Source organism: Trachemys scripta, chromosome 2 (assembly GCF_013100865.1).
Source record: "Trachemys scripta elegans isolate TJP31775 chromosome 2, CAS_Tse_1.0, whole genome shotgun sequence".
Taxonomy (NCBI): domain Eukaryota; kingdom Metazoa; phylum Chordata; order Testudines; family Emydidae; genus Trachemys; species Trachemys scripta.
This window is the reverse complement of record NC_048299.1, coordinates 163,262,575-163,401,315: the sequence shown is the minus strand read 5'-3', so window position 1 is coordinate 163,401,315 and position 138,741 is coordinate 163,262,575. Positions and strand designations below refer to the sequence as shown.

Sequence of the window (138,741 nt, the reverse complement as noted above, 5' to 3'; positions counted from 1 at the left end):
TAAATTCCTTGAGTATTAATTATACTGATTGCTCTATCTTCAAATTCTGCCTCATGATTTCTCAAAATCCTAGAATCATAGAATATGAGGGTTGGAAGGGACCTCAGGAGGTCATCTAGTCCAACCCCCTGCTCAAAGCAGAACCAATCCCCAACTAAATCATCCTGAGATAATATGGCCGATTTTTAACATACGTTTCCAGGCATGTTATCTGATTGTTCCATCGTGTCACTGGGGATTTGGCATTCTTTTAACCAAGCTCCAGGCTGGGCGCGATTGCCAAAATACTTTTGTCAATCTACAACATTTCATCAAAGCACTTGGTGTAGGTTCTTGTCCAAGTAGATTGAGTCAATATGATGCACATCCATACATAACCCAAGTGCCGTCATCTTCTTCCAAATCACTCATCAGACTTTGCATCTTTTTCTTGTTTTCTGTCATGTAGCTCTTCACAATGCAACCATACAGTTCATTTGCTAATGCCTTGGCTTCTCTTGCCAGTGTAGCATAGTACTGTCCAGTCTTCTCATTCCATCCAGTATCAACCACTGATGCACGAACCACAGTCTTCCCTATTTGCACACAGTTAGCAATCACTGGTTGTGCACATTACGCCAGCCATAACGTAACTGCTTGTCCATGTAATTTGTTGCATGCTTCCACCCCTCAGGCCATCAGTAACTGCATTTCACTAAAAAGCAACAGAGGGTCCTGTGGCACCTTTAAGACTAACAGAAGTATTGGGAGCATAAGCGTTCGTGGGTAAGAACCTCACTTCTTCAGATGCAAGGGAACTGAAGAAGTGAGGTTCTTACCCACGAAAGCTTATGCTCCCAATACTTCTGTTAGTCTCAAAGGTGCCACAGGACCCTCTGTTGCTTTTTACAGATTCAGACTAACACGGCTACCCCTCTGATACTTGCATTTCACTGTTCACCTGCTACCTGCTTTTGACTGGGTCTTGGTAGCCTGGCCATAGGCAGCTGATCATTGCTTGAAAAGTTGGATGCTCAACAACAGAAAAGGGAATATTACAGCTATAAAAAAATTTAGCAATTTTCCAGTCACTCTTTTGTTTCAGTTCTGGAGTTGTTTTTGTTACAAAACCATTTATGATTGAAAAAAACGTAATAGTTCCTGCTCCTTGTCTTTGGCTGACCTGGATCCAGCTTCCTCCTGATGTACTTGGCAATGCAGCAATATCAGTACCTTCATCCTCAGAGTCTGAGTCTAACAATCACAGATGTTTAGCCAAAGTCAGTCCGTTCTGGGCGTCTCCTCCTTCTTTCCACTGCATTCAGCAAAAAGGTTCCCACCTGAGAGCTCGGTTGGCCCACTCGCTTGTTCTTTGCGATTTCTCTAGCTCTGTCGCAATTCGCCACCTTCGCAAACTTTCTCACAATAGCCATGAATTGGGCCGAGTGGTTTCTCCACCTTTTGCTCGTGCTGAAATATTTGGACTTGGAGTCACCGTGTGCACCAAGTCCAGGTGGAGCGGCCGCGCTCCAGCCACCCTGGCCAAGGGACAGGGGCCCGGGCTGGGCAGCTCCCCACCAACAGGAGCCAACAGGCTTCTGCAGCTGGGAGTCCCATGTTGGCTTTGCAGAAGGCACACAGGGAATTCCCCACACCCAGCAGGGTAGGGGCAGGCCCAGGCTCCGACCTTTCCCTTTCTGTTGGAGGGAGCCAAGGAAACAGTGTATACAGCCCATGCACCCCCCCCTGCACCCCCACCCCATGCATCCCATCCCCCTGCACCCACCTCATCTCTGTATCCCCCACCCCTGCACCCTCCACCCCCTCATCTCTGTATCCCCCACCCCTGCACCCCCGCACCCTCCACCCCATGCACCCCCTCATCTCTGTATCCCTCACCCCATGCACCCCCCTCCATCTCTGCACCCTCCACACCCGACTCCAACCCTCCCCCCACTCCTGCACCCCGGCCCCAACTCCCAGGGGCTCGCGCGGCAGTGTCTGGCCCCACGTGCTGAGGGGTGCCCCTGGCCGCGCACAGCCGGCACCAGGCCCCCGCCGCCCGCAGGTACCGCAGGGCCGAGGCTCACCAGGCAGCCCCCCGGACACCGCGGGGTCAAACCGCCCGCCTTGCCCTCCACAAAGATGGCTCCTGAACCAGCCTCTCCGCCCACTAACGGACCGCCCTCGGCAACTTCCGCCCCGGAACAACATGGCGGCAGAAGCCCCGCCGCTAACAGCCAATCAGATCACAGGAGTGCGAGCTGCGGCGCGGACACGCCCCCTTGCTGGCCCCGCCCTCTTGGGGGTTGGGCTGGGCTTTGCGCTAGCTGCCTCCTGGCGGGCACGTGGGGCGGGAGCTTGGGCAGCGCTGGGGCAGAGGGTCTGGGGGCGAGCTTGGGGGCAGTGACCCAGCCCTGGAGCACCTGACCATTTAGAGCCCCATCCCTTTCCGAAGACTCCCCCCGCCCTCCTGCTGTCCTCTGGGAATCCCTCCCCACAACCCCCCCAGTGCCCCCTCACCTCCCCCCCCAGCCCTGCTGCTGGCCTCTGGGAATCCCCCCCCCCCCCCCCCCCCCCCCCCCCGGTGCCCCCTCCCCCCCCCCCCCCAGCCCTGCTGCTGGCCTCTGGGAATCCCACCCCCCAAACCCCACCTCTGGGAACCCCTTCACCTCTCCCCAGCCCTGCGGCCAGCCTCTGGGAATCCCACCCCCACACTCCTCCCCACAAACCCAACCCCTGGAAGCCCCCTCACCCGCCGCCCCCTGAACCCTGCTGCCTGGTCTCTGGGAATCGCATCCTGGGAGCCCCCTGAGCCCCCCTCTGCCCGAGAACTGTTCTTGCAGGAGCCCCACCCTGCAGAAACCCCACCCGTTCCTGATCAGGCCCTGCAGCTCTCAAGCCCGTGCCACCCACGGCAAGGCCCAGCATGGAAACTGCGGCTGATCCCCCGCAGACAGGGCCTGCTCCCACTGACTCAGCACATGCTGCTGACTTCCCACAGACCCTCTGGGCATATGGGCATCCTGCTCCTGCCAAATCTCTTCTCTGAGCAGCTGCTGCTGGGCTGAGCAGACCCCGGCCTTCTGGACTGGCTCCTGCTCCTTGTCCCTTGTCCCTGCTTCCTCACCCTGCCGCCAGTTACTGACCGGCTGGGACCCTTGGCGTGACTCCTGACTATGACCCTGACTCTACTCTGGGCTCCAGCCCCTAGGTCAGACTGCTGACATTATGGGCCCTGACACTCCCCCAGGAACCCTGCCCCTGGGAACCCTACCTGCTTCCCCTGAGAACTCCTCCCTTCCCTCTGGGAATTGTGTCCCTGCCTCCCAGGAAGCCTGCTGTGGCAGTTCTTGGGGTATCCAGGAGTCTGAGTCATCCTGTTACCCCCCTCCCACCACCCAGTGAGAGGGAGTCTTGCCTGTGGTAGGTGGGTGTCAGCCTCCTAACACCACCAGCTTTTCAGGCACTCAAGCCCTCTCCTCTGGGCTATGCCACCTGCCCTTTCGGTGGAGAAGCACATGGTGATCGCTGTGTGGAAGCTGGCAACTCCAGACTGATATTGGTTGGTCACGAATCAGTTCAGCGTTGGGAAGTCGACCATTGGGGTGCGGTAACACAAGTGTGCAGGGCCATTAATTGCATCCTGCTACGAAGGACTGTGACTCTTGGTAATGTGCTTGACATATTGGATGGCTTTGCAGAAGGTCTAGATAATACTTAGTCCTGCCATGAGTGCAGGGGACTGGACTAGATCAGCTCTTGAGTTCCCTTCCAGTCCTATGATTCTATGATTTTATGAAATGGGATTCCCTAACTATGACGGGGTGATAGATTGCACGCATATTCAATTTTGTCCTACAGACCATCTTGCGATGGAGTACATCAATAGAAAGGAATACTTCTCTATGGTATTGCAGGTGCTTGTAGCTCACTATGGGCATTTCACTGACATCAACACAGGGTGGTTTGGGAAGGTGCATGATGCACACATCTTCAGGAACACTGGCCTGTACAAAAAGCTCCAAGCAGGGCCCTTCTTTCCAAAGCAGAAGAGTCCAGCGGGGAATATTGAAATACCTATAGTGATCCTGGGAGACCCTTGGTCCTGTGGCTCATGAAGCCTTACACGGGAAACCTGGACAGACGCAAGGAGAGCTTCAACAATAAGTTGAGCAGGTGCAGACTGACCATAGAATGTGCCTTTGGCAGATTAAAAGCGCGCTGGTGCTGCCTTTATGACAGGTTAGACCTAAATTAAGAAAATATTCCTGTGGTCATAGCGGCCTGCTGCACACTCTATAATATTTGCCAAGGGGACCGGGGGATATAAACAGCAGCTAAAAGAGAGAAAATCTGAACAGCTAGATTCATTCGTGTCAGTTCAGGGAAGGGGCTACTGAGCTACAAGAACGGTCAGTTTATGCCTCATTGCATGTGGTGGCTCAGTGTATTATTGAAATCGCCTCTCCAGAGTAATCACATGCTCCAAGGTAAACACAACCCAGCATGGATTATTTTTTCAAGGTCGTGGTGTGTGCGTGTGTGTAGGACAGGCACAGGATTTTTGAATATTTGTGTGTGTGTGATACTGGCTGTGTATCCCTGATTTGGGGGGGAAGTTGCCAAGTGCAGATCCCAGAGCAGTTTCAATTTCTCCCAAAAGGGCTCTGGAAAAGACATGCGAGACAAGCCACTGAAGAAACTGCCCAAAGGGGCAGAAGAGGGAATGTTTCTGAGTTTCCCTGCAAAACTCGATTTCTCACCACTCAGGCTCTGCGAGCCAGTTCGTGTCATTCCTGAAACTTGTACGCTAGAACAGGGATAGCCAACCTATGGCTCAGGAGCTGCGGGTAGCCAACAAGTTAATATGTGGCTCCTCGTATAGTCACTGATTCCAGGGCTGGAGCTACAGATGCCAACTTTCCAATGTGCTAGATGGAGGATGCTCACTGCTCAACCCCTGGCTCTGCCATAGGCCCTGCCCCCACTCCACCCCTCCCGCCCCCTCCCCTGAGCCTGCAGTGCCCTCACTCCTCACCCCCCTGAGCCTCTTGCACGCCACAAAACAGCTGATTGGGGGGAGGGAAGGGGAGGCACTGATCAGCGGGGCTGCTGGTGGGCGGGAGGTGCTGGGAATGGGGGGAGGGGAGCTGATATGGGGCTGCTGACATATTACTGTGGCTTTTTGGCAATGTACATTGGTAAATTCTGGCTCCTTCTCTGGCTCAGATTGGCCACCCCTGCTCTAAAAGCTTGAACCTGAAATCTACAACACGACCTGACTGACAGCTCCAACATACTCCAGATCCTTCCTTTGTGTACTGCACCACTTACACCCTGCCTGACACAACCCGGCCCATGGGAGGGGCTCTCTATACATAAATGGCCCTTCCAGCTATGGCACTGCTTGATCCAAACAATCCCAGGTGCAGGTGAGTTCATAATCTAGTAGGTGTGCTGGTGCTGGGCCCATGATCAGGGGAAGACTTGGTAGATGCCCCTAGCTGTACCCCAGAGTTGCTGAGATGTGGTGGTTCAGACACCCAGTTCCCCCCGCCCACTAGTCTTCCCGGGGCTTCTCCATGGCCCCATAGACTGTCAGCCCCTGCTCAGAGCCCCCCACCTCTCTGTGGTTTCTCCTGCTGCTGTGCTGCTCCTTCCCTTGGCTCACCCCCTTGGTGTGTGTGGGGCGGAGCTGTACCATGGGGAAGGCCTGTGCTTGCCCTGTTTCTTGACTCCCTGGCCAGGTTACTAAGGGCTATTGCCAGCCGGCATCAGTGACTCCTTACCCAGAATGCTGGGGTGTGTGTCTGTCCCCTGAGTATGTGGGGTTCCTGAACCCACAAGGCTGCACCCTCCCCCTCTTGGGTGCAGGGAGCCACACCCTCCCCCAGGTGTAATGTAGCCATTTGCGCCAAACTCTTCTCTCTCCCTGCATCCTGATCTCCTGCTGCCCATCTCTCCCTCCACGTGCCCACAGCTCCAGCAGGCAATAAGAGTCTGTATCTGGCACTGTGCTGTGTTCTCTTTCCCATCCCGCTGCCTGGAGGATGGTGCACGGGGACGACAGCTCGATCCTTGAGCTGCTCGGCGTGGAGGCCTGAGGGAACCTGACGGGTGCCCATGCAAGTGAGGAGCTCCCCCAAGATTTGCTGACCATGCTGCGAGATGGGGCGGCAGAGCTGGTGTCCTATCCACAGGGGCTGCCGTCCAGTGGCAGTGAGAATGCTGTCTGGCATGTGGGGCTGGGACTCAGGACTCCTGGGTTCTTATCTGTGTTATAAATTGTTAAACATAATCAAATTAATGCAAATATAAAAAATCAGGTCCCAGCTAAGTATAATAATGAGTCAAAAGAACCCAAAGTCACTTTGTTTTATTGTGTTACAGTCTGTGTAGCAATATTTTTGCATCAACAGAACAGTAAGGGCAATATATATCATTACTATGAATAGATCATTTTGATATTTAAAACCTGTAATCCTAATTTTAAAACAAATCAAATGAAAGTGGAAGAAGGTTTCATGCTAGAGAAGGACAGCATCTCTGAAAGGGCACCACCCTGGGTGACCTGCGAAGAGAGAAATAACACCTTGGGCTTTTTTCTTCCTGCTCCTTCAGATGTGGGAAGAAGATGTTAGAGGGCTTCCCCTTTTGTTCAGACAGAGCTCTTCTCTGCTTGTTCTTTTAATCTTACCAGTTGGGTGCTAGTTGGAAAATCTGAGCCCTGGCGATCAATTCTTGCCTTCTCTGATTTTTGCCGGCGAACTGCTAGGAGAAAACTGGAGTGGATGATTCCTCAGTTAGCAGGGGGTGAATCTCTTACCCACAGGGCTTCTGCCAAGCCTGAGTTAGAGCTTTGAACCATACAGGCTGTTGATGCAACCAGCCTGCAATGAGAATTGGCTGGGCAGCCCCATTGGCATTGCGGATAGAGACAGGTGCCTCGGCATGTGATTGGGACCGCAACACTTTAGCCTCAGATTTCAGTCTGTGCTTTCATGTGATATAACCCTGCTAAATTCTCCACCTCCCCAAAGGACCCCCTAGCAAAATCAGAAGTCAGGAATCCATATTTCTAATGAAAAAAACTGAGTATCATAAACAGCCAATTTTCCCTTTCCAGTCACCTTTCATTTTCCATCCCAAGCAGACCTTCAAGCTGTGCTCCCTTCACTTCCAGTTTCCTATAAAACGCCGACAATTTCCACTGGGAACTTCCCATGTATGGTTTCCTGCCCACCGGGTTGCTTTGGCGAAGTCTGAGGTCAGTGGGCTCGTGCCCCCTGGCCCCACCCCAACTCCGCCCCCTCCCTGCCCCTATTGGACACCTCCCCAAATCCCCACCCCAGCCCCACCTCTTCCCCAAGCGCGCCATGTTCCTCCTCCTCCCCCCTCCCTCCCAGGCTTGCCAGCTCCTCTGCTTACCTCCCAGTGCTTCCCGCTTTGCCGCCGCAAAACAGCCGGAGGGAGGGGAAGGAGCGGGAACTTGGCACGCTCAGGGGAGGAAGTGGGGAAGAGGCAGGGCCAGGGCGGGGATTGGGGGAAGGAGTCGGAATAGGGGCAGGGAGGGGGCGGAGCTGGGGCAGGGACTTTGGGGAAGGGGTTGGAATGGGGGTGGGGCAGGGGGGGAGTCGGAGTGGGGCTGGGGGCAGAGAGGGGGGTCGAGCACCCACCGGCGGGAGCAGAAGTCGAAGCCTATGCCATCAGCCACGCTCCGCCGGGACAGGCAGGTTACAGACTCTGCCGATTCGACTAGTACGTTGTCTTGTGTTTCACAGGGTCTGTCTTCACTGCTCTTACCCAGCTGTTGTCCTTACTCTGACCCCGTCCATACGCAAAATCCTCTCTCCTGATCGATGTAGGTGTTTTAAACCCAGGCGGGCTTGCTGGCCTGGCTGCTAGGGGGTGTTAAAGCCCTGTTGCAACTTTCATTCAGGCTGCTAACCTGCCCACTTTGCAGTGAGGACGCAGGTTAACCCGCTGCAGTGCTGATAGTCCTCCAGTGCCTTTCCACAATGCCCCCATGGGCCCAGAAGGTCAAAAATTCTCCCACAATGCTCTGGGGGGGGGGGGATCCTAGAGGCGGTCCGGCTTGCTCAGCACAAAGCCCCATGGAATATGTCTCCAGAAGTCCTAACAACCCTTGGGGGGGGGGGGGGGGGTAGCACCCATCAGGACACAGTAACTTAAGTCAGGCTTTGCATTGCGGTGGCTAACACTGAGGCTAGACTAACCCAAGTACTCAGACCTCGGGGCTAACCCTGCCGTAAAGACGCACCCCTTGACCAAGGCGTTCCAGCATGTCACGACACCTGGAGCTACGGGCAAAGGTAGGAGCCAGGCCTGCAAAGCCTCACTCGTGGGAGTCGTCTCATTGCACGCAATGAGACCACGGGTCTGTCCAAAGCTCTGTTACATCTTTCCAGCAACCTTCAACAGATCAGGCCCTCGGAGTGGGTGCTACTCCCTGGAATCAGGGCTTCCAGAAGCTGGCTCCAGACCGTAATCTCACTCTCGAAGGAGATAAAATCATCTACAGCCCATTGTCACACACGTGTTTTTTAAAAATGCTTTCTTAAAAAATCAACTCAGGAAATTCCTAGCCTGCTCTTTAGTCACAAGACCCTCACAGCATCCCTGTGAGACTGGGAATGACACGTATTCATCCCCTGGAGTGTAGCCTACGTTATAAAGATTTCCTCTGTTGGTTACATCCCTGGGGTAGCCCAGTGAAGCACTTTTATTGCTGAACCGAGTTGTTTTAAGACTGGCTCAGAGAAAGGGGCAGTGAAAGACCCAAGGAGCACAATCTAGTCAGCTAATATAGCTTATAAATAGGGCCCTACCACATTCACAGCTTCAAAAACGCATCACGGACTGTGAAATCTGGTCTTTTGTGTACTTTTACCTATATTATAAAAGTTCCCTAGACTATAGGGGAAAAGTATACAGAAGTACACTGCTTTTCCCAAACTGGGGGCCCCAACCCAAAAGGGGATCGCAAGGCTATTGTAGGGGGGGTCACAGTGTTGTCACCCTTACTGCTGCGCTCCGGCTGTCAGCAGCGCTGCTTTCAGAGCTGAGCGCACGGCCAGCAGCCGCTGCTCTCCGGTCGCCCTCTACAATAACCTTGCGACCCCCTTTAGGTCAGGACCCCCAGTTTGAGAAACGCTGAATCTTCAGGGCTGTGCCTGTTTATATTTTGCTGTGTTTAAATACATATTCGTGTTTGTTACAACACCGTGCAATTTAAGATTTAAAATAGGTGAAACTGTGACATTCAAGATTTTTTACAATGCTCTGATTGTGAAATTTGTGAAAATGGACAGTGAATTTGGCAGGGTCCTAGCTATTGGGCTCGAAGCAGCATTTAATTCACGGACAGTGTTATGCAGGTATAAGATTGCACGATGCAGATACCCCTTGAGAATGGGGCTGCCACGTCTCGGCCATTTCCCCATTAGGGCTCACCTGGGATGCAGCATGTGGGTTGCAATGGACGCTGGAGGATACATTCGCTGGGCTTCTAAAACTGCCTCCTGTGGCTTTATCAGCCCCTCCTCCCCCAAAAGCCCCAAGCCTTCAAAGAAAGATGGCGTCAGACCCAAAATATCACAAAAGCCGTTTTAAAAAATTGTGAGATTTAATAAAATAAAATAAATTAACATGGAGTGATTTGCGTCGTAGCCAATGGGGTTGGAGTTTCCTTGATTTTTCTCCCCAGTCATTGGGCTAGACACAGATTTCTTTTTATATATAAAAGCAGAGCTGGGGCTTTAAGAGACAGCCCACAGATCACAAGAGTTGGTCACACCGGAACCGTTCGTCTCATTTTAATTCCACAAAAAGGGAGATTTCTAGGGCTTCTTTTATACTCCCTTGGCTCAGGGCCCAGTTTGAGAGTTTAAAATTCACCCAACTCTCCCTTCCTGTTGCCTGCCAAGATTTCAGCCTCCTCCTCCCCCTGCCCCAAGCGAGAGATGTCTGTGTTTGCATTTTACGTGCCAGCCACTTGCTCTGTCAGCTCCGGTCCCGGGGGGTGGGGGACATGCTCTGCGGTGCCAGAAGTGCCTTCGTGCTGCCCGTCCTCTCCGAGCTGTTAGTGCATCCCACGCCAGGCCGGCTTCTCCGCTGCTGCCTAAGTGTGAGCCTATGGCATTGGCATTACTGCCCTCCTGCACATTGATGGGGTTTCACACCCAGTCAGTGAAAAGCCAGCTGAATGCATGTCCAAAGAAGCCAGCCCGGACCCTACCGTGCAGTGACAGGGCTCCTCAGAGTCTGTTCCCTCTGTGAGCCATCCCTGCCCCTATCACGCAGTGACATGAGAGGGTTCCCCTGCCGTCTGCGCTCCCGTGTGCCTGGTATGTAATTGGGGCCGGCTCTCCCCTGCCCCGTGGCCAGTGCGTGTTTGGGGCCGGCTCTCCCCTGCCCCGTGGCCAGTGCGTGTTTGGGGCCGGCTTTCCCCTGCCCCGTGGCCAGTGCGTGTTTGGGGCCGGCTTTCCCCTGCCCCGTGGCCAGTGCGTGTTTGGGGCTGGCTCTCCCCTTCCCCGTGGCCAATGTGTTTTTGGGGGCATTTCCCTTTTTCCCCGTGGGCAGTGCATGTTTGGGGCCAGCTTTCCTCTGCCCCGTGGCCAGTGCATGTTTGGGGCCAGCTCTCCCCTTCCCCGTGGCAAGTGCGTGTTTGGGGCCGGCTCGCCCCTTCCCTTTGGCAAGTGCATATTTGGGGCCGGCTTTCCCCCGCCGCATAGCCAGTGCATGTTCAGGGCCGGCTCTCCCTTTCCCCGCGGCCAGTGCGTGTTCAGGGCCGGCTCTCCCTTTCCCCGTGGCCAGTGCGTGTTTGCGGCTGACTTTCTCCTTCCCTGTGGCCAATGCGTGTTCAGGGCCGGCTCTCCCTTTCCCCATGGCCAGTGTGTGTTTGGGGCTGACTCCCCCCTTCTCCATGGCCAGTGTGTGTTTGGGGCCGGCTCTTCCCTGCCTCATGGTCAACGCAAGTTTGGGGGCAGTTCTCCCCTTCTCCACAGCTGATGGGTGGTTTGTTGCTGGTTTGTCCTTCCCTGCCCTCAGTGCATCTTTCAAGGCATCTCTCTCCTCATGCACGGCTGGTGCACCTGGAGTCAGTGCTCTCTTTCCCCCCACGGCTGGCACATCTTTTGGAGTGGCTCTGTCCTCCCCTGTGCCCTGCCTGTTTATGGGGGCAGCTCTCAACTCACCCAGCCCAGGTGTGAGGGTCACCCTTTCCTTCCTTGCGGCCAGCGGGTCCTTTGTTGCCGCCCTCTCCATCCCCCTGGCCAGCATGTGTTTGGGGGCGGCTATCTCCTTTGTGGCCAAAGCAACTTTCTGAGCCGCTTTGTCCTTCTCCCCCTCTGAACCCACTTCCTGGGTGGCTCTATCCTTCCCCACAGTGGGTGTATCTTTCAGGGCTGCTCTTTCCTCCCCTATAGCTGCTCCATTTTGGGGCGTGGCAGTCCTCTCATTCAGCCCATGAGTGGGGGTAGCTCTCTTCTCCCCAACGGCTGCCCCATTGTTGGGGCTGTTTCTCTCCACCGCTGTGACTGGTGCTTTTCTGGTGGCAGCGCTATTCTTGGTGCAGGGGCCCGCGTGGGTGCGTCGGTGTTTGACCAGGTGGGAGGCCTGGCTGAAGCACTTGCCGCACTCGGAGCAGGCGTAGGGGCGCTCGCCCGTGTGGAGGCGCCGGTGCTGCACCAGGGTGGAGCGGTCGCTGAAGCGCTTGGCGCAGACGCTGCACTCGTAGGGGCGCTCGCCGGTGTGGGTGCGCTGGTGGATGATGAGGTTGGAACTGTGGTGGAAGCTCTTGCCGCACTCGAAGCAGGCGTAGGGCTTCTGGCCCAAGTGGATCTTGCTGTGGGTCAGGAGGTTGGAGCTCTGCGAGAAGGCGCGGCCGCACTCCCCGCACTGGTAGGGCCGCTCCCCGGTGTGGGTGCGCTGGTGCACGATCAGGTTGGACTGCAGCCGGAAGCTCTTCTCACACACCGGGCAGTGGAAAGGCTTCTCTCCCGTGTGGATGCGCCGGTGCCGCTGCAGGTCCGAGCTCTGTCTGAAGTTCTGACTACACAAGGGGCACTGGTAGGACTTCTCAGAGGGGGGCGGGCTCCTGCTGGGAGGGGAATCTTGTTCCGCTGGCTCCTTGCTGCAGGACTTAGACAGGGACGGCAGGTGAGGCAGCTCGGTAGGGAGCGGTTCCCTGCGCAGGGGAGAGACAGGCTGTTCTCTGCTCAGGGGAGGGGGCGGCTGTTCCCTGCGCAGGGGGGAGACAGGCTGTTCTCTGCTCAGGGGAGGGGGCGGCTGTTCTCTGCGCATGGGAGAGACAGGCTGTTCTCTGCTCAAGGGAGGGGGCGGCTGTTCCCTGCGCAGGGGGGAGACAGGCTGTTCTCTGCGCAGGGGAGGGGGCGGCTGTTCTCTGCGCAGGGGAGGGGGCGGCTGTTCCTTGCCAGGAGTGGAGGGCGGCTGTTCCCTGCGCAGGGGAGGGGGCGGCTGTTCCCGGCACACAGAAGGGACAGGATGTTCTCTTTGCACAACAGGAGGTGGCTGTTTCCTGCGTACAGGAAGGAAATGCTTTTGCATGCGCACAGAAGAAAGCGGCTGTTGCATGTACATGGGACAGGCGGGGAGCTGCTGTTTCCCACCCTCAGAGGGGGCTGCTGGCTCTTCTCCATCCAGAGAGGGTTTCTTTCTCTTCCGGCCTGGGCTCTGGGCCGCTTTCCTCTTGGGTCGACTTGGTGAGGCCTTGGGCGTTGGAGGTGCTTTGACAGGTGCCTCTGCCTCCCCGCGGTGCAGTACAGCCAGCTCCTCAGTGTCTGCGGGAACCAAGAGAGAAGTGGTGCGTGAGCCGGGCCCCAGGCGCAGGGGGAAGCCAGCAGAGGGATCGAAACTAACAGTGGTGGGAAAGTGGAATTCAAAGTTCACAAAAAATATTCGAGTTTTTGGAAAAAAGTTTGTCCCGAATTGGGACAAAAAAACAAAAATTGGAAATGTTCGCCACAACTTGAACCCCGCAATACTTGGTTTGGGACACACCGAGCTGCAGGAATGTGTGTGTGTGTGAAATGAAATGTGTTCCCTGGGATTCCCGGCTGCCTGTCCAGGCAGGTGCCGTGGAGTCAGGAGCGCCTGGGAGCACCGGCTCCGGGCAGCCACCAGGCCAGCTGCTGATGGCCCTGGGAGCTTGGGAGCCGGGTATCCCAGTGCTTCTAGGCTCCTGGCACCTCTGTAGTTCAGAAACCTCAGACCAGTGGCAGCTACTGAAGTGCTGGGGAGGGACGAGCTGGCGAGACACCAGGCAGGTTTCTGTCAGTCCCCGGCCTGCTTTCTGCCCAAATTCTGTCAGAACTGAGATGTTTCCATGGAACGTTTCAAATTTGGCAAATCGTCATTTTGTGATGGAAAAAAAATCTCCAGCCAGCGCCAAAGTAACCCCGTTATCTAAAGCAGGGCAATCTGCCACCTGGAGGTGCCTACTTTGGTTTACCCTTAACCTGTTCCCACTTGCATGGAACTGAACCAAAAGAAGCTTGGTTAAAACCAGAACAAGGCCGTCCACACAGCCCAGTGCAGCTCTTTAACAGACACGGGTTATTAGTGTCTGTCTATCTCTGGTATTGACGGGCGCCAGCACCATAGTATGCAAGTGCCGCACAATCCTTAATGTGTTTATTCACATGCACGCCTGGGAGGCAGGGCAGGACTGTTATCCCCAGTCTACAGATGGGAACTGACACACACAGGGACTAAGTGACTGGTCCAAGGTCACACGGGGAGTCTGTGACAGAACCCAAATTGGACAGAGTGCAACTTGGGGAACCAGGAATTCGTGGTTCTGCCTCCACCATGGCTCAGTGGATCTGACCCTGGGGAGGGGCTGGGGGAGCTCCTGGCTGTGTGGCTGAGCTCTGCCTACCCCATGGCTCTGCAGACTCAGCCAGGAGGCACTGCCATGGGAGCTTGTGGCTGGGATCCCAGGATTTTGCTTTCTAAGCTGGCTGATTCATCCCTCACCTGTTGGGACATCCCTCTGGGTCTCCTGCTCCTCAGGGGCTGGGGGATCTGTGATGCACGGCTGCTCCCCTCGCTCCAGCTGAGAGATCAGGGTGGGTTTGCGAACCGGAAAACCTGCCCATGGGGAAGAGAAGAGAAGCCATCAGGGTGCCGTCAGTGAGCCCAAGGGCTTGGTACAAAGGGCCCTCTCTGCTGGAAAGAGGGCAATGGGAAAGTCATATGACTAGTGGGAGGAGGGGCAGGCACAACCCAACGCTGACAACTCTGAACCCACAGAGACAGACCAGAGCACTCTCCGCTGGAGCAGGAACCCCAGCTCAGACACGCAGGGAGTACAAACAGTGCATGCACATGCCGACTGACATAACTTCTTTATGATCTTTTCTAGGATTGGTAGGATACCATCAAGACTTCATTCCTAACTTTGCTTTCATTGCAGGGCCACTGTATAACTTCTGAAAGAAAGGGGATTGCTTGGGCCAGGGCAGATCAGATCAGTTCAGTTTGTAAAATTGAAGTGAGCAGTAATTCAAGCATCTCCAGATCCCAGCAAACCGTATCACTTAAAAGGTCTCTGAGTGCAATTGCACTTTCAACAGTAGTTTCTAAAGAGAGTCATGGAAAAATTTAGGCCAGTAGCCTGTGCTCTAAAAGAATGAGCCTAGTGGAACCTAAATATTCCACTTGTGAAAAATATTTATTGGTCACCAGCTGGACAACCAAGCGTTTTGCATTTTTAATTGGTTTAAACCCAATAGCTCTCCATTCCACACACACACCCCCCTCTCCAGTTCTTGCTTTCTAATCGAATCAAGGATGGACGGGTGTCTAATGCTCAGCTAGCACACTGGACTTTGTTACTGAATGACAAAGGTATAACATGGACCCTATCTCCTTTGCCGGATGCCCTGTTGTATTCTGGGAACCCTCGTGTGTGCCCAGATGTTAATCCAGGGAAAATCTGAACCCAGATTTTCACATCAATACCTCCCAAAATAAAAATCACAGAAACGTATTATTATGATCAGGACAAACCAATATCTTCTTGTTATTGATCCATTCTCCAAATGGGGGGGAAGTATTTCCCCTTAAGGCAAATGCTGCTTTAGCCAAAACAAAAAAAATGTGGTGAAACTAGTCTTCTCTCATTGGAAACTCCCCGCTAGGGTAGAGTCAGGCAGAGGAACACATTTTACTGAGCCAGGGTATGTCTACACTACGGGATTACTCCGAATTTACAGAATTTGATTTTGGGCAACCAATTGTATAAAGTCGAGTGCATGTGGCCACACTAAGCACATTAATTCGGCGGTGTGCGTCCATGTACCGAGGCTAGTGTCGACTTCCGGAGCGTTGCACTGTGGGTAGCTATTCCATAACTATCCCATAGTTCCCGCAGTCTCCCCTGACCATTGGAATTCTGGGTTGAGATCCCAATGCCTGATAGGGCAAAAAACATTGTCGCTGGTCGTTCTGGGTACAGCCTCACCCCTCCCTCCGTGAAAGCAATGGCAGACAACGGTTTCGCACCTTTTTTCCTGGGTGATCTGTGCAGACGCCATACCTCGGCAAGCATGGAGCCCGCTCAGCTCAAGACAGCAGTAATGAACATTGTAAACATCTCGCGCATTATCGTGCAGTTTATGCTGAACTAGAACCTAGAAAACTAGGCGAGGAGGAGGCTGCGACTGCAGCGCGGTGATGAGAGTGATGAGGACATGGACACAGAATTCTCTCAAACCACAGGTCCCGGCACTTTGGAGATCATGTTGTTAATGGGGCAGGTTCTAGCCGTGGAATGCCGATTCTGGGCCCGGGAAACAAGCACAGACTGGTGGGACCACATAGTGTTGCAGGTGTGGGACGATTCCCAGTGGTTGCGAAACTTTCGCATGCGTAAGGGCACTTTCAAGAAACTTTGTGACTTGCTTTCCCCTGCCCTGAAGCACCAGAATACCAAGATGAGAGCAGCCCTCACAGTTGAGAAGCGAGTGGCAATAGCCCTGTGGAAGCTTGCAACACCAGACAGCTGCTGGTCAGTCGGGAATCAATTTGGAGTGGGCAAATCTACGGTGGGGGCTGCTGTGATGCAAGTAGCCAAAGCAATCACTCAGGTGCTGCTACAAAAGGTAGTGACTCTGGGAAATGTGCAGGTCATAGTGGATGGCTTTGCTGCAATGGGATTCCCTAACTGTGGTGGGGCGATAGATGGAACCCATATCCCTGTCTTGGGACTGGAGCACCAGGGCAGCCAGTATATAAACCGCAAGGGGTACTTTTCAATGGTGCTGCAAGCACCGGTGGATCACAAGGGACATTTCACCAACATCAACGTGGGATGGCTGGGAAGGGTTCATGACGCTCGCATCTTCAGGAACACTACTCTGTTTAAATGGCTGCAGCAAGGAATTTACTTCCCAGACCAGAAAATAACCGTTGGGGATGTTGAAATGCCTATAGTTATCCTTGGGGACCCAGCCTACCCCTTAATGCCATGGCTCATGAAGCCGTACACAGCCAGCCTGAACAGTAGTCAGGAGCTGTTCAACTACAGGCTGAGCAAGGGTAGAATGGTGGTAGAATGTGCATTTGGACATTTAAAGGGTCGCTGGCGCACGTTACTGACTCGATCAGACCTCAGCCAAACCAATATTCCCATTGTTATTGCTGCTTGCTCCACAATCTCTGTGAAAGTAATGGGGAGACGTTTATGGCGGGGTAAGAGGCTGAGGCAAATCACCTGGCCACTGATTACGCGCAGCCAGACATCAGGGCAATTAGAAGAGCACACCAGGAAGTGCTACACATTAGAGAAGCTTTGAAAAACAATTTCATGACTGGCCAGGCTATGGTGTGAAAGTTCTGTTTGTTTCTCCTTGATGAAAACCCGCCCCCTTGATTAACTCGTTATCTTTAAGCAACCCACCCTCCCCCTTTGATCACAGCTTGATTTCAAAGGAAATAAAGTCACTATTGTTTAAAAATCATGTATTCTTTATTAATTGATTATAAAAAGAGGGAGAGAACTTACAAGGTAGCCCGGGTGGGGTTTGGGAGGAGGATAGGAGGGAAGGAAAAGGCCACTAAAAAAGTTCAAAATAATGACAGCCTTTTGGTTGGGCTGTCCACTGGGGTGGAGTGGGAGGGTGCACGGAGCCTCCCCCCCGCGTTCTTACACATCTGGGTGAGGAGGCTATGGAACATGGTGAGGGGGGTTATACAGGGGCTGCAGTGGCACTCTTTGATCCTGCTGCCATTCCTGAAGCTCCACCAGACGCCGGAGCATGTCTGTTTGCTCACGCAGCAGCCCCAGCATTGCATCCTGCCTCCTCTGATCTTCCTGCCGCCACTTCTCATCTCGAGCGTCTCTCCTCTCCTCACGTTGGTCCCTTCTGTCCTCAGGTTGGTCCCTCATGTCCTCACGTTCACTGGCATCTTTCCTGTACTTTGATACCACGTCCTTCCACTCATTCAGATGAGCTCTTTCACTGCAGGTCGATTCCACGATTTCAGAGAACATCTTCCCCATCCGCAGAATCCTCAGGCATGGCTGAGATTACCCCCTCCTCAGAATCCATGCTCAAGGGTGGGGTAGTGGTGGCGCCCCTCCCCCCCCGAATTGCATGCAGCTCAGCGTAGAAGCGGCATGTCTGTGGCTCTGCCCCAGACCTTCTGTTTGCTTCTTTGGTTTTCTGGTAGGCTTGTCTGAGCTCCTTAACTTTCACGTGGCACTGTAGTGAGTCCCTATTGTGGCCCCTCTCCATCATGCTCTTGGAGATTTTTTCAAATGTTTTGGCATTTTGTCTTTTGGAACGTAGTTCTGCTAGCACGGAATCCTCTCCCCATATAGCGATCAGATCCAGTACCTCCCGTACGGTCCATGCTGGTGCTCTTTTTCGATTCTCGGACTGCACGGTTACCTGTGGTGATGAGCTCTGCGTGGTCACCTGTGCTCTCCACACTTGGCAAACAGGAAATGAAATTCAAAAGTTCGCGGGGCTTTTCCTGTCTACCTGGCCAGTGCATCTGAGTTCAGATTGCTGTCCAGCGCGGTCACAATGGTGCACTGTGGGATAGCGCCCGGAGGCCAATACCATTGAATTGCGGTCACACTAACCCTAATTCAAAATGGCAATACCGATTTCGGCGCTAGTCCCCTCGCTGGGGAGGAGTACAGATATCGATATTAAGAGCTCTTTATATCGAAGTAAAGGGCTTCGTTGTGTGGACGGGTGCAGGGTTAATTCGATTTAATGCTAAATTCGAACTAAACTCAGAGTGTAGACCAGGCCCAAGTGTTCCAAAGATGTGTACAGTTGTTGGGAGTGCAACAAAACTGCACATTTCATATAGACCTCAATCATCAGGGATGCAAACGAGAACAAATTGCACCATCACACTAATGCTGCCGAAACTGGTAGATGCCAATGGATGCAGTTGGAATACCCAGATTCCACTCATTTTAATGGCATTCAGGGCAACTCCCACTGCTTCCACAGATCATACTCCCTTTGAGGTGATGACTGGGCAAACCATGTGAATGGCAAAGCATCTTTTGTGGCATACCAGTGGCACACAGCTAGAGGAAGTCAAACGGAAAACCTATGTGCAAGCACTAAAAAAACACTTAAATCAGCTATCAAATTGGGAAAATCCAAACAGAATGCAAAGGTTTATTTTAATAAAGGCCAAAGAGAGAATGCTTGGGAAACTGGAGATCAGGTGAGAATATGCTGTAACAGAACACAATTTATGTAACCAATGAACTGGGCCACATTATATTATAAATAGACTCAGTTTCCTCTGTATACAGAATCAGAAACAAACAAAAAAAAAGGTAGATATATTCTATCATGTTAATAGAATTAAAGTTGTACCGGAAAATAAATATTTCTCCACAGGCACAAGAATCAGACACACTGACCACAAAAGAGGAAGTAAAGGATCAGAGAAAGCCAGCCCAGTAGCAGGAAAAGAAAAGAATGCATGTCTTAACAACACTGATGCTGTATTATTGCCTTAATACTGCACTTCAAACCAAACAGACCGTTCCGGTACAACAAGAACCAAGTATAGTCAAGGCCAATCAAATTTTTATGTTGGAACTAAACTCAAACTTGCCTGTTGCTCAGGATGCAATTATAACAGTGATCTGGGCTCAAGAACAAATAAAACCAGATCAAGAACTGAAAGATCAACGCTTTTCAACTGAAATTTTCTTCAAATGGAATTATCAACCAGCACAAGGACAATTTATAATTAAGATTTGGGTTAAAACATTGTTTTCAGCATTAACTAATAGTGCAACTTTTAAAATACATAAGGTACAAAGTCATATATCAGGTCCGTATAGATTGGGATATGGTTAGCATTGAAGGATAAGGATATGGTTAGCATCGAAAGTTTGTATTATGGAAAGGATTTTCCACTGGAGATCCAAAACCAAAGAAACGTAGTTAGTCAAATACTTCTTCCAACCACGCATAACAAATTTTATCAAAAGGTAGAAAAGTAATAGATAAGAAATGTGTTCTTAAATATAACACAAAAGGAAATGAACACATGCCTTATGTAGATTGGGGGCGGGAGAAATCTCTTCCTTAATTAAGAAATCCAGTGTGGGAGGATATAAAACATATTTCAAGTGAAGGTAAATCTTCACCAATAAGTATGGAATCCCATAGGGATCATGGAAAAACAAAACTGAATATCCAAGCTCAGTAAAAACTGAAACATTGACCACATATATATATATAACCAAAATTATAAATATAAAGGAGAATATGAAGCTCGTAGCCAAATTAAGTCTTCAGGTATTGTAAAAGTTTATTAATAAATATTTTAAAGGTACAAGCAACAGTAATGGAAAAGACCATTACTCACAGAACCCTGTGAAGTGTTCAGTTTGCAAGAAGGCCCTGTTAGTGGTCTCACAGCTACGTCTATACAGGGTCTTAATTAATCAAGTTCAGTTCATTCATATCCCTGTTGTATTAACTATAATCTAATTGGTAAATAAGTGAATTTAGTTATTGTAAGGATACTAAGGTTGCAACTTTTTCAGTACTTCTCATAGATAAGTTTAATGTTTATCAACAGTGAGTACAAACTATTACCAATTTAGGTATCAAAATACAAACTAATCTTTATGTTGCCAGAAGAAAACAATAAATGAATCTTTTTGAAGTTTTGAACAGTATCACAGGTTTATTAGTACAGAAGTGCTAATCTGAAATAAGGTTAATGTTAAAAGAATCAAAAGGCATATCAATTATGTGATTCAAAAAAGAAGCTAAAAAAGTAATTGACCCCATGTTAAAGGACTTTATGGTTTAGCAAAATAAAACAATGATTTATGTATAATATGCATGAAATAACCAATTTGTTTAATGAAACTCGAAATAAGATTGATCAATTGATAAAATATAATAATGATCATGGAAAAATCATTCACTTGGAAAATAAATTATTTGTTCATTATATGGTGAATATGTAATAGACACTATTAATAATACCTATTAATTCTTGGAACTAAGAAAAGTACCCAAATTACTCAGAGATCAACCAATTTTGAATTGGTATTGTCCACATTGTATTCAAAACATGGAGGAGAGAAAGTTGAATGCCAAACCAAATATATATATATATAAAAAAATCTTTTGGTTCAAATAGAAACTTGGGATCTGTGACGTCGCATCCAAATTATGACACATTATTTAAATGAAACCTGTGACATTTTACGATCCTTATATGTCTCGTTCACAGTATCATTCCTAGTGTTCGATCCAGATAAGGATGCTGTGATCAATTGGCTGTCCATTCCACAGGCCACCTAGAAGATGACATCTATAAGAAACAATCCAAGTACCTCCACCCACTGATTCCTGCATCCAGCCCATCACAGAGCTGCTCAGGACATAGGCACTGACTCCGTGGGTGCTCCAGTGCTGGGGTGGCACTCAGGGAACAGCTCAGTGCACTGAGGGGGCAGAGGGCCAGGCTATGGCCAAGGCAGCCGGACTCACTAGCTGGGGCTGACTGGTCCAGTGCTGGTTGTTTCCAGCGTGGGCCGTGCCCCCACCCCCAGGCACAAAGCTCTCCACATGTCCAAGCCCCACACGCTGGGCCTGGGACAGTTTTGCCTGGCAAAGTGCCTGGGCCAAGCTGGGATTTTGGTGGGTGTCCCAGCCAGTAACTTCCGAACCACCCCGCTGGAGAACTGACCCTGGCCCTCTGAGCTGCCACCAGCACCTGGCAGAAGGGTCACGCTTTCCAAGGGGTGAATTTCACCAGCACAGCAGCAATTGCTCCCCCTGCAGCTGAAACCCTCGCAGTTATTTGCTGGGAGAAGCTAGAGGCAGGAGGCCCTGGGTGGGGGAGGAGAAAGAGCGGGGGTGGGGCGCACTTGGGGGAGGGGGTGGAAGAGGTGGGGCATTAGTGGAAGAAGTGGAGTGGGGGCGGGGCCTGGGGCAGAGTGGGGGGGTCGAGTACCCCCAGGAAAATCAGAAAGTCAGTACCTGTGGCTCAGGAAATTATTTTTCTTTCCCCACTGTCAATTTTTTTTAAGGGGGAGGATTTTTTTAGAACTTTTTCAGGTTTTTGTTGAAAAACACACTTATCTGAGGGTTTTCAGTGACTGAAATCCAAAAATATTTGGTGCAAAGGTTTTGTGAAAATATCAGTTTTATAAAAAAAAAAAATAATAATTTCCAGCTAGAAATGTTTATAAAATTCCATTTCAATTCTTTCATAAACAGAATTTTCCGAACATTTTGGTTCCATGGGAAATTGCTAATTTCTGACTTTTGTTCAAATTTCAGAAACGTGAAATTTCTCACAGGTAAAAAATTCTGGTTGATCACTAATCTCTCGGCAGCCTGCCAGATTTGGGGGTAGCAGAGACTTCACTGTGAGAGTTGCTCAAAAACTATCCATCCAGACTCTTTCTGTGACAGAAAATTTGGGGTTTGATTTAGCAAAAATTTTAGCAGAGAATGTGTACGTTAGTCAATTTAAAAAAAAAAAATTTGAACATCGAAGTCCCCAAAATTTAAAATTTTCAGCCAAAATCTTTTGGCTATTATTTTAATTCTATTGATTTTTAAATTTTGGGGGGCAATTTTTGAACCAAAAATGTTGGGGTTACATGGAAAAGTATAAATTTTCCACTGAAAACTTTAACAAAAATTAAAACAAATATTAGTTTCCACTGAAAATTTCTATTGAAAAAATTCTCCATTTTCTGTCCAGCTCTGCTCAAAGCCAGCCAGAGGTGGTCAAATTTTTTTGTTCTGCAACATCTTTGGATGAAAAACAGACTTTACTTGCAAGTGAAAAATTTCCAGTTTTTCAACAAAAGAAGTTTCCAGTTTTTGTTTTTTATCTCCAGTTTTCCCTTTTTTCCCCAGTAGCAAAATAGTAAATGGGGGAAGAGGGAGCAGAAGGAGAGAGGAAAGGATGGTTAAAAGCAGAGCGAGGAGGGGAAAAAAGAAAAGGCAAAGATTTAGATTTTCAGTTTGGGTTTTGTTGAACAATTTGGAGTATTTTTGGGAAAAAAAAATTTTAATATTTCCAGTTTCTTTAAAAAATAAAATTCAGTGGAAAAGATTTATGATTTTCTGGACAGCTCTGTCCAGAGCTTCCACAGTGGGCAAGAAGTTTGGATCATAATGCAACTCACCCAATGAGCTGATGCTCTGGTAATTCTCATACATGACGTCCCTGTAGAGCTGCTTCTTCTCCTCATCCAACAACAACCACTCTGCCCCACTCAGAGTCACAGCCACGTCCTCAAACTGCACTGGCACCTGCAACCACAAATACATCCTCCTCAGCACAGGCCACTCCAAGGCTATCCCTGCTCACCAATGCTTGTGCCAGGGACCAGCCCTTCCCTTCCAACCTCTGCCAGTCCTCCTCCGTCCCACTTAGTGCCAGCTTTTCCAGGGCCAATCCCTGAAATCAGGGGATCAGGCACAGAAGCAGGTCAGGGCCAAGTGCCGAGGAAACAGGACCCCCAGAATTGGGGTGAGCATGGTGGGGGTTAGAATCCTGACAATAGTACTGGTCCATTACTAGATGGAAATGGTGGAATTATCAATAATAATGTAGAAAAGACAGAAGTGTGCTGTATTGGGAAAAGAAAAAACAGGTGATTTAGCCTCGTCATATGCTGATGATAACACTCTTTCCATTAGTATCTCTGGAGGATGTTAAACAGAAGCTATTTGTAAGACATCTGTAAATCAGCAGGCCCAGATAATTTGCATCCAAGAGTTTTAAAAGAAGTGGCCGAGGAGCTCACTGGATCGTTAGTGTTGATATTCCATAAGTCTTGGAGCCTTGGGGAAGTTCCAGAAAACTGGAAGACAGCTAACGTGCCAATTTATAGAACAGGTAAATGGGATGACCTGAATAATTACAGGCATGTCAGCCTGACATCAGTCCTGGGCACGATAATAGAGGGGCTGATACAAGACTCAATTAATAAATAATTAAAGCAGGGTAATGTAATTAATGCCAATCAACATGGGTTTATGGAAAATAGGTCCGGTCAAATTATCTTGTTTTTTGTTTTATGAGAGTTCAGGTTTGGCTGACAAAAGTAATTGTGTTGACATAATATACTTAAACTTCTGTAAGGCATCTGACTTGGTACCACATGACATTTTGATTAAAGAACTAGAATGATATAAAATTTACGTGGCATATATTAAATGAATTAAAAACTGGATAACTGCTAGGTCTCAAAATATAACTGTAAATGGAGAATCATCATTGAGCGGGCGTGTTTTCAGTGGGGCCCACAAGGATTGGTTCCTGGCCCTACGTTATTTAACATTTTTAACAATGACCTGGAAGAAAACAAAAAATCATCACTAAGAAAGTTTGCAGATGACACAAAAATCGGGGGAGTGGTAAATACACCTCTACCCCGATAGAATGCTGTCCTCGGGAGCCAAAAAATCTTACCGTGTTATAGGTGAAACCGCATTATATTGAACTTGCTTTGATCCACCAGAGTGCGCAGCCCTGCCCCCCCCCCGGAGCGCTGCTTTACCGCGTTATATCCGAATTCGTGTTATATCGGGTCGCGTTATATTGGGGTAGAGGTGTAATAAAGAGACAGGTCACTGATACTGAGTGATCTAGATGACTTGGTAAACTGGGTTTAGGCAAACAATATGCATTTTAATACAGATAAATGTAAATATGTACAACTAGGAACAAAAAATGGAGGCCATCCTTATAGGAGGGGAGACTCTATCCTCAGAAACAGTGACTCTGAAAAAGATTTTGGAGTCGTGATGGATATTCAGCTGAACATGAGCTCCCAGTGTCACACTGTGGCCAAAAGAGTTAATGCGATCCTGGGGGGCATAAACGGGAATCTCCAGTAGGAGCAGAGAGGTTATTTTACCTCTGTATTTGGCACTGGTGCGACCACTGCTGCAACACTCTGTTCAGTTCTGGTGCTCACAATTCAAGGAGGATGTAGATAAATTGGAGAGGATTCAGAGAAGATCCATGAACATGATTGAAGGATAAGGAAACCTTCCTTATAGTGATAAACTTAAGGAGCTCAATCTGGGCACGTCTTCACTACCCGCCGGATCGGCGGGTAGTGATTAATCTATCAGGGATCGATTTATCGCATCTACTGTAGACGTGAAATCGATCCCCGGTCGCTCTGCTGTCGACTCCGGAACTCCACCGCAGCGAGAGGCGGAAGCAGAGTCAATGGGGAAGCGGCAGCGGTCGACTCGCCGCCGTCCTCACAGCCAGGTAAGTCGACCTGAAATACGCAACTTCAGCTATGCTATTCGCTTAGATGAAGTTGCGTATCTTAGGTCGAAACCACCCCCCCCCCCCCCCGCATAGTGTAGACCTAGCCATAGAGAAGGGGTGACTTGATCACAGTCTGTAAGTATTGACATAGGGAAGAAATATTTAATAATGGACTTTTCAGTTTAACAGAGAAAGGACTAACATGATCCAATGGCTGGAAGTTGAAGCTAGACCAATTCAGATTGGAAATACAGTGTAAATTGTTAACAGGGAGGGTAATTAACCATTGGAATAATTTACCAAGAGTGAGGAGTGGATTGTCCATCACTGACAATTTTTAAATCAAGACTGGATGTTTTTCTAAAAATTCTGCTCTAGGAATTATTACAGGGACGTTCTCTGGCGCTCAGATGCCCATGAGTGGCCACTAACTTGGGGCACTACAGTTTTTAGTTGTCCATCTGGGAGACGGGTGGGGCCTGGTTTCCAGGGGGGATGTGCTAAGGATAACACAGCGGTAACTGGGCAGCACCTGAACCATCAGGGAGGCCCTGGTTGACTCATGTTGGGCACCCAAACTCTGGAGCACCCACACTCCATGGAGAATCTTGAGCAAGGCTTTACAGGGACAAATACAGGAACCCTGGCTCCCCTGTGGCTTCCACAGTCTGTCTCCCCTTCCCAACCCGGTCCCTCACTGAGATAACCGGAGTTAAACTCTCACCTGTAGCCCCGGCCACTGGGCCTCTGGCTGCCCCATCTGGAACCCCTCTGCCAGGGCCACCGCTTCGGCGCCGGTATCAGGACCACATTCCCAGACCCAGCTCTGCATTTCCTCCGGCAGGATGGTCAGGAACTGCTCCAGGATCAGCAGCTCCAGGATCTGCTCCTTGGTGCGGCTCTGTGGCTCCAGCCAGCGATGGCAGAGCTCCCGGAGGCGGCTGTAAGCCTCCCGGGGCCCCTCGGCCTCCTGGTAGCAGAATTCCCTGAAGCGCCTGCGCTGTGTCTCTGGGCTGATGCCATAGCGACGCAGGATGGTGGCCTTCACCTTCCCATAGTCACTTGTCTCTGTGATGTCTAGGCTGCCATAGGCCAACTGGGCTTTCCCGGTGAGGTACAGCTCCAGTCGGGTTGTCCATTCCCCTCTCGGCCACTGGCAGGCATCAGCCACTTGCTCAAAGGTGGCCAGATAGGCCTCGATATCGTCCTCTGGGGCCAGCTGTGGTAGCTCCAGGGTTCTCCATGCAGGTGCTGGAGTTGGCTTAACCTCGGCAGGGGTCTGCGTGGCTGACAGCTGCTCCTCTCGACACGGTGCCGTCTCCTCCGGCAGCTCGATCCCAGCCTGCTCCAGACCCCTGGGTGACTCACTGCCCCCCTGGGAGGTGGGGTTTTCACACCTACGTGCACAAGTCGGTGCTGGCACAACTCCGGGAGGAGGCGACAGCTCTGGTTCTCCAGGCCTGAGGGCGCAGACCGGAGCCGGCCCCACCTCCGGGAGGATGCACAGGGCCTGCAGCACCTCCTGCCAGACGTCCTCCCAGTGCTGCAGCATCTCCTTCTGCGACGCATACTGGGCCTGCTGCGGCGCCACCCATCTCAGCAGCTCCCCAATGGTGCCGGACTGCACCACAATAGGCAGCCTGCCCGACCGCTCCAATCCCACATCTGGCTCGGGCCCAGCTGAGACCTGCGGCTCCGTCAGCCCAGCGGGGCACACCGACTGCTCCACCTGAATCTGAAACTGCAGGTCCAGGGCCCCCTCTGTCCCCGGCCCTGCAGCCATGGCTGCTCCCCGGGGGTGTCCTTATCCCAGCAGGGGATGAGCCCAGACCCCAGGCCTTTCTGTCTCATTCATGCCCCTAGCAGGAAGCATCCAGCCTCTGGCTTCGTATGCCAGTGCCTCGTTATTGACACCACGTGAGCCGGGTGAGGAATCAGGTCCGAGGGCCCAGAAGCACAAACTGTCTCGCAAAACCAGAGCGACCTCCTGGAGCCGGCAATGCTGCTGTCTGGAAAGAGGGGCTTCTCCCACGGCTCCTGGAGGGCAAGGGAAACACAGACAGTGAGGGAGCAATTCTGTGGTACCGAGGGATTTGAGTGCTTAGCTCAACCTGATAACTCCTGGTAAAAATGACAACGGCTGAGTTGTCCCTGGGACTGTGCGTCGTGTTCACTAACACTCCTGTCCTCCTAGTGTGGACGCACCCTTCCCTGCCAGAAAAGCTCTGTTCTTACAGCCAGCTAGTGACCACCTCTCCTTCTTAGAGAATCATCCCAGAGGGGGGATGGGGAAATGAGGGGCACGAGCCAGGGACGTGGGAAATCCGAGTTCAGTTCCCTGCTCTGTCAGATTCCGTGTGTGAGTCTGGGACAGTCACTCTAGCCTCGTCTACATGAGGTGGGGTTTGTGGTACGATTACATCAGCATAGCTACACCGCCAATACCCTGGAGTGGGGATGCAGTTATGCTGGTATAAAACATATAGCACGGATATAGCTAATGCTGGTTTGGTGTCTGGTATAAGCTCTATCAGTGCAACTACATCTAGGGCATTTACTGATATAGCTATGTCGGTAATAGTATCACACCCTCCATCCCCTTCCCAAGCTGTGCCCGTAAAGCTTTGAAGGGTAGACCAGGCCTTAGTCGCTCAGTGCCTCGGTTTCCCCACCTGTACCATGGGGGCAGTTGCACTGCCCTGGCTCACAGGGATGTGTGAGGATAAATGCATGAAGGCCCGTGGGATGCTCACACACTGTGTTAACAGGGAACGCTCTTACGCACTTGTCTTTGAACAAGGGAGTGAGTGAAAGTTCCCAGTGCCGGCAGGATTTGCATGGCTCATACCACATATGCAGAGCTTCCAGAGAAAAGTCATAACTGAAAGACCCCTGCACATCTCCCACACTCATACCCCCAGCTCTCTGCCCCCATCCGGCACAGACAGGCCCCTCTCTAACCTCCCCATCCACCTTCCATTCCCTCAGCTCCCTGCCCCACCCAGCACAGACAGGCTCCTCCATGCCCAGTGCTGGGGGACATGGGGTTATGTCTAGGTTATTAGGGTCTGTCTACATGGGCAAATTGGCTGGTGGGAATGACAATCCACCCTCCTTGTGCAAGGACCCGGGGGAGGGATATGCACCGGCTCTGACAGCATTCAACTAATCTGAACCCGCAGGCGAGGAGAACGGAATCGCAGCATCCGTGTCCCGTGTCCCGTCCCCCCCCCACACACACCTATTTCCCCGCTGCACTCACACACACGTCCCCTCATGAGTCTTTGCCTCCTCACATATGAACACGCCTCCCACTGTATCCCTCCTGACACACACACACACGTCCCCTCACCCACGTGGCCACCCCTCACCCAAACACGCTTCTCATGTGCACCTTGTTTTAGTGTCACCCCCACGTGTTCTTAGCCTTCACCTCTCTTGCATGTCCTCCACACATGCTCCTGCCCGTCATAGACCTTCTCCCCACTAAAATATTGTCTTTGTAATCACATGCTCTCTTCCCATTTCTCTCTCTCTCTCTCACATTCACACTCTGCCCATCTCGCACTAGGGTGACCAGATAGCAAGTGTGAAAAATCGGGACAGAGGGTGGGGAGTAATAGGGGCCCATATAAGACAAAGTCCCTATAAAATTGGGACATCTGGTCACCCTCTCTCTCTCTCTCTCTCTCTCACACACACACACACACACACACACACACACACACACACACACACACACACACACACACACTCCCTGCCTGTCACACACACACTGTTGGAACAATTGGGGCCTAGCAATTATTGTGAGCCTAACTATGAAAAAGTAAACAAAAGTTTACAAACGTGTTACAATAACCTTTAACAATATATGATGGTGGGAAAAGGTGCAAAAGGGAGACAGAAAGCCTGAATTAATCTAAACAAAAAGGCCTACTGATATAATTCAAAACTGTGCTACAGTCATGCCTGGGACCAAAAGTCAATGAACCAAAATCGGTGTGTCAGATTTGGGCCTATTGGTGGACAAAATAATGAGGGGATGAGCTATTCCACCCCTCACTCCCCTTTTGGGGTCTGTGACAGGATGTGCATACCCCGCACTAGGCAAGAAAGGGTTAACCCCACACTGTGGGCGGAGGAAGTCCCACTCCTCAGACCATTCTGGGCATGCTCCAACTGCTGCTTTAGTATAAAAGGGAGCAGCCCAGTTCATTCTAGGCTGACCACTGAGTGGGAAGGATGCTTGGTGGAGGTGCCAGTCCATAAGCTGCTTCAGCACCTGATTGCGGGATCCCTAGGACCAGACCAGAGACCTGTTGTTGACGGTGGGCTGACTGGAGTCAGAATCCCAGGGAGTGACCTGTGCAAGGAGCCTGGAGACCCTGATGATGTACAGATCCCAGTTTCAGGAGACACAGTAGGAAGTGGCCCTGGGGGGCGAAGTGATTGGTATCTCCCACCTGAGAAAGGTCAGCGTGTTGCAGTAGGATCCCTGCTGACTCGGTGATGACCACACTCACTGCTGAGAGGGCCCTGGGCTGGGACCTGGTGGAGCAGGGAGAGCCTGGGCCCCCTACCCCAGCTGTCAACCTCCCCTTCCCAGAGTGGCCCCTGACTCCGCCCATTAGGTTGCCTTGCACCTGAGGGCAGCTGTATTGACTCTAACCTGTGTGCTGTGCTGTCTTAAGCCCAAGGACAGTCTGTCACAGTGCCCCCTCACCCAAGATCCACCCCAAAAGGGGTATGGGGTATGCAGACACTGGATTGAGGTCCTTAAAAAAAAAAAAGACTTTAGGAGGAAAAGTGGCAAAGGGGGATGCAGGCAGACTGAAAGAGAGAAGATCAGGAAGGAACAAGATTTATCATCATGACTGCCCAACCACATTGTCTCCTGGATGACCAGGATCCACCATGACACTGTTGGGTCTTTGTCATCCTGATCCTAAGACTTTGTCCCTCCACTCTTATGTGGTGTTTTCCTTCCCCATTTTATTTCTCTTTCCTATCCCTCTTCTTTTGCCTTCTATTTAATAATCGTCTGGCTTAGCCAGCCAAGGCTGTATATTTTGCAATACAGCTGTAAACCTCAGACCAAAAAGGCAGCTAAGAGCAATCCCCTAAACAGCCCGATACTGGTACAAGTTTGCCAAGTCTTAGTGTGACTGATCAGACGGAAAAACACGTGTTGCCCGTCACACACAACAGTGAAACTGCAAGTAAAAGTCAACAATGACACAGACAGAAACTGCATGTTCTCTCTCTGCTGGTCTTTTCTGTCCCCTGAGGGGTGCACATCTTGCTTTGCCTTTTAAATAACAACAATCAAACTTCACTAATGATAACAGCTCTGGCCCATTTCTCTTAACGTTTTAACAGTTATGACGATCTTTAATATCATCTAAATGTTTGTCAAATGATGGCGTGGGGGGGGGGGGGGAGAGGGAGCACTCCTTTTAGAAACTTCCTCCAGCTTTTTTAAAAAAAGAGAAAGTTTGTTAAAACAAAAGCCTTATTTGGTACTTTACATGTCAAACATTAACTGTTGTCCCTTCCTTTTTTGTAACTTTATTAAAGGATTAAAAGACTCTTTAATGGGGTGTTTGCCAGGGTACTAAGTACTATTACTAACAAACCCTGAACCTTGTTTAATATTGGACACCTGTGACTCTAAGTCCATATTTCAATAAATTCATGTAACACACATATACATTCTCTGCCTGGCCCACACATGTTCTCTCCTGTCATATGTGATGCACGCACACACATGTTCTCTGCCCATCACTCAAACACACACAAGTTGCCTGGCACGCACGCATGTACTCTCTCTATCACATGCGCATACATATGCTCTCTGCACATCACACAACCACACACTGCCTGACACACACACACATGCTATCTCCCTGTCACATGCGCACACACATGCTCTCTGCCCATCACCCATGCACACCAACACTCTCTGCCCACAACACACACACACACTCGGTCGCTCCCTGTTACATGTGTGCATACACGCATACTTTCTGCCCGTCACACAAACACACATTCTGCTCATCAGACCCACACACGCGCTCTCTCCCTGTCACAGGAGTACATGCTCTCTGCCTGTCACACACACACATGCTCTCTCTCTCTGTCACAGGCACCTGGTCTCTTTCACAGGTGTGGGGTCTCCAATCTCTTCTACTGCCCCTCTGCCACCAGGAATATTTTGGGGCCCCCATTTCCCCCTCCCCCACCCCCTAAGAATACGATTTGCTTCATTTCCACAAACAAAAACAAAAACCAAATCTCCCAACCGGCTCCCACGGAGCCCCTCGGGAAGGAGTCCGCTGAGCCCTGCTCACACCCTCCCCCGTCACTCTGCCTCTGGTGCCTGCGTGCGCTCGCCTGTCCGGTCCGCACTCACCCAACCGGGCCGGGCTCCTCCCGGGCTCTCCGCTTCCCTCCCTGAGCTGTGCCTCGGTGCGTCCCGGGGCGGGGGGGCAGGAAGCAGAGGTCGCTTCCAGCTCCCAGACAAAGGCAGAGCCAGATCCGCTGGCTGGGAGCGGCTGGGAGACCCATCCAGGCTGGGAATACGGGGCCCGTGGTTACCTGGGCTGGGGGTTCACGCTGGGAACCCGGGCGGCTGCTCCCTGGTGGGGATCTGTCTGTCCCTCTTTCTCCGGGCTACGCTCTAGCTCAGCCAGAAGTTATTGGACCGGATGCCGGGGGGTGGGGGGGTGGAGGGAGGAGACTTTTTCCCATCATGCAACTTGCAGGGTGCTGCTGCGCCTCCCCCACTCGCTCGCTCACCCCCAGCTTGCTCTCGGGTCCTGCTGCCCGGAGACGTCCCTTGCCCAGCGCCGAGATGAGGCCGCTTCTGGGGTGGGGTCAGCATGGAGGCTGTTTATACAGGGAGCCCTCGCCGGGTGCTGAGATGCAGCTGACGCCGGTGGCTCTTAATACAGGTTCTTTCAGCCCATCCTAAGATAAAGGTACCTCTGGGGTGGGGTGCCGGGGCTGCTTATACGGGGATCCTTCAGCCAAAGCTGAGATGCTGCTAACTCTGGGGTGGGGAACGGGGTCTGTTTATCCAGGGATCCCTTGCCCAGTTTTGTGAGGCAGCTGATTCTGGGGTGCTGGGGGTCCTTTATCCAGGGATCCCTTGCCAGGCATTGAGATGCAGCTGATTCTGGAGTGGGGCACTAGGGATGTTTATACAAGGCCCCTCATCCCAATGTGAGATGCAGCTGCCTCCAGGGTGGGCTGCAGGGGCTGTTTATACAGGGATCCTTTGTCCAATGTTGACATCTCTGCAGCCATCTCTGGAGTGGGGCATGCCAGCTGTTTATACCTTGCATGGTACAGAGATGCAGCTGATTCTGGGGTGGGGTGTGGAGGCTGTTTAAGCAGAGATCCTTCAGCCTGGCGCTAAGATGCAGCCACTCTGGGATGCTGGGGGCAGGCCTGGGGGCAGCCCAGTGCACCGTTGCACTGAGTCCAGCACTTGTGTTTGTATTGGCAGTATATGACCAGGAGACATCTCCAGTCATCCCCCAGGGTGAATAGCCAGCTCTAAACTGGCAGATGAGTCCCTGGGGACTAAGGGCTGGAGTGGTGCCAACTGCTCCCAGCCACTGTGATTAGAAATAAAACCAACCCTACAATTAATAGCAGCTGGACAGTGCTGTGACTGAGCCATCCCAGCCTCAGGGACTAGCACAAACTAGGCTGGGGGGGGGGTCAGGGCCCCCCGCCCCTCCCCCACTGGCTGATCGCAGACCCAGGGCAGCACCGGGTGCCCAGTTCAGATCCCTGGCTCCCCAGCACCATGGCTCAGTGGCTGTCGCTGGCTCTGTGGAGCTCTCCTTACATTGATGGGGTCTCTCCATCATTGTAGGGGGGGCTACTGGGGGCTAAGTGATCTGCCCTCATGCCCCCTCCTCCACGCAGACATTGATAGGGTTTCTGCCCCCACAGGCTGGCTCTGCCCTACAGCCAGCACATTAGCGGGGTCTCTCCCCAGCGCAGGGGGCTGTTACAATTGCATGATAGGATGCTCATATAGGGTAATGTTTAGGAATGCAGAGAACTCCACGGTCAGTAATTGCTTGATGAGAGAGGACTGGAGATGTGGTGGAAGGAATAAAACCAGACTGTCGCGCTACCTTAGCTCTTTCTCTTATGCTAGAAAACTGAGCATGGTGTCAGGGGGTACCTGAGATTCAAAACTAAGAATATTGCAGAAAAACAAAACTCAAAGAGGAAATAATAATTAGACTTGTCGGGACTGAATTTTCTTTTTTCTAATTTCACTGGATAATATCTGTGCTTATTTTAAAGCTTTTTTTTTTTTAGATTTTTGTCAATTTCAGTTTCCATATTTGCACAAATGTGTGGGTTTTAAATATTTTTTTTTTCTATTTTTATCAATTTACATTTTCGCAATTTCAGGAAATTGCATGTGTGGGTCAGACAATACTTATTTAATGACAGATGTTGAAATTCAAAAAATTGAAGTTTTATAACCATTAAAACACAAATTGGCAATGCCACATGTCAAAACATACAATGCAAATATTCTTAAATTGAATTCTAAGTAGTTCTCCAGCAGCATTTTTCTTATTTTGCCTATCTGTAAATTTCAGTTATAACTGGTGGCAATCATTTTTCATCTGTTTGTGTGTGTTGGGAGAAATTGACGTTTACTGACATTTACCGATAAAACTCTCATCCTCCCAAGCCTAACAAAAATCCTGGTGACCTGCCAAATCCCTGTCCCTGAACAAGCAGACACAAAAGGAGATGTGTTCAGCCACTGGACATTCTTTAGATCACAATGGGAAAACTACAAAATTACAAAGGGACTGGATAAAAAGGAAAACAAAATAAAAAGCAGCCACACTGTTAGCTGTAATGATCAAGGGCTGCCACATGCTCCAACAGCATCTGGATTATGTCAGCAGCAGACCAGGTTGACCCACATAAAATCCTACACACACTCCAAAAGAACTTTTAACCTACAAGAACAATGTCACACACCAAAGATATCTTTTCAACAAGGGTAATCCAGATTTCAATGTCAAAAGAACTACATTCAGGCTGAGTTAAGCTAGCTTGGTTGTATGCCCTTTCAGAATGCTGAGTTGAGCAAAATTCAGACTTCTGAAAACCAGGAAATGAAGAGTTAAGGTTGCCAGTATAACCTTAATTCTGCCCTTTTTCAGTTGGGCAACTTTGTTTTTTCCTTTTTGTCCTTTAATAGTGTCAGATGGAATCCTGTGAATGAGTGGTAAAAGGAGCTTTTACATTTCAGCAATTGTGGGGTTGGCCAAGTAAAAAGGTATACCTGTAACATGGTATATTGGGGCATTGCTTTAAAAGAGGGCAGAGCTGGTTAGACTGTCTACTGACTATTCTACTGTGTTCACAGTAACCCTCCCCATAAAATAAAAATTCTAACAGACAACTTGAGTTGTTAAATCTTTATTGCACAGGTGTACAAAGGTTGTGACTACAATAATTAGTAGCAGGTGTTCACCAGGGGCATGGCATCAGCACAAATTGCATTTCCTAGTTTTCAGAAGTTTGAAATGATGTTAACGCAGAGTGATGGTTGCTTGGTGGTATATCGGACCAATGCATTTCGGTCATTGAATTTCCTACTTTTTTGAACAGGAGAAGATATTCTTTCAGTAGGAGTTAGTAGTCATTTAGGCAGTTGTACATATCATGTCCTGCAACTGGCATACCCAGCCAGCCCCTCACTACACATCAGCTGGGCCCCTCTCTAGCACTTCTTCGGCACACCTCCTCAGCTATGCCCCTGGCCCACAGTTTTCCCCACTCCAGCCTAGCTTCCTCCCCACTACTGTTTCCAGGCTCCCCTCCCCGCCCACCCCACAGCAAGGAGGGAATGCATCTCTCTGGACTCCTCACTCCCTGATATACAATGTTTCTATTGCCATTACTTATCCTCTCTGATAACCCAACTCACATGCAGTGCCTGGAATGAAGGACAGCTCTGTTACAGTGCAGTGGTGTTCCTGGTTGTGCTTCAGAATGGTTGAAGGGTGGAGTTTGTAGCCGGGCCGGTGGGAGAAATCACAGACAGGGTGTCTGTTCCAAAATATTGACAGTTTTATGGTTGAGAGAAAGATCCTCTGTCCTCTGCCCAATAGATGGACTCCATTTCTGAGAAACACTGCTGGGTCAGAGCTCATAATGTTTCTGTGACAAACGCTACACCTTGTCCAGTCAGCCACGAATAGGGTTACCATACGTCCGTTTTTTCCTGGACATGACACCCTTTTTGGTAATCAAACCCCCGTCCAGGGGGAATTGCCAAAAAGCTGAACATGTCCGGGAAAAATACCGCCGGCTGGGCACTTCCCCTCCCGCGGCTTCTGTGCTCCTCCCCTGACTCTTCGGCTCTGTTTAAAGCCGAGCTGCCCGAGCGCTACCGGCTTCGGGCAGCCCCAATGCCTCTGGACCCTGAGCCGCCGGCCGGGCACTTCCTCTCCCGGGCTCCGGGGATGCAGGGTCCAGAGGCATGGGGGCTGCCCAAAGCCGGTAGCGTTCAGGTAGCTTGGCGCTTACAGAGCCCAGGAGTTCAGGGAGCACAGCAGCCGCCGGAGCCCGGGAGGGGAAGTGCCCGGCTGGGGGCGCAGGGTCCGGAGGCATGGGGGCTGCCTGAAGCCCGAGCGCTACCGGCTTCACGGTTTGCCGGGCAGCCTCCAGACCCTGCGCCCTTGGCTGGGCGCTTCCCCTCCCGGGCTCCAGCTGCGCTGGGGAAGCGCCGGCTGGGGGCGCAGGGTCTGGGGGTTGCCCAGCAAACCATGAAGCCGGTAGTGTTCGGGCAGCCCTTTTCGCGTGGCTGGGAGTGAGGAGGGGGAATGTGGGGCGCTCAGGGGAGGGGGTGGAGTTAGGGCAGGGACTTTGGGGAAGGGGCCGAGTTGGGGCGGGGCTGGGGGTGAGAAGGGGCGGGGCCAGGGCCCCGTGGAGTGTCCTCTTTTTTTATTTTTTAAATATGGTAACCCTAGCCATGAACCCTCTCATTTCCCGATTAATGTTCTTCCAACACTTAGTAATGGTTGCCATATTGTCATTGTTGGAATTATGCAGACAATCAGGGCTTGTCTACATGAACAGTGCTGCAGGGGCCCAGCTGCGGGGCTGTAGCGCTTAGTGAGGATGCTACCTATGCCAACGGGAGAGCTTCTCCTATCAGCGTAGGTTCTCCGCGTTCCCGAGAGGCATTGGCTATGTCAACAGGAGAAACGCTTTCTACACTGAGGGTTAGGTTTCCACACTGCTGAGCCATGTAGTTATACCAACATATATTGGTAGTGTAGACAAAGCTTTAGCCAAACTATCAGAGGTCCTGGACGCAAATCTCTGATGCAGACCCAATCTGCTTTCATCCATTGAATGAGGATAAGGCCCAGATCATTTCTGCCTGAGTGAATCAGCACAATGTCTGGTCGATCACAATCTTTGAAGTCATTAGTTCGGCTTTGTCTACACTACAAAGTTTTGTCGGCAAAAGAGGGAAGGTGCACATGCTGCAAAGCTACTTTTTGGCGGCAAAACTCTGCTGTTTTGCCGACAAAATAAAACCACCTCAACGAGAGCATAAAACTTTATGCCGCCAAATTAAAGTGACAAAGCCTCAGTGTAGACGCTGCTGTTTGGTTTGTCAACAGAACTGGCTTCCAGAATCCGCCTGTATCCCACAATGCCTGCCGGGACCGCTCTGCTCACCGTTTTGATCTCTGCTGCCCGGCGGGCATCCTGCGCCCCTCCCCTTCCATAGCTCCAGGAAGTAGCTGACAGCTGAGTGTGCTGCTCCCTTTGGGGAACAAAGAGCAAATCATTCACGTGGAATGCCTGTTCCCCCTGCACTAGGAACACAGCTGCTGCGGGGAGTGGGGGAGGGAGACTGCTGGGCCGCTGCCGGCAGCTGAGGAGGCTGTGGGAGAACTGGGAGGGAATCACAGAACTGCAGGCAGAGTGGGTTATCCCCCTCCCTCTGCCTCAGGATAGGTCAGTCGGCCTGCTGTCTCCCCTGCCCCAGACACACCACTCTCCTCTCCCTCCCCCCCTTCCGTTGAAAAAGCGACTGACAGAATCCTGCATCATGTGACGCTCTACCTGCCCCATGAGGCATTGCAAGCAACAAACCCTTCCCAAAGCACCCTGGGCCAGTGGCATAGTGGGATAGCTACCCACAGTGCACTGCTCTCTGTGTCGATGCAAGAGCTGTTCGTGTGGATGCGCTCTGCCGACACAAGGAGCTAGTGTGGACACGCAACAGCGGTTTTAATGAACGCGCTTTAATTAAAGCGGCGTAACTTTTACCAACAAAACGTTGTAGTGTAGTCAAGGCCTTAGATGCTGCAGAGTGGGCAAAAGATGAGGGGAATGCAGGCCACCAAATCTGCCTGTAGTCAGCAACCCCTGTGTCACAGTGCACTCCTTGCTCTCCCCAAAACTTCTGCAACCTCCTGGGCCAGGGATCGCCCAGTATTCACATGTTGGCAACCCGGGCAGCAAACCTATTTCTGTTCCACCTGATATAACAGAAAATTTGGTTAGACCTCCTGCTGACTATTCTGCTGCGTTCACAGTAAACCTCCCCATAAAATAAAAGCGCGTTATATTATAACAGAGACAACTTGAGTTATTAGGTCTTTATCACACAGTTGTATACATTTTGGTTTATTAAAAAACTATGAAGGGACAGAGCTCCCTCCTGGAGAGAGAGAGAGAGAGAGAGAGAGAGACCTAGCTGCATTTGTAACCTTTGATAGGGGGTGAACAAGAAGGAACATGATCAAAGTCTATAAAATATTGACGGTCGAGAGAAAGGAGATCTGGGAGAAAGGTATTTCTGTTCTCCCTGTCCTATAATGCAAGAGCAAGGGGACACACTATGAAAATAAAAGTTGGGAAATTCAAAACTGATCAAAATAAATACTTTTCCACACAGCACATAATTATCCTGTGGAACTCACTGCCACAGGATTCCACTGAGAGCAAGAGCTTAGCAAGATTCAAAGAGGGACTCGGCATTTCTATGGATAACAAGAATATCCAGAGCTAGAATAGTTAATGCAAAAAATGCCTGGCAACCCCTCCTGCTTAAGGGCTCAGGGGAGCAGATTATCCCCCATCTACTACTGCTGGGTGCTTATATCTTCCTCTGCAGCTTCTGGTATTGGAGATGGGACCCTGGACTGGATGGAACTTGGCTCTGACCCAGTCTGACAATGCCTATGTTACTGTGACTCTGCCTGTTGCTATCTGCACCAGGAAGTCAAAGTGCCTTCCTGCGGGGAAAATACTGGGCGCTAAAGGGCTCTTTAATCTAGCAGAGCAAAGCAGAACAAGAACCGATGGCTGGGAGCTGAAGCCAGTCAAAGTTAAATGAGAGACTAGGCACATATTTGTCACTGTGAGGATCATTAACCACTGGAACAGACTCCCAAGGGAAATGGTGGATTCTTCATCTCCTGATGTTTTCAGATCCTGACTGGGGGCCTTCCTGGATGATGCTTTAGCTGAACACAAGTTACTGGGCTCGATACAGTGGGAACTGGATGGAATTTAGTGGTCTGTGCTATACAGAGGGTCAGACTAATGATCAAATGGTCCCTCCCGGCTTTAATTCTACCAGTCTATGAATACTCAGTCACCGGAGACAGCTGATTCCATTGTCCATGGGACAGGGTTATATTCAGGTCTCTGTGTGACACTTGCTCCACAGCCGTCAGTGGGGAGTTCCCACTGAGACACCCTCGCCAACCCAAAGTGGTCACCGACTAAAAAAAAAAAAAGGAGAGTAAACTAAAAATACACCTTGGGTTCTTTGTATTAGTTTTCTGATTATTGAGCCAGCGTCTCTGCATTGGTCCTACCCAGGACAGCTCCCCCTCAGAGCAATTGTCTCAGGCTCCCTGCAGATGCAGGCAGTTGTTGCTGCATTAGTTATGCTAGGGGCTGTTTGCCCCAGAGATCAGCCCATGGCACACACCTAAGACCCCTCTCTCTCATGTGGAGCAGAGAATCCGTCGGTCCCTGGAGCATGGGAGCCATTTTTCTCTCAGCTCAACCCTTGGCTGCCACCCACCAGGGACCTCCCTGCCCACACTGGGGAGAGACCCTGCTCATGTGCTGGTTGTGGGACAGAGCCAGCCTGTGGGGGCAGAGACCCCATCAATGTCCCACTAGTGGGGCAGTTTACTCAGTCCCCAATAGCCCCTCTTTGTGGTGGTGGAGAGACCCCATCAATGTGGGAAGAGTTCCCGAGCCAGCAATGGCTGTTGAGTAGTGGCACCAGGGAGCCAGGGATCTGCACTGGGAACCTAACACTATCCTGGCCCTGCAGGAAGTTGATGGAGAAGATGGGGCATCAGGGACAGCCCCTGCATCTAGTCCCATCTGAGCCAGGCCCTGCGTTTGGGATGGCTCAGTCCCAGCTCTGCCCAGCTGCTGTTAATTGTTGGGATGGTTTTATTCCTAAGCATTCGGGGCAGCCATCAGCTTTCCAGCCTCTACTTCCCAGGGAGCCCTGGTCTCCAACCACATCTCATCTGCTGGGGGCAGTTGGGTGCTGGCTATTCACTGTGGCAGGTGAGTGGAAATGCCTCCTAGTCAGACACTCCCAATGTGGACACAAGCTGTGGGTGCAGGCACACCCAGCCTGGGGGATCCCAGGAGAGAGAGCACATGCCCCCAGGCCTGCCCCCTTCCACCCATCCGCCCCCCCATATCCAGACTCAAAGAAAGGGCACCAAAAGTATCCTCAGGATGCCATTTGACCTAAGGCCAGCCCTGTGTCTCTAGAAGCACCTGTCCACAAACATCTCCCCCACAGCCAGACTCCAGGAACCTTAAACTGCAATCGGCAAACATGTCCATCCAGATCTCAATGTGCTTCTGCCCATTGGCAACAGGACTGGGGCTCTGGGGAGTGGGAGAGCGATTTCTTCTCTCACAATCCAAAGAGAGAGGGCATCCCTGGTTGTGTAGTCTCTATACCAAGCAGCGCCCAAGGCTGGGTGTAGCCCTGCCCTTAGCACAAAGTACAAGACACAGAGGAGTCGATGGACGGGGAAGCAGATTCTTCCTCCCTCCTTTAAAATATATTCCATTTTTGTCTTAATATTTTGGTTTCCCTTGAAAAACTGAAAGTTCTTTACTTTTCTGAAACCAAAACGGTTTTGTTTTTAAAGCTGAAACTCTGTTGGGCTTGGATTACTGAAAACTGAACATTTATTGGGGTTTGGTGTTTTTTCCAGTGAAAATCAAGGAATTTGACAAAAAAAATGTAATACATATTTGCAAAAATGTCCATTTTGATGAAGAGCTGTTTCCTTTCAAAATCCCTCCCACATTTGGATGAAAGATGAAAATTCACCAGCTCTGCCTCAGTCTAAATATTTTCCAGTCTCACTAGAGGCAGCACATGAAATTGTCTCATTTCCACGTACACGGACATCTCCCTCCAATGGAACACTCTGAGTCCTTTCCCTATCCACTGGGATCTCATTTTATGGCCATCCAGCCCAGCCTCCCACAGACCCAGCTAGCTAACCCATCTCCCCCAGCAATTCCTGCCCCTGGCCCAGTAATTCCTGGCTGGGTTAGAGCGGGGCTTTGAGAACAAGATGCCCCCTCTCCACCGACAGACGCCCAGTGAGGGAGAATCTACCCCATCCTGAGGGGAGTTCTCCCAGTGGTTCATTCCCCTCCCTGGTAAACACGGGTCCCTTATTCCCAGTCTGAATTTGTCTCCCTTCTGCTCCCAGCCAGTGGGTCGTGCTCTGCCTTTGTCTGGTGGTTAAAGGTCCCTCTGCTCTCAGCAGTCCCCTCCCCAGGTCAGTGTCTCAGCCTGGAATCTCAGCACCACACTAAGGGTATTTCTTCACGGCAGAGCTATCCTGGGCATGGGAAACTCCCCGCTACTATGCGCTACCCGTGCCAGACCCATGTAACTGCATCCTAATGTTGCTGCGCTTGCCGGGTACTGGGGTGGGTTTCTGGTGGGATATGTCCTGGTGCTGAGCAGTGCATTAATCTGGGCTGCAGTCTCATTTCATTCACAGGGTGCTCTTGCTCTCTCTTGCATAGCACAGAGCTGCTGTCTGTGCAATGACAAGAGAAAAGCGGTGCATGTAAACAACTCAATAATTTGCCTCATGATCAATGTAGGCCATCCTGGAGGTGAAAGCTAACAGCTTTTGGCAACAAGAACTTCTAATGGGAATGTCTGTCAGCCATTTGGTCTGCAAACCACACAATGTTTTGTAGAATGCTCAGCTGACAGTTCTGCGTTTCCGGGTCATAGAGCCACAGGGCTAGAAGGGACCGCAGGGGTCATCTAGTCCGGTGGTTCTCAACCAGGGGCATGCGTACCCCGGAGGTATGCAGAGGTCTTCCAAGGGGTACTCAACTCATCTAGATCAGTGGTCACGGGACAGGTTATAGGCAGTTATAGACAGGTACCCCTGTGAAGCTAAGTTACATACTTCAGCTCTGGGTGGTGGGGCTTGGACTTCAGCCCCACTGCCTGTGGTCCGGCTTCAGACAAGGCAAGTGAAAAAACAGACTCAAGTTTCACACTGAAAAGTAAGAACAATATTTATATTCCAATTGATTAATTGTATAATTATATGGCAAAAATGAGAAAACAAGCAAATTTGTCAGTACTAGTGTGCTGTGACATTTTGTATTTTTATGTCTGATTTTCTAAGCAAGTAGTTTTTAAGTGAGGTGAAACTTGGGGGTACGCAAAACAAATCAGACTCCTGAAAGGGGTATAGTAGTCTGAAAAGATTGAGAACCACTGATCTAGTCTAACCTCCTGCAAGATGCAGGATTTGTTGTGTCTAACTGTGACCGGGGTTCTAGTGGGGAGCCAGCTGTGGTCACTCAATTAGGGTGAACTGCAAAGAATGGGACAGACAATCCCCAAAGCTGGTGGATATTCCAATACTTAGGGCTGGTCCACACTAACCCCCCAGTTCGAACTAAGATACGCAACCTCAGCTACGTGAATAATGTAGCTGAAGTCGAAGTACCTTAGTTCGAACTTAAAGGTACTTACCAAAGGTCCACACACGGCAGGCAGGCTCCCTCATTGACTCCGCCTACTCCTCTCGCAGAGCAGGAGTACCGGCGTTGACAGCGAGCACTTCCGGGATCGATTTATCGCGTCTAGACAAGACGTGATAAATCGATCCCAGAAGATCGATTGCTTACCGCCGAACCCGGAGGTAAGTATAGACGTACCCTTAGATTTACCAAGCCAGCATAAAACAGTTTTTTTATTACCTTACTGGTTACTCAGAAGTCCAAACAACACAGTTCCCTTGAAGTGATCCAGCCTCTGGTCCCCATCCAGGTTCCCACGTCAAATATGATGAAAATTTCTGTAAATATTATTTCATCATATAAAAGAAAAGGTTCTGCCAATCCCAAAGGATCGGACTCATTACCGCCCAGGTTAATGAATATTTCAGATCTTACCCAAATACACGCTACAGCCAATTCTTATTAACTAATTTAAACTTTATTAAAAAACAAGAGAGAGAGTATGATTAAAAGATCAATATACATACAGACATGAGTTCAATTTATTGAGGTTCAAATTCATAGCAGAGATAATGAGCTTTGTAGTTGCAAAGAGTTCTTTCAAAAACAGTTCATAGTCCAATGTCCAAATCTCATATTCAGGGCATCCCAGCATAACTGGGACCTCAGCCTTGTGACTCAAACTTCCCCTGATGAAGCCTAAGCAGATCTGAGATGACAGAATCAGGACCTAAGGATCTTTTATACAATTTCATGTTGTAGCAATGTGGGACTCACTCCTCCGGCACCTCCTGCTGGTCGTCTCAGGGAATTAGCTCTCCAGCCTCCGGAGCGCCCTCTGCAGGCCGGTGTCCCGCTGCCGCTTGGCCCCCATGTCCCTCCCTGGACTCCGGTGCCCCATTATCTGGGGTGCTGCCCCCTGGCTGTACACCCCTCAGTCTCAGGGTCTCCCCTCCCCAGGGAACCCCCACCCCCTATCCCCACCTCGCCTCAGTCGTAGGCTACTGCCAGTCACCAACTAGCCCCCGTTCCCTGGGCCAGACTGCAGTATAAGCCACTCATCACTGGCAAGGAGGGTTTGGGCCTGCTGCCTTCCTCTGCCCTTGGGCTGGCCCCTGCAATCCCAATACCTATTCAGCCTTATACTAGACCTGCAGCCTCGGGGGTTTCCAGGCCAGAGCTCCCCAGCTCCTCTGGCCTTCTCCCAGCCCTGCTCCACCTCAGGTACACTCCCCAGCAGCCAGGCCCCTCCCTCACAAAGACTAGCAAGAGAGTCTCCTGAGTGCCTGGCTCACAGCCTTTTTATAGGGCCAGCTGTGGCCTGATTGGGACGTGGCCCAGCTGTGACTACTTCCCCAATCAGCCCAAGTTTCCCCTACCATAACCCTCTCCAAGGGCTGTTTTAAGCCCTTCAGGGCAGGAGCAGTGACCACCCCGCTACACATGTCTTTTGACAAGTTGGAGTTCCTCAGGGAACAAAAGGTAATTAGGATGACTTTGAAGGAGGTCCATCACCGGTACTTAGCTATATGAATTAACATAAGGCCATTTGCTTGTTCCTCCACCATTCACAGTACATTATAATTAATTTAAATGATATGAGTGTTGATTACATTGTGGACCCTACTCATACATATGTAAATACACAAAAACACAAACGTTATCTCCCCACATGTCTTTTGAGGGTTATTTATTTTGCAGGATGTTTAACCCTTTCTAGCCATGCGTCACACTAACCCATCCAAGACAGCTGGTTATCCAGCCTCCTTTTGAAAACCTCCAGTGAAGGAGCTTCCTTGACCTCCCTAGGCAGGTCTGTTCCATTGTTCTCCTGTTCTTACCGTTAGGAAGTTTTTCCTAAGATTTAATCTTAGGCTTTGTCTACACTACACAGCTTTTAGCGACATGCCCGTGTCGACACAGCTGTGTCACTAAAAGTTGGGCAGTGTAGCCGCTGTTTGTCAGCACTCTTGCCAACAAAATACTTGCTCCCCCAATGAACAGCGTTCACATTGTCGACGGGAGAGCGCTCCTGCCGACAACACACTGTTCACAATAACACTTGCCATGGCAAAACTTTTGTCTTGGGGGGAAGTGGTTTGCACCTCTGAACGATAACAGTTTTGTCGCTCAATTGCCAGTATAGACATAAATCTTCTGTTTGACCCCATTGCCTCTTTTCTCCATCTTTTTTATGGCAGCCTTTCAAGTATTTGAAGACCGCTATCACGTCCCCCTTTAATCTCCTCTTTTCCAAACTAAACATACTCAGTTCCTTCAGGCTTTGCTCGTATGACTTGCATTCCATCCTTCTCATCATCTTTGTCGTTCACTTCTGGGTCCTTCCCAGTTTCTCTCTACATCTTTTCTATACGTTGGTGACCAAAATTGGACAGAGTACTCCAGCTGAGGCCTAACCAATGCCGAGTAGAGCAGTACTATCACCTCCCATGACTTGCATGCTGTGCCTCTGTTAATGCAACCCAAAATTGCATTTGCTTTTTTGCAACAGCATCGCATTGCTGGCGCGTGTTTTGGTTGTGATCCACCACAACTCCCAGATCCTTCTCAGCAGTGCTGCTGCCAGGACAGTTTCCCCCCACTCTGTGTTTGTGCATTTGGTTTTTCTTCCCTAAGTGCCACACTTCACATTTGTCTCTGTTGAATTTCATTTTGTTGGCTATAGCCCAGTTCTCCAATTTATCAAGATCCCTCTGAATTTTAGCTCTATCCTCCAAAGTGTTGGTAACCCTCCGCCCAGCTTTGTGTCATCTGCCAACGTAATCATTGGGAAATTCTGCCCACAAAACATTTTCTCCATTTCCGGGAGGCTTCTGTCTGGCAGGAGGGAGGAGGAGTTCTCTCTCCAAATGCAGTGGAAGCGCTAAGCCCGGTGGAAACGGAGCAGGCTAACGTGGGGTTAAAATGCAGGGCACAAGTAGGGAGGAGTTAGACATGACAGGGAAAGCTCAGGCAAAGGGGGAACTGGAGAGAACAACAGCCGGTTTGATCAGCCTGCAGCTTTCTCCCTGCACACAGACAGCGGGGGCTTGCCGGCGCCGCTGAACAAAACCCCAGCACTTGCCGGTGGGGAGTGTGGGGGCCGAGTGCATGGGGAGAGCATGTGGAGTGTGATGCTAACAGAAGGAGTTGGGGGGTGTTTGTGTAAGAGGAGGTGAAGGATTACGAAGTGTGTGAGCTGGGGAACGGGGAGGGGGCAACAAACCCACCCAGGATCCCATTTGCCTCCTGAGGGGAGGGATAGCTCAGTGGTTTGAGCATTGGCCTGCTAAACACAGGGTTGTGAGTTTAATCCTTGAGGGGGCCATTTAGGGATTTGGGGCAAAAATCTGTCTGGGGATTGGTTCCCCCTTTGAGCAGGGGGGTGGACTAGATGACCTCCTGAGATCCCTTCCAACCCTGATAGTCTATGATTCTTCTGGGGGTCAGGCCAGCTGGGCATTTGTCAGAGCCAGTGGGGGCCCTATGCTGCGCGGGGGGCAGATTCAGCCCAACAACATGGTTATTGCACTGTCGTTGTGCCAGCCAATTTCCCTAGGTAGACAAACCCTAATAACACAGCTGCAACCCCATATCACCCTATGCAAGGAGGGGGTTGGCTGTGCTAAGAGGGTTAGGAAGCTGTGGGTGGGAGAGGTGAGCAGGGGTCTTTCTGTTATGAATGTTTCTCTGGAAGCTCTGCATGTGTCCCAGCCTCACACACAGAGTCTGACAGAGCAGGGAACTGAACTCGGCTTATCAAAGGTCCCTGGCTTGTGCCCCTCATTTCCCCATCCCCCCTCTGGGATGATTCTCTAACAAGGAGAGGTGGTCACTAGCTGGCTGTAAGAACAGAGCTTTTCTGGCAGGGAAGGGTGCGTCTACACTAGGAGGACAGGAGTGTTAGTGAACACGACGCACAGTCCCAGGGACAACTCAGCCGTTGTCATTTTTACCAGGAGTTATCAGGTTGAGCTAAGCACCCAAATCCCTCGGTACCACGGAATTGCTCCCTCACTGTCTGTGTTTCCCTTGCCCTCTCAGGAGCCCCGGGAGAAGCCCCTCTTTCCAGACAGCAGCATTGCCGGCTCCAGGAGGTCGCTCTGGTTTTACGAGACAGTTTGTGCTTCTGGGCCCTGGGACCTGATCCCCCACCCGGCTCACGTGGTGTCAAAAACGAGACACTGAGGTAGGAAGCCAGAGGCTGGATGCTTCCTGCTAGGGGCATGAATGAGACAGAAAGGCCTGGGGTCTGGGCTCATCCCCTGCTGGGATAAGGACACCCCCGGGGAGCAGCCATGGCTGCAGGGCCAGGGGCAGAGGGGGCCCTGGACCTGCAGTTTCAAATCCAGGTGGAGCAGTCGGTGTGCCCCGCTGGGCTGACGGAGCCGCAGGTCTCAGCTGGGCCCAAGCCAGATGCGGGATTGGAGCGGTCGGGCAGGCTGCCTATTGTGGTGCAGTCCGGCACCATTGGGGAGCTGCTGAGATGGGTGGCGCCACAGCAGGCCCAGTATGCGTCGCAGAAGGAGATGCTGCAGCACTGGGAGGACGTCTGGCAGGAGGTGCTGCAGGCCCTGCGCATCCTCCCAGAGGTGGGGCCGGCTCCGGCCTGCGCCTTCAGGCCTGGAGAACCAGAGCTGTCGCCTCCTCCTGGAGTTGTGCCAGCACCGACTTGTGCACGTAGGTGTGAAAACCCCACCTCCCAGGGGGACAGTGAGTCACCCAGGGGTCTGGAGCAGGCTGGGATCGAGCTGCCGGAGGAGACGGCACCGTGTCGAGAGGAGCAGCTGTCAGCCACGCAGACCCCTGCCGAGGTTAAGCCAACTCCAGCACCTGCATGGAGAACCCTGGAGCTGCCACTGCTGGCCCCAGAGGACGATATCGAGGCCTATCTGGCCACCTTTGAGCAGGTGGCTGACGCCTGCCAGTGGCCGAGAGGGGAATGGACAACCCGACTGGAGCTGTACCTCACCGGGAAAGCCCAGTTGGCCTATGGCAGCCTAGACATCACAGATACAAGTGACTATGGGAAGGTGAAGGCCACCATCCTGCGTCGCTATGGCATCAGCCCAGAGACACAGCGCAGGCGCTTCAGGGAATTCTGCTACCAGGAGGCCGAGGGGCCCCGGGAGGCTTACAGCCGCCTCCGGGAGCTCTGCCATCGCTGGCTGGAGCCGCAGAGCCGCACCAAGGAGCAGATCCTGGAGCTGCTGATCCTGGAGCAGTTCCTGACCATCCTGCCGGAGGAAATGCAGGGCTGGGTCTGGGAATGTGGTCCTGATACCGGCGCCCAAGCGGTGGCCCTGGCAGAGGGGTTCCAGGTGGGGCAGCCAGAGGCCCAGTGGCCGGGGCTACAGGTGAGAGTGATCATCTCAGTGAGGGACCAGGGAGGGAAGGGGAGACAGACTATGGAAGCCACAGGGGAGCCAGGGTTCCTGTATTTGTCCCTGTAAAGCCTTGCTCAAGAATCTCCCTGGAGTGTGGGTGCTTCAGAGTTTGGATGCCCAACATGAGTCAACTGGGGCCAGAGGGTTCAGGTGCTGCGCAGATACCTCTGTGTTATCCTTAGCACATCCCTCCTGGAAACCAGGTCCCACCCGTCTCCCAGCTGGACAGCTAAAAACTGTAGTGCCCCAAGTTAGCGACCACTCGTGGGCATCTGAGCACTTGGGGACTCATGTAGCCCCAACAATTTAGCGAGAGCTGCCAGTCCTGCTAATCAGGGGATTTTGAGGGAGTGAATTTGCCACACGTGGCATCTCAAACACACCTGTGCTAAGACGTTCCAAGAGGCCGGAAAATATACTACTGGGGAGAGTGGGAGACGGTCTGCTCTCATTTAAAGTCTCCCTTATAACAGCGACATCTGAGCGCTCTCTCCTGCAGTGTCGTGCGTTCTCAAGTACGCAGCCCAGCTTTGGATCTGAACAGGTTTGGTTTGAGGTGAAAAGGCCCAGGGTTGAGTCTCCACGAGAGTCTGTGATTCAGTCTGTGAGGGCCGTCATTTTGAAGGGAACGTGCTTCCCAAAATGGAGGAGGGCCTCATGCTATCGTGCCAGCCTGGTCCTCATATTCGTTGTGTGAGGCTATCTGTCTTGCAGGGAATGTGCTCTCCAAATTGAAGCGCTTCACGCTGACAGGCGGGCCACCTCCTCACCAGAGATACTGTCTAGGCACAGTGTGGTTATTGTTTGATGTGGCTGTGAACACCACTCCCCACACTAATCCCCACCGTGCACATCCCATTTCTGTGTGTCCTGTTTCCTTCGACACTGGCTCGGTGTCATGGAGTCACCGGGGCGATGCTCTGGAACTACTTCATACGAAGCCAGTCAGGACTCTGGGGGAGCTTCCCCTCTCTGAGCATGCTGTCGCCAGGGCAAGAAGCTTACACAGCTTTGACCTTCCTGGGTCTGACCTCAGAGCATTCAGCATCCCCTGCCACACCGTGTGCTTCCCGCAGCGAGTCCACCCGGGCAGGACTCCTGGGGAAGCTAGAAGGCCCTGCACCCCAACTCCTCAGTCAGACGTAACTCTCAGCCAGCCGGTAAAACAGAAGGTTTATTAGTCAACAGGAACACAGCGTAGGGCAGAACTTGTTAGCACAGAAATCAGTGACTTTCAGCCAAGTCTATCTTGTGGGGCGGGGAGCCCAGAGTCAGGGCTCTGGTCCTCCCCCCTGCATCCCAAGCCAGCCAAGACTGACTTGCTTCCAGCTGGAGCAGCCCCCTCAAAAGTCACACACCCTTATTCCCACCACCTTGCCATTGGTGCAATACACAGGGAAACTGAGGCACCCACAGCATTAATGCAAAACAGTAAGACTCACATAGGCTCACATACAACAGAACAAGGGAAATTCCCCACTACATCACACCCTGCCTTGCTTCTGTGCATGTTTTCCTAATTCCAGGGATAGGCCCCAGAGCAGCCGACACTGAGCTGGGCAGGGGAGGACTGGCACACAGCGTAGTGCGGGGGAGGATTTGTCGGGAGTGGTCAGTGCTGAGCAGGATGTCTTTGTGGTTGCAGATGCCGGTGCAGTTCAAGGACGTGGCTGTGACTCTGACTGAGGCAGAGTGGTTGCTGTTGGATGAGGAGCAGAGGCAGCTGTATGGGACTGTCATGCAGGAGAATTACTGGAGCATTAGCTCACTGGGTTAGTTGGGTGATTATCCAAACTTCTTGACTCATGTGGAAGCTCTGGGCAGAGCTGTCTGGAAAATCGTAAATCTTTTCCACCTTTTGAAAGAAACTACAAATATTTTTTTCACAAATATTTCAAGTTTTTCAACAAGAACTAAATCGTCTATGTTTTTTCCCCATTCTTTCCTTTCTCTCCCCCGTGACTTTTACTGTTTTGGTACTGGGGGAATAAACGAAAAACGAGAGAGAAAAAACAAAAACTGGAAACTCTTTTGTTGAAAAGTAGAATTTTTTTTACATGGAAATCAAGTCTGTTTTTCATCCGAAAATTTTGTCGAACAAAAAAATGTTGACGAGCTCTGGCTGTGAGTAGACCTGGACAGAAAACGGAGATTTTTTTCCATGGAAAATTTTTGTTTTGGGTTTTGTATAAATTTTCAGTGACAAAAACAAAAAATGTTGAGCAAAGCAGAAAATTTCTGCTAATTTTTATGTTCAATGTCCCAATTTTAGTTGAAAATAAAGTTTGGATGGCTAGTCTTTGAGCAGTTCTCTCGGTGAGTTCTCTGCTATGCCCAGGTGTGGTGGGCTCCTGGTAGCACCGTGAGGAACCAGAATTTTTGGCTTGTGAGAAATTTTGCATGTCTAAAATTCAGACAACAAAGTCAGAAATTAGAAATTTCCCATGAAACTGAAATATTTGAAAAATTTTGTGTCAGAAGAACCAAAATGGAATTTATAAACATCTCTCAGGGAGCCAGCCAATCTTGCAGCTTCATGGTTTCCATTGAAACTGTTGTGTTGGAAACTTTTTCACCCATCTCTAGTTGCAGGCTATTCCCTGGTCTCTTGGGTTCCTGGTGGGAGGTGGCATTAGAATCCCAGACTAATCTTTTCACGCCTTGTTTTCAAGGAGATTGAAAAACACAATACATGCACATAAAGTATAGAACTGCTCCAAACTTTCCCATCAAAATTATTTTCTATGGAAATTGGATTTTTCAACAAAACTGACATTTTCACAAAAACTTTCCATCAAATATGTTGGGTGTCAGCTGCTAAAAAACCCCAAATGTGTGTGTTTTCATCAAAAGCCTGAAAAGGTTAAAAAAAAGACACACACACACATAGCCTGCTTTTAATCAACATTTTTTTGAAAAAGTAATTTCCTGAGCACCTCTGCGATGGGCTGGAAGCAAGAATCGCTGGGTAAGACTCTCTGGCCTGGGTTATTCAGGAGCAAGTCTGGTCAAAACTCCACATTTCTGTTTTGTTTCGACATTTCAAAATTTGTTTTCACCCTGGATCAGAACAAAACCAAATATCCTTGTAATTTCCCATGAAACAGACTTTCTGAAAATTATTGTTTTAAAATGTGTTTTGTTTTCATTTTTATATTATTTTTACATTATTTCATGATATACGGTGCACATGAGGACATGTACTCTTATGTCATGATTTGTAATCTTATGACATAACAGTCAAAATATTTATTTATTAAATATACTAAGGGCCATGGCTGCTTTGTATAGATTGAAACATCTTGACTTATTTTCTAGATCAAAGTGTCTCCTATTTATGTTGCAGTGAAACAGTTTGATACCTGTGGAACTAACGTGAGACGTAAATCTTGGAACTAGCATGACATTGTTGGCTCTCTTCTACCCCTTCCCCCACCCTATGTTTTGTCTATTTAGACAATGTTACTGTTGTGTAGTTGGTTGTCATGGTAACAGTTACATCATTTTTTCCTTGTATTCCTCCGTATGTCTGTATAGATCTGTTGTCTCTTGTCATGTACTAGACTGTGAGCTTTTTCGGGTACAGACTGTCTATTTGTTGTGTGTTTGTACAGTGCCTGGCGCAATAGGGTCCTGCTCCATGACTGGGGCTCCTACGGCTTTACCATAACACAAATAATAAATAAATAAGAAACCGCAGCACAAACAGGAGACACTTTGAACTATGTCCTGTGATGCCCTGCTCATAATGTAAACGATGTAATGTAGAAAATATTCAAAACAACATTTATTTTGCAGTATTTTCATTTTTATATTTTCCAAAGAATTTTCATTTTGAAAATTATTTGCTTGTGTGAAAAATTTCCTTAAGTTGAAATGGCATTGTCAAAAGGAAACATTTTTTTGTAGAATTTTACATACCTAGATCATAGAATATCAGGATTGGAAGGGACCTCAGGAGGTCATCTATTCCAACCCCCTGCTCAAAGCAGGACCAAAGCCCAGACAGATTTTTGCCCCAGTTCCCTAAATGGCCCCCTCAAGGATTGAATTCACAACCCTGGGTTTAGCAGGCCAATGCTCAAACCAAAGAGCTATCCCTCCCTGGCTCAATGCAGCAGGCCAAACTGTCTGGATAGAATGAGCCCTGCTGGCCTTTAAACCTGTGATGCTATCCTGGGGTTCCCTATCTGAGTACATGCATGCACACATGCCCACACACATACACTGCCTGTATTCCCTGCCTGCCTGAGCTGGGGTTCCTGCTCCAGCGGAGAGCGCTCTGGTCTGTCTCTGCAGATTCAGAGTTGTCACCGTTGGGTTGTGCCTGCCCCTCCTCCCACTGGTTGTCACACTTCCCCATCGTCCTCTCCCCAGCAGAGAGGGACCTTTGTACCAAGCCCTGGGGCTCGCTGACCACGCCCTTAATTGCTTCTTTTCTCTTCCCCATGGGCAGGTTTTCCGGTTCGCAAACCCGCCCTGATCTCTCAGCTGGAGCGAGGGGAGGAGCCGTGCATCCCAGATCCCCCAGCCCCTGAGGAGCAGGAGACCCAGAGGGATGTCCCAACAGGTGAGGGATGAATCAGCCAGCTCAGAAAGTAAAATCCTGGGATCCCAGCCACAAGTTCCCATGGCAGTGCCTCCTGGCTGAGTCTGCTGAGCCATGGGGAAGGCAGAGCTTAGTCACACAGCCAGGAGCTCCTGCAGCCCTGCCCCAGCCGAATCCACTGAGCCATGCGGGAGGCAGAATCAAGACATGTTCTGCCTTTCCTTTCCACTCCTCACCACGATGAATCCAGGCGTGAGACTCTCACGGTCACCACTTCCAAGCTATTGTTACTCTGACATCCACCGGGCTTGGCTGTGCACAGCGATGCAGTAGTGCAGATAGCTGCATGATTGGGAAGTGTGGCTTGGTGCTTACTCACTGGCCTCGAATGATGAAGACCTGGCTTCTGTTTGACCTCTGACACAGACTCCCTGTGTGACCTTGGGCAAGTCATTTAGTCCCTGTGTGTGTCAGTTCCTATCTGTACACTGGGGATAACAGCCTTGCCCTGCCTCCCAGGCATGCATGTGGATAAACACATAAAGGATTGTGGGTGCTCCGGGGCTGGAGGGTAACAAGCTGTGGGAGGGAGGGGGAGGAGCGGGAACACGGTGTGCTCAGGGGACAGGGGAGGAGACGGAGAAGCAGCGAGGCTGGGGCGGGGATTTGGGAAAGGAGTTCAATAGGCAGGCAGGAGGCGGAGTTGAGGTGGGGACTTTGGGGAAGGGGTTGGAATGGGGGCGGGGCAGGGGTGAATTCGGGGCGGGGCCAGAGGGCACGAGCACCCACCGGCACCAGGAGAAGTTGGCACCTATGGCTCAAAGCAGGACCAATCCCCAACTAAATCATCCCAGCCAGGGCTTTGTCAAGCCTGACCTTAAAAATCTCTAAGGAAGGAGATTCCACCACCTCCATATGTAACCCATTCCAGTGCTTCACCACCCTTCTAGTGAAAAAGTTTTTCCCAATATCCAACCTAAACCTCCCCCACTGCAACTTGAGACCATTGCTCCTTGTTCTGTCATCTGCTACCACTGAGAACAGTCTAGATCCGTCCTCTTTCGAACCCCTTTCAGGTAGTTGAAAGCAGTTATCAAATCCCCCCTCATTCTTCTCTTCTGCAGACTAAACAATCCCAGTCCCCTCAGCCTCCCCTCATAAATCATGTGCTCCAGCCCCCTAATCGTTTTTGTTGCCCTCCGCTGGACTCTTTCCAATTTTTCCACATCCTTCTTGTAGTGTGGGGCCCAAAACTGGACACAGTACTCCAGATGAGGCCTCACCAATGTCAAATAGAGGGGAATGATCACGTCCCTCGATCTGCTGGCAATGCCCCTACTTATACAGCCCAAAATGCCGTTAGCCTTCTTGGCAACAAGGGCACACTGTTGACTCATATCCAGCTTCTCGTCCACTGTAACCCGTAGGTCCTTTTCTGGAGAACTGCTGCCTAGCCACTCGGTCCCTAGTCTGTAGCAGTGCATGGGATTCTTCCGTCCTAAGTGCAGAACTCTGCACTTGTCCTTGTTGAACCTCATCAGATTTCTTTTGGCCCAATCCTCTAATTTGTCTAGGTTCCTCTGTATCCTATCCCTACCCTCCAGCATATCTACCACTCCTCCCAGTTTAGTGTCATCTGCAAACTTGCTGATCATTAATGAAGATATTGAACAAAACCGGTACCAGAACTGACCCTTGGGGCACTCCGCTTGATACCAGCTGTCAACTAGACATGGAGCCATTGATCATTACCCGTTGAGCCCGATGATCTAGCCAGCTTTCTATCCACCTTATAGACCATTCATCGAACCCATACCTCTTTAAATTGCTGGCAAGAATACTGTGGGAGACCGTATCAAAAGCTTTCTTAAAGTCAAGATATATCACGTCCACTGCTTTCCCCAAATCCACAGAACCAGTTATCTCATCATAGAAGGCAATCAGGTTGGTGAGGCATGACTTGCCCTTGGTGAATCCATGTTGACTGTTCCTGATCACCTTCCTCTCCTCCATGTGTTTCAAAATGGATTCCTTGAGGATCTTCTCCATGATTTTTCCAGGGACTTTGCTAAAGTCAAGGGATTACACATCCACTGCTTTCCCCTCATCCACAGAGACAGTTATCTCATGATAGAAGGCAATTAGGTTAGTCAGGCATGACTTGCCTTTGATGAATCCATGCAAACTGTTCCTGATCACTTTCTTCTTCTCTAAGTGCTTCAAAATTGATTCCTTGAGGACCTGCTCCATGATTTTTCCAGGGACTGAGGTGAGGCTGACTGGCCTGTAGTTCCCCAGATCCTCCTCCTTCCCTTTTTTAAAGATGGGCATTACATTAGCCTTTTTCCAGTCATCCGGGACTGCCCCCGATCACCATGAGTTTTCAAAGATAATGGCCAATGGTTCTGCAATCAAATCCACCAACTCCTTTAGCACCCTCGGATGCAGTGCATCTGGCCCCATGAACTTGTGCTCATCCATCTTTTCTAAATAGTCCTGAACCACTTCTTTCTCCACAAGGGGCTGGTCACCTTCTCCCCATACTGTGCTGCCCAGTGCAGCAGTCTGGGAGCTGACCTTGTTCATGAAGACAGAGGCAAAAAAAGCATTGACTACATTAGCTTTTTCCACATCCTCTGTCACTAGGATGCCTCCCTCATTCAGTAAGGGGCCCACGCTTTCCTTGACTTTCTTCTTGTTGCTAACATACCTGAAGAAACCCTTCTTGTTACTCTTAACATCTCTTGCTAGCTGCACCTCCAAGTGTGATTTGGCCTTCCTGATTTCACTCCTGCTTGCCTGAGCAATATTTTTATACTCCTCCCTGGTCATTTGTCCAATCTTCCACTTCTTGTAAGCTTCTTTTTTGCGTTTAATATCAGCAAGGATTTCGTTGTTAAGCCAAGCTGGTCCCCTGCCATATTTACTATTCTTTCTACACATCGGGATGGTTTGTTCCTGCAACCTCAATAAGGATTCTTTAAAATACATCCAGCTCTCCTGGACTCCTTTCCCCCTCATGTTATTCTCCCAGGGGATCTTGCCCACCAGTTCCCTGAGGGAGTCAAAGTCTGCTTTTCTGAAGTCCAGGGTCCGTATTCTGCTGCTCTCCTTTCTTCCTTGTGTCAGGATCCTGAACTCGACCATCTCATGGTCACTGCCTCCCAGGTTCCCATCCACTTTTGCTTCCCCTACTAATTCTTCCCTGTTTGTGAGCAGCAGGTCAAGAAAAGCTCTGCCTCTAGTTGGTTCCTCCAGCACATGCACCAGGAAATTGTCCCCTACACTTTCCAAAAACTTCCTGGATTGTCTGTGCACTGATGTATTGTTCTCCCAGCAGATATCAGGGTGATTGAAGTCTCCCATGAGAACCAGGGCCTGTGATCTAGTAACTTCTGTCAGTTGCCTGAAGAAAGCCTTGTGCACCTCATCCCCCTGTCTGGAGGTCTATAACAGACTCCCAACATGACATCACCCTTGTTGCTCACACTTCTAAACTTAATCCAGAGACTCTCAGGTTTTTCTGCAGTTTCATACAGGAGCTCTGAGCAGTCATACTGCTCTCTTACATACAATGCAACTCCCCCACCTTTTCTGCCCTGCCTGAGCAGTTTATATCCATCCATGACAGTACTCCAGTCATGTGAGTTAGCCCACCAAGTCTCTGTTATTCCAATCACATCATAATTCCTTGACTGTGCCAGCACTTCCAGTTCTCCCTGCTTGTTTTCTAGGCTTTTTGCATACTATAATGGAGATATCCTATCTCCTAGAGCTGGAAGGGACCTTGAAAGGTTATTGAGTCCAGCCCCCTGCCTTCACTAGCAGGACCAAATACTGATTTTGCCCTAGATCCCTAAGTGGCCCCCTCAAGGATTGAACTCACAACCCTGGGTTTAGCAGGCCAATGCTCAAACCACTGAGCTATTCCCCCCACAGTATTACACAGTAATACACAGTTAAACAGCTGCACTGGGCCGTGTGGATGTCCTTGTTCTGGTTTTAACCAAGCTTGTTTTGATTCAGTTCCATGCAAGTGGAAACAGTTTGCCCTGGTTTAGATAATGGGGTTACTTTGGAGCTGGCTGGAGATTTTTTCCATAACAAAATGACGATTTGCCAAATTTGAAGCATTCCATAGAAACATCTCAGTTCTGACAGAATTTGGGCAGAAAGCAGGCCGGGGACTGACAGAAACCTGCCTGGTGTCTCTCCGGCTCGTCCCTCCCCAGCACTTCAGCAGCTGCCACTGGCCTGGGGTTTCTGAACTACAGAGGTGCCAGGAGCCTAGAAGCACTGGGATACCCAGCTCCCAAGCTCCCAGGGCCATCAGCAGCTGGCCTGGTGGCTGCCCGGAGCCGGGGCTCCCAGGCGCTCCTGACTCCACGGCACCTGCCTGGACAGGCAGCTGGGAATCCCAGGGAACACATTTCATTTCACACACACACACATTCGTGCAGTTCGGTGTGTCCCAAACCAAGTATTGCGGGGTTCAAGTTGTGGGGAACATTTCCAATTTTTGTTTTTTTGTCCCAATTCGGGACAAACTTTTTTCCAAAAACTCGAATATTTTTTGTGAACTTTGAATTCCACTTTCCCGCCACTGTTAGTTTCGATCCCTCTGCTGGCTTCCCCCTGCGCCTGGGGCCCGGCTCACGCACCACTTCTCTCTTGGTTCCCGCAGACACTGAGGAGCTGGCTGTGCTGCACCGCGGGGAGGCGGAGGCACCTGTCAAAGCAGCTCCAACGCCCAAGGCCTCACCAAGTCGACCCAAGAGGAAAGCGGCCCAGAGCCCAGGCCGGAAGAGAAAGAAACCCTCTCTGGATGGAGGAGAGCCAGCAGCCCCCTCTGAGGGTGGGAAACAGCAGCTCCCCACCTGTCCCATGTACATGCAACAGCCGCTTCCTTCTGTGCGCATGCAAAAGCATTTCCTTCCTGTACGCAGGAAACAGCCACGGCCTGTTGTGCACAGGGAACATCCTGTCCCTTCTGTGTGCCGGGAACAGCCGCCCCCTCCCCTGCGCAGGGAACAGCCGCCCCCTCCCCTGAGCAGAGAACAGCCGTCCCCTCCTGTGTGCTGGGAGCAGCCGCCCCCTCCCCTGAGCAGAGAACAGCTGACCCCTCCCCTGAGCAGGGAACAGCCGTCCCCTCCTGTGTGCTGGGAGCAGCTGCCCCCTCCCCTGAGCAGAGAACAGCCGTCCCCTCGTGTGTGCTGGGAACGGCCGCCCTCACCCTTGCGCAGGGACCAGCCGCCCTCCACTCCTGGCAGGGAACATCCATCCCCTCCTATGCACAAGGAACAGCCACTCTCTCCTCTGTGCATGGAACAGCTGCTTCCCGCCCTGCCCAGGACACAGCCACACCCCACTCTCCGCCAGGCACAGCAGCCCCCTCTGTTGTCGCCCGTCAATTCCTGCTGCAAGAACCTGATCATGGGAGGCTCCCCCACTAGCAATAGCCTGCCCCAGTCTAAGAGGTGCAACCATTGCCCTGAGTGTGGCCGGGGCTTCAGACAGAGCTCAGACCTGCAGCGGCACCGGCGCATCCACACGGGAGAGAAGCCTTTCCACTGCCCGGTGTGCGAGAAGAGCTTCCGGCTGCAGTCCAACCTGATTGTGCACCACCGTACGCACACTGGGGAGCGGCCCTACCAGTGCGGGGAGTGCGGCCGCGCCTTCTCGCAGAGTTCCACCCTCCGGACCCACAGTAAGATCCACTTGGGCCAGAAACCCTATGTTTGCTCTGTGTGCGGCAAGAGCTTCCACCACAACTCAAATCTTGTCCTCCACCAACGCACCCACACCGGCGAGCGGCCCTACGAGTGCAGCGTCTGCGCCAAGCGCTTCAGTGACCGCTCCACTCTGGCTCAGCACCGACGCGTCCACACGGGCGAGCGCCCCTACACCTGCTCCGAGTGTGGCAAGTGCTTCAGCCAGGCCTCACACTTGGTCAAACACCGACGCACCCATGCGGGCCCCTGCACTGTGCTGGCCAGGGACACAGCTGTCCCCCAAAACAGGCCTGGCACAGGGGAGAAGAGAGACACTCCTAGGCACAGACCAGACAGTGGGGTGGAAAGAGCCACCCCCAGAGACAGGCCAGCCGAGGACAGAGCTCCTCCCAGACATGGGCCGGGAATGGGGGATGAGAGAGCCACTCCCCAAAATGGCCCTGGCACAAGAGAGGAGAGAGACACCCCCAGACATGGGCTGGGCACAGGGGAGGAAAGACAGCATGGAAAGATGTGCTGTCTCTGAAGATGTTTTGGCAGGGAGAAGGAGAGAGAGGCCTCAAAAGACACATCAGCCACAAGGAAGGACGCAGCTACCACCAATCACACACCGGGCATAGGTACGGAGAAAGCAGCAACAAAAACCACGTTGGCTGCAGGGAAGGAAAGGTTGACCCCCAAACCTGGGGCTGATGAGAGGAGAGCTGCCCCTCAAAATGGCCCGGGCATGGGGGAGGACAGAGACACCCCAGGCCATGTCGCAAAGAATGCTAAACAAAAGATGCACCAGCGGTGGATGAGGAGAGAGCAACCCTGAAAGATGCACTGAGGGCAGCGAAGAACAAAGCAGCAACAAAAGATGCATCAGTAGAGGGGAAGGGAGAGTCACCCAGAAACTTGCTTCAGAGGGAGAGGAGAGAGAGGCCTCAAGAGACACAATGGCCATGGGGAAGGGGAGAGCCACCCCCAAACCCGCACTGGCCATGGGAAAGGGGAGAGCTGCCTTGAAACGTGCTCCAGGGACACAAGGCCCAGACTTCAAGGGAGCGCTCTCATGTCACTGCATGGTATGGACAGGGATGACTCATGGGGGGCAGAGACTGTGGGGAGCCCTGTCACTGAGCAGTAGGGTTGGGGCTGGCTCGTAGGAACATGCATTAAGCTGGGGGTTCACAGACCAGGTGTGAAACCCCATCAATGTGCAGGAGGGCAGTAATGCCAATGCCATAGGCTCACACTTAGGCAGCAATGGAGAAGCCGGCCTGGCGTGGGATGCACTAACAGCTCGGAGAGGACGGGCAGCACGAAGGCACTTCTGGCACCGCAGAGAGGCCCTGCTGGACCCGGAGCTGGTGGAGCGAATGGCTGGCACTTAACATGCAACTACAGACATCTCTGTGGGGAGAGCTAAAACCTGCTAAAAACAGAAATATGTTCAGGTTCTTGCCAGAAATGGTCTGTTATCAGGTGTTTGGTTTTCCAACAGAAAGTAGCTCTGTAGTGCAGTGAGTGGATGTCCCCTCCCCAAGTCCCCCAGAGCACAATTGTAGAGGTGTCCGGGATGAGTGGGGGACGATGTTACAGAGGTGGCAAAAGGGACTGTCACAGGGTCACTCACCACATTGGCGCCTCCTGCTGGCCATTCTGGGAATTAGCTCAGTCCCAGCAGGTGCACCCTCGGGTGGTGGTGGGTCTCCCATCCTTGTCTCTGCTTGCAGGCCCGGTATGGCTCCTTTCTGCTCGGCATCTATTTTGTGGCACAGCCCCCTGGCTGTGTCACCATCCGGTTTCCCCCCCTTCTGGGGAACTTGTCCAACAAGAGACCAGCCACTCCTCGCAGTGGCTTGGCAGTCCACAGTTGGGCCACTCTTTCAGCAGCTAGTTGGGGGGGGGGGGGCAGGCCCGCCCACTACTCCGGGCCCCAGCTTCTTGCAGATTAAGCCCTTTACTTCTTGTCCTGGCCTGAGTGTACATGTGCATGAGTTAAGGAAGGTTTACTGTTTTTTTCCAGCATCATTTAATTCTTTCTGTATATATTACAGGGCATCAGTAATTGCACCAGTTGGAGGGCAACATGATTTCAATTAAAGCCGAACAAAGAGATATTCCAGCTCAGCCAGAAGTTATTGGTCTAGATGCTGGAATTGCTGGGGGAGATTCTCCCATGCAGGAGGCTGGGCTGGATGGTCACAATGGACCCTAACTTCTAAGAATAATCTATAAATTGTCTCTCCAAAATAAATCAGGGCCATGTCTTCTCTTATGAAAGGCTGTCAGTCAGGACCCTGTCCTTCCTCCCCACCAGGAGCTGTCAGTCAGGGTTGCATTCCCCTGCCTCCCTCCCATGCCCAGACCATGACCCCCACCCCACAAGAAACTTTCAGGGCCACCCTGTGCTATGCAGGTACTTTTTGCCCTACCCGGTGCCGTCTCTAGTGGGTGCGAAGGTGCTCAGTCCTGTCAAAGGCCCTGTCACAGTCCTGGCTGGGGTAGGGCAATCCCTTGTGTGGACTTGCTGGTGCTCACTAAGGGTATGTCTACACTATGAAATTAGGTCGATTTTGTAGAAGTCAATTTTTAGAAATCAATTTTATACAGTCGATTGTGTATGTCCCCACTAAGCGCATTAAGTCAGCGGAGTGCATCCTCACTACCGTGGCTAGCATCGACTCACAGAGCGATGCACTGTGGGTAGCTATCCCACAGTTCCCGCAGTCTCTGCTGCCCACTGGAATTCGGGGTTAAGCTCCCAATGCCTGATGGGGCAAAAACATTGTCACGGGTGGTTTTGGGTACATATCGTCAGTCTCCCCTCCCTCCCTCCTGCACTCTGTGAAAGCAACTGCAGCATTTCACGCCTTTTTTCCTGGGTTACCCATGCAGACGCCATAGCACGGCAAGCATGGAGCCCGCTCAGCTCACCGCTCCTGTTGTGAGCATTGTAAACACCTCGTGCATTATACTGCAGTATGTGCAGAACCTGGCTAAGAGATGGCAACACAAGGACGATTGTGAGGAGGACATGGACACAGACGTTCCTGAAAGCACGGGATGTGGCAATTGGGACATCATGGTCGCAGTGGGGCTGGCTGATACAGTGGAAGGCCGATTCTGGGCCCGGCAAACAAGCACAGACTGGTGGGACTGCATAGTGTTGCACGTATAGGATGATTCCCAGTGGCTGCAAAACTTTCGCATGCGTAAGGCCACTTTCCTGGAACTCTGTGAGTTGCTTTCCCCCACCCTGAAGCACAGGAATACCAAGATGAGAGCTGCCCTCACAGTTGAGAAGCGAGTGGCGATAGCCCTGTGGAAGCTTGCAACGCCAGACAGCTACCGGTCAGTCGGGAATCAATTTGGAGTGGGCAAATCTACTGTGGGGGCTGCTGTGATTCAAGTAGCCAAAGCAATCACTCAGGTGCTGCTACGAAAGGTAGTGACTATGGGAAATGTGCAGGTCATGGTGGATGGCTTTGATGGGGTTCCCTAACTGTGGTGGGGCAATAGACAGAATGTATATCCCTATCTTGGCACCGGACCACCCTGACAACCGGTACATAAACCACAAGGGGTACTTCTCAATGGTGCTGCAAGCACTGGTGGATCACAAGGGACGTTTCACTGACACCAACGTGGGATGGCCGGGAAAGGTGCATGACGCTCGCATCTTTAGGAACTCCGGGCTGTTTGAGCAGCTGCAAGAAGGGACTTACTTCCCAGACCAGAAAATTACTGTTGGGGATGTTGAAATGCCAATAGTTATCCTTGGGGACCCAGCCTACCCCTTTCTCCCGTGGCTCATGAAGCCGTAAACAGGCAGCCTGGACAGTAGTAAGGAGCAGTTCAACTATAGGCTGAGCAAGTGCAGAATGGTGGTAGAATGTGCCTTTGGACATTTAAAAGCTCGCTGGTGCTGTTTGCTGACTAGGTGAGACCTCAGTGCAACCAATATTCCCATTGTTATTACTGCTTGCTGTGTGCTCCATAATATCTGTGAGAGTAAGGGGGAGATGTTTATGGTGGGATGGGAGGTTGAGACAAATCGCCTGGCTTCCAATTTTGAACAGCCAGATACCAGGGCAATTAGAAGAGCACAGGTAGATGTGCTGTGCATCAGAGAGGCATTGAAAACCAGTTTCATGACTGGCCAGGCTACGGTGTGACAGTTGTGTGTGTTTCTCCTTGATGAAAACCCGCCCCCTTTGTTGATTTTAATTCCCTGTAAGCCAACCACCCTGCCCCCTTTGATCAGAGCTGGCAAAGGAAATAAAGTCATTATTGTTTTGAAACCATGCATTCTTACTTTATTAATTTTTTAAAAAGGGAGATAACTGATAAGGTAGCCCGGTTGGGGTAGGGTGGGGTGGGATGGGGGAGGAGGGAAGGACAAGGCCACATTGCTTATTGTAACCACACTTCAAATCAAAACTGTTTGAATACAGCCTTCTGTTGCTTGGGCCATCCTCTGAAGTGGAGTGGCTGGGTGCCTGGAGCCTCCCCCCCCACCATGTTCTTGGGCATCTGGGTGAGGAGGATATGGAACTTGGGGAGGAGGGCAGGCAGTTGTACAGTGGATGCGGGGGGGGGGGTCTGTGCTCTTGTTGGCTTTCCTGCAGCTCCACCAGATGCCTGAGCATTTCCGTTTGCTCCCCCATTAGCCTCAGCATCGCCTCCTGCCTCTTCTCATCGCGCTCACTTAATGCTTTCCTGTACTCTGCCACTGAATGCCTCCATGCATTCAGCTGTACCCTATCAGTGCGGGAGGACTGCATGAGCTCGGAAAACACTTCATCGTGAGTGCATTTTTTTTCACCTTCTAATCTGCGATAACCTCAGGGATGGAGATGATAGGGGGAGCATAGAAACATTTATACCCGAGGGGGGATAAAAAGGGAGATTAAAATTTAAGATGAGACATTTCTGAGAACAAAAGGGAGACTCTTTCACAGTGAATCAAGCAATTCACAGCAGACAGCACATGTTCTTTAGGTACAAGGTCACATTTTGCCTTTTATATTGAGCGCCTGCCAGTATGGTGACACATCACACAGGGCTGGGCAACAGAATTCGGTTTCCAGGCAGCCATGGTAAGTCAAAGGGTATGCGGGTTTGGCTTCTAATGCCTTCATAACATGTTGGAATGTTTTCAAACTGCAGCACCCTCCTTTCCCATAGCAAGAAATGCCGGTTGGGTTTGCTATTTAAAAGGAGGGGCTGCAGTTATCAGATGGATGTGCAGCACACACCTTCCCCCACCCTTCCGCGTGGCTATTTGGGATGATCCCTTCACCCCTCCACCCACCACGTGACTATTCTCAGGGATGATCCCTTTTAGCCAAGCACAAACAGCCCAGTATGAACAGGGTCCCTTTACTGTTCCCTTACAAAAATTCCCCTATTTCAACCATGTGACCATGAATGATATCACTCTCCTGAGGCTAACAGAGAAAAATATAGACCGAATGTTGCTTGAATGCGACCAAAACCAGGACTATTCACTGCCATGCTTTGTGCTGCAATGATTCCAGACTACTTGCTACTGGCTTGGTGGTAAAGTGTCCTACCGTGGAGGACAAAATAAGGCAGCCCACCCCAGAAACCTTCTGCAAAGGCTTTCAGAGTACCTCCAGGAGAGCTTCATGGAGATGACCCTGGAGGATTCCCACTCCATCCCCAGACACGTTAACAGACTTTTCCAGTGGCTGTACTGGCCGCGAATGCATCCCAAGTCTTCAGGGCAAATCAAACATAAACACTATTGCTTTTAAACCCTGTATTGTAGTTACAAATGTGCACTCACCAGAGGTGCCTTCTCTGCCTTTAGGGTCGGGGATCCCGCCTTGGGAGGGTATTGGCTCCAGGGTGATGAAAAGGTCCTGGTTGCCGGAGAGAACGGATTCACCACTTGCCTGCTGTGCATTCTCCTCCTCCTCCTCTTCTTCCTCAGCCACAAAATCTTCCTCCGTGTTGTGTGAAACTCCCCCCTTGCAGGTGTCCACGGACAGTGGTGGGGTAGTGGTAGGGTTCCACCCTAGAATGGCATGCAGCTCATCATAGAAGCGGCATGTATGGGGCTCTGAGCCAGAGCTACCATTTGCCTCCTTTGTCTTTTGGTCGGCTTACCTGAGCTTCTTAACTTTCACGCGGCACTGCTGTGTGTCCGTGTTGTAGCCTCTCTCCATCATGCCCTGTGCGATTTTGGCATATATATTAGCATTTCTTCTTTTTGATCGGAGTTCTGCCTGCACAGATTCTTCTCCCCATACAGCAATCAGATCCAGTGTCTCCCGTTCGCTCCATGCTGGAGCTCGTTTGCGATGCTGGGACTGCATGGTCACTGTGGTGCTGAGCTCACCACGCTGACCAAACAGGAAATGAAATTCAAAAGTTCCCGGGGCTTTTCCTGTGTATCTGGCTAGTGCATCAGAGTTGAAAGTGCTATCCAGAGCAGTCACATTGGAGCATTCTGGGATAGCTCCCGGAGGCCAATAAAGTAGATCTGCGTCTGCACTACCCCAAATTAGACCCAGCAAGGTCGATTTTAGCGCTACTCCCCTCGCCGGGGAGGAGAACAGCAGTTGATTTTAAGAGCACTTTAGGTCGGCGGAACAGGGTTGCTTGTGTAGACACATTCATTATAAAATTGACCTAACGCAGCTAAATTTGACCTAACCCGGTAGTGTAGACCAGGGCTAAGTGTGCAGTGTTGTTGGAAGCGCTGGGCACACTGGTGGGGGCAGGCCCTGTGGGGGGCCATGTTGTCCTTCAGTTCCCCTGTTGCCACGGCACTTGTGGTACCTTCACCCCTGGCCTACTCCAGTGGGGAACTCTCCAGCCAGTGCTGGCATTCAAAGCTGTTTGTCCTAGAGGAAGTCTGCAATGAGCCCTCTCTGCGATTCCTTGAGAATGACCCATGTAGGCCCATGGATGCTGCCTCCTTGTTCTTATGCAGGAGACCTCGATATCTGCTGGGATAAAGAGGGGAGCTGTTCAAGGGTCCACTCTAGCTCAGGCATAGGGCCACATGCAGGAATTGCTGGGTGAGATGCTTTGACCAGGTTATGCAAGAGGCCAGACTGGATGGTGAGAATGGGCCCTTGTGGCCTTCACATCTATGGGACATGAGCTCTTTGGGGCAGACATTGTATCTATGCAGCGCCAAACACAACAGGGCCCCGATCTTGGTCACCTTGTGTCTGTGAAGTGCCTGGCCCAATGGAGCCCAGAGCTAAGTTGGGGGCTGTAGGCACCACCATAACATAAATAATAGACTGAATAAGGCCAGAGAAATGTGTGCAGAATGCACTGTAGCAAGGTAGCCTTTGGCTAAAAACCATATGGCAGAGCCCAGCAAAAAAGGACAAATTAGTTTTGGTAAAAATGCTGAGGTTGTTTTCAGTTCACAGGTTTCCAAACACTCATTTATTGTTTTCCCTAAATTCTTGGTGGAACATTTTTATAAGAAATATTATAAAAAATGTTAGTGAGATTTTTTGCATTTACAAAACACTCAACTTTTGCTAAATAATTTTTTTCCATTTACCTTAAACAGTTTCAATGACCATTTTAATGACATTTTCAATCATGTTTTGATTAAAAAAAATGTGAAAATTATTTTGAGAAATAAAAAAAAAGTTTTTCAATGGAAAAAAACCCTTTTGAAAAATTGTCATCGGCTCTCCTCCCTCGAGGAAGTGGGGAGCAATGCAGAGAGGTGTGGAGTCTTAGACGTGTTCAGAGCTGAGGCCCTGGCAAGTTGGTGGCCTCCGAGACCAGTTAAAAATTAGCCCAGTGACACATTTCCAAGGGTTGAAGGGCTCTGCACTAAGCTTTGACGCTCTGTTGCCATGTCTAGGGCCTTGTTAACTTCCCCTCCATTCCAGATTGGGCCTAGTGTCACACCAATCCCAATTACAAGATGTCCAGCAACAATGGAAACCTAAGGGTTTGATTTACATTGACCATGGCTACTGTTGGGGCTAGTTTTCCAATGTGTACATAATTTCTTTCATCTACCATGAGGCTCTCACTGAACCCAACCAACACTCAAAATGACCCCCCTTACTCCCGAGTCCATCACAACCTCCTCCCAGCCCCGTCATTCATCTACCACCACAGCACACCCAGAGAGACGCACATCAAACCATACACACCCAGACACATGCATCACACCTCTAAGAATAATTTCTCGATTCACACACTGCACCATCCGGAATGGATCTTCTCCATGGCCTCAGTGGAATGGACACACTCGCTGCCCAGGGCTCCCATCCCCACCTCGGGCACAGCCTCTGAAGTGGTGCAAAGGCCATTCCCCAAAGGCCGTCTTATGTGCTCTGCAGGGTGGTTGGGCCACTCCTCCCACCCTGTGGATCACGTGATGTGCCCCCCAGCTGGGACTCTCCCCACCCCCGGCACTGGCATAGAGTCAATCCCCATGTGACCGGGGGAGTATGCTGTGGGAAGTTCCCTGGCAGGGTCTCCTGTTGCTCTGTGGTCTCAATTGCTGTGTCTCCTTTGGACTATCCTGAGAACCTCCTATGTGGTTCCCCATCCTGCTCCAAAGTCCCTCTCCCCCATCCACCCTTGCACAGGGTCCTGGTCCCCTGCTGGCATGGAATGAATCCAGATGTAGGCCGGTCCATGAGCTGTGGGGACTGGATTTCTTTTGTTAAAAGATATGTTCTCGTTCAAAAAGAATTATTCTGGGGGCGTTTTATGGCCCATGTGATATAGGCGATCAGATTATATGATCACAATGGTCCCTTCTGGCCTTGGAATCTATGAAGCTATTAAAAAATTTGGAAATGGTGCAGAGAAAAACCAGAAAAATGATTTGAGAGCTGGAGAAACTGCCTTACAATGAGAGAATTAAAGAGCTCAATCTGTTAACTTGATTACAGGATACCTTCACAGGAGAACAGACTGGATAGCAAAGGGCTGTTTAATCTGGTGGAGAAAGGCAGAACAAGAAGCCATGACCGGAAGCTGAAGCCAGATACATTTGGATTTGAAAGAAGTCATCATTTTAACAGTGAGAAGGATTAGCCATTGGGATAAACGCCCAAGGGAAAAGATCGATTCTGCATGGATTTTTCATGTCTTCAAATCCAGACTGGGTGCCTTTCTGGAAGAGGCATTAGCCAAACACAGGTAATTGGGCTCAATATAGGGGTAATTAAGTGGAATTCTATGGCCTGTGACATACAGGAGGTCAGACTGGATGATCTAATGGTCTCTTCTGGTCTTAACCTCTACGATAATCCACTTCAAGAGAGGACGGCTCCTAAATCAGAGCTTGCACAGACGCTTACCTCCCAGCCAGGACATTGATGGAGTCTTTCCCTCCTTGGGAAGCGCTGAAGGCTGATGGAGGCTGCACTCCAACTAATGCTCATCCCTCCGCCAGGATGTTGATGGGGTCTTTCCCTCCCTGGGGGATTCTCTGCTTATTGATTTATCACTTTATCCGATTCATCAACATCCTTCTTGAATTGTGGGCACCAGAACCGGACACAGCATTTCAGCAGCAGTCGCACCAGGGCCAAATCATTTTCCAAGTGTCAGCGATTTCTATGTTTAGTGTTCACGGAAACCATTGCTGAAAACCCAGGCTCACAGCAATAAAGCAAATGAGTGCAACACTTTCACAGCTTTATCATTGGGTTCTTCATACTCTCCTTTAACCGAAATCCTGGTTTGGTAGCATGTGATCACTTGACAATTTAAGAGATTTTCTTGAGCTGAGATACTTAAAGTTGGAATGGAGTCAGCTGTTCCCGAGAACCAGTTTAGAATCCATTTGGTATCTGGAGATTCACGTTCAACTCCAGGAATATATTAATCAAAATGGAAATATATTCCATAGAAATGAGTTAATATTTGGTCTTTAATAGCATTTTGATCACTTTCACTCTGTTTCTTTAAAAAGTTGGACTGGAAACAATGGAACTATTTCGGTAATTTCCTTTTCAATGTGGCATCTCCATGGATGAAGCTTCTTCCTGAGTCTCCTGACTTGCTCTGTCATATCGAGTATATTTGTATTCCTACCCTGAGGTGTTAAGTTCAGTGCATTCAATTTGCCAAATACTTCCACCAGGTAAACGATCATAGTCAAGAAATCCACATTACACACGCAATCTGCAAGGTCTGTTTTCCCAAGAGGGAAAATTCTGATTTCATTACACAATGCAAAGATGCGTTGTAACACTTTCCCATGTGACAACTCTACTGTGAAACAGAAGCAAAGTGTGGTCAGAGCCCATCTCCACACAGCCTACTAAAACAATATGTGTTCACTGCCTGCGATTTTGTACATTTTAATAACAGTGCCGAGGGCCTCATGTACTTCAGGCTGCAACTTCTTTGATGTCAAAGCTTGAAGGTGAAGCATGCAGTGTGTCCAAACTGCTGCTAGTGCCACTTTCTTTACTAATGCTGCAACTCCACTCTACTTTCTATTCATGGCAGCTGCCCCATCAGCATATACACCCCACCCCCACATAGCCCAGTTAAGACCTTCATCCTTTAACCAAAAGAAGGCTGAGGGGAGATAGGATTGCTCTCTATAAATACATCAGAGGGATAAATACCAGGGAGGGAGAGGAGTTATTTAAGTTAAGCGCCAATGTGGACACAAGAACACATGGCTATAAACTGACCCTCAACAAGTTTAGGCTTGAAATTATGTGAAGGTTTCTAATCATCTGAGGAGTGACGTTCTGGAACAGCCTTCCAAGGGGAGCAGTGGGGGCAAAAAACCCTAACTGGGTTCAAGACTGAGCTTAATCAGTTTATGGAGGGGATGGTATGATGAGACGGCCTACAATGACATGTAGCTGATCTGTGACTGCTAGTAGCAAATATCCCCTATGGCCGGTGATGGGACACTAGATGGGGAGGGCTCTGAGTTACTACAGATAATTCTTTCCCAGGTATCAGGCTGCTGGGTCTTGCCCACATGCTCAGGGTCTAACTGATTGCCATATTTGGGGTCAGGAAGGGATTTCCCCCCTAGTCAGATTGGCAGAAACCCTGGGGATTTTTATTTTTATTTATTTATTTTTTGCCTTCCTCTGCAGCATGGGGCACTGGTCACTTGTAGGTTTAAACTAGTGTAAACGGTGGATTCTCTGTAACTTGACGTCTTTAAATCATGATTTAAGGCTTCAGTAACTTAGCCAGAGGTTAGGGGTCTTTTACAGGAGTGGGTGGGTGAGGCTCTGTGGCCTGCAAAGTGCAGGAGGTCAGGCTAGAATGATGATCATGATGGTCCCTTCTGATATTAAAGTCTATGAGTCTAACCACTATGAATTTATCAAGGATCTTGACTATTTCCTCGTTAGTTGTTCAGGTTGGGATTTCTTTGCAAAACACAAGTTATTCAGGTATTGTATTTGCTGTGACAAATCTCATATAACACAGAAGCTGAGCCATGTTGGCTGTGAGTGTGGATTCATCAAGCTGCAGTGCAAAATATTTATTCTTCTTAACTTGCTCCATCAACGGGTCCTGACATTTTCTGCAAAGCCATCAATGCATTGACAAATGGTATCACTTGAAATAGGAATGATATTCAGTGCCATGGCTGCTTGTTCCCCAATCTTAATTCTACACATCTATTGCGTCTGGGAGTACAAGGGTCTCGCCAATGGTGTGTGCTTGTTTGTATTTTGGAATTCGCATGCCCACAACGTAAGAATCTTCTAAGGCTCTTTGAAAGGCAGTTGCTTCTTTAGACACCCCCACCCCTACACCACGCTCCCACTTTAATTCTTCTTATTTCTGAAGGGGGGAAAATCACAACTCTTGTTTACATATTCTGGGTGTTTGGTTTCTAAATGTCTCTGTAGTTGACCTGGCCTCATACTTTCATTTACTAACAATTGAAAACAAATGACATATTATGGTATGGCCTTTCCACAGTAATATGGAGACACACAAATCCAAACATAATGTAACTATTATCGTATTGTCTGCTTTCCTTCCTTGTCTGTTCATTATCATCTTCAGTCAAATGTTTGCTATGTATAGGCTTAGCACTTGGTAAAAATCATTCCTTTATAAAGAGTCACAGATTCCAAGGCCAGACGGGACCCAGAATGGAGACCTGTTGCCTACAACTGACCGTCTGGAGTCAGAGTCCCAGGGAGTGACCTGTGCCAAGGAGCCTGGAGACCCCGATGTCACATGGATCATAGCTTCAAGAAGCATGGTAGGAAGTGGCCCAGGGAGGTGGAGTGAGTGGTATCTCCCATCCATGTAAGGTCAGCATGTTGCAGTAGGATCCCCACTGAATGGGTGGTGAATGCATTCACTGCTGACAAGGTCCTGGCCTGGGATCCCAGTGGAGTCAGGTGGATCCACTACCCCGGGGCTCTCTACCCCAGCCGCCACCCCCATTGGATGGTGGTCCCTGGATCTGGCCACTATGCCGCGCAGCCCTGCACTTGAGGGTCATTATATTGACTCCGGTCACTAGGCTGCGTAGCCCTGAACCCAAGAGCAGCCACTTTGATTCTGACCATTGAGCCGCACTGCCTTGAGTCCCAGGACCCTAGTCTGGCAGACTGTAACCACGGTACTACCACATCCACAATCCACCCCAGAGAGGGACAGGGTGTGCATACACCGCCACAGACTGTAATCAAGTCGCCCCTTTACCTCCTCTTTGTTAGACTCAAGGAGCTCAATCTATTTAGCTTGGTGCACAGTAGAAAATTGGTCAACATAACTACATTTTTCAGGGGTGTGAAAAACACACATTCCGAGCAGCATAGTTGAGCTGACCTAAGTCCCTATGTAGACAGTGCTAGGTTGATGGCAGAGTTCTTCCGTCAACCTATCTACTGCCTTTCAGAGAAGTGGACATACTTCAGAGATGTTCCTTTCAGGCAGGAGGTGAACTGACACTTATCTCCCTGTCTGGCCATTTGTGTATTGTATATTGTATATTGCATACTGAGCATGACTTACAAGGAGAGGCTGAGGGAACTGGGCTTGTTTAGTCTGCAGAAGAGAAGAGTGAGGAGGGATTTAATAGCAGCCTTCAACTACCTGAAGGGGGGTTCCAAAGAGGATAGAGCTCGGCTGTTCTCAGTGATGGCAGATGACAGAACAAGGAGCAATGGTCTCGGTTAGATATTAGGAAACACTATTTCACTAGGAGGGTGGTGAAGCACTGGAATGGGTTACCTAGGGAGGTGGTGGAATCTCCTTCCTTAGAGGTTTTTAAGGTCAGGCTTGACAAAGCCCTGGCGGGGATGATTTAGTTGGGAATTGGTCCTGCTTTGAGCAGGGGGTAGGACTAGATGACCTCCTGGGGTCTCTTCCAACCCTGATATTCTATGATTCTATGAGCCAGGTGTGAATTGAGTGACTGTGAAATCTACAAGGGAAGAAATCTACAGAAGAAACAACTGCAGGGGGGGGGGTGTCATGTTCTTGAGTAAAGAAAAAAAATTGGTCTGGTATACCCTGGAGTTCAAAAAGACACACTGAAACCCTCACCTAGGGGGCAAACCGACAGTATGATTGTGTCACGAAAGAAGGGCCACAGGTTGGACTAGATGACCTCCTGAGGTCCCTTCCAACCCTGATATTCCATGAAAGCACTCCAGGGATTTTAGGTGAGCAATGACTTTATTAGACATGAGAATATCTTGTTAATTAAATCTAGGCTCTAGATTGTGAGTTATGATTTTATTTTATATGTACCCCATTTGTTCCCAACACTTCTACTTGCTGCTACTTGGATCTCTGGGGTTTGTTAAATAAACTTATGCTTGATTTCACTATAAACAAATCTAAGTGCTGTGATTTAAGCAGAGCAGTGACCTGAGGTGAAACTGGGAAGCTGGAGTATACTGCTCCTTTGGAAGCAGCAGATCAGTGAATACTGTATGTGTCCAGTGGACTCGGGAGACTCTCGGAGGACATCAATGGGGGGGGGGGGTGCTGTCTGCCTATTGCTAACCTGCAGAGTGCCCTTGTTACATGGCTACTCCAGCCTTGCCCAATCCTGTGAGCAGGGCCGTCCCTAGGGGAGTGCGGGGCCCAGGACATTAGAAACTCAGCACCTATCTGCCGGGGGAGTGCTCCCCTCTAGCTCTGTCCAGGCCCCGCCCCCACTCCACCCTTTCCCCCAAAGCCCCACCCCTGCCCTGCTTCTTCCCGCCCCGTCTTGCCTCTTCCCCACCCCTTCCCTTCCTCTTCCCCGCCCAGTTATGCCCCCTTCCCCAAGCGTTCTGCACCTTTGCTCTTCCCCCTCCCTCCCAGCACCTCCTGATGCTGCGAAACATCCGCAGCAGGTGGTAGGAATTGGGAGGAAGGGGGAGGTGCTGATCAGCGGGGCCTGCTGGCAGACAGGGGACACTGGGGGGAGGGGGAGGTTCTGGTATGGGGGCTCCTCCTCAGCTCCCCCACACACCTGCTCACCTGCCGCTTGCCTCCCATTCACCTCCTCACCTCACTCACCAGCCCGCCTCCTGCCTCATCTCCCCGCCCACGGGGGCCCCGCAAAGCACAGGGCCCAAGGCAGTCACCCCGATTTGCCATACCCAAGGGATGGCTCTGCCTGTGAGCTTGGTGCAAATCAGCCATGGTGCTGTTCACTTGGCCCATCGCTACTCTGGGGTCTCTGTCATGGGTGGATTTTCTGATGCCTAATACAAACCGAGAAGTGACTGAGGCATTTGCCGTACTCCAGGAGATTTGCAGGGTCTCTCTCTCCTGTGTGGATTCTCTGGTGTTCAGTAAGGTGTGACTTCTTGTGGATGCTTTCCCCAAGATCTGGACCATTATAGGGTCTCTTTCTCATGTAGATTCTCTCATATCTGAGAATGTATGAGCTGCTGCTGCTTGCCTCACATTCGGGGCACTTGTGGGGACTCTCTTCCATGTGGATTCCTTGGTGCTCAATAAGGTGTGCATGGTCATGGTAGCTTTCCCTGCACTCACTGCCTTTGTAGGGGTTCCGTCCCATGTGAAGCCTCTGAAATCTGAGCTGAGACTGAAGCTTCTCTCTCACTCATTGCATTTGTGAGGTCTCTTCCCCATGTGGATTCCTTGGTGTGACACATGGCCAGAAAGGGTTAAGCAGCTCACAGGCTAAGTGACCCAGATTCAACCTTTAGAGACATGTTAGAAAAGTATGTAAATGGTAATTCGGGCCATTCCATGTTAGATAGGCTAGAACGTTGAAATGCAAACCTGTATTGTTAGAAAATTAGAGGTAATACCAATTGTACATGTTTACATCTATATTGTTAGATGTTAACCATGTAAAAAGACAATTCCTGTCTATTACTATAGCTATTGATTCAGAGATCAAAAGGGACTGTTCACATTTAGATGAAATGTGTGTGTGATAATGTCATTGTCTATATGTTTCTTTAAAGTTTGTGATGAACTGCTTAATGGATAAATTACATTATGTTAATCCATGTAGTTAATTACCGGTAATGTTTGGGAAACCGAAAGTTACATCAAAGGCCTATTGTTCATTCAAGAACTCAGTGCTGTCCAGGAATTGTATAAAGAATTCTTGGGACCTGATCCTTTCATCTCAAATTTGCTTCTGCTTTATCCAGGGAAGTATTGAGCTGCAAGATTGAGATCTCCAGTCCCATCTGGAATACCCTGGTATGGAACATTGGACTCAAACGATGGACTAATTCTAAGAACTCTTTGCAACTCCAAGGCTCACCATCTGTACTATGCTGCTGTTTCTCTCCCTCCCTGGGGCCACCTCTGGCTGCAACTCTCTGCGTCTCCCCTGTGCCTCGTGCCCCCACTCACTGCCCAGCCAGGGAGATCCCCTGGGGCTGCAGATGGGAACTCACCATGCTCACACATGGGTCAGAGACAGGTTCAGGACCCAAATGTCCTGGGCTGGAACGGGAAGGCCCCTCCCTTAGCCCAGCCCTACAGGACTTGCAGAATTTGGAGACCGGGAACACGCTGGGTCCATGTCTGATCCCCAGAGCCCAGTGCTCCGCTCTGTCCAGCACCATCCCCAGGCTGCACCTCCACATGGAGCCTGCCCCAGGCCAGCCTGTGCCACACAGAGAGCCAGGTGCAGACAGAGGCAGCAGCTCCAGCCATTGTGGATGTGCGCCCAGGGTGTGGTGCACCACTCCTAGCCCCAGGCTGCGCCACATGGGGATGGGGCACTTGGGATGAATGGGAGGGGGACCCCCATAGAGCCTTCACTTATCCCTCCACCCACCCTGCTTCCCATATCTCCCACAGCCCCCATCCTCTTCTGCTCCCAGTGCCCCCAATCCCACTCTTCATGGTGACTCCCTGTGCCATCTCTAACTCCCCTGCCCCTCACAGTACCCCCTGGTGTCTCCCCAGCTCCATATGGCTGGAAATTTTCCAATTTCAATCCCCATGAGGACTGGAAACTAGAGCTGTCCCACAAAAGTTTGAGCTTTCAGAAATTTTCTCTGTCCCAAATCGGGATAAAAAGTCCAAATCTTGAACACGTTCACAAATCGATATCTCAACATTGGTTTGGACCTAGTCAATCAAAATGTTTCATTTCAATGGTTTTAAAATCTTTTGTATAGATTTGGACTTTTGAGTATAAATTAACTAAAATTTGGAAATGAAAAGTCATTTCGGACCACAAAATGAAACTTTTCATTTCAAAAATGCAGACGATTCCAAATCTTTTATTCAATTTTTTTTTCAAATTGGGAGATTTTTTTCGAATTGGGAGGTGCAGTATTGACAAATTGGCATTTTCCAGCAAAGAAGAGTTTAACTGGAAAATTCCCAACCAGCTCTACCAGAAACTGACTTTTTTTTCTCTAAATGCCAGTTGACCCTAAGAAAGATAAGGGTGTGTGTGTAATGTGGGGATGGATATATATATCTAGAGAAAGGGGGATAGATGGATTGACGGACAGACAGATTTCTCCTATCATTGTGCTCCCCCACCAGCACAACCTGTTCTGTCTTTCCGATATATTTTGTACCCTGGTATTACTGTATCCCATAGATTATCCTCATTCCATCAAGTTTCTGTGTTGCCTATTATATCAATATCCTCATTTAATACAAGGCACTCTAGTTGCCCATATTATTTAGACTTCTAGCATTGGTATATAAGCACTTAAACTTGTCACTTTTTAGTTGTCTGCCATTACATGATGTAATTGAATGGGACTTTCTTTTCTTTTGACTGTTTCACATCAGATCTTACCTGTATTCTATCATCTTCCATCCTCTCCTCCTTATTAGGACACAGGGAATCTCCATTTATAGATCCTCCTCCAAGGGATGTCCAAACCACGTGCTCCTCTGCACCTGTCGGCTTTCCCCCAGCCCTTAGTTTAAAAACTGCTCTACGACCTTTTTAATTTTAAGTGCCAGCAATCTGGTTCCATTTGGTTTACGTGGAGCCCACTCTTCCTGTATAGGCTCTCCCTTTCCCAAAAGTTTCCCCAGTTCCTAATAAATCTAAAACCCTCCTCCCTACACTATTGTCTCATCCATGCATTGAGACCCTGAAGTTCTACCTGTCTAACTGTCCCTATGTGTGGAACTGGAAGCATTTCAGAGAATGCTACCAAGGAGGTCCTGCACTTCAATCTCTTACCTAGCTGCCTAAATTTGGCCTCCAGGACCTCTCTCCTATCCTTCCCTATGTCATTGGTACTACAATAACCACAACCACCGGCTCCTTGAGATCCGCAACCTTCGCACCAGGCAGGCAAGTCACCATGCAGCATAGGTGCCAACTTTCCCTCTTTCCCGTGGGTGCTTGATCCCCACTCTGCCCCCCACTCCACCCCTTTCATGAGGCCCCGCCCTTTCCAACCCCTTCCCCAAAGTCCCTTCCCCAACTCTGCCCCCTCCCTGCAAATATTCCAACTCCTTCCCCAAATTCCCACCCCAGCCCTGCCTCCTCCCCTGAGCACGCCACATTCCCGCTCCTCCACCCTCCTCTGGGAGCTTGCAAATGCTGCCAAACAGCTGTTTGGCGGCAGCCGGACGGGAAACGCTGGGAGGTAAGCAGAGGAGCGGGGACGCACTTGGGGGGGAGCTTGGCTGACGGTGGGTGCAGAGCACCCACTAATTTTTCCCAGTGGGTGCTCCAGCCCTGGAGCACCCACGGAGTCAGTGCCTATGCCACGCGGTTTTCCCAGTCATCGCAAACCCAGCAATCTATGTTTCTAATGATCAACTCACCCATTACTAATACCTGTCTCTTCCTAATAACTTGAGTTCCCTCCCCCAGAGAGGTATCCTCAGCGCAAGGGGATACCACATCAACATCTGGAAGGAGGTCCCAACTATGGGATTGTATCCCTCTGCTTTAGTTGGCTGTTCTCCTTCCCTGAGGCTTTCATCCTCCTCAACAGCACAGAGGCTGTCAGACTGGGGGTGGGACCATTCTACTGTGTCCCGGAAAATCTCATCTATGTACCTCTCTGTCTCCCTTAGCTCGTCCAGCTCAGTCACCCTGGTCTCCAGAGCCCCTACACAGTCTCTGAGGGCCAGGAGCTCCTTGCACCGAATGCACACATACGCCACCTGCCCAAGGGCAGGTAATCATACATTCTGCATTGGGTGCAATAAACTGGGAAGCCCCCACTCTGTTGCTGGACTTCTGCCTGCATTCTTTTTACTCCTGAAGCAGGGTGGAGCAGGGGTGCTGGAACTAGGGGTACAGCAGCACCCTCTGCTTTGAAGCAAATAATAGCAACCCAGTGCTTTACAGGTTTCAGCGCCCTCACTGCAAAAACTGTTCCCGTGCCCCTGGGGGTGAAGTAGGGGGAGCAGGGGCTGCCATGCAGGTTGGGATGAGTAGGAGGTCCACAGCAAGATGGGGAGCAGCCTGCAGGATATGGGGAGCTAAGTGCACAGTTGGAGGTGGGGGAGCAGGGGACAGCATGTAGGGTGGGGGTCAGCAGGGGACTGGGAGTGCAGGGGGCACCATGCAGAGCAGGGGGCACTATGGGGGGCAGGGAGAGCCGGGGCAGCATGCAGAGCGGGGAAGCTCAGGGGGCACTGGGCAGGGAGAGCAGGGGGCACTGTGGGGGGCTACGGAGAGCAAGAGGCACCATGCAGAATGGAGGAGCTGAGGGGGCACCTTGGAGAGCAGGGGGCACTGTGCAGAGTGGGGGGGAAGCTCAGGGGGCACCCTGCACCCACAGCCCCCCTGCTCCTGATGGCTGCCTGCTGGGGTCCGGCCGGGCGGCAGGTGACACCCGCCCCAGCTGGAGCAGAGCGGGGCGGCCTGGCTCGGATGGCGGGGTCAGCCCCAGCTCCCTGCGGCAGGCTCAGCCCCGCCCCCTCCCCTTGCAGGAGCAGAGGGGGAGGGGCAGTTGCAGTGCCAGCCTCGTGCCGCCCGGCCCCTCTCTGCAGCCCCACCCCCTGGGCAGCGCTCACAGCCGCTGGGGGGCAACGGCTCTGGGGTTGGCGGAGCCCTGGGGGATCCTCGACCATGGAGGGGCGGGGCCCAGGAGCCCAGGCTGGAGGGGATCACTGGGCAGCCACACCCACCTGCATTGGAGCTGGGTGCCTGGCCAGCAGCCACTGCTCTCCGCTCAGCCTTCAGAGCTGGGTAGTGAATGACTGATGCTAAGCGGTGGCTATGTGTGTGTGGGGGGGTGCTAACCACAAATGTTGGGGTGGCTATAGTCCCCGCAAGCCCCCCGCCATGCTGCCCCTGGGGAGGGGGTGTCCTCCGTGCGCACAAAGAGCACAGCCAATTTGGATTCACTCTGGTGTGGTTTCTTCTCGCCCAATGTCCTCACCCATGTGCTGCTTTCCCGCAGGGACTTGGGGAGTGCGTGGGAATTGCAGGTGTTCTTGTAATGGGGAAACCCAGCCCCTAGTTCCTGCAGGAAAGCACCACGTGGTGGGGGTATCGCAGCCTGGGAAGGGAAGGAGCCCACAGGTCTCTGCAGACTTGGAGCGGGGAATCAGTGGTCCAGACTTACCCTACATCCAGGTCTATGCTAAAAACTTAAGTCGACCTATATTAGGTTACAGCTCCCAACCACCGTGCATCACAACAGTTGGAACAAGAAAAAAAAAAAAGAATTAAAACAAGAAGTTTAATTCATAGCCTGTGTAAATCAGAGACCCAGGCACCAATACAAACATGTCTCCCCTCAGCTCTACACGGGGCTCTTGGCCAGATCTCATTACTGGCTTCCCTTGGTGCTGTCCCTAGGTTACTAGTTTAATCACTATCACTTAGGCTGTAACCTCTAGGATTCTGTGTTTGTACAGCGCTTGGCCCAAAGGGGTCCTGACCCATAACTAGAGCACTCAGGGGTTACTGTGGTATGAACAACAAATCCTAGTGTCTGGCAGGGAACACACCCAGTCAGGCATCTCTTGCTCTCTCTCCTCAGTGGATGGCTAATAAGAGATCCTCTCCGGGCACAGCTTTCCCCCTGTCCAGAACATAACAAAGTTGCTCTCATTGGCAGGTGATCATAAGCGCTTCTACCGCTCCCCCGGTACAGTATCTGACTGCGTGCATGCTGGACATTACAGTACGCCCTTGCCCCCGCTGTTGTTTCGTGACGTGGCTGCTTTCCTCTGAGACAGGCTGGTGCCAGGGGGATGACTCAGGCTGGACCACTTCATATTTTTTAAGGCCATTAGCCCATCCAGTCTGACCTCCTGTGTAACACAAGCCAGAAAATTCAACCCACTTACCCTTGTATTGAACCCAATGACTTGTGTGTGGCTAAAGCATCCTCCAGCCAGGATTGGAAGACATGAGGAGCTGGAGAATCCACCACTTCCCTTGGGAATTTGTTCCAGTTGTTAATCACCCTCACTGCGCCACTGTAATGCGTCTGGTGAAGACGCACTATGCCGCTGGAAGAGCGCTCTCCCATCAGCTTAATTACTCCACCTTAACGAGAGGCGGAAGCTATGGCAGAGGGAGAGCGTCTCACGCAACATAGCATGATGTAGACACTGCTTTAAGTTGATCTAACTTACGTCGCTCGGGGGGTGGCTTTTTCAAACCCCTGAGCAACGCAAGTTACATTGACTTAAAGGGTAGTGCAGACAAGCCCTCTGTATACACATCATTTTCACCCGCAGCCCTTACTGACGGCAACCCAATGGTCCTGGAAGTCAGTGAACATTTCAGCAGTTGCAATCTTATCACCAGTCCTGATATGTGGAGGTTTACTTTAATCCTCAGCTGCCAGAGTCCTATGATTACAAGCAAATTTCAATGTATTTATTTAAAAAAGGGAGTTTTTTAGCTCTCACGCTTGGAAAGAAGGGTTGGAATCTGTGGCTCCTAACATCTCAAAACTCAGAAAGCGAGTACAAAAGAAATCTAACAGCTCTGCACTAGCTCACCCACAAGATAAGGGCTGGATACAGTCCGGGCACCGGTAGGGCCGCTCCGCATGTGCAGGGCCTGGTGCTTGATCAGACTGTAACCCTGGCTGAATTGCAGCTTGCAGGCCCTGCATTGGAATGGCTTCTCCCCAGAACAGTTCCTCTGACGCATCTGCAGGGCCGAGGTGGTGAGGAAGTTTTTACCGCATTTGGGGTAGGGGTGGCACTGGTCCCACATGCTCACCAGCTGTGGGGAGGGGACATGGGGCAGCGCCACCCTCTCGGGAGCTTCCTACTGCCGCCACCTCAGCTCCTTGCCACCTCTCGTGGCCCTGACGTTGGCTGGAACACAGGAAAGCCAGTCGTGAGGGGTTGTCTAACTCGGCCCCGTCTGGGAACCTTCCACCATTATATTGGCCATCTTTGTAGTCGTTCCCGTGGCAAGGCATTCTGGGAAGCTTCATCCACCATGACAGCCATCTAAACAGCCTTGTCTGTGACAAAGCATGCTGGGAGAGAGGGCTGGGGGAATATAGTATGAAAAGCAATCCCCTTTCGGCTGCCTAAGAAGACGACTGAACTGAAGTGCCCAGGGTGGAAGTCATAGTTTTGGAGTGAAATCCAGCCATTTTACACCCAGCTGTTGGAGCAGGGGCAGGACTCCACAGGCAAGGGAAGCACAACTGGGACTTTCTCAGTGGGCCAGAGAAGCCCACTCCTGTCCCTTATTTGACCTTCCATTCTACTTGGGTCAATCACACATAAACCCCTGATTCCTCTGGACTCAGCCAAACAGCCTGGATTGCCCTAAACCAATGGAAAAAAAACACAGAATGGGGCATTCGGGAATTACAGCTGCTAGCCCAATATAGTTGATGCCATTCCAACCCCTCCCCCGCTCCCATTCCTGTGGTGGTATTTGTAGACTGCGGTTCTTAGGGCAGTGCTTTGCCTTCTGGTCCAGGATCTGTGCAATGTCTGGAGTGACAGGCCCCTGCAATGACACCGCATGCAACATAGAACAATAAGCAGCATATTAGCTCCAGCACAAGTTACTTTCTTTCAATGCATCTAGTGAGTCAGGGCAGCGACTCTCTCTCTGAGGCTCAGTTCCCCACCTAGAAAACAACGACAATAATCCTTCCTTTTGTATTGTCTATTTAGAGAGTAAACTCTCTGTGGCAGGGACCGTCTCTCACTTTGTGTCTGGGCAGTGCACTGGGGCCCTGATCTCAGGCACTGTATGTCTGTGCACCACCCGGGCACAAAGGGGCCCTGATCTCAGTTAACCATCCTATAATAATTGGAAGGGGACGTGGCATGCCATTTTCATGGTGGATAGAGAATGAGCTGTTATTAGACCCGGCTCAGGAATCTCCATCGCGTAGCTGTTTCCTGGCTTTGTGCTCAGACAGTCCCCGACGCTCTCCAAACTGTGTAGAAAAATTTGCCTGCAAATGTTGAACCGCTCCCAACGGTGGAGCCAAAGTTGTTAGATTATAATTAGAGCTGAGTGAATAACTGATTTTGTAGTTCACAGGCTCAACCAAAAAATCCCCCCCCACAAAAATGTGTTTAGTTTTGAACCAAAACTGTTTGGGGTTTTTTTTCAATTTTTTTGGTCAAACCGGAGAACTTGAAACCTTTTGGTTGGCTTAAAATTGATTTTTTTCAAAATGGTTTTGTTTCAATTCAGTTGTTTCGGGGTGTTTTTCACCCTTTTATTATTATTTGTTAATTGGACAAACTTCAGAAAAGTAGAAACGAAACATTTCAAAATGGTCACCTCAAAACCTTGAGACTTTTTTTTTTTTTTAAAAGCATTTTCCATGTTATTTTTCCAGCTGAAATTACTAATTGAATTCAACCCAAATTCAGGAATAGTTTCAGAGCCACAAAAAATGCATATTTTTTTTTTAGTGAAAATTGTATTTGCCCCAAAAAATGTCACCCGGGTCTACTTACAACACCCCCTGGCAGTGGGGCTGGTGCTGCTAGCTATGGAGGGGTGGCTGGGGACATGACGGTCTCTCCGGAGGGACCAGCTGGGGATGGAATATGAGTGGGAGAGCTGCATCCCAGCTCTGTGTTCGGGATTATGGCGGGTCCAAGTTGATCCAATGTTTCTTACCTGTAGTATGGCACCTTTTAGGGGTGGGCAGGGGATCCGGGGCCCACGGCACCTGCCCTTGCTCCAGGCGGGAGATTACATCTGGCTTGGGAATGTGGAACCCTGTGCGTGAGGGAGAGAAAGGACAGAGGTGACATGGGTGGGGTTCTCGGCACAGGGGGAGGTGCGGTCCCTATGGGAGGGAAGTGGCGTTTGGGACCCGCTGGGAACGATGGGAAGGGTGACCCCTGCTGGAGAGCCTGAGATCAGGGTGTGCGCAGGGAAGCCACGTTCCCAGGGAGGCTGTGGGTGTGCATGGGCAGGGGAGTGCATCCTTTCTCCCCTACCCCGACGGCAGCCTGGCCACTGGCCGGTACCAGAGCCCCTCCCCAAGAACAAGGACAGGCAGACATGGCAATGCTCAGGGAGGCCCCAGAAAGGGGGATCTGCACCAGGCAGGTCCATTCCTGGATCTCCTTTTAGATGGGAAATGACAGTCTCTCTGTGGCGGGCACTGCGCACTGGGCACCAGGGAATCGAAGAATGTGCCCATTCAGCCCGGCCTCCTGCCTATCCCAGCCAGAGAATCTCCCCCAGCGATTCCTGCCTCCGGCCCAGTAACTCCTCACTGAGCTGGAGCAGAGCTTTGAGACAGAAATGCCCCATCTCCACTGACAGATTCCCAGAGAGGGAGAATCCACCCTGTCCTTAGGGGAGCTCCCCAGTGGTTCATTCCACACCCAGATAAACACTGGCCCCCAATTCCCAGCCAGAATTCATCTCCCTTCTGCTCCCTTTCAGACCCTGCCTTTGTCTGAATGTTATAGAGCCCTCTCCTCCCAGCAGTCCCCTCCCCGTGTTGGTGCTTACAAGCCGGGATCACATCACCGCTTATCTCCTCTGGGACAAACTAAAACAACCAGAGCTCCTTCAGATTCTCCCTGGGCTGCTGGCTTCCCAGGGCCGAATCCCAGGCACCAGGAGCTGACCCAGACTTTCCCCCGAGATGCACAGCCCCTTACCCAGCGACTGGAGGCTCCAATAGTTCTCCAGCATGATGTTCCTGTACAGCTCCCTCTGCTCCTCGTCCAGCAGCTCCCACTCCGCCTCCGTGAAGGTCACAGCCACGTCCTCAAACCGCACCGGCCCCTGCAGGCCCCGGGACTCCCCTCTTGGTGCTGGTTGCTCCAGGGACCCTCGCCCCATCTTCATCACGGGCGGGGGAGAGGAGTTGAGCTCAGGCTGCAGCGCTGGAAATGCTGATGGAAGGGAACAAAGCTGGGTACATCTCAGCTGGAGGCTGACGAGGGCGAGCGACGGCCCCGACGCCCAGAACTCCACTGTGCGGCGAGGGCAGAATTCGGGGTGGTTGGGGACAACGAGGGGCTGTGAGAGGATGGGGCCACATAGGGGTAGTTGGGAGGGAAGGCAGGGGAGATGCAGCCTGGGCTAACGGGGCAGGTACTGGGATGGGACTCAGGACACCTGGGTTCAATTCCTGGCTCCACCACCACTGAGCTGCTGTGTGACCCTGGGTACGTCACTGTGCCTCTGTTTCCTCTCCCAACTTTTGTCTGTTTAGACATGAGACTTTCAGGGCAGGGACTGTGTCTGTGCAGTGCCTGGCATGACGGGGCCCCGATCTCAGTCGCTCTGTCTGTGCCCAGCACAACGGGGCCCTGGGCCTGGTTGCTATGTGTCCGTTCAATGCCCAGCATGACAAGGTCCCAATCTCGGTCACTGTGTGTCTGTGCCATGCCCAGCACGACAAGGCCCCAATCCTGTTGGGGGTGCTGCTGTAACTCAGACAAGGGGGTGACTCCCTGCTTGGGGTGGGGCATGGGGCTGGTCAGTCACATCCCCTCCCTGCACTGACACCAGCAGACCAGTGAATCGTCCACAATGTGGCCACAGCATTGTGGCCTGCCCGAACCAGCCTGTGCCCTCCATATGCCCAGCTCTGGTCACTCTCCTCCCCGTCCCTTGTCAGCGCCCCCATTCTGCCCCATACCCAGCTGGGGCACCTCTCTGGGGACATGTGGTGCATTGTTCTGGGGTCCTGGAGATTCACCCTCTCCCGCCTCCTGGGATACACACTCAGGATGGGGCTGCAGCCACTTCTGCTGGAAGCCAGGATATTCCCATAATGCCCCAGGGGATGCCATCTTCTCAGAGTTCTCTTCCTTGACGTTCACACCCACCATGACCTGGGAAAGAACCAAACACGTCAATATGGAGCCGGGGCTTGGGACCCTCTAGGAAGAGTCGGGTCTGAGAGGGGAGATGGCAGGGAATGCCCCACCGAGATATGGAGGAGACACAGACCCCAGAGCCAGCAGGGGGCACTGCAGGGGCTCATGGGAGAGAGGCCAATAGTCCTGGCTTGAGCCAGTCTGCGTCTGTCAAAGCTTCCCCCAGACACAGCTCTGCCAATGCCTCTCATTCCCGATCTGCAGCTGCCCTGCCATCCCAGCCCTGGACACAAGTGGATTGAGCTAACTCCGGAATAAGCGTGTCCACATGTAGACTTAATCAATAGTTAATCTGTTTTATGTTCACCCCCTCCTCCACCTGCCCCCCACATACACCACCTTATTCTGGATTACTTACATGTCTAGGCAAACCCTAAGCTCTCACTCAATGGCATTTTTTGCATTAAATCATTTTTGTAGCCTTCTCTGCACCCTCTCCACTTTTTTCAACACGCTTTTTAAAACGCTGACACCAGAACTGGCTGCAACATCCCAGTGTCAGTCTCACCAATGCCATATACACAGGTGAAACCACTTCCCTGCTCCTACTTGCTCCTCTCCTGTTTATACATCCACGGGTCGCATTAGCCCTTTTAGCCACAGCATCACACTGGGAGCTCACGTTGAGTTGCTTGTTCACTGACCCATAAATCCTTTTCAAAGTCACTGTTTTCCAGGAGACAGCTCTTCATTCTGGGCAAGGCCTGCCTTCCTTGTTCCTAGATGTATAACTTTGTATTTGGCTCTATTGAAATCCAGATCGCTCTGTAGAACTGTTCTGTCCTCCTCATTATTTATCACTCGCCTGTCTTTGAGTCGCCAGCACATTTTATCAGCAGTGATTCTGTATTTACTTCCGGATTATTAATGAAATAAAAGCGCTGGACCAATCCCTGCAGAACCCCACACGGAACACTGTCATTCAGTGAGGATTCGCCATTAACGACTGAGATCTATCAGTATGCCAGTTTTTAATCCACTTAGTGGGTAATTTACGGATATGGTATAGGCTGAATTGTAAATCAGAATGTTGGACATTACGAAATCAAATACCTTACCGACGTCTACATCTATTACATCTACACAGTTACCTTTTTCGACCAAACTTGTAATCTCATCAAAGAATGAAATCAGATTTGTTTGACAAGATCCATTTTCCACCAAAAACCATGATGACTGGCCTTAGCTATAATCCCATCCTTTAATTCTTTATCGGACATTATTTTCCATTCCATTATTCTGCCTAGGATTGATGTCAGCGTAACCCAGGTTGTCCAATTTGCCCTTTTTAAATATTGGCACAACATTAGCTCTCTTCCGGTCTTCTGGATTTTCCCCAGTATTCCAAGATTTATTAAAAATGAACAACAGCAGGCCACAGATCTCCTCACCACCTGTTTCAGGACTTTTGAGTACAATTTATCTGGGCCTGCTGATTTTTAAAAGTTTATTCTTAGTATTTTTTTTTTAAACGTCCTCCTTGGTTACAAAGTCTAGAAAGTATTTCATCATTCTCATACAATCAGGGTTGCCAACTTTCCAATGGCTAAAAACTGGACACCCCTGCCCCACCCGATGCTCTGCCTCTTCCATGAGGCTCCGCCTCTATCCTGCCTCTTCCCCCTTGCTCCTTTACCCCCTCCCACCCTCCATCACTCACTCTGCCACTCCACCCCCCATCACTCGCTTCCCCCCCCCTTCCCCGGGACTCACCTGCCACCTGCAGAGCTGGGCTGGGAGCAGCTCACATGAAGCCTGCCTGTCTGCCCAATCAGGGGACAGCGGTTGGGATCTGGCTCGGGAAAAAACATCATAGTTAGCACGCTCCGAGCCTTTTAACACTCCCCTTTCCCATTCTCTCTCTTTCAGTGTACAACTGTACTGAGCTTTTCCTGATTTCAGTAAAGCCACCTCTACACTACCACGTATGTCAGCAAAACTTATGTTGCTCAAGAGTGTGAAAAAAAAAATACACACCCCCGAGTGACATAAGTTTCGCTGGCATAAGTGGTAGAGTGCTCTACGTTGGCGGGAGAGCTCTCTCCCCTCAGCATAGAGCGGCTACACAAGAGTTCTTACATCGGTACAGCTGTGCCACTGTAATGTCTCTAGTGGAGACGTGGCCTTAATCTACCCATTGACTTATAATTAAATTAGAGTTTGGTAACAGGAAAATGATGGTGAGATTTTATTCTTTGATCTGATCTGTGCAATAGTATTTGCATAAACCCAAGGTAGATGTTTCATTTAAATGTTTCCAGGCATAACAAAAAACATTATACCATTATCAATTCTGTTCTATTGAAACCTAATCACTTATCAAGTCTAAAGGACCTACGCAAAACCTTTCAAACCTCACTGCCTAAAATTAGGCACCTCAATTGGACACTTTCATAAAGCTAAGTAGGTTTTCAGTGGTGCTGAGAACCCACAAAACCAGGTTGCTTTTCTGTGTGTGCTTTAATATACAGTTAGGTGCCAAGTTGTAAATGTTTGGACGTCACCAGATGCTGTATAATCATTTCATACAAACTTTATATCTTTATCCTTCATGAGAAGTTAAAAAACAAAAACAGTGCAAGCAACTCCCCAGTACAGCCACAAAGAACTTTCATGAGAATAGCAATTGAAAAACGACTTAAATTTATACTTCTGATATGTTCTTGCTGCTGCCACAAGCGCCTTAGCCGCCCCCGTCTTCAAAAATCCAGCAAACTCGGCACATGTCATTTGATAGTTGAAGTGCACGAACAGCTCAGCTTTTGCCATGTCCACTTGGAGCCGATTCCTTTCATCAGTCCGCAAGTTCTTCAGAACACTGAAAATGCGTTCCACAAATGTATTGCTGGGTGGTATAGCAAGCACATGCTGCACAATTTTAAGTAAGTTCGGGGCCTCGCAGCGCTTAAAGAATTCGACCCACACCTCAGAGACATTGTGGTGCTCTTGTTGCTGCCGACGCAGTGTCGATTCAGCATCATTTGTCGAACTCTTTAGGGTCGGTAGCACATCATTCAGCGAACACATTTCTGTAAATAGTTCATCTCCGTCCACTTGAATGTCCAAGTTTGTAGTCAAAGCACACAGTTCGTCTAGGTCAAGAGGTCTGTCCAGACTGAGTGGTGCACACAACTTAGAGAAGGAGTTTTCACTGAAATCAAACCACTTTTCCAGGTACTGTACCATGCGTGTGTAAGCCCGTTGGGCATCTCCAACAAACGTATTCTGCTGGTTAGGTGGTAGTTTCTTCAAGAACTGTGTCACCCTGTACCCATAGAATCCTTTCTCCTGTCGATTCTGAATCTCTCTCCTCAGCTCCAACGTAATCACTCTCAAGAACCTTTATGGTGTTGTTAAGTTGGCTCATAATGTTGTGCACAAAATAGAGGTACAGCTCAGGAAGCGTAAGAGTTTCATCGTCGGACACTGCATGCTCTCGCTCAGAAAGGAAGGCCCATATTGCACAGCACACATTTTCCTCTCCTTTGCTCACAAAGTAAGATTTGAGTGCTGGCCAACTCTTCAGTAACCTGTCTACAGCCGTGAAAAGGGTCAGAAAACGTGTGGATATGTGGGGTAAGATGTCTGAATATTCTGTCTCCATTAAGTCAAAGAACTCTTTGAGTTCACTAATATTCTTTTCACTAGACGAGAATTCACTGAAAACGTTGATGACCAAGTGCTCTACATCATAAGAAAGCATTTTCAAGCCATGTTTCGCTGTATTGTGTACTATGTGAGCGCTGCAATGGCCCGGCACAAGGTTTGGTAAATCCAACATCTGTTTTAGGTGCACAAAAACAGACTTGTGTTTTCCAAAATTAACAGATGCATGGTCTGCTCCATATGCCACGATTTTATTATGTATCAGACCAGCATTTTGAAGACAACTTTTTAAGTTGTTTGCGATTGCCTCTGATGTTTCGTCGGCATCCTCGAAAAAGTCTATGATACACATGCAGCTTCCCTTATCTTTATTAAAGTAGCGGACGGCAACTGGGAATAATTTTGGGTTCCCTTTATTAGAAGCATCCATTGCTATTGAGAACGGTGTTGATCCAATGTCTTGCACGACCATTTTCAATGAATGGGGGGCTAACACATTCTCGATCAAAGCCTCCACTTTTGTCCTTCCGCAGTGAATTTTGGAAGCTATCTTGGAATCAGTGAAAATGGAGCGGTACAACGTACTTCCACAATCTTGAGAACGGTAGCTGTGCTGGTGTTTAACTCCATGATATGTTAAAAGCAATTCAGCTGTGCACATGTGTTGTTCTTCAGAGGTATCAGCCTTTACGAAGAATTGATCAATAGTACTAGACCGTACCTGTGCTCGTACTTTGATTTTGTGACCCGGAGTCTCCGCATGATGCTTGATAGCTTTTACAGAATCAAACTTAACCGTGAATTGAACACGACAAATAGAACAATATCCCGAGTCTTCACTTGCCTTCATAAGCCAATTCCGATACGCTGGGAGTTGCAACCACTTGTCTTTAAAAGAGCACAGCCTTCGAATCTTTCTCTTTTCAGGTGTTGCCATTTCACCTCACATTAGTCTGACTGCAGCACAGTTTAGACGCCAGATAAAAGAGCATCGACTGTGGATGCTGTGACGCTAACTATGTAGCTGACCGCTGATGCCTGCTGGCTAGGCACTTAGCTCTTTAAAGGCCAGTTGCTCCCCACTGCTTGTGGTTGCGCACTAAAAAAGTTAATTCAAAGAGTCAATCAAATATGTTGTCATGACAGATATATATTCTAATTTCAAGTATTATTTGCTACAGGACACTAGAAGGAGATAGAAAATTGCAGTAACTGGACTTTTGGTGTCTGGTCAATACTTCTGACCAGAGACTGCTTAGGTCCCCTTAATACCAGACTATTATATTATATTATCTTCTATATTTTGCCATAAGCTATTTTTCAGTGAAGCTAAAGTTAACAGAGGTGTTTTGACCAGCTTCTGCAAGGACGTCTCTGTATATTTGCATCAATTCCATTAGCACCACTCTGAGAACAGCACTAACGGCTGCAACTAGCACATCAAACCTAAGACTGCATACTTACAGTGTCACCGTTTTTCATGTCTGGGAGAATATTATTAAGCCATGACAAAATGATGTGAACACTATAAGATAACAATATAATTTACATTTGATAACAGCTGCTCTCAAGATTAACAAAACAAGGCACTAACATGTCGATATATTAAGTCGACTGTATTAAGATAATATATTCTGAACGGTGTTTTAACCTTTAAAACAATAAAAACCCCACCCAGACGAGAGAATGCAAAGAATTTAGTTCATAATCCAACACCACATCTCCATCACAGAAAATGTTTATATTTACATATCAGTTACCTGGCATTCCTTAAAGTACACAGTTCTGTCATAGAGGTTTATTCTCAGTATCATCTTCATTTTTCTGGACTACCCTGACGCTTAACACACAGCATCTGTTGTTCAAACCTTTGCTGAGTGTTGTGTCAGAGAAATCGGGCCGTGGAACAACCGTGGCACAGTGGGGTGGAGGACGGGGTCAGTCCCCAGAGCGAGGGACCGGGGTGGGGACAATCAGGGCACAGCGGGGTGTGTGTGTGTGTGGGGGGTCGGTCCTCAGAGTGAGGGTCTGGGGCTAGGATTGGCAACTTTCTAATTGCTGAAAAGTGGACAGCCCCGCCCCGCTCCTTCCCAGGTCCCATTCTGCCTTTTCCCTAAGGCCCTGCTTCTTCCGCAAGCCCCCACCTTTCTCTCCCCCCCCCCTCCATTGCTAGCTCCTCCCCCCCGCCCACTCACCTGCCACCTGCAGAGCCAGGCTGGGAGGAGTGGCTAGGAAACCTGGCTGCCCAATCAGGACACAGCGGTCGGGTTCTGGCTCAGACAAGTCAGTCCCCAGAGCAAGGAGCTGGGGAAATTGGGGAGGGGGGTGGTCCCCAGAGCAAGGGGCTGAGGCAGTGGCAATGGCTTAGGGAGGGTGGAGGGAGAGGAGCAGACAGGATCCCCTTCAGGGCAGCCTTAGTACCCAACCTACCTCACTCTGCTGGAGGCTGGGACCACTTCTTTCCATTAGCAGCTTCTCCCGGGGGCAGCCGCTGCTGCTCTGGCGCCCTCTGCCCCGAGAGGCTGATTGCGGTTACACCGATAACCGGATGTTGAGTGTCCGGTCCCTTTTTCGACTGGACAAAGCGGGACCCCTGGCAGCCCTACATACTATACTCCATGGAGCGTCTTTCCGCAGGCAGAGCAGAAATGCCCATTGGGCCCGTCTGCCTTCGCTGCAAAAGCATCAGTCACAATTTCCCCATCTCCAGCCAGCGCCATTGCTCCCCCCCCCCAGACTGAAAACACCGCTCCGGTGCTCTCCTGCGGCCCCGGACCTGGCTCAGCTGGCGGGGGGGGGATTTGGGGCTCCGATCCCCACCCCCGGCAGCCCCCGATTTCCTGCTTCTGCGGCTGTTTATCCACCTGCGCTCAGAGGGTTGCAGAGGGGGACTCGCCCCCGTGTACACAAGCCCGCTCGGGAGGGACCCAGGTGTCCGGGGGGGGGAGAGGCGGGAAGGGGCTGGCACAGGAAGGTCCCTCCATTTTCCGTCCCTCTGTAAACACTGCCTGCTTTCCCCGGGCACTGAAAGATTTAGGCGTCTCCGCCACGCTTTTTAACCCTTCAGCTTCCCGATTTGGGGAAAGTGCGCTCCATTGCGGGGGTTTTGCTGGAATCCCCAGCTCCTGGAGTCACGGGATCGCGGGGGACTCTCCCCTGCCACCCCCAGCAAAGCGAAAGGGCGTTTTCTAGCCCTGGTGGTTGCAGAGTAAAAGTTTGAACATTTCAGCCCCGCTGCCTGCAAATATAAGGTGACCATGTTTCCCAAAAGGAAAACAGGACACCGTGTGGGGCTAGTCCGCCCCCTCCCCCAGCACAGGGCCGGCCTGAGCCCTGCCTGCCCCTTGCCTGAACCCTGCCTCCCCTCTGCGTGCGGGTGGCATGGCCACTAGTATGGGTGGCAGGTGCAGCTTCTCCTGGGGAAAAAGAACAGGAGTATTTGTGACACCTTAGAGACTAACACATTTATTTGAGCATAAGCTTTCGTGGGCTACAGCCCACTTCATCGGATGCATGTAGTGGAAAATACAGTAGGAAGATATATATATATACACAGAGAACATGAAACAATGGGTGTTACCATACACACTATAAGGTGGGGGAAGCTAGCTCGCTGTCCCCTGGCCTTTTCCGCCCTGGGCCGCACCCACACTCCACCGGATCCCGGTTGCGGGGTTTTGGGGGGAAGTTTTTTATTTATTATGCCCCATGCAGGTTCCGCGGCGGCTGAGGAGGCAGTATGTGCTATTCAGCTTCTGGGGTTCATCAGTAATCTGGAGTCCAGAGAGATTACTGATGGACCCAGGAAGCTGAGTAGCACATACTGCCCCCTCAGCCACCCCGGAACCTGCATGGGGCATAATGAAGATTCTTTTCCCCGCAGCGGCTCGGGGTCTGGGGAGGGGAGACGCAGGGCAGCTGTGGCTGGCCTGGGGCACCTCCAGGCTGGAGCGGGGGAGGCTCGGGGCTTCGGCTGGCTAGGGACTCCTCTGACTGGGGGGGGAGGAGGGGGGCGCTCAGGATTCCTCTGGGCGGGGGCGGGAAGGACTCATGGCCCTGGCCACAGGGGTGGGGCAGGGGGTCTCGGGGCTCCGGCTGCAGGGGGGAGGGGTGAGCAGAACGGGCAGAGCCAGGAGCTAGCCTCCCCCCAAGGAAGCTCCACCGAGCGCCCATGCCCACTTTTTTGACAAAAGTGGGCATTTCTCCCATTTGCTCCTGATGATCAAGTTGGCAAGAGCAAATGGGACAAACGCCCACCTTTGCCAGAGAAGTTGGGACGGCCAGGACAGGGCTTAAAAAAGGGACTGTCCCGGTCAAAAAGGGACATAAGGTCACCCTATGTAAATACTCTGAAACCAGCAAATACGGCTGGGAGTGGGACACTATCCCCAGTGTCTCTGTCGTTGCCTGGAGTAGCAGCATGGTCAACTCTCTCAACACGATAGGATGTTTTCCTCAAAGTCCCAGCTCCCGGAGTCCCGTGATGACAAGAGAAGCTTGCTTTTTGGAAAAATCAGCTTCTACCAGTGCTGCCTTGGGGTGGGGTGGCAGGGAGGGGAAAGGGACAGTTTAGTTTGCCCCGGAGAGCCCCTATTTGAGAGGGCATCCAAACCGAGTGGCATTGCGTCCTGGCGCAGCAGATCACAGTGCTGCCCAGGTTTTGCCCAGCTGCCGCTCATTTACGAAACAGCCCCAGCCCCACAGGATGAGAGCCACCGCTGCAGGATGAGTGCAGAACAGGTGCTCCCAAGCCATCCCTCCTCCAGGGCCTCCCTTTGGAGTTTTGCCCCGTCTCCCCAAAAACCTTCGTGCGGCCCTTGTTTCTAGCTCTCCTGGTTGGGGAAAAAAGCTTGGAAACACGACCTGAGTGTGTGAGCGTAAGTGCTCAGAAACCATCGGCCACAGAAACCCCCCACCTTTCTTGTTTTGAAGATAATTGCATGATTTGGTGGGGGTCTGAACTCCTGATTGTTCAGTGTCGGGATTGGCCAGGCCGCCAAAAGGTCCTTGAAAACTGATCTGTCTCTGTGGACCCTCATTCCTTTCTCCTAGAATATCCAGAATGTTCTTTCCTACAGAGGACGGGATTTTCCACGGCATACTCTGTCTGTGAGCACGCTGGGACAGACACCTGCTCTTTGCATTTGTACTGAACCTAGCCCTGAACCACACCAGTGGCCTCTAAACCTACAAATACATATTAATAATAAGACAAGGACTGGCTGGAAAATACCAATTTTTTTCACAAGAATTTAAAAATAAATTGAAATTTCCAGGCATTCCCTCCCAGTTTTTCAATGCAAACCCCAAACCTTTTCATTTTTGGAAACCACATTGTGTCGTTTTTGTATTTGAAACGGAATATCAAAAAATGTTACCCAACAGCCCAACTTATTACCGGGCACGGAAATTTTCTACCTTTAGAAAAAAATTACTGAAAACTGAAGAGTGTTTCCATATCAAATAGCAATTAATTAATTAGTTTAAAAATCAGTTTTCATTACATTTTTTTATTTAAAATTCCAGTTTGGGGGTCTCTGGCCCCATTGATGCCAATGGAGCTATGGATGACTGACACCAGCTGGGGATTTGGCCTCATTGATTCCAAAGGAGTGATGGCCAATTCACACCCAGTCGGCATCTGGCCCACTGACATCAATGGCGCTACGGCTGCTTGACACCTGGTGGGACCTGGCCCATTGGCTCCAGTGGAACAACCGCTGATTCACACCAGCAAGGGTAGCGGTTGTGTCTAGAAATCAGCTCCATTAAGCACTAATAATCCCCGTTCAGGGACACACCCTCTGCCGTTCTTTGCGCCTCCTGCCCCATGGCCCCTCCTCCTGCACAATCTGCCCGCTCCTGGTTGCCAGTTTTGGTTGGACGTATTCCTGGAGGTTTCATCACACGACAATCTTTAATAATGCCTGGAGGCTCCGGCAGCCCTAACTGGGAACGCCCTCTGCACGGAAAGCGGCAGGAAGGACAAAGTTCATTTTGCTGACTTCACCTTGTGCTGGGAGCTTTTGCCATGAGCTTGGAGCGCTGACCTGAGCACGCGGCCCAGGCTTTCAGGGAGGTAAAGAATTCCATTTCTCCTCCTTGCCCTTCTCTTTCTGTCCACCTTATTTCTATCTTCCTCCCCTCCCAATGAGCTTAGGGTGACCAGATGGGAAGTGTGAAAAATCGGGACCGGGGTGGGGGGTGTAATAGGAGCCTATATAAGAAAAAGCCCCCAAAATCGGGACTGTCCCTATAAAATCTGGACATCTGGTCACTCTACTGCCGCTCTCTGTCCCCCGCCCCCCACACACATTCTTTCTGTCTCCCGCCCTGGCTTGTCCCTTCTGTGCTGGTGGGACCCCCTCGCTGCCACTGTATGTGACAGGTGAGGTCCCCTGCTGGGCCCAATGCACAACAGATGTGAGCCTGTTACAACCTCAGCTCCAAACTCTGGCCCCTGTGCTCAAGCTGGGGAGGTGGGTGTTTTCAGTTTGGCACAGTCCTTCCCCCACCTCCCGTGCCAGACAAGATGGCCGCGGTCATGCTTGCTGTCCTGGCAGGTAGGGGAATGATCCTGTATCCTCTGGGGGCGCTGCCCCATCCAGCCCCATGGCTGCACGAGCTGTGTCAGAGGAAGACGGCGCTGCTGACTTGAGAAAGGCCCCCATAAATAAATAAAAAAAAATTAGTCTGTTTATTTGTCCTCTGGGGTCAGTGCCATGTAGGGTCATCCGGTTTCTGTCAGCTGTTCTCTCCGATCGAGAGCTGGAAACTCTTAAAAACGCAACCGGAGATTCCCCCATAATCCGGGGCGTGCAGGAGTCAGGGTTTGAAAAAAATCATTCGATCTCATGAGAGCTGGCGGCGCTGGGAAAGAGCAAGTGCCGTAGCTGGCATCCGGCCCAACCCCAGCGGCCTTCAGAGCTAAAAGCGCGAGTCTGTAGCACTCCTGTTGGGAGGGGAATGATGGTCCAGTGGTTTGGGTGCTGCTAGCTTCAGACCCTGCTGACTTGGTTACAATTCCTGCTCTGCTACAGGCCCCTCGGGTGACCTCGAGCAAGTCAGTGAATTGTTCTGGGGGTAATAGCTGTGCCTTGCTTCAGAGGGGGCTGTGAAGATCAATACAATGATGTTCTATAGATTTTAAGGCCAGAAAGGGCCATTAGATCATCTAGTCTGACCTCCTGCATAACCCAGGCCAGTGAATCTCACCCAGTTACCCCGGTATTGAGCCCAATCACTTGGATTAGACTAAAGCATTTCAGTCTCCAGGAGATTAAATTGCTGAGTGTCCTAGGCAGAGAACAGTTGAGGACAAGGTGCCCCTGAGGGCTCTGCAATGGCAGGGAATTGATTAGGTGAGAAACACCCAAGTGGTCTTGGCAGATGATTCATGCTGCAGAGGAAGGTGAAAACCCCCAAGGTCCCTGCTAATCTGAGCTGGGGAACAGTCCTTCCTGCACATGCGAGCAAGACCCACCAGCCACATAGCTAGAAAGGATTCTTCGGACAGCCTCAGAGCACTAGTCTGTCCTGTTTCCACCTGTGGACAATCCCTGATGCTAAAGAAAAAGGGGGACAGAGAGGAAATGAAGTATACATCTGGCCAAAGTGTGCATGGAGACAAATAATTCCTTCCTGACCTCCTCAGTGGCCATAACCCTGAAGCATGATATTTGATTACAGCCATTGTCTTAGTGCAGAGCTGCATGTGTTGTGAGCATGTTGAGGGCAGTGCAGGCAATCCTGTTCTCCCCATGGCCCATGAAGGAAGGGGATTAGCACAGGGACTCAAAGATTGTGAGGCAGCCGACACTGTGGTGATGGGGTCCATATAGCTAGAGCTAAAGTGGCTGGGCTGTAATAGACTTATGCCTTGCACTGACTGGTGGGTTACACGTGCAGGATAACTCACCTTCAGAGGAAATTTCCTCTCCTAAAGTAGAATTTAGGTCTCCATAAAGCAAGGGTGGTTGGATCCCTAAAAAAGCTCTTGGGTTTGTGTGGTGTATTGAGGACTGTTTTTGCATTGCAAGCTATCACTTTAAGAATGTTTTTTTCCTGATCCTGTTTGCAGACTAAAGGGCTCTAGAGGGGAGTGAGTGATCAGTCAGTCTGCAGCCAGCCAGCCTGCCTAGAGCAAGGTGGGTGAATTGGGCCTCACTGCCTTAGGGAGCAGCCTGCTTTGTCTCTCTCTGTTTTGGAATTCTTGAGGTGTGTTATTCTGAATTCTAGGAATTAAAGTAGCATCATGTTGCAACCTTCCAGCAAGAGAGTTTTATGTTTTTATCTCATTTCTGTGCGTGTGCTATGAACATAGCACTCTGTTTTACAGGGCATTGCCATATAGCGGCATCATGGCCTCAGCAAACCCTGTGGAGAGACTGCAGGATGAGGCCGTGTGCCCCATCTGCCTGGAATTCTTCACTGATCCGGTGAGCATTGACTGTGGGCATAACTTCTGCCGTGCCTGCATCAGCCGGTACTGTGAGACGTGGAAGGAGGAAAGCCTTGGTAAACCCGTCCAGTGCCCCGTCTGCAAAAAGAAATTCAAGAAGGACAACTTCCGGTCCAACTGGCAGCTGGCCAACATGGTAGAGAACATCCTGAAGCTGAGGGCTGCGAGGGGAGAGGAGCGGGCGGAGCCGTTCTGCCAGCATCACCAAGAGCAGCTCAAGTTGTTCTGCGAGGAGGATGGGAAGGCCATCTGCGTGGTGTGCCGGGAGTCCCGAGAGCACCGGGAACACACGGTGGCACCCGTGGAGGAGGCTGCCCAAACATACAGGGTGAGAGTCCGCTGGGTGCAGGGGCTCCTGGGTGCTACTCTGCTGGGGAGCTGGGGGCTAATCACAGCCACAGGTGCAGCTGGGGTCTCCTCTCCACTGATGCAACTTTGTTTGAAAGTTTGGGTGGGGCTACAAGTCTTTTCTTGTGTTGAGAAAACACTTTTCCCTCAGCAGGCTGGGCTGCTTGTCCATACCCGGGGCAGGCCCTCAGGATACCTGGTTCAGTTCCCAGCTCTGACACAAATAGACCAAACAACGGCTTTAGGGATTCTTCATTGCAACCAAGCGAGCTTTTCGGGGAGAAACATGAATATTTTTCACAAAATTGTCCATGTTGAAAAAAAAACAACATTTTTTCTTTGGGGGCAGGGGAACTTCTAAGCAAATCTTTGGACAGGCTTTATTTACAGGGGAGCCTGTGTGTGGCTAATGGCCCACTTTTACTGGTACACAAGGACACCCCCGGTGACTGATCCCAGGCAGGAGTGGTGGAAGTGCCCTAAAAGTGAAGGGGCCCACAGGCTCCTGAACTGTGGCCCCGCCCCCATGCCGCCCATTCCCCCGCGGCCCCGCCCCATCTCTTCCTCCAAGGCTCTGCTCCTGCACCACCTCCTCCCTCAAGCCCCCACCCACCGCACACTCCTCTCTGCCCCTTCCCCATCACTCGTTCTTATGGCCAGTAAAGATTGGGGGAGCCATGGCCCCCTGGTCCCCCCAGTTCCATCACCCCTGACAGGGCTGGCTCCAGCGTTTTTGCCACCCCAAGTAGTGGGGGGGGGGAAGCCGCCGCTTCATTCTTTGGCAGCAGTTCTGTGGCAGGTCCTTCCCTCCGAGAGGGACTGAGGGACCCGCCACCGAATTGCCAACGAAGAGCTTGACGTGCCGCCCCTTCCCATTGGCCGCCCCAGGCACCTGTTTGCTGCACTGGTGCCTGGAGCCGGCCCTGACCCCTGATCCCAGGCCTCTGGATCTTCAACCACACACCGCTCCTGTTTGCGCTTACAGACCAGGGGCCATTAGCTGAGATGCAGTAGCAGCCTTACAACCCCCTCTGCGTGGTCAGGTCACAGGTCTGGTGGAAGCCAGAAGTGGTCAGCACCTCAGTGGCAGGTGCATGGCCCTCCCGGATGCCCTCCTGACCAGCGCTGCTCTTCCCCCTCAGAGCAAAGTCCAGCAAGCCCTGACTCAGCTCAGGAAGAAGATGGAAGCTGCCAAGAGGCTGGAGGTCAAGGAGAACAGGAAGATCAAGGAATGGCAGGTGAGTGTCTCCCTGGTGGGACGGTAGATCCACTCCAGTTCAACCACAACCTATTGAGGCCTCGCTCTTGGTCACCTTGTGTCAGTGCAGCGCCCAGTGCGACGGGGCCTAGCTGCTACCATGATACAAATTAATAATAATAATAGCAAGGTATTAACTGGTGACTTCTTTTGTATTTAGTGATGACCCTGGCTCAGGGATCTGTGGGGACTGAACAAAGCATCTGCCTCTAAAAGATGAAGTTTATTAGCTCAATGACTGTAGATGTCCAAGTTAGCAGGTCCGGCCTCCTGCCTAACCCAGGCCAGAGAATCTCCCCCAGCAATTCCTGCCTCTGTCCCAATAGCTCCTGGCTGAGCTAGAGCGGAGCTTTGAGACAGAGACGCCCCATCTCCACAGACAGACTCTCAGGGATGGAGCAGACACTACTAGACCCCTACATGTGCTGTAGCTGCTGTGGGGATCTGGGAGCACGTTAGCACAGATGTAGGGGGAGCACGGCTCAGGGACGCTGCTCCTCTGACCCCCTGTGCTCTCTGAGGACACCCTGCTCTGGCTGTGGGCCTCCATCTCTCTTGAGAGGAATCCTGAGATTCTGCCACTCTCAGACCGGGTCCTGCCATGCAGTCCCCTGTGTATCATGCACATGTGGGCTGTCCCTTGGGGAGCACCCAACCCACGGTCCATACAGTAGCCAGACTTCTTATAGCAATAGCGGTGTGTCCGTAACCATCTGGACAAAGTACTTCAGAGAAAAGGACCCTGACTCATCAAAAGGTCTCCACGCACATCCGCCTTACCTGGAATCCTGCCAACTCCCAAGGGTCTAACTTTCCTCAGGCTAGTTCTCCATAGCTCTCAAAAACCTTTCCCTCTACCTTGAGGGTGTAAGCCTCTTTGAGACCCCCACCCCAAAGGGACCCAGCCTCCCTGGGCAAACTTGTCAGGGGCCGAGCCAGGGCATCAAAGCAAATGCATCTTTCATTGTATGTTAAGTGTTTCCGAGAAGCATATACCTGGATCCATCTGTCCCTTCTTGGGTGCCTTTCCTGCCACCCCTGCTATCAAGCTGGATAGATCTATTAAGACAGTGAACTTCCCAGTAACCCGGTCAAAATATAGTCTGTCTAGACCATTATGGACAGCTCCAAATCTGTCACATCCACTCTAGCAATTTTAACATCCTCTACTCCAGACTGTAAGTTAGGCCTGTATATATATTTTTTTCCCCATGACAGATCTTTCTTCCTGATTTTTGATGGGAAATTTCAGAATGAAATGAAGATCTTCCTTACATTCTGAGCCAATGTGAAATTTCCCCTTTGGTTCAAATTCTTCAATGGGAGATTTAAAGAGCTCAATCTCTTTAGCTTCTCGAGAAGAAGAGTGAGATGTGACTCGATGGCAGTGTAGAAGTTGTGACAAAACGGGGTTTTATTCATCTTGTTATACTGCAGGCGAGTCTTACTGTCCTATACTAATACTGTGGGTACCTCAGTTTCCCAGTGTGCTGCACCAATACTTCTGTGGTGGGAACTGAGAGAGACCAGGTAACACCTTTGGCCTGAGAAGTGAGACAAAGAGAAGGGGGAGGAGCAATGGGGGTGTCGGAGGTCTGGTCGCTGGAAGCGGGCAGTAGGGTGACCAGGCAGCAAGTGTGAAAAATTGTGACGGGGGGGGGGGGGTAATAGGCCTCTATATAAGAAAAAGCCCCAAATATTGGGTCTGTCCCTATAAAATCAGGACCTCTGGTCACTCTAGTTGGCAGTCTGCTTGGGGGGACTGGAACAGGGGGAGTCCAGGACTTCTGGCCCAGGACTACCCAAGATGGACTTGGCTGAAAGTCACTGATTTCTGTGATAGCAAGCTCTGTGCTACGCTGCGTTCCTGTCAACCAATAAACCTTCCGTTTAAGGAAGGGGATGATATAGATGCCTTCCTCACCGCCTTTGAGACGGCCTGCAATATGCACCTACAGGCTTCGGCATCTCACCCCCTTACTGGGTCCCAAGACCATAGGGATGTTCAGGCAGACAGATGGGGTGGAAGCAGGGGACTATGAACTGTTCAAACAAGCCCTGCTGCGCAGGTTTGAGCTGACCCCCAAGCAGGGGCAGCTCTAGCTTTTTTGCCGCCCCAAGCACGGCAGGCAGGTTGCCTTCGGCGGCATGCCTGCAGGAGGTCCGCCGGTCCCGTGGCTTCGGCGTACCCGCCGCCGAATTGCTGCCGAATTGCCGCCGAATCCGTGGGACTGGCAGACCTCCCGCAGGCATGCCGCCAAAGGCTACCTGACTGCTGCCCTCACAGGGACCGGCAGGGTACCCCCTGCGGCTTGCCGCCCCAGGCACGTGCTTGGAGCGCTGGTGCCTGGAGCCGCCTCTGTCCCCAAGGCGTACAGGAAAAGGTTCCAGAGTATGCAGAAGACCCAGGGGATGACCAGTCTGGAACTGGTCATGGTGATGGAGGAATACACCCACAAGAGGGTGAATGGGGACGGGGCCCAGACCAAGGAGGACGTGATTGAACTGATGGGGCTGGAGCGACTATATGAACTCTGTCCCCCGACCTGAGGATGGGGCTGGTGGACAAGAGGCCAAAGGAGCTGCACCACGCAGGGCTGCTGGCTGACGATTTTGTAGATAGCAGGTCGGGATATGGAATGGAATCCTGGGGGGACAGGCCCACATCAGGGCAGAAGGTGGGGGGCGGGTCACCCAGAGCTACCCAGAAGGGAGTCTCGGATAAATCCCTCCTGAGAGGCACAGCCAATACCAGAGCTGATTGACCAGTCGCAGGAGACCAATGGGACCTGAGGTTTAATTACTGTGGGCAGAGGGGCCACAGATGGGCCCGGTCCCAAAAGCTCAGGGACAGGATAAGCAAACCGAGCCCTCAGAGGGTTACCTGGGTGGGAGCCCAGCCAGAGGAGGGGAAGGGGCTGGCTCCCCAGGCAGGAGGGGCTGGTAGTTTAGCAATGGCTCCAAAGGGAAGAGGAGTCTCCCAGGCCAGCTCCTTGGGGAGGCTTGATACTCCGGATTCAAAGTTCTCAGTCTACAGTGAGTGCAGGGCAGCCCCTGAGGAGTGAGTGCCTCATTCCCCTGGAGGTGGATAGGATGCAGGTCACTGGGTCCGAGGTGGTGGCTCCAGATTGGGTGGTGCCCAACACCTACCTGATGCTGACGGGTGTCTGTGGGCCCCCATTTAAGGTACCTGTGGTGAGGGTACATCTGAAATGGGGGGCCAAGAAGGGGCCCAAAGATGTGGGGGGGTGCACCATCAATTGCCAACCGAGGTGCTGATGGGGGGGTGACCGGGTGGATTGGCCAGGCAGCTCCCAAGCACCCTAATCATCACCCATAGCCAGAGCCAGCGAAAGGCACTCTGCCCTGACACCGGGGGCAGGGCCCTGCAGGGGGCACAGGACCCTACCCTGGTGGGAAAGGAGTCACTGGGGACAGGACTTGGCCAGGCTGTGGCCTCGGACCCAGCCAGTGAGAGGGAGCAGGTTCCCATCCCTTCCCCAGCCGCTGAATTCCAGGCCAAGCTGCGGAAGGATCCCTCCCTGGAGAAGCTGAGGGAACTTGCTGGCCACAGCACGGCGAAACCTCTGGGGGAAGGCTGCCAGGAGAGGTTCCTGTGGGAGAAGGGATTCCTGTACCAGGAATGGGCTCCCCAAGGGGAAGTAGAACCATGGGGGATCAGGAGACATCTGATAGTCCCCCAGAAGTACCGCCACAGGCTATTGTACCTGGCCCATGACATCCCTCTCTCGGGACACCAGGGAATCCAGCACACCTGGCAGAGGCAGCTGTGGAACTTTTACTGTCCCTGGGTCGTTGATGCCGTCCAGCAGTACTGCAGGTCCTGCGACCCCTGCCAGAGGGTGGGGAAGGCCCAGGACAAGGAGAAAGCAGCTTTGAGGCCCCTGGCCATCATAGAGGAGCCTTTCCAGAAGGTGACCGTGGACATAGTGGGGCCCCTCAGCAAGGCAACTCAGACAGGGAGAAAATACATTCTGGTGGTGGTAGATTTCACTACTCGCTATCCTGAGGCCGTGGCGCTGTCCTCTATCGAGGCAGACACTGGCAGACGCACTGCTGACCATTTTCAGCAGCGTGGAGTTCCGCAAGGAGGTCCTTACAGACCAGTCTCCAATTTCATGCCAACTCTGCTCCAGTGCTTGTGGCAGAAGTGTGGGGTCCAACACCCCTGGGCCTCAGTGTATCACCCTCAGTCCAACGGGCTGGTGGAGAGGTTCGATGGAACTCTAAAGATGATGCTGAAAACCTTTATGAACCAGCACCCACAGGACTGGGACAAGTATTTACCCCACCTGCTGTTCACGTACCGGGAAATGCCCCAAGAATCAACAGGATTCTATCCTTTCAAGTTGCTGTATAGGAGGAGAGTGAGGGGATCCCTGGACTTGCTGAGGGAAGAACGGGAGGAGAAGGCCTCCCCCGATGGAGAATCAGTGGTGGAGCATGTACTGACCTTCTGGGAAAAGCTCACTGAGCTCATGGGCTTGGCCAGGGAAAATCTAGCCAGGGGCCAATGGAAGCAGAAGCTCTGGTACGACCGCTCAGCGCGTGCCTGCTTCTATGCCACCGGGTACTAGGTGATGGTTCTCATTCCCGTGAGAAAGAACAAACTACAAGCTGCTGGGGACAGGCCTTTTAAGGTCATCAAGCAGCTGGATGAGGTGAACTATGTAGCGGAACTGTCTAACCGGGCTCACAGCCACCAGGTGTACCATGTCAACATGGTGAAGCCGTACTTTGACAGGGAGAATTTGGTACTGGCTGTGTGTGGCCATTGGGAGGAGCAGGGAGATGATCCCCTGGTGGATCTATTCCCTGAGACAGGTGCTGGACCTTCGCTGGAATCAATTCCCCTCTCTGACCAGCTAACCCCTGCCCACCAGACAGAGATCCGAGGGGTGCTGGGTTCCTACCAGCAGCTGTTCTCAAACTGGACTGGGCTCACTAACCTGTCTGTCCACCAGGTGGAGACAGGAGCCCACCCTCCTGTAAGATGCTCCCCATTCCGGGTCACTGGGAAAACTGCCCAGAACCTGGAGAGAGAGGTCAAGGACATGCTGGCTATAGGGGTGATCCAGCCGTCCTCCAGCCAGTGATGTTGATCCCCAAGAAGGACGGGTCCGTCCGGTTTTGTGTGGATTACTGGAAGCTTAATGCCATCACCAAGTTTGATGCCTACCCCATGCCTAGGCCTGACGAGCTCCTAGACAAGCTGTGGGGGCTCGTCGTTGTCTCACTATGGATCTCACCACGGGCTACTGGCAGGTACCTTTGAATCCAGTTGCCCAGCTGAAATCTGCATCACCCCTCTGGGGTGGATGGATGGGGTGGAAACAGGGGACTATGAACTGTTCAAACAAGCCCTGCTGCGCAGGTTTGAGCTGACCCCCAAGCAGGGGTGGCTCTAGCTTTTTTGCCGCCCCAAGCACGGCAGGCAAGCTGCCTTCGGCGGCATGCCTGTGGGAGGTCCCCGGTCCCACGGCTTCGGCGTACCCGCCGCTGAATTGCCGCCGAATCCGCGGGACCGGCAGACCTCCCGCAGGCATGCCGCCAAAGGCTGCCTGATTGCCGCCCTCACAGGGTCCGGCAGAGAATGGCAGAAAAAAGCCAATGGCTGGGAACGGCGGCCAGACAAATTCAAAGTAGATATAAGGCACAGATTGTTAACACGAAGGGTGATTAACCACTGGAACAAACTACTAAGGGAAGTGGCGGATGCTCCATCTCTTGGTGGCTTTGAATCTAGATGGGACGTCTTTCTGGACGCTTTAATCAATCACAAGTTATTGGTCTCAGGACAGGGGTGACAGGGTGAAATTCAATGGCTGGGCTATGTAGGAGGTGAGACTAGAATCTAATGGTCCCTTATGGCCTTGGAATCTGTACATTTATTAAATAAAAAACGTTGGTTTTGTTTCATTTTTCGAAATCTGGATAGTGGGGGGACATCAAACAATTTGGAGAAAATGTGTAGGGGGGGGAGTTCGATGAGAAAAGTGTAGGGGAAGGTTGGCTGGTTGGTGTGTAAGTAGCACATAGTTTTTCCTCAGTCCTGTTGGTTTTTTTACTTCTCCCGGCAGGAGAAAGTGAAGGTTCAGCGTCAGATCGTCATGTCAGAGTTCGAGCAGATCCGCCAGTTCTTGACTGAGGAGGAGAAGTTGCTGCTAGAGAAGCTGGCGACGGAAGAGAAGGACTTAATTCAGAGAGTACAGGCCAACCTAACTGACCTCTCGGAGCAGAGCTCTGCCCTGGCCAAACTCATTGCAGAGCTGGAGGAGGAGTGCCGGAAATCGTCTGTGGAGCTGCTGGAGGTGAGATGTGTTGGGTGTGTCAGCAGGTGACTGGGTGGCCAAGGAGGTAAGGTACAGGGCAGTGATGTGAGAGGCCTGGGTTTTAATCCCAGCCTGTCTCTGTGTGACTTTGCCTTCTGTGGGCATCAGTTTCTCCATCTGTTAAATGGGGTTAACTGGTAGAATTGGTTGGGAAATGACTTGGGATTTTTCCCTCTGCTGAAAAAGATTTTGTTTTCTTCAAAAATTTGGGCTGGAAAAACCCCCAAATGGAAAATGTTAGGATTCACCAAACAAGGCTTTTTCACAGCAGACACTGATTCTCCTCCGTTTCTCCTCTGCAGGGTGTGAGGTGTCCACTGAGCAGGTAGGTGACTGTGGTCCATCTCCGTGCCATTTCTGCTATGGATGGGTGCGCTGGGAGCTGAGATAACGAGGCATTTCTCCCCGTAGTGCTGAAACTATCAAACTGCGGGAGCCAGAAGCCATCCCCACTGAAGTGAAGAATAGATACAAATTCCCTGAGCGTTGCCTGGATATGAAGAAAATGCTACAGAAATTCAAGAGTGAGTGACACTGCATGGGATGGAATTTGCTGGGGATCCCAGGGAGAACAGAAGAATATACACGCCGTGTGTGTTTGGGCGGGGGGTGGGCAGAAAGTAATGTGATACTTGGATGCATACACAGGGGAATCTGGAGTAGGAGTAGAGACGTTATTTTACCTCTGTGTTTATCACTGGTGCGACCGCTGCTGGATTCCTGTGGCCACAATTCCAGAAGGATGTTGATAAATTGCAGAGGGTTCAAGGAAGAGCCGTGAGAATGGTTGAAGGATTAGAAAACCTGCCTTCTAGTGAGAGACTCAAGGAGCTCAGTCTATTTAGCTTAACAAAGAGAAAGTTCAGGGGTGACTAGATCACAGTCTATAAGTACTTCCATGGGGAACAAATATTTAATAATAGCAGCCTCTTCAAGCTAGCAGGCGAAGATCTAACAAGATTCAGTGGCTGCTAGTTGAAGCTAGACAAACTCAGACTGTAAATACAGCGTGACTTCTTAACAGCGAGGGTGGGTAGCTACTGGAACAACTTACCAACGACTGTGGTGGATTCTCCATCATTGGCCATTTTTAATTCAAGTTTGGATGGGGTTTTTTTTTCTCTCTAAAAGATCTGCTCTGTGTTACACTGGAGGTCAGGCCAGATTGTCACAGTTATCCCTTCTGGCCTTAGATCTCTGTGCAGGTAGGGAGGGTGTGGTTTGTACCTAAGGGGAGGTAGGCCCACAGTGCTGAAGTGGGAAGCCACGATGTGTGGGCATGGGGCCGTAGTGAGGGGTAGAACCACAGCATGGGATGAGGCTACATTCTGGGAGCCATGGTCCAGAGATGGGATCAAACCTGCGACCGCTGGAGCTAAATGCATGATCCTCTACTGCATGAGCTAAAAGCCATCTGTCGCTTAGCTAAGACTGTAAAGCAGACTCATTAATCTCTCTCAAAGTAGTCTTGGTGCCACTAGCTGGGACAGAGCACCACACCCAGGAAGTGTGTGGGTTACACGGGGACATGGCCGTGATACAGAGGATGGAGCTTCATTTTGGGGGTGGGACCATGGTGTGGTGTGGGGCTATATTCTGGGGGCGTGGCCACAGGGCAGAGGTGCAGCCAGGGCTTGTGGGTGGGGCAATGTGGTCCCTGGATCATGGAGTGTTGGCCGCAGGCTGGTCTGACAGTGCTGGTCTGACTCTCTCATCTCTCCATACAGCGGACGTGACTCTGGATCCCGAGACAGCCCACGTGTGCCTGGAGCTGTCCAAGGACCGTCGGGGCGTGCGGCTGGGGGAGCCGCAGCGGGACATCCCGTCCCACGCCAAGCGTTTCGACACGTACCGCTGTGTGCTGGGCGTGGCGGGGCTGCGTACGGGGCGGCACTACTGGGAGGTGGAGGTGGAGGCGGGCGACAAGGCCTACTGGACGCTGGGCGTAGCGCGGGGCTCGCTGCGAAGGAAGGGCTGGTTCAGCATGGAGCAGGAGGAGGGCATCTGGGCTGTGCGCCTCATCAGGGGACAGTACCACGCCCTCACCTGCCCCGAGACCAGACTGTCCCCAAGCCGCAGCCCCCAGCTCCTGGGCATCTTCCTGGACTGTGACGGCGGGAGCATCACCTTCTATGAGGCCGAGGGCATGGAACCCATCTTCTCCTTTGCCACCGGCGCCCCCTTCCCCGAGCCGCTCTACCCCTTCTTCTGGCTCATGTGCCCCGGCACCAGCCTCAGGATTTGCCCCACGGTGTGAGGGGGGGAGAAGCAGGCCTGACGGGCTGGGGAATGGCATGGGGGTGGGCAGTGTCCCTGACAGGGCCTCTGGGTGGGACAGTGGCTCCTGCCCCATCACACCAACACCCCCCTAATCGTCCAGTAGCTGGGAACCGCTCAAGGCTGTTGGAGTTGGGGGGGCTCCCTCACCCTAGCAGCAGCAGGGGTGGGGGGCAGGGAGATGAGGTATGCCAGCCAGCTCCCCTCCCCTCCCCCAGCTCTCAGGGCCGAGGGGGTCCTGCCTCGGTAAGTGTGTGTGTATACATGCTCCCATAGAACATCCATCCAGCCCTGTGCACCTCCCTCGCCTACCAACATCCTGGAGCTGAGACCAAGAGGGGCAGAGGTGGCAGAGCCGGGCCTGGTTGCTCAGTGGGACGGGCTCACCCGCACTGTTTGGACCTCAGTCTCTGCCCCCTGGTGGGATGTCCTCGCTCCCCCTCCCCCAAAGAGCCCTCGCTCTGCTGGGTTGGGTTGGTGAGAACCATTTTTTTTTAGAATAAACTGAATGTAAAGATGCGGCACGTTGTGAGTTACTGACCTCTCCACCCCACCCCCGCCAGGGTGGTGAAGCACTGGAATGGGTTCCCTAGGGAGGTGGTGGAATCTCCTTCCTTGAAGGTTTTTAAGGTCAGGCCTGACAAAGCCCTGGCGGGGATGATTTAGTTGGGGATTGGTCCTGCTTGGAGCAGGGGGTTGGACTAGATGACCTCCTGAGGTCCCTTCCAACCCTGATATTCTATGATTCTATGAACAGCCCCGTGGGGCAGCACCACCTTGTGATTCAAACCCTTGGGAACTAAAACGAGAGTTATTCAGAACCCAGAGCTCATCGTCTTCCTAAAACTACGGACAGTTTGGGGAGAAACCCACCCTAAAGCCCCCGTAGTGTCTGCACTGCTGGTGCTGCACTCCGGGACTTGACTCCAAAACTAGAATGGGAGGCCATCCGGGCAGGGACAATGTCTGGGATCACAGGAGGGATCCATCAAGAGCCCATTATTATTACTGTGAATTCAACCAGAATGGGGGTCCTGTTGTGCAGGGCACTGCACAGACGCTGGCCCTGCCTGAGTCTGGCGAGAGCCTGAGACAGTTGCTCTGAGGGGATGGGTTTCATACACTGTGTCCAGGAGGCTGAATCCTGCTGCTCAAGGGCTCTGATAATCAGGGGTTAAATCTACACGGCTCAGAGTCCTCTGGGAACTAGAGACCCCTAGAAAATTGATTTTTGATGACATTTTTCAGTTTTTAGTGGTTTTAAAAACCTAGCCCCTAGATTTTATGTTTGGAGTCATGGGGTTTATTTTGTTCCAGGTTTCCCTCTTAGGGTTTGTTTGCACTCACAATGCTTGACTCTCATTGGATAAACTTGCCTTGCGGGGAGCTAGCATGGGCCACCTTTGCACCCCTCTGCCTCCTCCACCCTTTAGTTCCCTCCCATAGCTCCACTGGCCTCCATCCCACATCCCTCCCACCCACGCTCCTGTGCCCCATCCCCCTTCCTCCTCCTGCACCCTTCTCTGCCTCCTGACTCTTCATGCCTCTGCCCCCACCTCCTCAGCCCTCCAACTCTGTCCCATAGCCGCTTTCTACCCTTCATCCTGCTGCGCCTTTCTGCCCTGCGCCCTCCACCATGCGTCCTATGCCCTGCACCCTCTGCCCATCCCCACACAGCAATTACTGGGAACAAGCCCCACTCCTACCTCCCGGCAGGATTCCCAGAACAGAGTTGCTCCTGGGAGCATTAGGCACTGTGGGAAAACCTGCCCCCATCCTCCTGGGGCATGATTGGAGGCAAGGACTGAACTCCCACAATTCACTCCTGCCGTGAGTATGGCTGAGGGGTTTTGTGTGCGGGTGGGTCTGCAGCGCCCCCTGTTGGGCCCTTGTTCCCAGGTGTGCGTGGGTGTGCGTGCGCGCACTCCATTGGTCCATAGGGTTTTAGGCAAGACAGAAGCACAAGTCTGACTGTGCAGACAGACGGTGTGAGGGCTGTATGTTTGCGGCAGCCACTGTGTCTGAGTAAACTGGATTCTGCAGCCACAAAAGCTGGTCTCAGTCCAGTAAGTGAAGGAAGCGCCCCCCCACCCCCCCCAGGGGAAAGGCCCCATATCACATTCCCTGCCCCCAAGACAGACAGTCAGCTCCTTCCCAACTCTACCATCCCCAATAGCTGCAGTCCTTCACTGCAGTGCCCCCACACCCCCGCCCCCCTCCACTGCCAAGCTGGGTTGTTATTGTTTATTTGAGTTATGGTGGGGCCTATAGGCCAGGTGCCCATTGTGCTGGGCGCCGGACGAACACAGAACAAAGAGAAAGCGCCTGCTCCCAAGAGCTCACCATCTGTGGGGGCAACATGAACTCTGGATCAGCCCAGGGGCCCCTCTAGCCGGTGTCCCAGCTCTGACCATGCCTGGGAGCAGCCTGTTCAGAGGGGCGCACGGCCTGCAGTGGGCAGTTGTGGGAGGAGCTGGTTTGCTCCCAGTCTGAGTTTGGCTCCCGGCGTGAAGCGGGGCCAGGAGTGACTAGTGACGATGGAAAACTGTGAACGTTCTCGCTTCCCACCTGGACACCGAAGTGCGGCTCCTCTGCAGGTGTGAAGCGCCCTCTTTCCATCTGCCCCCAATCCCTTCACTGAGACATGTTTGGTTCTTGGACTCGGAAACACCAGGTGGCAATGAGTTCCACAGGGCACGGCAAAGGGCATTTCCTTTCACTGGACATGGGCTGTCTTTTGAAGTGTGGACCCCGGGATCGGACACAGGATCCAGGAATCGTCTCCCCAGTGCTGCATGCAGGAACACGCCTTCTCCACTGACTCGGTATTTCCCTGCTCACACAGCCCGGGAGCAAGCTACCCTCTTAACCACAGCACTGCAGTGTGGATTTACCTACATCCTTTTCAGGGCCTCTGCTTTCCAGGGGACAGTCTGCATTCTGCCGGTCTGGCCTGCATTCCTTGGGCCTAGAAAGATGACCTTGCATTTGGCTGTATTAAAAGGCACCTTGTTCAAATGATCTCAACTGACCCCGATTCCTCATAGACTTTAAGGCCACAAGGGACCATCATGATCATCTAGTCTGACCTCCTCCACGTTGCAGGCCACAAAACCTCCCCCATCCACTCCCTTAACAGGCCCGTAACCGCTGGCTGAGTTACTGAAGTTCTCAAATGATGATGTAAAGACTTCAAGAGACAGAGAATCCACCATTTACTCTAGTTCAAACCTACAAGTGACGTATGCCCCATGCTGCAGAGGAAGCGAAAAACACCCAGGGTCTCTGCCAATCTGACCCGGGGGGGGGGACACTACTCCCTCCTGACCCTAAACATGGCGAAAAGTTAGACCCAGAGCATGGGGGTGAGATCCATGAGCCAGCTCTGCCCCCATTGTTATTCCCACCCACTCACTTTTGTGCCACCGGCAAGCTTTGCCCTGACGTGTGTGATACTCTCCGGGGATGCCAATCAGACTCCATGCTTTACTTCACTTGACCCTCCTGCCCCCACGACCCAGCTCCTTCCCATCCTAGCCCCCACCCCCAAACTCTCCATCTAGGTGCTAGGACCCTCCCCCAGAGCCCATCCCCACCTTCCCAGCGTCCACCCCAATCTGACATCTGTCCTCCGCTCCTCTTGATCTCCAAGCCGGTCCCTGACCCCCAAGGGTGAGCCGTGGCCAGTCCCTAGCCCGTGTGAGTCCTCTGGTGTCTGATCAGGGCCGAACTCTGGCGGAAGTCCTTCCCGCACTGGGTGCATTTGAAGGGCTTCTCCCCAGTGTGGGTCTTCAGGTGGGCGCTGAGGGACGAACAGTGCAGGAAGCTTTTCCCACACTGGCAGCAGCTGTGCGATCTCTGCTGGCTGTGAGTCCTCTGGTGCCTGCCGAGGGCAGCGTGGAGCTGGAAGGCTTTCCCACAAGCTGCGCACCGGTGTGGCATCTTCTCCCCGTGGGCACTGCTCTGGTGGTTCAGGAGTTCGGTGCTGGCACTGAAGCCAGCCCCACAGTCAGGGCACTTGTGGGCCGCAGCCCCAGCGTCATGGCCCCTCCGGTGGGCGAGGAGATCGGAGCTGACGCTGAAGGCCTTGCCGCATTGTCCGCACTTGTAGGGCTTGTCTCCAGCGTGCAGCCGCTGGTGGATGAGGAAGCCAGAGTTCTGGGTGAAGCCTTTGCCGCACTGGTGGCAGCGGTAGGGTTTCTCACCAGTGTGGGTGCGCCAGTGCACCGTCAGGGTGGAGCTCATGCCAAAGCGCTTGCCGCACACAGTGCACTGGTAGGGGCGCTCCCCGGTGTGGGTGCGGCGGTGGGCCACCAGGTCGGAGCGCTGGGCGAAGGCCTTGCCACAGTCGGGGCAGGGGAAGGGGCGCTCGCCGGTGTGGGTGCGCCTGTGCGTGGCGATGTGGGAGCGCCGGGCAAAGCCCTTCCCGCACTGGGGGCAGCGGTGGGGCTTGTGGCCGGCATGGCCGCGCAGGTGAGCGGCCAGGTTGGAGGAGTCGGTGAAACCGCGGCCGCAGTCGGGGCAGCGGTAGGGGCGTTCGCCGGTGTGGGTGCCCTGGTGCTTCACTAGGTTGGAGCTGCGGCTGAAGCTCTTGCCGCACTCACCGCACTGGAACGGCCGCTCCCCGGTGTGCATGCGCCGGTGCTGAGCCAGGTGCGAGCTCCAGACAAAGCTCTTCCCGCACTCAGGGCATGTCTTCCGCTTCGCGCTCCCTGCACCCGGTGCTCCATCCGGCTGAGCCTCGGCCCCGGGCAGGTCCTCGGACGCCTCGCCCGACAAGGCTTCATCCTGCCACGGACTCCCCTCCTCATCCCTGTGCAGCATCTCAGCACCTATGGGAAGGAAACGGGAGACAATGAACAGTTGGGAGAGGGGAATCCTGGGAGAGAGAGAGAGAGATCAGCGACTGAGATCAGGGCCCATCACGCCAGGCACTGCACAGACACACAGTGACTGAGATCAGGCCCCCATCACACCAGGTGCTGCACAAACACACAGCAACTGAGATCAGGCCCCCATCACACCAGGTGCTGCACAGACACACAGTGACTGGGATCAGGGCCCATTACGCCAGGCGCTGCACAGACACACAGTAACTGGGATCAGGGATCCGTCACGCCAGGTGCTGCACAGACACACAGTGACTGAGATCAGGGCCCATCACGCCAGGCACTGCACAGACACACAGTGACTGAGATCAGGCCCCCATCACATCAGGTGCTGCACAGACACACAGCAACTGAGATCAGGCCCCCATCACACCAGGTGCTGCACAGACACACAGTGACTGGGATCAGGGCCCATTACGCCAGGCGCTGCACAGACACACAGTAACTGGGATCAGGGGCCCCGTTGTGCCGGGCGCTGCACAGACATACAGTGACTGAGATCAGCGCCCTGTAGCGGTGGGCACTGCACAGTGACTATAAAAACCATAAAAGATTAGGAGAAAGGTAACCTCAGAGAGCACAACTGTAATAGGTTGGGATCTTTAAAATACAAAGGCAGTGCACGATCCACTGGCTGGGAACAGAAGGGAGACAAATGGAGGCCGGGAATTAGGGGCCAGTGTTTATCTAGGAGGGGAAGGAACCACTGGGAGAGCTCCCCTAGGGAGGAGGTGGGTTGTCCATCACTGGGAGTCTGTCGGTGGAGATGGGGCGTCTCTCTCTCAAAGCTCCGCTCTAGCTCAGCCAGGAGTTACTGGGCCAGAGGCAGGAATCGCTGGGGGAGATTCTCTGGCCTGGGTTAGGCAGGAGGCTGGACTGGATGGGCACGATGGGCTCTGCTGTCTCTGACATCTATGCAATTCTAAGACATTATGACATGGAAAGGGCCAGATTCTGTGCTCATTACCAACTTCCTGCCACTAGAGCCGCGAGTGAGATTAAACAGGGCAGGAGCGAAATCTCTCCTCCTGTGTAGTCTTTGCTCTCTGCTCTTCGCAGAAGGATGGGAGGCAAAGGGCCAGAGCTGCTGTCAGAAATGAGTCAAGATCAGTGCAATCCATGCCACGGCCAGGAGGGCGTAATGCAGCTATTACAATGAAAAACTAGTTCCACTACAAAAAATGTTCCTTTCGCGGCTTCCGGCCTGAAGCATTTTTCGTCGCTTCAATATTCTTGGACCCAGATTTCCATCACGGTCATTAGCTACTTCTTTCATCCACTGAAAACCTGGGTGTTTCACACACATAAAATTCTCTGGGGCCTGACAACCCACTTCCCAGAGAATTTTGGCTGCAGGCAGCGGACTTTTTGAAAGAGGACCTTGCCTGGTCGTACTTTGCAAAAAGCAGTGCATTTCCAGAATCTTGCTGATTCCCCCTCCCCCGGCCCCAAATCCATTAAGAAGCTAGGAGAAAACCTGTGATTTGGAAACCAAGATCTATGGCATGCTATTGAACTAACCGGGATGGGACGGAACTGGGGCTGTGGCGGGAGGAGCTCACCCCAGCCCCACTGGGATATTTACATGTCTCAAAGATGCTCTCTGAGCTCTCTCACCTCTGTGGATGCCTTGTGGCCCATCCGTGTCCTCAGAGCCCTGGAGATCCCGGACGCAGGGTGCTTCCATGGGAATCAGAAATCCTGCCCTGGTGAGGAAGAGCAGGGCAAGCGGGAGATTTTCTCCAGGAGCTGAAACTGGCCAACTACTGAAAGTTCTGAGAAAAAACCTCTCTGGAATTTTGCCAACTGGGAAAGGGGGGACGGGGACACACAAAAACAATTTATTTTCTTTCCAACATTTCCATGAAAAATAGCCCCCTAACTTGCAGCCAGCAAACAGCGAGCAGAAAAAGCCCCCCCAGTTTCAGGGATGATCTGTTGTTCATGTACAGCAAGGAGTGGGGTCTGCACAGGCTCCTGGGAACGAGTCCACACACCCGCTTGGCCTGTTTCTCACAATCACTGAGCACCCCAGAGGGGGAATAGATAAACCTCACTAGAGCAGAGAGAGGCACAACCACTCTGAGGGGCTGCCCAAGGCAAGCACTGACCCCCAACTGCTACCCCCAACTCTAATCTACCAGACCCCCCTCCCCTGTCAGGGCCGGGGGCAGAACCCAGGAGTCCTGCTTTCCCGCACCTGCTGGCTGATGCACTCTCCCAGGCACCAAGGGATGCTCAGACCTGGCTCCCGGGCCCCCATAGCCCCAGGTCGTAATGCCGTGTGGAGGGAGAAAGGGAGGCACAATGGGGACTGGGGACTAGGACAGGAGCTGCACCACCAGGAAGTGCTGAAGAGATTGAGAGAGAGAGAAACATGAGCTTTGCCTCCCAGAGCCAGAGCCATCTAGTGGCTCCAGCCCCAGAACCACATCCCCAGACAACAAGGAGTCTGGTGGCACCTTAAAGACTAACAGATTTATTTGGGCAGAAGCTTTCGTGGGTAAAAACCTCACTTCTTCGGCTGCATGGCTAGGGACTGAGTTTCCTTGCTAAAGGCAGCTGTGCGGCTGGATCAAAGAAGGGGGGCTTCTACTGCAAATACTGAGCCAGGCCATCACAGAATACAATCAGACGTGCCACACAATAGAAGCCAGGAGTCCAGACTCCCAGCCCCTCCCTCTGCGCAAACCCACTACCCCCTCCCCCACCCCCGGCCCCGGCTTGCAGAGCTCACGAGCCCCTGCGCTGCTCTAACCTTCCCTTGTGTGTGAGGTTGTGTGTGTGTGTGGGTACGTGTCTCACTCTACTACCTAGCTATGCAGAGCATCAACCCCGGGCAGCTACTCCCTCAGGCCAGGGACAGGCGCCTCTCTCCTGCCGCTAGCAGGCCAGGGCTCTAAGCGTGCCGGTGATGGCACCAGAGGGGTGTTTACACCAATGGTCCCAGCTCAGGAGGGGCCATTTCCGTTGGGTGCCAAGGGAGCTAGCAGAGTTATTACCTAGGGCCCCTGTGCCAGGCGCTGTACGGACACAGAACAGAGACAGGCCAAGCCCCGAAGAGCTTGAAAATCTCATTGTCTTTGTGCAGCGGGATTCATACATATAACGGGCAGCAGGGCCCAATGTGATTCCCAATCTCCCCCAGTGATTCCTGCCGCCAGCCCAGTAACTGCTGGCTGAGCAAGAGCGGAGCTTCGAGAAAGGGACGCCCCATCTCCACAGAGAGACTCACAGTGAGGGAGAATCCATTCCGTCCGAAGGGGAGCTGATCCTGTTCCAGTGGTAAACCCCTCCCTGGTAAACACTGGCCCCTTATTCCCAGCCTGAATTCATCTCCCTTCAGCTCTCAGCCAGTGCATCTGTCTCTGCCTTTGTCTGGAGGTGAAAGAAGAACCCTCTGCTCTCAGCCATCCCCTCCAGGAATCTGTCTGTGGGCACTAGCCTAGTGCTGGGCCCAGCTATTGAGTCCAAATGGACGCTAGGTTCATACTTCTGCAGCTGGGCACATCTGGGTATGGGGTCTGTTGGTCACGGCAAGTGCACATCTTTGCCTGCACACAGGGTCATGGGAATGGTGGGCTCTGATCCACTGCACTGATAGGCACACACACAGCCATGCAAATATACTCACTTATCCACAAAGCCACTAGAGGTGGGATTTCAGTCCCATATAGAAACGTGGTCAATAAAAATATATATAACTAACCTCTAACAAAGGTCTCGCTAACGAGGTGTCTCTTTGCTATTAAAGAAGCTGATGCATTCAGATGGCAGGGGGGAAAAGCTAATGTGAAGTGTAAATCTTTAAGAACAACCAACCAAAATGTTCTACGACCTAACTGACCATGAGGCCTGATGAACTGGGTGCATGGCAGGTGCACCAGAAGGCGTTTCATGTGTGAAGCAACACTATTGACCTTGTCACTGAGGTCTAGGGAATAATCAAGCCCTGGTATGGAGGTGTGTAGAGCTGTTAGTGTTATTTCATTAACTGTTCTCTCCTGTTGGTGACAGATGAAGCAAATGAGTGAAATGACTGTATATGACTGGGTGAAGAACTACGACCCAAGGACAGAGCCATCCAGGAGTGGGAAGAGACTTTCCGTCGAGATTCTGTTCCAACTTCCAGATGGACATTTCTGCAAACAGCTAAGAGTGCTGATGGAAAGAGTGTGGAGTCATGCAAAACTGGCCAAAGGAGCACAGGGCAGGGGGGTCATGGAAGGTAACTTATGGCAGTAAGTTACGGACCGGAACTGAGCCAGCAGATGTTCAGTGCATGACCCCACAGGTCTGATACCAACTGGGGTGACACAAGGTGTTTTACATAAAGATCCTGGAGTTTTCCAAAGTTGCAAGAGGCCTTGTTTTCTCATTGGATAATGAGAAAGGACACAACTCAGATCCTGGTTGAATATTCCAAGATTTTGCCATGAGTATGGGTCATTTCCTGGTTGGCCCACATCAGCTTTACCCAGCAGAGTTACAGAAAAGATACAAAACGTCCCGTGTTGTTCAACATGTCACTTCCTGAAGTCAAAACGTCTGCATGAAAGAGACGGTGAGTGGGACCATCATCACCTAACCAGGGAGAACACCCCCTGCTGGCTAACAACGGAAGTCCTGTCTCTGACAAGCACCCTATTAACTCTCTTTTACAGCCCTATCTAGGGAGACCACCAAGAAATCCACTCAGAGAACAGGCGTATGGCTGTCACAGCACCTTGAGTGAATCACCTGAATGAACTCCCGCTCCGTCTCTAGAGCCAGTCACTGCAACGGTGAAGCTGAGCTGGAGAAACCACCTCCATGCCAGCTCCAACTGATAACGCAGCAAAATGACTTGTATCCATGTGTGGTTTATGCAATTGACAACTTGGTTTACTCTAGTTAAAACCCTCTGGATGACTCACATGTACAATGTGTATTTATATTTCAATAGCAGGTTTAGTCTTGAGTTGTCTAGAAATCACACTGAATCACTACCTGGCTACGACTACGCTACAAAGCCTATGTGGGCGTAGCTATGCAGCCCCCTGCTGTAGATGCAGGGTACGGCAACAGAAGGCGACACCACCTCCCTGAACTTTGGGTCTGTGTGTGCTCCAGTGGCAGAGCTATGACACTGCAGCTGTGCTGCTGTAGCACCAGAGTGTAGACGCTTCCCACATCGACAGAAGTGCTTTTGCCATTGACGTAAGATGCTAGGTCAATAGAAGAATTCTTCCATCGACGAAGCTGTGTCTACACTGGGGGCTAGGTCAACCTAACTACATTGCTCAGGGTGTGAAATTTTTCGCAGCCCTGAGTCATCTAGCTAGGTCAATCTAATTCGTTAAGAGTAGAGCAGGCCTCCGTTAGCTCAGATGACATCTACATCTGCCTCTACCCTGGGGTTTTGTCGGCGTAGCCCTGTTGGTCAGGGATGTGGTTTTTTTTTCACATCCCTGACCGACGTAGCTATGCTGATATAGCTTTCAAGTGTAGACCAAGCCTGAGTTGAGAGCAGTGAAGCTGGAGAAACTCATTCACGCTAACTAGAGTGCTTTTGTCACCGTAGCTAACGTCGTTCAGGGAGGTGGTGTTTCTACCCGGACAGGGAAACTCCTTCCGTTATCGTATGTTCCACCTTCACTAAGGGTCTGTGCCAGCATATCTATGCTGGAATTCTATGCTGGCATAGGCTTGGTGTTGGGGTTGGATTAGATGACCTTCTGAGGTCTCTTCCAACCCTCATATTCTATGATTCTATGGTAGTGCAGACATAGCCTCAACCTAGCACGATTTATAACTGGAAACTACTCCCCTACCGCAAAAGGTACAGCAAGAAACCCTGAATGTATGTCTGCCCTGCAGGCGCTCCAGAGGTACACCTGCAGTGCTGTAGTGTAGACACGTAGTATAGCAATGGATTGGGTTTTTCCATCACCGTAGTAAATCTACGCCCTCAAGAGGCAGCAGGCTAGGTCAACAGAAGAATCTTGAGTGGACCTAGCTGCTTTTACAGTGGGGGTTAGTTCAATCTCACTGGATCACATAGGGCGTGACACTTTTCACAGCCAAACACTGCCCCGCGGGAGCACCCAGCCCCAGCCCCCAGAGTGCTATGCACATGGCGGCATGGCTCATGGGGAGGGGGGAGCGTGTCTGACTCCCCGCAGAGCCCCAGCCCCCAGAGCGCTGCGCGTGCAGTGGCATAGCTCTAGGGAAGGGAGGAAGGACCCTACCTGTCCCCTGACTGCCCCAACCCTTATCCACTCGCATAGGTGGCAGGTTTGTAGAAATTTTGGTGGTGCCCAGAACCCGCCCCCCCCCACCTGCCTAAGGTTCTGGGAGGGGAGTTTGGTGGGGGGGAGGAGGTCTGGGGTGCAGGTCCTGGGCTGGGGATTAGGGTGCAGGAGGGGTGAAGGGTGCAGACTCTGGGATAGAGTTTGGATGCTGGGTGAAGGCTCTGGGCTGGGGCAGGGGGTGGGTGTGCAGGAGGGAGTGAGGGGTGCAGGCTCTGGGATGGATTTTGGGGGTGGGAGGCGGTGCAAAGGGAGGGGTGCAGGCTTTGGGAGGGAGTTTGAGGGTAGGAGGGGGTGTGTGGGAAGGGGGAGGGGGTTTGGGAGGGAGTTTGGGGATAGGAGGGGGTTCAGGGGTGAGGGCTGTGGGTCTGAGGAGGAGGGGGCTCAGGGCTGGAGCAGAGGATTAGGGTGCGGGGGGATGAGGGTTGGGTCTGAGGATGAGGGGTTCATGATGCAGGAGCAGGCTCAGAGATGGAGTAGAGGATTAGGGTGCGGGGGGATGAGAGCTGGGGCTGGAGATGAGGGGTTTGGGGCGTTGGAGAGGCTCAGGGCTAGGGTGGAAGGGCAGGATAAGGGCAGCCTGGGGCAGACTCTGGCAGCACAAGCAGGCACGGGAGAGGAATGGGGGGACATCCAACCCTCCCCCTGCTCCCTGACTGCCCCCTGGGACTCCCCTTACCATGCCCATGCCGGTCAGATGCTGGCTCCACGTGTAGGCAAAACACGCTGCCGGACTGCAGGCAGCTGGGGGGGAGCAGGGGAGGGGCTCTGGCTGCTGGAGGCCAATGGGAGCGGCTCAATCAGGCCCAGCCGCCCAATCACCACACGACACTCTCCATGGAAGGGAAGGGAGGGGGAAAAATCCTGGACCTTTTAACCTTGTTACCAATACCTCCCGGACGGCTATTTAAAGACGCAAAAGCCGGACATGTCTGGGGAAATACGGACGGATGGTAACCGTAGCATAGACAAGCCCTTAGTTAACAACATGCGAGCAGCACAATGTCACTCAATTATAATTCCCAGTGTCATGGCTATTCTATGGCATGTTAACTTTGGTGATCGGTTTCGGTTCCACTTTTTCTTGCTGAACCGCAGCTTCCTTCCTAGTCAGTGGAGTTGAGAGCAGAACATCACATCGGCCTTAGACCGTCCTCAGGGCACAGCCTGCCTCTGTACTGTTGAGCACAGCAAGGCCCCACTGGGCTGGGTACCATACTAATAGTAAACAAAGGGCCCTGCCCCAAGAGCTTCTTGGCAACAAGAGCACACTGTTGACTCATATCCAGCTTCTCATCCACTGTCACCCCCAGGTCCTTTTCTGCAGAAAAGGCCACCAGCAACTGTACTGAAGACGCAAGCTACCAGCAGTTGTACTGATTACATTGAAGGGAGGAACTCTACCTGAGAGAGTAACACTAGGGTTTCAGATATTGAGAACCAAGCCTTATAGATCTCTCCCTCCCTCAAGGTGTTATAAGTAAGGCTACGTTTTAGTCACGGGTATTTTTAGTAAAAGTCATGGACAGGTCACAGGCAGTAAACAAAAATTCACAGCCTGAGACTTGGTCATGACTTTTACTATATACCCCTGACTAAAATTTGGATGATGGGGCTGCAGGTGCTTGGGGGCGGTCCAGGGGCACTGGGGGTGCTCTGGGGGTGGCCCGGGACCCCCGCTGGTGATGGGAATGGTGGTGGTGGGGCTCGCAGGCTCCCTACCTGGCTTTGTGACCCTTCAGCTCCTAGGGGGAGGGCCAGCCAGTGGGGCTTCACGCGCTGCTCCCGCCACAACTGCCTGCTCCACAGGCACAGCTCCCATTGGCCTGGAACCGTAGCCAATGGGAGCTGTGGAGGCGGTGTCTGCAGACGCGGGCAGGCCTTGAGCCAACACTGGCTGACAATCGTTTCACACCCTTTTTCGGGAGTCCCGTCCACCAGACCCGCTCAGCCCGCTGCCTGCCTGGATGATTGGAACCCCAGGCAGGCAGTGGGCTGAGCGGGGCCGGTGGACAGAGCCCCAGACCGGCAGCAGGCTGAGCGGCTCTGCCCGCTGCCGGTCTGGGGCTCCATCCACCAGCTCCTGCCAGCCGGGGTCCCACTCAGCCCCGCTCAGCTGGCAGACTTTGGTGAGGTTGATCAGGGGCGCCTGGACAGACATGGCTATCCTTCTCTTAGAGCACTGTGACGAAGTGGGGGATTTTCTTGGTTTTTGTTTTCAGTGGGATTTCAATGGTTTGCATGAGGAGGGGGTGGGACTCAGTTTCCCTGGGTGTTACTGGTTTAACGAGGTGAGGGGAGAGGGAGTTTATTGTTACAGAGGACCGGAGAGGGAATGTGGGACCCCAGCCAATGGCCTGAAGGATTGACACCCCAGCGACCGGTGACCTAAGACCCCGACCCGGAGACCCAGCTCAGGAGTCGCAGCCGGTTCTGGCCAGTGGGAGAACAATGGGCTGCAGAGTGAGGACCCAGTGACCTAACCAGCTGGTTCCAGCCAGAGGACAGAAGAGAGGAGAGGAAGCCCCAGTTTACAACCCTGTTTACCTGGAGAGAAGACAATGGACAGAGGCGGGGCTTGGAGCCGGGGAGCTCAGATGCCCAGCTGGGAATAAGGGGGGCTCTGGGCTGGAGAGAGGGAGCAGGCAGAGCCCACCTGGATGCAGAGACACTGGGATGTGCTGGGCTGAGGGAGGCCAGGCCTGAGGCCCTGAGAATTTCCTGTGCTGTGTTCAACTCTCAGAAAATCCTCCTGTTTTATGCTAGCTGAGAGTCACTCCGGTCTAGAGAACAGGATTGCATCAACCCCTTCGGGGGTGGAGGCCCCGGGGGTCCAGAGTGAGTGGACTCCCTGAGGAGGCCCATGGCAGAGACAGACGTGCTAAGGCTCAGAGAGGTGCGGCTCCAGGAGGTGGAGGGGCCTGACCCCGAGAGAGAGTGGACCCCTGAGAAGGGCTGTCGCACTGAAAGGGGCACCCCCCACAGACCGCACGGGGCCAAAAGTGGGCACGATCTGTGAGTCCGTGACAAGCACCAAATGGGAGTGATGCCAGGTCATTCTTTTCTTTAAGTTTTGTCTCATGGAGATTGAGTCCTGCCTGGAATATCGTGTGAGCTGGAGGCTTCTGCCTCAGGCTGCTCTCCCAGCCGGCAGCACCGCGCGGTCGCACCTACCCCAGCCTGCCCCTTGCTCCCATGGTTCATGAAGCCTGGACAATAGTAAGGAGCAGTTCAACTTGTGGAATGACAAATCCAGAACAAAGGATTGCACTCTATGGGCCACGTTAAGATTATTTCAGAGTCCTAGATAGCATTAGTCCCTATAAAAGGCTTCATGAAAATTTTCCCCTGCCACTAAAAAAAATATTAATTTATCAGAGCAGCTGAAAGGGTAAGGAACCCGGGACTATAATTTAGAGAGAGCTTCCATATTATTTAACTCATAATTGATATAATTCAAAGTAAAATTTCACAGCGCGGTCTGTTCTAAGACTAAAAATGCAGGAGGGGAGTCAGGAAAAGGAACAGTGACCTGTTTCCATCCAGTTTCAAACCAGGGACATTTTGCATGTTAGGTGACCGTGATAACCACTACACTACGGGGCTTTCGTGTGTTAGGTGAATGTGATAACCACTACACTACGGGGCTTCCCTTTTTTTTGCCACAGACTTTGCCGAACGCACAGGAATGTTTTCTCTAGCTACAGAAGCTACCTAATGCAATGTCTATATCTATGGCCTTCTTGCTCACAAAGCGGTCCTGTCCCCGCCCAAGGCTGACACAGCGCGGAGTGCATGTGACACAGCGACCTGCCTTGGGCAGGATCGCTAGCGAGGCATGATACTTTTGCCGTTAAGCAAACACAGCAATTCTTTCCTGGCCTCTGCCACTGAATGCCTCCATGCATTACGCTGTGCCCTATCAGTGCGGGAGGACTGCATGAGCTCGGAAAACATGTCATTGCGAGTGTGTTTTTTTCGCCTTCTAATCTGTGATAACCTCAGGGACGGAGATGATAGGGGGAGCGTAGAAACATTCTGGGGGGACTGCATGGTATCCTGTGCTGCTGAGTTCGCCACACTGGCCAAACAGGAAAGGAAATTCAGAAGTTCCCGGGGCTTTTCCTGTGTACCTGGCTAGTGCATCTGAGTTCAAAGTTCTGTCCAGAGCGGTCACGACGGAGCACTCTGGGATAGCTCCTGGAGGCCAATACCGTCGAATTGTGTCCACACTACCCCAAATTCGACCGGGCGATGTCGATTTCAGGGCTGGTCCCCTTGTCGGGGAGGAGTACAGAAATCGATTTTAAGACCCCTTTAAGTCGACAAAAATGGCTTCGTCGTGCAGACGGGTGCAGGGTTAAATCGATATAATGCTGCTAAATTTGACATAAACTCGTAGTGTAGACCAGGGCTAAGAAGCGAAGGAGGCATTTGTACTTTCATAGGGAAAGATTAGACTACATAGCAGTAGAGAATGAAGAAGTAAGCCTAGAATATAAAGCTGTGGAGATCCCAATGCAGAGGAGTTGTATTTCTTTAAGGATTTATAATATCTATAACCCATGTTGGAAATTAGAAAGTTCAGAGCTACAAGAAATAGTGAAGAATGCTAAAAGACCGCGGCCAATGGGAGCTTTGGGGGAGGTATCCACAAGCAAGGGCAACACGCGGAGCCCTCTGCCCCCCTCCCCCAGGGGCCACAGGAAGGTGGTGCCGGCCGCTTCCTGGAGTGGCGTGGGGCCAGGGCAGGCAGGCAGGGAGCCTGCCCTGGCCCTGCTGTGTGCCACTGCCACCCCGGAGTCACTCCAGGTAAGCGGTGCCGGGCCGGCGCCCGCACCCCAAACCCCTCCGGCACCCTGCATCCCAATTACCTGCCCAGGGCCCTCTGCCACACCCCAACCCCTTGCCCTGAGCCCCCTGCTGCATCTTTCACCCCCCCCGCCCCCCCACCCCCCCCCCCCTTCCCCCCGCCCCCTCCTCCACCCCGCACCCCTCCTCTGCCCCAACCCCTTGCCCTGAGCCCCTTCCTGCACACTGCACCCCCTCCCACGCCCCGCACTTCCCCCCACACCCCATCCCCCTGCCTCAGCCCTACATTCATGGCCCTGCATGCAATTTCCCCACCCAGATGTGGCCTTCGGGCCAAAAAGTTTGCCCACCCCTGCTGTACAATATTAAAAATGGAACCCCAAAGGGAAGTGTTATCAGCCCAACCTCATTTAATATTATGATACTGTAAACGATCTCCCAAAACAAATAAGTGCTGGGGCAGGCGTCATTCTATTCACAGATGATTGTGCTCTGTGCGTTAGGAACAGGAATACTGAGGTGGCAGAAGAGAGAATCAACATGTTAGGAGAGACCTCTGACTGGGGAAATATGTGTGGCTTCGCGTTCTCCATTGCTAAAACCAAAGAACTGGTCTTTCCAGGAAGAAAAGTCGCAAAGGAATGTAAACTGTATCTGTATATAGAACAAACAGATATAGTTACAAGGTTCAAATTCTTAGTGTTAATATTTGATACTAAATTACATTAGAAAGGTCATAAAACCCTTGTTAAAGATCAATGTGCAGAAAGGACTAACCTGCTTAAAAGACTTGCTGGAGCGCAGATAAGAAAACACTGCTGGTGGCCTACAGGGCTTTAATCAGACCAGTTACTGACTTGGCTGCCAAACTTTTGGGTCAGTGTCAAAATCAGAACTTAAAAAGTAGATGTATTACAAGCCCAGGCACTATGAATTGCGAGCAGTGCATTTATTACAGCCCCTGTGTGCACTTCAGATTGCTTCCAGTGAAATGCCAGCTACGCTACAAATGAAACGACTGGCCCTAACTTTCTGGGCCAAAGTTAATGGGAACTGCAATGATGAAAGTACCAAGCAAAATATGAGGCTTGTTGGGAATCTGATAGGTGACCTATATAGCACTGTGGTGAGGCGGTTGCCCCACACAGGGAGAAGAAGGGGTTAAAAGCAGCACCAGGGAGGCTGCACAGAACCCTCTCATCAGGAAAGGGCTTATTGAGCCCACCAATAGGGGGAAGGCTTGCTGGAGCAGCCAATCAGGGCCGGCGAGGGCCATATATAAAGGACTGTTCAGCAGAGCAGAGAGCAATCTCTCCCTGGAAGGCAAGGGTGAAGTACTGGGTGCCTGAAGAAGTGCGATAGCTAGGGCAGGGGAAGCAGCGTGCGAGGGTGAGCTGCTGGCTGACCACTGCTAGGCTGGGGCCTTGCTCCCAGGACTGAGAGGGGGCTAGAGCTACGGGGAAAGAGGCCCAGGGAAAATAGGCAGCAGATTGGAGAGGGCAGTAGGTGGCTGCTGGCTATAGGGTCCCAGGGTCGGGACCTAGAGTAGCGGGCAAGCCTGGGTTTCCCCCCCCCTTTGCACCCCACTTGCCAATGAGGAGAATGGCCGGTATCCAGACTGCAGTTTGCCCCTGAGGTGAGGGGCTGAACCTTGGATGTAGCTGGCCATTAAGGCAAGTGGCGGGACTGCTGGTTCCACGGAAGAAGGGAGATACTGGGGTGGGGGCATAGATGGAGGACCGTGCTTAGAAGAGGACACTGCAGTTCGGGGAGCAACACGGGTCCAAAGAGTGGAGATAGCAGTGATGGCAGGCGTGACACCACTAGCCGAAGGCGGACTGGAAGGGCTGAGAGCTAATTCCCAGGATGGCCAGCAGGAGGCACCATGGTGGCGAATTGTGCCCCGTTACAAACACACGATGTTAGAATTCCACACGCAGGAGTTGAAAGACAAGGAAAACCTGAATGAAGTAAAAACTTTTAGTCATGGGGAAAATAGTTAGGGATGGAAAGTTGTATGCCCAAATGTGGATTTAGATTTATTTTATAAATTTGAGGCTAAAAGAGACAGTAGGTATTGAAAATGAAGTGTACCAGTCTATAGATGAGGAGTGGAGTCCGTTTTGTCAAATATATCGTAACCGTTCTGCCAGGTGAAGCCAGCAGCAACCAGGGCCAGGTTCAATATCTAAGGGTTCTTTTCCATCGATACAATATAGAACTGACTCAAGCTCCCACCCAGTCATCTGGGAAAATTACACACCACCCCTGGGTGTCTCTGAGGGGCAACACTTCCCCTCTCACAAGCACAGAGTCCGAGTGTAGAAAATAAACTTTTAATAAAAGGAGGGGAGTGACTTGGCGTTAATTTGGGAAGACACTGCAAACAGGGTTCGTAAACATAAACCATGAGTAAAAGACCCATCCCCAAATAAGATGGGCAGTGCCCTTTCCCCCTCAGGTTCTTAAGTCCAGCAACCCAAAAGTCTCTTTAACGTGCCCGTCCCTTCTCTGCACCCCACTCACAGTTGCTGTACTTGGTCCGTGCAGATCTAGAGTTCAGAAGTGCATCTGTAGAGTTCACCTCCCACACTGGGTGGAGGGGAGGATAAGGAGGCACCTTACTCGCTCCACTGCTCGGACACTTGCTCGCTGCCCCGCTCTCTCTGCACCCTGCTGGCCACTCACTGTGCCACCTGGCCACCCTGCCAGCCGTTGCTCCTCACACCTGGCTGCCCTGCCAGCCCTGGTTCCTCTCCACTGGCCATCCCACCGGCCATGGTTCCTTGCTGCCTCACCAGCCGATTGTCAGTCACCTTCTGCTGCCACCAGCCTCTCTGCTCATGAGTCTCTTAGTAATTTTTAGCTCTTTGCAGGCTGGGCAGAAACACTGCCCCATCTCAAGAGATTTCAGCTCTAGTGATTTTTAGCTCTTAGGAGGCTGGGCAAAAACACAATCCTACCACAACTGATTTCAGCTCTGATTGAGCATTTAAAATAACAGAGAGGCTCCTAATAAACCCTATTGAGCTCTTTCTTTGAAGAGTGGAGGGAAACAAGTTAAACCAGTCCAGGAAGAACCTTTGCAGGAGGGTCCACATCTCCTGGCTGGGACACCAATCCCCACCCCTCTCATTTCTACAGGGCTCTGGCATTTGAGCCCCTGGCTTGACGAGGTCCTTTCAGCTGAGGGTGACCCTCCTCATTTGGGACACGTTAAGTACAGTTCTGCTCCCCTTTATTCACAATAATGCCAACATTGGTAACAGCATTTCACTACCCCTGCATTCACTACTAAGATGATTTGTAACCCAACGCCAGCCAAAGTTGATCACTTTGAGCAACACACTGCTCTATCTGCTGGATATCTCAGCAGAGTAGGTGTGCTCGTGTAAATACAGTTTGCTCTTGAAGTCTCTCCCCCTCCCAGGTAGCTGTCAGGGAAGAATTCAGCAGACCCTGCTTACACATATACAGGTGGGTCCAAAAAAACAACAACAGGGAGCGTAGGGATGACATATTGTATACCAAAATTGGGAATTAGTGCATCCAAAAGAATATCTCATTATGTAGCTGTCATGACAGCTGAACTAGTAGCAATAATGCCAGCATTAAACTGGATCTGGGATGTACGCCCACCAGCAGCAGCAGTCATATTTTTGGATTCACTCTCAGGCATTATGGGGCTAAAAAAGGATGCCTCAATATGTAGAAGTGATTTAATCAACAACATTCTACTTCTAACAACAGAGTTACTACAGATGGGGACACAGGCAGCATTAGCTTGGATCCCAGTGCTTATTGGGATAACAGGGAACAAAATGGCCAACAAAGCAGCTAAAAACGCTGTGAGAAATGGAAGGATTAACACGGAAATGCCCTTGATTAATAGGAATTCAAAAGCCTAGTACAGCAAAATGTAAAGGGAGAACGGCAAAACAAATTGCACTAATGGAAAAAGAGGAAGCTGATTATCTGAACTGTGCCCTAGAGCTGAGGATTATGACATATTTCGGGGCTGGATAGGACACACGCAGGAAGTGCTTTTGTTCAGAGTATTAACATTGTGGCTCAAACTAAAATCTTTTTCAAATGAAGAGACACAAAGACTGTGCGCCCTGTAAGGCAGAAGAAACGTGCCATCGCCTTTTATGGGTATGTCAGAGCTTTGATAAAGAAAGGGAAAAGCTTTGTGAGGTGGTTACAGACCCCTCTGCCCCCCAACCCGCCCCTATCCTTACTCCTATAATCCTTGCCCCCTTCCCACTGTGCTACTATCCTCCCCCACATCGGTGCCTATACACTTCCCAAAACCTAACCCTCCCCCAGCTCCTCTTCCCTTCCCCCCCCCGCTCACCCCCAGCAGTTCCTGTGTCCCCCCCTCTGGCTCCTGCAACTCTCTCTCCCAGTTGTCTCCCCCGTTCCTCCAGCCTCTGCATCCCAAGTCAGGTTGCTTCATGATACTCATGCCTGTCTTTTATAGCACCTTTCATCAGGAGATCTCAAAGCAGTGCTCACCCAAGGTTTAGTGTATTTATCCTCATAGCCCAGGGCCGTTATCCCCATTGTGCTTATGGGAACTGAGGCAGAGATAGGCTAAGTGATTTGGCCAAGGTCACACAGGAAGTGCATAGCGGAGCAGGCACATGAACCTGGGTCTCCTATGGCCTAAGCCAGTGCCCAAGCCCCTGTGGTGGGGCACCAGCAGCAGAGGTCCTGGGAACACTGGAGAGACAATCACCCTGCTCTCAGTTCTGGGGCCCAAGGAGGCAGCCGCCCAGAGCAGTAATCGCAGAGGAAGTCTGGCTCCGCCTCTGCAGCCCTGGCCTGGAGCATAGGTTAAGACCTAGACCGTCCCTGTCTAACATGTCCTTAAAAACCTCCATTTACAGGGATTCCACAACCTCCCCAGGGAACCTGTTCCAGTGCCTAATTATCCATGGAGTTAGACATTTTTCCTACATCTCCCTTGCTGCAAACGAAGCTGATTCCTTCCTGTCCTACCCTGGGTGGACATGGAGAACGGTTGATCCCTGTCCTCATTATCATAACCTTTGATATATTTGAAGGCTGTTGTCTTATCCACCCTCAGTTTTCTATACTCTAGACTAAACAAGTCCAGTTCTTTCAACCTTCCCTCACAGGCCAGGTTTTCTAAACCTCTGATCCTTTTTGTTGCTCTCCTCTGGACGCTCAACAATTTGGTCCACGTATTTCCTAAAGTGCAGCGCCGAGAACCAGACACAGTGCTCCACCTGAGGCCTCACCAGTGCTGAGAAGAGCCGAACAATTACCTCCCGTCTTACCTATGACACTGCTGTTAATACGCCCCAGAATGATATCTGCCTTTTCAGCAACAGCATCACACTGTTGACCTGTAGTCAACTCGTGATCCGCTGTAACCTCTAGATCAGGGGTTGGCAACCTTTCAGAAGTGGTGTGCCGAGTCTTCATTTATTCACTCTAATTCAGGGTTTCGTGTGCCAGTCATACATACCAGGGCATGGTCCTGAGAGGTGGGAGACCCAAGTGCTCTACATCAGGTCAAAGAGGGAACTGAACTTGCATCTCCCACATCCCAAGTGAGTGTGCTACACATTGGGCAACAGGTATAAGGGAGATCCCCATATGTCCCCCACCCCTGGCCATTTTGTAAATCCAGGCCACACACAAAATACAAACGCTTTCCTTTCAGAAATGTGGAAACACTTTGTTTCTCTTTTTCGGGTCAGTTTTGGCTTTTCGCTGAAATCCATTCAAATTCGCAAATAGCTTCAGAGCGACCCAAGCTGCATTTTTTCAGTGGAAAAAAAAAAGCTATTTGTACAAAGAAGTTCACCCAGCAGTACTCATCACTGTCACGCAACACCCCACTGCAGCTGTCAAGTGCTAGATGTAGCCTTTGGACCCACACTTGCTGCTAGACCATGAATCAGGTTGGCAGGGGTCTAACCCCATTCCTCCGGGGCGGATTAACAGGTACACCACATGGAGGTAGAGGGAAGTAAACTGAGGGCTGGATCCCTTCCCCCACAGCCTGGATTTCACTCCTTGCCTTTCCTTTAAAGCTCGGTGTCTGACATGCTAGGATCTTCTCCTGGACTCCTGCCCCTCAGACCTCTAGAGGGGATGAGACCAGCTGCCAAGTGTCCCCAAATCCTTGGAGAGAGACACATGCCCTTGTCCGTGCCTTGTATGTTGGGGTTTAAGGGTACATTTACACTGCATCTGGGAGCGAGACTCCCCATCCGGCTCTACAGACTTGTGCTAGACAGTGCTCGCGGTAGCTATCGTGCTACAAAATACCGGTGTAGACACATTGCTTGGATGTTGCTGCTCAGGCTGGAGCTCAGGCTCCCAAGCCGACACAACCTCCTCCCGCCTCCCCACACACAAGCCTGAACGCCAGCGCAAGCTGCAGTGGCTACACAGCCAGTTTTAGGAGGCTACCACGAGTCCTCCTAAGAGGGGTGCTGGAACAGGGGGTCAGGAGATCATGGCCCACCCACTTTTACTGGCTGAGCGACGTGGGGGGGGGGATGGAGAGGACCAAGTGGGGGGCAGGGTCTTGGGGGAAGGGGCGGAGCAGGGGCAGGGATCGGGGAAGGGGCAGGGCAGAGCCTCTGGGAGTAGGGGTGCTACAGGGGGTGGGGTGCTACAGGGGGTTCAGGTGTCCATGCGCCCCCCACACTTTAAGAGAGCTTCCGCTGCCCTTGCCTGCTAGCACAAGGCCCTGGACCCAGGCACACTCCCAGCTGCCCTGATCACACCCCCAAGGGCATCAGCCTTTGCCCTATTTGGGTTTTTTTTGTTTTGTTTTTTACACAGGGAATACCCAGTCCTGACTCTGCCCCACCCCCGTCCCCTTCCCACTCAGCTGGGGCTGGGAAAGTTTGGCTCAGGGTTCTGCCCCTACTTATCGCAGTCCAAGTATCCTCTCCCTCCCTCCCAGCACCTGCTGCTTCCTCCCTTGCACCCGCCCCCACCCCCCGCCACAAAATCCTCCTTGCCACCAACAGGCGAGCGACTGCCCCACGCTCAGACAGGTACCACCTTCTTTTTAATTTAAATACAAAAGGTACAAAAGTTGCTCTATGTTAAACTAATAACAATAACCAGCCCCTACTGGGGTAACGTGAGAATTACAGTGATTTCCCCTTTCAGCAGGCTGGGTGACAGGCAGCCCCCTCTCCCGACAGGGCCCCGAGAGGTTGGTGCTGGCGGACTAAGATGGACAGCAAAGGCCCAGGGCAGCAGCCAGGTTCCGGCTTAGGGAACGTCTGGGGAGAAGCAGAGCAGAGCCTCGTCCTGGCAGTGGTGGAATTGCCTTGCCCGAAGCCCTGATACAAAGGATGAATGAGTCTGTAACGGAAGTGAGAGCATGGGGGAAGGGCACACAATACTGCAGTGAACTGCAAAAACAGAACAAGAGCGCGGGACTGGAGAGCTGAAGCCAGACAAGTTCACATTAGAAATCAGGCCCCGATTTTTCTCACTCAGGGTGGAACAAAGGCCCAAAGGAAGTGACGAATCCTCCATTTCTCGGTGTCTTCAAAACCTGACCAGCTGCCATTGTGGAAGAGGCTTTAGTCAAAGGCAGGTCATTGGGCTCAGTGCAGGGGTAACTGGGTGAAATGTAAGGATCTGAGCTACACAGAAGGTCAGACTGGAAGATCTAATGGTCCCTTCTGGCTTTAAGCTCTAGGAAGGCATCTCTGGACTTTTTGTATCCAAAGGGAGGGATGCGGTGGCCAAGTGCTGGCCCTGCAGGGGACAGAATATAGCCGTGGGGATTCAGGGCTGATGTCCTTTATCTTCCCAGAGACTAGGATAAGATGGAGATGCGCCCCCCAGATTTGTGGTCCTCACCACCACAGCCCAGCAGTTGTTCAGTTCAGCCTCCAGCCCTTCACGCTCAGCTGCCAACAGAATGCAGCAGCCAGGGGCTGAGGTGGCTGGGAGAGCCAGGTGAGGAGAGGGAGCTGCAGTTTGGTTTGGGGCTCTGATGTTGGCAAATGAAGGATTTTTCCACTGATGTTTTAAAACAAAACCCCCAGACAAAACTAGATCAATAGATTTCACTCTTGTCCAGATTTTTCACTGAAAAGTTCAACTTTTCAGCAAACAAAAAACAAAACAAAACAAAACCCAAACACATAAACTAAAACCAAAATATTTTGATTTGGAAATGCTGTCGCAGTTCCAAAGGGGAGTTGAAATTTGGGTGCTCTGTGATCCCATTCTCCACTGTAGTCTGGCCTCCAGCATGCACCAGGGTCTCTCCTTTTGGTGAGGAGGCAGTTGCATCATGGGAATCCCTGTCCATGGTGCATCATGGGAAATGTAGTCCAGCTGAGGGCCCTGGTCCATAGATGAGAATGAGGATGAGGCAAGTGAACTACAACTCCCATAAGTTATACCCAAATTGAAATATTTCAAGTTTTGGCTGAAATATTTTTGGTTTGGGTGTTTGTTTTTTCAACAATAGTTTTTTTTTTTTCCTCAGAAAGTAGATATTTTATCTTGTTAAAAACCTGATTTTCCATTGAAAAATAATTTCAAGGGGAAGTTTTCACGCAGCCCTCGTCTTAACCAGTTGTCACATCTTTGGAAACATGGGGAAGAGCCAGAAATTGGTTTTCCTCCCTGGAACAGACACTGGAAGCAAAGGGAAAGGCACTGTGTGTGTGTGGTGGTGGGGTGTTCATTGCCTTCATTCCCCTTCCAGATCTGCAACAAGGAACTTGCACTTGTCCTTCAGCGCCTCGTAGAGCTGGTCCTTGCAGTACTTGTTCCAGCTCACCATGAACTCATATAGCTTCCGCATTTTCATTGGGTTGGTTCTCTCGGCTGTAATGGTCAGGTATTGCTCAATGTCCAACACGTCACCCAGCAGCTTATCCAGGACGCCCTCGACCAGAGTTACTCGCTGGATGAGCTGTTCTCGGTGACGGTCCACAAAGTGTGTCTCTGAGGTGAGAAAGAGGAACACGAGAGAGTAAAGTAATGGTCTGCATCATGCTCTCTGCTGCACTTGGATTATCAACATGGTCTATTAGCTACTCTGTTATCGATGCATTCTATTTGATTATGTGCACGGTCTATTAGCCACTCCAGATGATCTATTTAAGAATCTACATAGTCTATTAGCTACTTCATTATCCACACTGTCTGCTCACTATTCCGTTATCCACACGATCTATTTAATTATCCACACAATCACCTGCCCATCTTGACATCTTGATTAACTGCTCAAATACCTGTATTGCTATTGCCCCTTTTACGGGCTCAGTCCCTAGCTACTGACCACCCACCGGGCCCTCTGTACTCAGACAGATTTTCTCTGCTCCATAACCTCTCTCCCAGGCATAATTAATCTGGTTTGCCCTGTCATCCAAAACCAATCTCCAACCCCTCCCGCTAAACCCTGTCTCCCCTTCACCTCCAACTTCATTCAATGAGCCACCAACAACCGCCCCTCCAGCTCCACCTCGGTTCCCCCCCTCTGATCCGGCTTCCACCATCACCAAGGCCCTCTGCTGGGCCCAGTCTCAGCGTTTTAACCCCATCCTCATCTCTCCACTGCTTCAGACACCATCCATCATACCCCTCCAGCTTGGTACTTTGTCCTACCTTAAGCTCCAAGACTCCCTCCTCGGCTGACTGTCCTCCTACCTCTCTGGTTGCTCCAGGAACTCATCCAGCGGATCTCCTCCCTGCCGCTCCAACTTCTCACTGAGAGGATCCCTCCTTTTCTCCCTGTTCTGAACTGTTCCCGGGGCTTTGGCTGCTATCTTCGCGCCTGTGACTCTCAAATCTCTGCTCTTGTTCCCACCCAACCCAATCGCTCTCTCAGTCCTGTCTCTCTGAAGCCTCCTCCTGGATACCTCGCTGTCAGCTCACATTGGCCAACCAGATCTCCCCTGCAAGGCCCTCCATTCTCTGCCTCTATTGACAGCACCACCATCCTCCTTGCCACTCCAGCCCATGACCTGGCTGCATCATTGACTCGGTCCTTCTCTCTTGACTCCCTCATATCCAGGCAGTGCCCAAATCTTGCCGCGTCTTCCTCCTCAGCGTCTCTGAGATCTGTCCTTTCCTCTGTCCACAAAAGCTTTCTCCAGGTCTTTATCCCCTTCGGTCTCCTTCACATCCACATCAACCCCTCTCCCCTCCATTCCAAACCAAGGTGATATGGGATTTGAGATGCCACTATCTTGGTGCCCAAGGGTTCTGTTTTGGCTCACAACAACAATGGTGTTTCTAACAGTTGGGTCCAAAAGGAACCTTAAACCCTCAGCCCCTTTGGGTTCAAATCCACAGCCAAGATCTGAGCCAGATCCAAAACTGGGAGGGGCCTGTTTTCATCACTGGGTTTAGATCTGGCCCAAGATGCAGGTAGGAAATCAAGGGAGAGCCACTGGAAAACTCTGGCACTGTGGAACCTGCCTTCACCTTGATTTGGCCTTTGACTCCAAGCTGTAGCCTAACCCTGAGCTGGACACGAATTCCTGGGCCCATCTACCTCTCGCCCCACCCTCCATTCAGCTCTCTTCAATGTCATACAAAGACTTTGCCATCAAAGCTTGCCTCTCACCTTTTCTACCAGCTGTGCTTCCTCGGTCTTCCTTGGAAATGGGCATAAATTCCCTGGAGTCAGGGGCAACTTCTTTGGAAACAGCAGTAACTTCCCTGGAGTCAGGGGTAACTTCTTTGAAAACAGGAGTAACTTCCCTGGAGTTGGGGGCAACTTCCTTGGAAACAGGAGTAACTTCCCTGGTGTTAGGGGCAACTTCCTTGGCATCGGGGGTAGCTACACCTGTTCAGGGACCCCAGGAAGCAGAGTTAGAGACCAGGAGAAGACAATACAGAAGCTATTTTACCAGGGAACGTTAGAGTATCAGTCCTTTCTGCTTGTATTGGATTCCTCGTCAGGTATAGAGGTGAAAGGCTCAGCAAAAACATATGTTTGTGCTGTTTCTTGCCCCAACACCCTGGCTAAAGCTGGCCATCACATTTCTTTGGGAAAAACATAATCCTTCCTGTATTCTTAACATTAAACATTTCAGGTCCTTGCTTCCCAATATTTTTTTCTGGATGGACTTTTCTGGTTTGGACTTTTGTACTCACCCCAGCTAAGCAGCACTTTAGAAGGTCCCAGGAAGTCAGGACCTGAGATTATTGTTAATTACTTTGCTCAGGAACACCACTCATGGACCAAGACTCCTTGCCCTAGGCATTGTACACTCACAGGACAAGAAGATGACCCCTGCCCCAAAGAGCATGGACCCATGGGTCTGATCCAGGACAGCAGGGACAGGTGGGATACTGGGCTAGATGGACCCATGGGCCTGATTCAGGGCAGCATGAGGAAGGTGAGATACCAGGCTAGATGGGCCCATTGGTTGGATCTGGAGTAGCAGTTCCTATGTCCCATCATTTTGTTCCAGGAGAGCTTGAGGGCTCTCTAGACCCCATTATGGATGAATTCCAGTTCAGGCTAGAGTGGGAGGAAACAACAGATATAGGGCCTCATCCTGCAAAACCTCACTGGGGTATCACCCGGCGCAGCACTTGCTGCTGGGAGAAGCCTCAGTAAAGGGACTGGGATTGCTCACAGATGCCAGCAATAGGAGCTCAGCGGTGAGTGACTTACTTATTTCCAGGGTCAGGTACTAAAGCTACTAAGCGCTGCAGTGACTGACACCTGAAATATAATCCAGACCAGCAAACTGGGGTCTAGGACACAGACTGGCTGGCTGGGGCCTGGGGAGACAAACCAGAGTATTAGGATGTAGGGCTGGAGACAGATACACACACTAGGAGAAGGGAAACCCCAAACAACCCAGGAGCAATAGCTCTCCACCTTTAAACTCAGACTGACCTTTGACCTCCAGCGTCCCGGTGCTCCTCTCAATGGGGGTCTGCAGGGCCACATGTCCCACCTGGCAGATGAACTCTGCCCCTTGGTCTCTCTGTGCCGATGGGGTGAAGGACAGCGTCACCATCTGCTGGTAGGTCTCCCTGTCTTTGGCGCAGGTCTCCTTGTGGATGATGGCGTAATCAGCGGAGTCCTCGATGGGTGTGGCCACACTGTCTCCACTCTCCCTCCTGAGCCAGGTCACAGTTAGCTCCTGGGGGAAGTACCCTGCGATGAAGCAGCTGAAGGCCACGTGGCTGCCCTCCACCATCGGCTGAGACTGGAATATTTCCGATACCTCCGGGCTCCGCAGGACAACTGAGAAGTCAAATGGATAGAGAGAGAGGGAAGGAGAAATCTTGCCTCGGAGTGAGGCTTCCATCTGTAGCGTCTGCTAATGGCCACTATTGGAGTTGGACTATTGGACTAGATGGGCCCATTGATCTGATTTGGGGTTCTAGGGAGGGGGCAGGATACAGTCTAGACTGGCCCAATGATTTGATCCAGAGTGGCGTGGAGGGGGCAGGAAACCGGGCTAGATGAGCCCATCGGGGAAGTTCTTATGTCCCATCATTACATTCCAGGAGGGCTTGATGTCTCTGGACTCCAACATGGATCTCTGTTGGGGCGGAGAAGGGGGCCCAGCCCTCTCTGCTCAGCCCCACGTGGTACCTGCTGAATCCACAAAGGCAGGGCTTAAATTCAGCTGTCCGGAGCGGAGCTCCAGTAAATATTTCCCCTTGACTCCAACCCGATGCTGTTGGCTCTCAACCTGGGATCCCAGCCCTCTGGGGGGCCACGAGCTGGTCTCAGGGGATCCATGGGGCCCCGCGGCTGAAGCCCAGAGCCACAAGCCCAGGCACCTCTTGCGAAATTGAAACCCCAAGCTCTGGTGCGGCCCCTCTGGGGCTGAAGCCCTGAGCCCCGAATGGGAGGGGAGGATGGGCCTGGAGGACTCCAGGAGAATGTAAGCACTGCAACAAGGGAGGGGACTCTGGAGCAAATGAGACAGAGAGGAAGCATCAATGCTATAAAGCGAGTCGCAGCTCAGAGCTGGAAGGGGCGGAGTCCACTCACAGGGAGCCTTATCGCCCACAACACTTTCTATGGGGCTACTAGGCACAGAACTCCCTGCCTGAAGGCACTTACAGTACATCTCAGTAATCTTCACCTGGCCTCTTTCTACAGGAGCCAGAGAAGGGCACAAATAGGGAGCGGGGCACTCTGCCGTTTGCCACGAGTCCATGACAGGAGGAAATGGGGGTGATGATCCCCCCAGAAATCTAGGGGGCTGGGGAAGAGCCCTGAGCCAAAGCTGCCCCAGGCACAGGTGCCGACTCCGTGGGTGCTCCAGGGCTGAAGCACCCACAGGGAAAAATTGGTGGGTGCTCTGCACCCACCGGCAGCTCCCCGCTCCCTGCCCCCTTGCCCCAGCTCACCTCCACCCCTGCTCTGCCTCCGCCTCCTCCCCTGGGTGCACCGCCGCATCCTGCTTCTTCCCGCTCCCTCCCTCCCAGGGCTTGTGCCACGAAACAGCTGATTCGCGCGGCAAGCACTGGGAGGGGGGAGGAGGGTGAACGGGGCACACTCGGGGAAGAGGCGGGGCCAGGGCAGGGATTTGGGGAAGGGGTCCAATAGGGGCAGGGAGGGGGCGGAGTTGGGGCAGAGACTTTGGGGAAGGGGTTGGAATGGGAGTGGGGCAGGGGCAGGGAAAGGGTGGAGTCGGGGTGAGGCCAGGGGCGGCGGGGGCGTGAGCACCCACCGGCGCCGGGGAAAGTTGGCACCTATGGCCCAGGTGTCTCCAAGCCTGGGATTTGGAAAGGGAATGATCTGTCCCGTGCTGGGGGAAAGGAATCCTCCTTTCAGAGCCTTTCATGCGCCTCTCGATCCGCACCCCACTCACCTGCTGCTCCGGCTGTGGCACCGGCAGGAAGGGGCTCGCTCTGCACAGCAGTGGCTGCAGATTCAGGGGGCACTGGAGAAAAAAGGGGGGAAAAAATCAGTCTCAGACCTGTGGTCAGCTCACAGCATAGCTCACCCTCTCCCCACACTCTCCCTTCTCCCCACACAGAGGACAAACTTAGTTCTTAGAGGCCAGAACAGGAGTGCGAGTGAGATAGCGGAGTGGGGGAGAGTCAGGGGCAGAGGGAGAAGGATCCATAATTGCAGAGAAACAGGGGTTCAGAGGGCTAAAGCAGATGCTTCTGCCCCTCAGTTAGATATGTACATTGACCCTGTTCTAACTATCACATTTTCTTTCAAGTGAATGCTGCACAGACCTACTACAAATGGGGCAAGGGGGGAGGGTGTCTGGTCCAGGGAACGGAATGGAAGGAGGACAGATATGGCAGTGGAAAGGAGTCCACTGGGAAGGAATAGGGTCCATTCTGGTGCAGTCTGCAAGGCCAGCGTTGAACACCTGTCATGGAGCACATGGAGCGATTCATAATTAATACAAAAAAACTAAGGAAATTCCCCATTTAAAAACAAACAACTTTGTTAACCTGCAGTTTGGGTGGAGAGATTCTCTCACTTACTTTAGCTAAAACACCCCACAGAGCACTCGCGATCCCATGAAGAGGGGCTCTCCAGGAGTCCCTTCTTGCGGGGCTGAGAACAGGAGCCCTGCCACTCGGGCTGAAAACAGAATTCTATTGCGAGATCACGAGCGAAGCTCAATTTTACCTAGATATCACATCTCTCATGATTCATTCGTGAGCATTGGCATGTCTGCACCGGGGAGGCCCAGCCATGGACCGGGCCCCCACTGCGCCAGGCACTGTACAAAACCCAGAACAAAAAGCGCATCCCTGTCTCCAACGAGTGAACAATCCATGTGAGCTGGTGAGCGCTCAGCTGGTTTGGGGGGTGCTGCTGGTACAAGGGGCTGAGTTAGTTTTGCTTGGCAAAGTGATGTTAAAGGAATAAGTGTGTGTGTGTGTGTGTGTGTGTGTGTGTGTGTGTTGGGGGGGGCAGCAGGGGTTTTGCCAATGGATCAACAACCCTCTCTTGCTTTTTACACGAGGTGGGGGTGGGGAGCAGATTCTCCCCGGGTGTAAATGGTCCCTAACGCCACACCAGCTCAGGATGTGGCCGGAAAGGAGCAGGGGAGCTGCAGGGCAGAGAGGGGAGGGGGCTGGTAGGAGAAGAGAATGAAAGTGAAAGCGGCGGTGGGGGGAGAAATCCCAGCCTGGAAAAGAGGAGAAAGAAAAGCAGATTGGGGGTTGTTTCCAGCTCCCAGAGACCCCCGCGGGGGGGGGGGGGGGTTTAGTCGTGCCCAGAAACAAGGGGGGGGGCAGTGGGGGTTCCCCCATCTCTCTGTACCGTCTGTGCCGAGTGCCTCTGCCAGGTCTCTGATGCGGTCCGGGTCTGTCAGCACCTTCACGGCCACCTCCAGCCCGTCGTGCTCGGCGCTGTCCCCGCGGTCGTTAATACCCGCGGCCGGCTCCGCCCCTCCCTCCGGGCTGTCCTCGGCGAAGAGCTTCTCCCCCTCCCTCACCAGACACTTCTGCACCCTCTTGCTGATGCGCTGCAGCTCCCGCTCGCCCTTCTTCTCCAGGGGCCCCAGCACCTGCTTCAGGAGCTGCTCCATGCCGGCCCTGCCCGAAGCCAGCCCGGCTCTGCTGGGAAGCGATTTCGACATCGGCCTCCCGGCCCAGCCGAGGTCCCTTCGCCCCACCCCTTGGGCATTTCCCACGCTCGTCACTCTCAGACGGAGACCGAGGGCGGGTCTGTCCAGGGACAGGAAGTGCTGGGCTCGGGGGCTTCAATAGGGTGACCAGATGTCCCGATTTTATAGGGACAGTCCCTATTTTGGGGTCTTTTTCTTATATAGGCTCCTATTATCCCCCACCTCCTGTCCCAGTTTTTCACACTTGCTGTCTGGTCACCCTTGTCTTCAAATCCAGGTCCAACGCCTTTCAGTCCCGCACAGCCAACTGGGCTCAGCACAGGGGGGACTAGATAGGGTGACAATATTTCTCAAAGGGAAAATGGGACACCCCATGTGGGGCTAGCCCGAGCCCCCCCCCATACTTGTGTGGCCTGAGCCGCTCGCCCAAGCCCCCCCGCCTCCCCCAGGGTGACCAGACAGCAAATGTGAAAAATTGGGACAGTGGGTGGGGAGTAATAGGAGTCTATATAAGAAAAAGACCCCCCCAAAAAGGACTGTCCCTATAAAATTGGGACATCTGATCACCCTAGCCCCCCCACCCCCCACGGGGCTGACCCGAGACACTTCCCCCCCACCCCGCTCACCTGAGCACACCACGCTCCCCGCATGGGGCTGGCGTCGCTGCTTGCCTGAGCCCTGCCTGCCCCACCCCCCGTGTTCAGCTACCCCCCCTGTGGGGGCTGGCATCACCACTCCCCCCACACACATTCCTCTGCACCCCACTTTTTTGACAAAAGTGGGCATTTGTCCCATTTGCTCTTGCCAACTGATCAACTTTTGCCAAAAAAGTTGGGATGGCCAGGACAGGGCTTAAAAAAGGGACGGTCCCGGACAAAACAGGACATGTGGCCACCTGTGATGGGGTGAACTCACCCCGCACTGGATGGGAAAGGGTTAACTCCTCAATGTGGGCAGAGGAAGCCATGCCCCCACATTCCTACTGGGTATGCTTCAGGTGTAGCCCCAGCATAGGCACCAACTTCCCCTCTGCCCCATGGGTGCTTGAGCCCCCCGGCCCCACCCCTGCCCCACCCCAATTCCACCCCCTTCCCCCAAGTCCCCACCCCTGCCCCGCCTCTTTACCGCCTCCTCCCCGGAGCACACCGTGTCCCCACTCCTCCCCCTCCCTCCCAGAAAGTCCTAAGCGCTGCCAAACAGCTGTTAGGCGGCGGGTGGGAATCGCTGTGAGGGGGAGGAGCGGGAACGCGGCACGGGGAGGAGGCAGCAAGGAGGGTGTGGAGGTGCAGGGAGCTTGGCTGCCGGTGGATGCCCACTAATTTTTCCCCGTGGGTGCTCCAGCCCTGCAGCACCCATGGAGCCGGAGCCTATGAGCACCAGTTTAAGAGGGAGCAGTTCACCACCGGAGAGGCAGGATGTTCCTTGCCGGCTCCAGCCCAGGAACCACGGGAACCCTGGACTGCAGAAGTCAGAGGCGCTGAGACCCTAGCAGACGCCCAGGTACCTGGGGATGCCCCAGGGAGGTCTGAGCTACGGGGAGTTGCACCAGCTGAGGAACCTGGAGACCCCGAAGCCCTGCAGACTGCCACCCGGAGTAACATGGCAGGAAGTAGCCCGGAGTGTGGGGCCTAGCCATTGTCCCAATGATGGTCAGCGTGT

General features: G+C 51.8%; 8 protein-coding genes across 18 annotated transcripts in view; 2 read left to right on the top strand and 6 right to left on the bottom strand.

Moving 5' to 3' along the window:
• Positions 1 to 1,713, bottom strand: part of NUDT8 (nudix hydrolase 8) — an 8,864-nt gene extending 7,151 nt beyond the window's left edge. The window contains exon 1 of one of the 3 annotated variants that reach the window (XM_034762132.1): positions 941 to 1,713. The gene's annotated coding sequence lies outside the window, so the exon portion shown is untranslated. Of the gene's footprint in view, positions 736 to 940 lie in introns of those variants that run through there. The other 2 variants (XM_034762129.1, XM_034762131.1) reach the window with 2 other exon arrangements.
• Positions 1,714 to 9,609: 7,896 nt separating this feature from the next.
• Positions 9,610 to 31,499, bottom strand: LOC117873089 (zinc finger protein 777-like). The gene is made up of 5 exons (XM_034762112.1): positions 31,387 to 31,499; positions 25,514 to 26,826; positions 22,682 to 22,808; positions 14,002 to 14,115; positions 9,610 to 12,803 (listed from the first exon to the last, which is right to left on the bottom strand). The coding sequence occupies exons 2-5, from the start codon at positions 26,570 to 26,572 to the stop codon at positions 10,237 to 10,239; spliced, it is 3,867 nt and encodes a 1,288-aa protein (XP_034618003.1). The 5' UTR covers positions 26,573 to 26,826; positions 31,387 to 31,499; the 3' UTR covers positions 9,610 to 10,236.
• Positions 31,500 to 31,580: 81 nt separating this feature from the next.
• Positions 31,581 to 58,158, top strand: LOC117873091 (zinc finger protein 324B-like). Of its 2 annotated transcripts, none has more exons than XM_034762113.1 (5): positions 31,581 to 31,769; positions 45,916 to 47,228; positions 48,904 to 49,030; positions 51,715 to 51,828; positions 56,492 to 58,158. In XM_034762113.1, exons 2-5 carry the CDS (start codon positions 46,170 to 46,172, stop codon positions 58,063 to 58,065), a joined length of 2,874 nt encoding a protein of 957 aa, XP_034618004.1. In that variant the 5' UTR covers positions 31,581 to 31,769; positions 45,916 to 46,169; the 3' UTR covers positions 58,066 to 58,158. The 2 variants fall into 2 exon arrangements, with proteins under 2 accessions (XP_034618004.1, XP_034618005.1); XM_034762114.1 differs by lacking the exon at positions 31,581 to 31,769 and adding an exon at positions 44,709 to 44,958.
• Positions 58,159 to 77,603: 19,445 nt separating this feature from the next.
• Positions 77,604 to 89,048, bottom strand: LOC117873095 (zinc finger protein 74-like). Of its 3 annotated transcripts, none has more exons than XM_034762124.1 (6): positions 85,888 to 86,556; positions 84,951 to 85,029; positions 82,997 to 83,192; positions 82,008 to 82,244; positions 81,007 to 81,108; positions 77,604 to 79,869 (listed from the first exon to the last, which is right to left on the bottom strand). In XM_034762124.1, exons 1-6 carry the CDS (start codon positions 86,421 to 86,423, stop codon positions 79,811 to 79,813), a joined length of 1,209 nt encoding a protein of 402 aa, XP_034618015.1. In that variant the 5' UTR covers positions 86,424 to 86,556; the 3' UTR covers positions 77,604 to 79,810. The 3 variants fall into 3 exon arrangements, with proteins under 3 accessions (XP_034618015.1, XP_034618016.1, XP_034618017.1); XM_034762125.1 differs by having other exon boundaries at positions 83,057 to 83,192; XM_034762126.1 differs by lacking the exons at positions 84,951 to 85,029; positions 85,888 to 86,556 and adding an exon at positions 89,039 to 89,048.
• On the bottom strand, positions 86,470 to 89,780 carry LOC117871780. The gene is made up of 3 exons (XM_034759544.1): positions 89,274 to 89,780; positions 88,604 to 88,698; positions 86,470 to 87,942 (listed from the first exon to the last, which is right to left on the bottom strand). The coding sequence occupies exon 3, from the start codon at positions 87,778 to 87,780 to the stop codon at positions 86,470 to 86,472; it is 1,311 nt and encodes a 436-aa protein (XP_034615435.1). The 5' UTR covers positions 87,781 to 87,942; positions 88,604 to 88,698; positions 89,274 to 89,780.
• Positions 89,781 to 92,708: 2,928 nt separating this feature from the next.
• LOC117873092 (E3 ubiquitin-protein ligase TRIM58-like) lies at positions 92,709 to 106,059 on the top strand. 3 transcript variants are annotated; one of them, XM_034762116.1, is made up of 8 exons: positions 92,709 to 92,922; positions 94,924 to 94,990; positions 95,182 to 95,632; positions 96,795 to 96,890; positions 103,012 to 103,242; positions 103,566 to 103,588; positions 103,675 to 103,787; positions 104,991 to 106,059. In XM_034762116.1, exons 3-8 carry the CDS (start codon positions 95,204 to 95,206, stop codon positions 105,518 to 105,520), a joined length of 1,422 nt encoding a protein of 473 aa, XP_034618007.1. In that variant the 5' UTR covers positions 92,709 to 92,922; positions 94,924 to 94,990; positions 95,182 to 95,203; the 3' UTR covers positions 105,521 to 106,059. The 3 variants fall into 3 exon arrangements, with proteins under 3 accessions (XP_034618007.1, XP_034618009.1, XP_034618006.1); XM_034762118.1 differs by lacking the exon at positions 94,924 to 94,990 and having other exon boundaries at positions 95,167 to 95,632; XM_034762115.1 differs by lacking the exon at positions 94,924 to 94,990 and having other exon boundaries at positions 92,711 to 92,922.
• Positions 106,060 to 108,754: 2,695 nt separating this feature from the next.
• Positions 108,755 to 112,764, bottom strand: LOC117873094 (zinc finger protein 497-like). Of its 3 annotated transcripts, none has more exons than XM_034762121.1 (3): positions 112,630 to 112,764; positions 112,047 to 112,235; positions 108,755 to 110,372 (listed from the first exon to the last, which is right to left on the bottom strand). In XM_034762121.1, exons 2-3 carry the CDS (start codon positions 112,114 to 112,116, stop codon positions 109,231 to 109,233), a joined length of 1,212 nt encoding a protein of 403 aa, XP_034618012.1. In that variant the 5' UTR covers positions 112,117 to 112,235; positions 112,630 to 112,764; the 3' UTR covers positions 108,755 to 109,230. The 3 variants fall into 3 exon arrangements, with proteins under 3 accessions (XP_034618012.1, XP_034618013.1, XP_034618014.1); XM_034762122.1 differs by having other exon boundaries at positions 112,047 to 112,204; XM_034762123.1 differs by having other exon boundaries at positions 112,047 to 112,135.
• A 15,808-nt stretch (positions 112,765 to 128,572) lies between these two features.
• On the bottom strand, positions 128,573 to 137,133 carry LOC117873093. Of its 2 annotated transcripts, XM_034762120.1 has the most exons (6): positions 136,776 to 137,133; positions 135,355 to 135,426; positions 133,416 to 133,769; positions 132,328 to 132,350; positions 132,129 to 132,285; positions 128,573 to 130,501 (listed from the first exon to the last, which is right to left on the bottom strand). In XM_034762120.1, exons 1-6 carry the CDS (start codon positions 137,092 to 137,094, stop codon positions 130,245 to 130,247), a joined length of 1,182 nt encoding a protein of 393 aa, XP_034618011.1. In that variant the 5' UTR covers positions 137,095 to 137,133; the 3' UTR covers positions 128,573 to 130,244. The 2 variants fall into 2 exon arrangements, with proteins under 2 accessions (XP_034618011.1, XP_034618010.1); XM_034762119.1 differs by having other exon boundaries at positions 132,129 to 132,350.
• Between the last annotated feature and the right edge of the window lie 1,608 nt (positions 137,134 to 138,741).

Coding starts and splice junctions, on each gene's coding strand:
- LOC117873094 (XM_034762121.1), bottom strand. CDS start 112,116: ATGGAAGCACCCTGCGTCCGGGATCTCCAGGGCTCTGAGGACACGGAT. Junction 110,373..112,046: donor GCCACAAGGCATCCACAGAG/GTGAGAGAGCTC, acceptor TCCTTCCCATAG/GTGCTGAGATGCTGCACAGG.
- LOC117873089 (XM_034762112.1), bottom strand. CDS start 26,572: ATGGCTGCAGGGCCGGGGACAGAGGGGGCCCTGGACCTGCAGTTTCAG. Junction 14,116..22,681: donor CCAGAGCATCAGCTCATTGG/GTGAGTTGCATT, acceptor CCCCATGGGCAG/GTTTTCCGGTTCGCAAACCC. Junction 12,804..14,001: donor CCAGAGGGATGTCCCAACAG/GTGAGGGATGAA, acceptor TGGTTCCCGCAG/ACACTGAGGAGCTGGCTGTA.
- LOC117873095 (XM_034762124.1), bottom strand. CDS start 86,423: ATGGTACAGTACCTGGAAAAGTGGTTTGATTTCAGTGAAAACTCCTTC. Junction 83,193..84,950: donor CCCAGCTCTGCAGGTGGCAG/GTGAGTCCCGGG, acceptor GTTCTTTCCCAG/GTCATGGTGGGTGTGAACGT. Junction 82,245..82,996: donor CAGAGAGGTGCCCCAGCTGG/GTATGGGGCAGA, acceptor CCCTTCCATCAG/CATTTCCAGCGCTGCAGCCT.
- LOC117873092 (XM_034762118.1), top strand. CDS start 95,204: ATGGCCTCAGCAAACCCTGTGGAGAGACTGCAGGATGAGGCCGTGTGC. Junction 103,243..103,565: donor CGTCTGTGGAGCTGCTGGAG/GTGAGATGTGTT, acceptor TCTCCTCTGCAG/GGTGTGAGGTGTCCACTGAG. Junction 103,589..103,674: donor GTGAGGTGTCCACTGAGCAG/GTAGGTGACTGT, acceptor TTCTCCCCGTAG/TGCTGAAACTATCAAACTGC.
- LOC117873091 (XM_034762113.1), top strand. CDS start 46,170: ATGGCTGCAGGGCCAGGGGCAGAGGGGGCCCTGGACCTGCAGTTTCAA. Junction 47,229..48,903: donor CCCAGTGGCCGGGGCTACAG/GTGAGAGTGATC, acceptor TTGTGGTTGCAG/ATGCCGGTGCAGTTCAAGGA. Junction 51,829..56,491: donor CCAGAGGGATGTCCCAACAG/GTGAGGGATGAA, acceptor TGGTTCCCGCAG/ACACTGAGGAGCTGGCTGTG.
- LOC117871780 (XM_034759544.1), bottom strand. CDS start 87,780: ATGGCAACACCTGAAAAGAGAAAGATTCGAAGGCTGTGCTCTTTTAAA.
- LOC117873093 (XM_034762119.1), bottom strand. CDS start 137,094: ATGTCGAAATCGCTTCCCAGCAGAGCCGGGCTGGCTTCGGGCAGGGCC. Junction 135,427..136,775: donor AGAGGCACTCGGCACAGACG/GTACAGAGAGAT, acceptor TTTTTTCTCCAG/TGCCCCCTGAATCTGCAGCC. Junction 132,351..133,415: donor CGGGACGCTGGAGGTCAAAG/GTCAGTCTGAGT, acceptor GTCCCTGAACAG/GTGTAGCTACCCCCGATGCC.